The sequence below is a fragment of the Leiobunum rupestre genome, chromosome 2, assembly GCF_980474605.1.
Source record: "Leiobunum rupestre chromosome 2, qqLeiRupe1.1.hap1, whole genome shotgun sequence".
Lineage (NCBI taxonomy): Eukaryota > Metazoa > Arthropoda > Arachnida > Opiliones > Sclerosomatidae > Leiobunum > Leiobunum rupestre.
In genome coordinates, this window is record NC_143385.1 from 87,740,514 (window position 1) to 87,884,692 (window position 144,179).

A 144,179-nucleotide genomic window follows, 5' to 3' on the forward strand; every position below is an offset into this window, starting at 1 on the left:
CAGGGCCGTCTTTACAGCTGTGGGGGGCCCTTGTGCAAAACCAATTTGCTGAGTAGAAATTAAAAAAATGTAGAATAAATTAAAAGTCATTGGCCAATATATTTTTTCAAAACCACGTGTTCATTGAAAATATTTTTTACAATAAAACAAATGTGGTAATTTTTAATATGGTATACTAACATAATTAGATCAATAGCAAGAATTAAATGAAATTAAAAATATTTTATATTTTTTTGGAACTTTTTAATGCTGTTGAGTATCCTAGTGATAATCCAAAAACAATAACGCTCAAACTGATTTGCGAAATTTTTATACAAAATTCACTTATAATTGGATTGAAATCAATGTTCTTAAGAATGTCATTTTCCATGCAATTGAGTGTAAGCCAGTTTAAACGCTGCTGTTCCATTGTGAAATTTGTTACCATCATGCACAAGAAGATTCTTAGTGCAGTTTCCACATTCGGAAATAGAGATTTCTTGTTGTCAGAAACATGTTTTTCGTATAATTTGGGAATAGTTGCGCAATTTTTATCGGAACTTATAGAGTGCTTGAGATGTATGCATTCATATAATAGATCATCATACTCGAGGTAAGTGTGATATAGAGTAGCTAGATTCTCAAACTTTTTGTCGAGCTCATCAGAACCAATTGTTTTAAATTGACAGAAAAAGGAAAAGAGATTTTCAATCTTCGAATAACCCTCTGTCCACTATGTCAGTTCAGAGATCAGACAGTGCAAAACTGGGAGGAATGTTCCCACCTTGAACTTTTCAACTTTGTATAAAACAGTTTCTTTTTCTGGTCCGTCATGAAGTGTAAAACGGGCACTTCGCTTATTTAGCCGTTTATTCCCTTCACTATAATCCGGGTCTGGATATCCCTCCTTGGCCTTCATTACATATTCAAAATTTGTCACTAGTTCCTTGGAAATATGTTTTACGAGATTCAAGGCTACAATTATGCTAACATCTTTAGACTAGGGCTCGCGATTTTTCTGATCGTTTCAACCGGTAAATTCAGTTAACCATGATTAATCGGAAAACTTCCAGATAATTTAACGGTAAAATCTCGAGTTTGTTTATCAACTAATTATATAGTTTGAAAAAAAAACATTATCTTGATCGCAATAAATTCACCGCCGCCTTACTTTCCCCGAATGTATTTTTTTATCATGAAGCCGATATGAACTTTTATTTAAATAAATTTGTACACACTTGTTTTTTTTTAAGAGAAATAAGATCAAATTATAACTCTTCGAAATATTTACGAATTAAATATTTACCGAAAAAAAGCAAATTGTTTTTTTCTGGAAATATAGACCATATTTCTTCGTTAATCAATCATATCTGTTGTTCCAGTTGTGATGTACCCCGACTAAAATGTAATAAAACACTAATGGAAAACTCGTATTAGTCTACCCATGGATAATAGTGAACTACTTTAACTATTTTTTATAATAAAAACCATGGTTTAGCAAATAATATAACTATGTTTTCATCTGGTGCTGCTAGTATCTTACACTTAATTCCGAAAAGGATGGATAGATAAATCACGAAATAAACTGAAGTGTCAATGCTGACTAATGAAACGGTGAAATACATTTTATTTTAACAAAATGGATAAAGTTGGTCATAAAATTCCCTTTCTAATCTGGGCCGCGGAAGTCTACAGACATCTGGCCAGAGCGCAATATAACCTGTGTCGTTTGCGCAGTTTACTAAAATACGGGGCGACGTTTCAGTGAGATGGGCATTTTTGGTCCTCAATGCCCCCACAACGCGATTGAGTGACCAGTCCTTACAAGCACCCGGGTACAAGTATCGCACTTTCAATAATCAGCCTTTTCAGTTTACATAGAGCCACGTAGTGGCAAATGCAAGAAGCTCATAAACTGCTGAATTTTCGTCTGCTAAGCAGACGCTTTATGGAAAAATCGTCTGCTTAGCAGACGAAAATCCAGCATTTCATGAGCTTCTCGCATTTGCCACTATGTGGCTCTATGTAAACTGAAAAGGCTAATGACGTTTCTTTCTCCACTTCTGAAATAATATCCTTTTAGTAAGCTATGGAAATTTTACTTCCTTAATAGACAACATAAGTAAGGACTAGTAAACGTGTAGGGTGAATAAATATAGGAGTTATAGTCTTACAAGTTTACTCATTTTCTCCCAAGTTAATTTTTTCTACGCTTAACTTCCATAGTGTGCGTATAGGTAATGTCAACAGTAGCAGACGTTGTCGTAGACAAATAAGTTACACGTAGAAAGGAGTTCTTCATAGTCCTTCAAAGAAAACAGGTGTCGGTTGCACACAGCAAAGCTATACGATATACACTCAGTGGCGTAAATAGCGCCCCCGCAGACTTCGCGGAGCGGGGGGCCCCGAGAACTAGGGGGCCCCCAAACGTTTATGATTAAAATTGATGCTTTTTAAAAGGGCCCCGAGTCGTTTTTCAAGGGGGGCCCCGGAGTCCCTAGTTAAGCTACTGTATACACTCCTAAAAGTTGCCGCTGGTTATTATTGTTATATTATTTATTGGCTTATATATGGGGCGCCAAACCGGAAAAACTAAATAACATTTCTAGGAATATTTTAACAATTCTAGGAATATTTTCAAACTTCTAGGAATATTTTCAAACTTTTAGGAAAATTTTCAAACTCTAGAAATATTTTCAAACTCTAGAAATATTTTCAAACTCTAGAAATATTTTCAAACTCTAGAAATATTTTCAAACTCTAGAAATATTTTCAAACTCTAGAAATATTTTCAAACTCTAGAAATATTTTCAAACTCTAGAAATATTTTCAAACTCTAGAAATATTTTAAAATTACCTATCAATTTTAAAAATCCTATATATTTTAAAGCGTTTCCTAGTTATTTTAAGAGAGACGTTTCCTACATATTTTACGGACATAATATATTTTTCGGCAAAACGCGGGAGAGAAAGCAGCGCTTGTAGTTTCCAATCGGAGAGTTGAGTGTGAACACTGTAAAGGCTAGCTATGATGGGATGGTACTTGTACCGTTGATGGAGTGGTACTTGTACCGTTGACCATAAATTTTCTTGAGGCGAGAACACGTAGAGCTCAAGCATCCGAGTTCAATTAGGAATTAGGAGACCAGGTTTTCCAGAGGATACCCGTAAATCAGATCGCTTATTGAAGGATGCAGATTCGGACACTAGATCTTTCAGTGGAGGCTTATCATCAACGGTACAAGTACCTCTCCATCAACGGTACAAGAACCATCCCTGCAATGTAACAAGTACCATCCCATCAATGGTACAAGTACCATCCCATTAACGGTACAAGAACCATCCCATCAATGGTACAAGTACCATCCCATCAATGGTACAAGTACCATCCCATCAACGGTACAAGAACCATCCCATCAACGGTACAAGAACCATCCCATCAACGGTACAAGAACCATCCCATCAACGGTACAAGAACCATCCCATCAATGGTACAAGAACCACCCCATCAACGGTACAAGAGCCATCCCATCAGTGGTACAAGAACCATCCCATCAATGGTACAAGAACCACCCCATCAATGGTACAAGAACCATCCCCATTAACGGTACAAGAACCATCCCCATTAACGGTACAAGAACCATCCCATCAATGGTACAAGAACCATCCCATCAATGGTACAAGTACCATCCCATCAATGGTACAAGTACCATCCCATCAATGGTACAAGAACCACCTCATTAACGGTACAAGAACCATCCCATCAACGGTACAAGTACCATCATAGTTCGCCTTTACAGTGTTCACACTCAACTCTCCGATTGGAAACTACAAGCGCTGCTTTCTGTCCCGCGTTTTGCCGAAAAATATTCTATGTCCGTAAAATATGTAGGAAACGTCTCTCTTAAAATAACTAGGAAACGCTTTAAAATATCTATAGAAAGTCTATTAAAATATATAGGATTCTTAAAATTGATAGAGTTTGAAAATATTCCTAGAGTTTGAAAATATTCCTAGAGTTTGAAAATATTCCTATACTAGAAGTGTTAAAATATTCCTAGAAGTGTTAAAATATTTCTAGAAATGTTATTTAGTTTTTTCCGGTTTGGCGCCCCATACGTTTCAGCCATGGTTAATCGCAATAATTAAACGTGAAATATTTATTTCAACTACCTTGCGCATAAGTTTTAAAAATCATTTTTTTTTTAGTACGATAAGAAACCAAAAGTCTAAAGATTTTTTTTCCGGTAATTGATAAATATGAATTTTTTAAATATTACCAACTATAAATAAAGAAAAACTCACGGAAGATTGTTATATTATTTATTGGCTTATATATGGGGCGCCAAACCGGAAAAACTAAATAACATTTCTAGGAATATTTTAACAATTCTAGGAATATTTTCAAACTTCTAGGAATATTTTCAAACTTTTAGGAATATTTTCAAACTCTAGAAATATTTTCAAACTCTAGAAATATTTTCAAACTCTAGAAATATTTTCAAACTCTAGAAATATTTTCAAACTCTAGAAATATTTTCAAACTCTAGAAATATTTTCAAACTCTAGAAATATTTTCAAACTCTAGAAATATTTTAAAATTACCTATCAATTTTAAAAATCCTATATATTTTAAAGCGTTTCCTAGTTATTTTAAGAGAGACGTTTCCTACATATTTTACGGACATAATATATTTTTCGGCAAAACGCGGGAGAGAAAGCAGCGCTTGTAGTTTCCAATCGGAGAGTTGAGTGTGAACACTGTAAAGGCTAGCTATGATGGGATGGTACTTGTACCGTTGATGGAGTGGTACTTGTACCGTTGACCATAAATTTTCTTGAGGCGAGAACACGTAGAGCTCAAGCATCCGAGTTCAATTAGGAATTAGGAGACCAGGTTTTCCAGAGGATACCCGTAAATCAGATCGCTTATTGAAGGATGCAGATTCGGACACTAGATCTTTCAGTGGAGGCTTATCATCAACGGTACAAGTACCTCTCCATCAACGGTACAAGAACCATCCCTGCAATGTAACAAGTACCATCCCATCAATGGTACAAGTACCATCCCATTAACGGTACAAGAACCATCCCATCAATGGTACAAGTACCATCCCATCAACGGTACAAGAACCATCCCATCAACGGTACAAGAACCATCCCATCAACGGTACAAGAACCATCCCATCAATGGTACAAGAACCACCCCATCAACGGTACAAGAGCCATCCCATCAGTGGTACAAGAGCCATCCCATCAGTGGTACAAGAACCATCCCATCAATGGTACAAGAACCATCCCATCAATGGTACAAGAACCACCCCATCAATGGTACAAGAACCATCCCCATTAACGGTACAAGAACCATCCCCATTAACGGTACAAGAACCATCCCATCAATGGTACAAGAACCATCCCATCAATGGTACAAGTACCATCCCATCAATGGTACAAGTACCATCCCATCAATGGTACAAGTACCATCCCATCAATGGTACAAGAACCACCTCATTAACGGTACAAGAACCATCCCATCAACGGTACAAGTACCATCATAGTTCGCCTTTACAGTGTTCACACTCAACTCTCCGATTGGAAACTACAAGCGCTGCTTTCTGTCCCGCGTTTTGCCGAAAAATATTCTATGTCCGTAAAATATGTAGGAAACGTCTCTCTTAAAATAACTAGGAAACGCTTTAAAATATCTATAGAAAGTCTATTAAAATATATAGGATTCTTAAAATTGATAGAGTTTGAAAATATTCCTAGAGTTTGAAAATATTCCTAGAGTTTGAAAATATTCCTATACTAGAAGTGTTAAAATATTCCTAGAAGTGTTAAAATATTTCTAGAAATGTTATTTAGTTTTTTCCGGTTTGGCGCCCCATACGTTTCAGCCATGGTTAATCGCAATAATTAAACGTGAAATATTTGTTTCAACTACCTTGCGCATAAGTTTTAAAAATCATTTTTTTTTTAGTACGATAAGAAACCAAAAGTCTAAAGATTTTTTTTCCGGTAATTGATAAATATGAATTTTTTAAATATTACCAACTATAAATAAAGAAAAACTCACGGAAGATAATCAAATAAAGTTTTGGCCAAAAAGTGATAGAATAATTTAATTTTTTGGTTGAAAAAAAACCTTAGGTGAATTTTAGATTATTGGATAATAGTTGAACTAAGAAAAAAAATATTGAACATATTTGCTAATAATTACATCAAAAGATAACTTTATTTAAAAAAATATACGTATTAATCAAATTATACGAATAAAATTGATCGAAAAATATTAACAACATTTTTATTCAAAGAAATATTTTTTGTGTCTTAGTTACGGTTAAAAGTTTACCGACACCGAGCCCTACTTTAGACTGCAGGATCTTACTGGTTTTGTTCACTCTTTAGAGAATATCCGTCCAAAGAATCGTAAGATAGATCTATTCGAGATATTCCATTTTCTTATCCGTTCCCTCTGCCTCTGTTCACATCCAGGTCAGTGTCAACAGATTAGGATTCGAGTGCCAGTTATATTTTCTCGTAAGCTACGTACAGAGCATGGACAGCATCGAAATGGGCCGACCACCTCGTGTCGGATAAATGATTTACCTCATGATTTTTTCCTAACCGAGATGTCAGAGCTTTCCATCGATGTGTAGAAGCTGCAAAAAGGGTATATAGACATTGAACAAAGTTCAAAAATTCAACAACCTCTAATCAACTTTTTACTGCTTTTATTCCCACCAAAGATAAGCTGTGCCCACCACAGGGGACATAATTGGCGAACACATTCAATTGGCGAATCCGTGCTTGCAATCCAGGATAGCGTCCGGACATATTCGAGGCATTATCGTAAGACTGATGACGGCAGTTTGATAATGAAATGTTTTACTTTTTAAGAAAATTGATCACTGTGTTTGATGTAGGGAGTTGAATCCACACTTATTGAATAATACTTAATTCTTTTAATTCTTATAAAATTTCATTGAAAACATGTTGCCCCGTAATTTCAATAAATTCTTCGCAATTCTTTGCCAATAGATAAGAAGGATTTCTCTTCCCAGCATTTCAATAAAGTTTAAGATCTTCCAAAAATGGGTCGAATTCGCTTAACAGCTCAAGAACACCTAAAAAGTTTCCATTTTTCCCGATCCTATGGCTTGGTTATCTTAGAATGACGGATATCACCCAGGCCATCATACACTTTCGATGTTCTTTTCCATTTTAATTTCTACTTCCGCCATTTTCCTCTTTTCATACCCACTCATGTAAGCTCGCTTCATTTGGAGATTGACGAATCGGTAGTCCACTATCGGTCAATATACTACCACTAGAAAAATGCAGCTGATTTTTGAAAGCTCTGATCTGCTCTGGCACAAATATAGCACGAATTATGACTAATATCCCACGAAACCTACATTTATATTATATTTGGACAAACCAGAATTCACAACGAACTTAGAAAACTTATTTTAAAACCACAAAAACGAAGAGGCGGGCGGCGTTTTTGCTTATAATCTTTTTTCCAGTAGGTGTTATTTTTAAATAAAAATTAGGTAGTAGAGAGTATAGTTCAAGGCACGTGTATATCAATTTTCAGAGTTGTATACCAATTCCGAACAATTTATCACCATGCGCTTTAATTATTTTTTCTGTTGAATAATTGCCGTGGTTTTTTTGTAAAGAGGTTTCAATTTGTCGTTAAGCTCGAAAACTTCCTCAGCCACTTTCGCGACTAAAATTTTTAAAGAATAAAAGAATGCCTGGATTTAGCTATCGCATAAGAACCGCGAGATGCGCATTTATACAAAATAACGGCGGCCAATATGGTTCTACTTATTTTACAGAAGGAAATACTATTGCAGATAGTGCATGCGCAGTCGTTATTTTTATTAATAAGATAATTAACCCTCGGCATGGCCACTTGCGTTGACCAAAAAAAATAAGCTACACTTGCGAAACTTTTTATGAAGAATTTTTTGCTTAAAAACAGGGTGCGTCGTCGAATTTTCTCTTACGTCCAGGGCTTTTCGTAGAAAACGTCATCGATAAGTCACTCGTGACGCAGTAGCAACATCAAAACAAGAAGGTCAACTTTACTTTATGAGTAACATCGAGCGACTTTTAATGACTTTAAACAGGGGGCTATTGTGTAAATTGATTTAAAATAATTTTGTATTTTTGGTATACGCAAAAGATTTCTGTGACGGTCGGGAAAGCAAAAGATATCAGCGACGGTCGGGAGAGCCAAAGATTTCAGCGACGGTCGGGAGAGCCAAAGACTGCGGCGTCGGCCGGAAGAGCCAAAGATTTCGGCGACGGCCGGGAGAGCAAAAGATTTCGGGTTAAAGTGTGCAATAACTAGTGGCTTTACCGGGCAGTCAGGGTCCGGCTCTGGTAACCCATAGGCGCAGTGGCGCAATGGGAGATTATGGCTCTGATCAAATCGTTTTATCTCGACCTCCGACTTCGGTCAGGTTTGGGCTGGAAACTGAGCTTCGGTTCAGGCTAACGGAGAAGGTCCAGGCAAACTGGCCGCCTCGGAGGATTGGGTTGCCTGCTGTGGGGTGGCGGATCTCCGTATGAGGCGCAGTGGTCCCATTTGTCAGCCTTTCGGAGTCCACCGGGATGTCCAGTGCCAGCTCTGCCGGGTTGTGTGGACCGCTGTGTGCCTGTCGTTCCCCTTTAGACACTCTTTCTGAAGGGTTTGACTCTCTACCTATGAAGGTTTGAAAAAGTGGGCAATAATAGTAGCAGTGCTCGACCGTTCCTTTACTGGGGCAGAAAGGACACGAGTTTAAATCGAGGCTTTCGACAATGTGGAAGAGCCGAGCTGGAGCCGGTTGAGCCAAATGTAGGGCTATCCAGTAAATGCAGAGTTCGGAGCGTGAGCTTATCGGGGAGATCCTACGAGCGTCCCAAGAGGTCGTCGAGACCAGCGTGGGATCGGAAAAAGGCAGGGATGGAGGCTTACCAGGGAAACTCGAGCTGACGAGGCACTGGTAAATGTCTCGGGTTGCAGGATTATCGGTCACCATGCAACGGGAGACACGAGAACCGGCGCGCCACTCAACCGAAATGGACAAGATGTTGTCGCCATTAAATTGGGCGGCTGGTCTAACGCCAGAAGCGTTAAACGTTTCTGGGAACGTCCGTATGCAGGCGTTGACGATATTCTGATGTTGCTGGACGAAAAAACGCGACGGAGCGTGAGTGACTAAAAGTTATCTCTGCGTAAGTCAGCGACCCCCCAGATCTAACAAGTGAAAGAGCTGAGTAGGTCCTTGTGTGGTGAGACTACTAGTGTCGTGGGTTTTAAGCATTTTGCCCTCGACGGTCCGTATGAAAGGGGAGGACGTGAAGGAGATGTTAAGAAACTTTTCACGAGACTAGAACGTTGGCTGGGCTCGCAAGGGCATACCGAACCAATACGAAAGGGCGGTTGCATATAAGGGTATTTTGACGTATTCGCTCGTGTGGCCGCCGAATTATGTTTCGGGATTGGAAAAACGATAGAGAAACGCGTCGAAGATAGACTTTGTGCATGTGATGACTGGGCTGTCCGATGATAAATAAAGGGCGAGTGCCTGAACTCGGGAAGCTCGAATTTTTAGGTCAATGTTAACTAGCCCCAGACCTCTCGAGAGACGATGGGGATAAAGATAGTGGTAGGGAACCCAATGGACCCCCGTTCAAAGAAAATTAACGAGGTACGATTGCCACTCTCGGACGAATGATAGTGGGGGGGGGTTAGGACTTTTAGTCGGTGCCAACGGATCGAGGAGACTAGTTGATTGATTAATAATATTCGACCCGCGAGGGAGCAGAGGTGTCGGTAGTGTAACCAGTGCCCTAAGACTAGGGAAACGCGCGTCGAGAACTCCGGCCTATTCAGGAGTTCGTAGGCGTGCGTATTACAAAGATAAACTCCGAGGAATTTCCCGCCGTCCGAGTTTTCTGAGTAGGGTAGTTTTATCTGTGGTTGGTTGTCGCGCCATTCACCGCATCAAAGAACGAAGGATTTATCGTTGTTGAGTACTGCCCCAGAAGCGGTGCAATAGGCATAGAATGATGTATTTGTACCCCGCCGTTCCGCTAGGCAATAGGCAGTAAGACAACGGTGGAAAGCGTCGAATTCGGCGGTATCCCGATGAAAACCATTAAGGTCGTCAGCGAAGGTCGCATTCACGAGGCGGGAATGGGCGGGCCCGAGAGGGCGCCGAATCGCGGAACGAAGTGAACACAGGAGCGGCTCGAGGGCCAGGACGTAGAGAAAACCGGAGAGCGGACAGCCCTGTCGAATTCCGCTCGCGAAAGGGATGGCGAGCTGGATGGTGTTGTTCACGTGGACTCGAAATGTTGAGTCAGTATAGACAACGCGGAGGAAATCGAGGAAGTCACTTGGAATGCCTAAGCGCTCGAGGGCTCAAAAAAGATAGGGGTGATCGGCGCGGTCAAAGGCTTTTCGAAAGTCGATATTGACAATCGCGAAAGTTTCCCTCTTTGCGTTAGGTCTGAGAGGGATGAACGAGAGTACCCACTACCGAGTTTAGGTGATTTGTGAAAACTCGCGAGTAGAGTTTGTAGTCCGAATTAAACAACGAGATAGGGCACCAGATAGTTAGGTCCATAAGGCCCCGGTCTTGGGAAGGAGTGATACTATGGAGGTGCCAGTATACGTCACAAGGCCGTTAAAAACTGCTACTAAGATTGGACCTAAAATGGCCCAAAAGGCAAAAAAATTTCGAGGGGACACCGTCAATGCCGGATGCCTTTCCGCGGTAGAGGCCCTTTAAAGCGGCGGTGGTCGTGGATAGAGTAAAGGCGTCGGAAATACCAGCAGCGTTGTTCGCATCGAGAGTAGGTAAGTCGTTGGGCAAAAAATGTGTGATGTTAGAATCGGTGATGGTATTATCCTTGGAGTAGAGACCGGCGTAGTAGTGAGCCACCACCTCGCGGATAGTATCGGGATCGGTCACGTTGACACCTTGAGAGTCGTAAACCGACGGAATTATAATAGAAGCTAAAGCCCGCTTTTCAAGCTTATAAAAATCTCTGCTTCATGATGGTTAATAGCGGCCGTATCACGGATTTGACGACGGTGTCAAAAAGTCATGGAAAAAGATTTAATTTCGGGTTTCATAACGTCAAACCACCACGAGGTCCAAGATCTCTGAGGTGGCTTGGCGTCAACTAATGACGTTGGAAATTGCCCGGGCTAAAGCGGATATAGAGACAACGATACTGGAAACAGTCAACATAGTTGCCGGAGACGAGGGTGTACCGCTACTGGCACGCCGGCCCTACGCAGTACGAGTGAGGGCGCGTGATACATAACGTACGGCCACTGAGACCATATAAAAGAATTAGAAAAAGAACTATTTACAAATGTTTCTTGTATGCAGACTATGTCCGGTTGAAAACGAATTACAAAATCGCGAGCATGGACGGATGTTATGCCCTGGCTCATACGGCGAACGTTAAGAGATAAAATAAAATCTTTAATATATAATAAAAGCCATAAAAAAGGTTATACATATTTACAATGAAATAGAGAAAAGAGTTTATCATTTGTTGATCTAATTTTCTTGAGAACTATCGACATGCGATAAGTCTATAAAAATAGAACGTATCGTTGTACTTAACCGGTAATAGCGGTTCCTTTCATTTTTACGAATGGAGTCGGAAGCGATAGAGACAATAGCAGAGTCCGTGTACGCAATGAAGAAGATTTGCCTTGACAAAGCGTGGACTGTCGAGGCTTCACTGGCGAACTCGCCGCAGATCGTACGGGCCACTTGGGCGGGGGCACCGAGAGCGCGCTTAATGAAGCGCGTGATGTTATCGTGAGAAAAAGCGGGCTTGAACGGGCCTTTTCGGTCAGCCCACGAATTTGTCTGAGGGTCGAAACGGAACTTAGTCGTAGGGCGCTTCTTCGGCCGTTTCTCCGGCGGACCTATTGGTGGCTTCCTTTACGTCAGTTGGAGATTTAGAAAGACGACCTTTGGCCTTTACGACCTTAACGTTTGGGTCGTTTTCAAAGTTCGCCTCTGAACCAGAAAATATAGATGGTGGCTGGATGTTCGAGGCGACGTTGTCGAGAGATGGGTCGAGAAGCGAATCGGTTGAAATCTCTTCGGTAGTTTGGAAAGGATTCTCAACGAGTTTTGGGAGAGTTTCGGTAATTGCTGAATTGGATGATAAAACCTCGGTGGAAGGAGAAGCGCTAGATGAGACACTAGCGTTATTGGCAGAGCTTGATGTAGGAATCGTAGCGGCAGCAGATGAAACGGCTGGCTGTGTGGTAGTGGTGCAGGTGGTTGTGGTCGAGGTACGAGTTGAAGACGACGGATTACCGTGGGCGCGTTTACAATCGCGATTAATGTGCCGTGTTTCGCCGCACGATATGCAACGCGCAGGGTTATTGACGGGAATGACAAACACTTCGTGATTGACGAAAACGTTAAAGAATTCCGGAAGAGCGCGGAAAGCGTCGTCTGACTCGAAAAGCACTGACACCTCGCGCCGCGCACTCTTAATGTGCTTAAACTCGGGCCTGGTGACAGCGGCGGTGATGCTGCGGGTTGACGTTTGACAACATTACCCTTTTGGGTGCTATGCCAATGGGGATGCATTCCAGTGGGGCGTTTCTAAAATTTAGGCCGTCGGCTTTCAGCTGACGAGCCCAAGACGCGTCCGAAAAATAAACGTAGTCGTAACCGTTTTTTCGATATACATCGGTTATATTTTTGGGTGGAATTACCGACGAGATGGTGACCAAATAGTCCTCCACGGTGGCATTCTTATGGGTAGAACGTATCGCGATGCCCCTCTCGTTGGGATTGCCCCTGCGAGTTTAGCGATTGAACGTGTACGTATGAGTGGGAACATTCGAATCGGTAGAAAAAGTAGTTACCGCCGGTTGAATGACGGTGTTGTTATTATTCGCAGTTATATCGGCCCAAGACGGGGTCGTGGACGATGTAGTTGATAGAAAATATTGTGCTGAAGTAGTGACCTCGGAAACGGTTGTTGAAGGAGGTTTGTTGGAAGTAGAGTTCGTGGTTGTAAAAGCCAAACCTGAATTAAGCTCTGACGTGGTTATCGCAGCTTCTGAGAAAGGAGACGGTAATTCTGTCGTAGAACTGAGGTAGCCATTTGGGAATTGTCGGCGTATTGCGTCTTATTGGCGTGATATGTAGAATTTGATGGTGTGAAGTTAGAAGTGGTGAACGAAAACGTTGATGTCGGTACCGGAAAAGTTTCGTCGGACTCCAAAAAAGTAGCTGGCAACCCGTAGAGAGGAGCTGAGGTAGACGGTAACGCACCCGCGTAAGCGGGAGGAGATAAAAATCCTGGGGCGAGTCCGTACGGCGAGACCGACGACGGCGTTAAGCCTTGGGACGTGAAAACTCCAGGGAGAGGAGGCCCTCCGTAGCAGCGGGGGGGAGGGAGCGGCGGACGCGAAAAAACCAGGCGGCGCCGACGTAGTCCAAGGTTCGTAAAATACTGCGTAGTCATTACCGGCGGAGAGCCGGCGGCTGCGTAAGAGCTGCCACTAGACGTTGCGCGAGACTGGGCGACGCAAAAACACGCCAAGTCTTGATCGCGGCGCAAAAATTCGAATCACAAGAAACGTTAAATTAAATATTTAACTCACGAAAATAGCAAAAACGAACACAGTACTTTAAAATCGGAGTATTAAAACACCGGAAAAAATCAAAACCATTGGGGGGGAAATACTGGAAAACACAACTAAAAAAGCGGAGTAAAAAATAGCGAAAAACCATAACTCTTCTGCTGGGTTGAGTGGCTTGCGTCTAAGGTGAGACCATCAGAAGTAGGGTCCTACTAACCATGCTAGATTTTGTCACCTGTCCGGGCTTGTGGACGCTTGCGTAGGGCATTCTGATGATAAACCTCCGGTGATGTGGTTTAAATCTTACCGGTACACCGGGCTATAAATTCTGACACATGACGATCGGGAGCGCAAAACATATCGGCGAAGGTCGGTAGAGCAAAACATATCGGCGAAGGTCGGTAGAGCAAAACATATCGGCGAAGGTCGGTAGAGCAAAACATATCGGCGAAGGTCGGTAGAGCAAAACATATCGGCGAAGGTCGGTAGAGCAAAACTTATCGGCAACGGTCGGGAGAGCAAAAGATATCGGTGACGGTCGGGAGAGCAAAAGATATCGGTGACGGTCGGGAGAGCAAAAGATATCGGTGACGGTCGGGAGAGCAAAAGATATCGGCGACGGTCGGGAGAGCAAAAGATATCGGCGACGGTCGGGAGAGCAAAAGCTGTCGGTGACGGTCGGGAGAGCAAAAGATATTGATGACGGTCGGGAGAGCTAGGGTGAGAAGAGCTTCTAGGAAGGACACAATATCCTGCGTTTTGTTCGGCGGCGTTCCTAAGCCCCGTACGTCAATGAAAACTGGCTTCGCATTACCGCATATTTTTGTAGACCGACAAGGAGAAAGGCCACCCGGCAGCGTTGCCAAACGTACCATATAATAATAATAATCAGCTAGGCTAATACCCAAGGCACCTACCTAGGCCTTAGTCATCAAGTGAGCTTTAGAAGCCATTAATTCAGGTGGCCGGGTTATGGTACAGTTCAATAATTCTAGCTAGGAATTCGTAACGTACCATAATTTCATTAATGTGCCATATAGTTCGCCTTTTTGTGATAATTTGAACAGACTGTACCATATTTTCAATAATTTTCGAACCCACTAACATTTTGATTTTCTTTAAATTTAATCTAGACGCCGACCAATGCAATTTTTGGTCGTTTGATCGTTAAAATTAACTTTTAATTTTTAAAACTCAGCAAATTCTCGAAACATTAAATGATTTTTGAGTTTCTATACCATAATTTCCTTTTTTTTTTTCATTTGGCAAACCAGGGCCCGGAAAAAAAGACACTTCTCGTTCGGTCGCCAAACTAAACTGAACACGAAACAGTCACCCAAAAATGAAGTAAAATTTCAATGAACAAAATTCGACTTTTGCTTTAAACTAACAGTAAGTTAATCATCTCTCTACAGTTAAGATTTTTCAGTTGGTCTGCGTATGTAATAGACTGTTCAGCTCAAACCCCCATCTGAGCTGCTTCGCAATTTTTTTTTCACGCGGTGGTATGACTCTGAAATGTCTAATGGCAGCTTCTAATGAATGAACCATTTGCAACTTACAGATGGACACGAGGCCACTTTGAAGAGTTGCGTAGAGACATCCAACGGCGAACCGTGTTACCAGAAACATGGCCATAGACGTGGAAAACGGTGCAACGAAAGTAACAATGGTAATCAGGGCTTGGCCGATGAGACTGACCGGTCGTCTTCCAAACCTGAAAAGTCGACATTACAAATAACTTAGTAATAACATGCAGAAGTATGAAAGCTCCAATTATCGACATTAAAAATTTCGAAACACTCTTGAGTACTTATAGAACAAATGTAACTTGAGAAAACTTAAAATTTTAATTTTAAAACGTGATTTAATGCACATAATTATAATTATTATGATTATATATTTATTATTGAAATAAAACTCAAAATAAGTGTCAATATACGAAAATAATAAATTTTCATAGTATAATATTTCCACGGAACGAGAAGGGGGAGGAAATAAGTCGCCGATGTACGCTTCAGTCGTTAAAAATCGTCTCATAGTCATTGTTCCTAGTTGTAAGTATTAATAACGATAACATTAAATGCAAGGCCTTGGTTGATAGGTCACGCCTGGGTTAGAAAACGCGAAGAGATATCTAGTTTAGACAACCTTGATGCGAAAAAGTGTCACGCGAAAGCTACGTCTACACTTCCATCAAGTTAAAATGGGGGAGAGTGTAGCTTTTCGGGATAAGCGCTCGTCGCCTTGTTTGAGGCCTTTGAGGGGTAAACACATTCCCAACAGAAAGCTGCCACTCCCCTTCCCCCCTTCCGCGAAAGCCGCTTCACAATTACTATTAGTTTCTCAGGTTTTGTAACCGCGGGCTCAAAAAAATGGTCCGCTATTATTTTTATTTTAAAATCATGTTAATTATGGTTTTACATTCTATTGTTTAGCTTTATATTATAATTATAAGCAAAATACATATAAGAAACCTTTTTTATATTTTTTATAACGAAAGATATACCATTTGGGTATTTCGTCATTATACTTGGGTGGTGCCGTATTCTTAATCCTAAATATTTTCCAAAAATTTCAAACAGATAGAATCAAAATACGGTCATCTTAAAATCGACCCTAATAGCTGACCCGGACTGGCAAGGTCGGCTGGTCGGCGATGGCTGAGGGGCCCCGGCTCAAGGGGGCCCTAAATTGATTCAAATAAATTTTTCCTAAACATCTTTTGACGTTTGAAATTAATGTGCAAGTAGAATCTAGTACACTCTAAACATTATTTATTGTCCTATAAATAACCATTTAGATTTATGTTAAGGGGGCCCCTCTTCAGTCTCTAGCCGAGGGCCCCTAAGGGAGTCAGTCCGGGCATGCCTAAAAGTAAAAGTAATCAAACCAAGGATGAAACTGGGGTCACCGTCATTCCAGTGCTTGGCGTAGGAAGAGAGTGAAATATCCCAGACTACCTCGGTAAAAACCAAATTGTTGAGAAGAGTGGTGGCGATCCCGTGATTTTTGCACGTCTTTATTGGTTCTTGCACGCGGGGGGAAGTTTGAAAAGATTGAGCCCCTCAAACAAGGTAGCAAGCGAATGGAAAGGTATATCTTTTTGGGAAATACACTCTCCCCTATTTCTCTTGCATCTGCGTTATTTCTAGAATCTGTTTTGTAAAAGACTCTGCGTTTTATCGACGTTGTGAATGTCTAGTATTTGGGATCATGCCAACTGGTCGCTGGGCAAGTGGTCGCCGGCCTTGTCGTCGCCGGCCTAGTGGTCGTCTGGGACAAGTTGTCGCCGGACATCTGGTACCCTATGAAATTTCATAAGATGGACAATTCGTCGCTTATAAATAGTTTTTCATTCAAAAGTCGTTGCTAACAAAAAAACACATATAAGAAAACGTCGCTTAGAAAAAAGGTTATGTAAACAATTAATATATTTTGATATATAAAAAAGTCTAAATTATTATCAACTTTAAACAATCCACGCTGTTTTCCACAACCGTACTGCAGTGCCATTAATTTTTCCGTTGTTGCCAAACAAAAAAGAAGCAATTTATGAACGGTTTTTCAAGTCTTTGCACAATCTGCTTGATCTGAAACCCGGAATAGTTCTAAGGGATTTTGAGGCTGCAGCTATTGCAGCGATGAAAACTGTTTACCCGGAGTGTAAGTTGCAAGGCTGTTTTTTCCATCTCACGCAATGCATTCAAAGAAAAGTGCAAATACAGGGATTGCAGGTGAAATACAACAATAATTAATAATAATAATACAATACGACGGCGAAAACCCTATTCGTTTTCTGGAAAAAATAGCAACTACTTATAGCTTATAAAATTTTATCATTATTTTGACCAATAAAAGTAATATTTTATTATACGCGACGACTAGTCCGACTTACGAATTTTCTTAGGGTACCAGTAGTCCGGCGACCAATAGTCCGGCGACCACATGACCGGCGACCAATAGTCCGGCGACCACATGACCGGCGACCACATGACCGGCGACCACATGACCGGCGACCACATGACCAGCGACGAGTTGACACTGACCCCTAGTATTTGATCTATAATATAACTTACTATTCGTTACCCACCAATTTTTGTTTAATTAACTAATTATTATTAAAATAAATGCTACACATGCGAGGGGATTGGGGTAAACATTTTGTACGATGGATCATTTAATATAATTACCTCTCCAACATTTCGGTTGGGTAAAATTGACGAGTTTATGAAGCCCAAAAATAACCATAGACAAGAAAACTAAATTTAATGATCTCTGGATTTTCCGCACTTATTTAGTTTTGAGTAAATTGTATTTAAAATTTACTTAGTATTTCATCCATTTAAACATTTCTATAGGCAAAATATTGCGAAATATTTAAAAATTTATTAAACATGTTTAATATTATGATTAAAATGGTTTCCAGGACGTGTCAGGGTTCCAGTTTGCTTGTCCGCCAGCAGTTTCAACGTTTCGGGAGTCTTTTGACTCGGCCGTTTTATTTTGTGGGGCCGAAATTCTAAATTGGAATTCTAACAATAACGGTATCGCCATCTGTTATCAGTTTTTGCATGAGACATTTTTGTTACATCGCGCGTTATGTAAAAGTGGGCCATATTTTGGTATGGATCAGCTGGGCACCGGCAGAGGGTGAACTTGAATCTTGAATTTTGTAGTGCTCGAGAGATTCGAGATAAAAAATTGTTTTAAAATATGATATTTATTTAACATTATAGCGACCCTCCAGCCTGTTATGTATAGCAAAGCTTATTTACCGCAACCACAAATTAAATATATAATAGATATTTATTGGTTTACTTACTTGTCAGATAATTGTCCGATTGGTAAATAGGCCACAAACGTGCCCATTGAAAATACAAAGTAGCCAAAAGAAATCATCCACTTTCTAGAGCAAACCAGATCCCACTTAATAGATATATTTACAATTAGTCATTCGTAGTATTTATTTTTTTACGCATATTTACCATGGTAAATTAAATTGTTAACGAATTTTAAACATACCACGATTAGTTCACATAAGTTAATCAGTTCTGTAACATTTTTGCAATGACCGCAGGTGTTTTATGGAATTCAGAAAATAATTAAGCCTGATACGCGCTCCTTTCTTCGTAGTCATAGCATGTACCAAGAATATCACTGTTCCCGATATTTTGACACGGTAGGCGTGGCCTAAATCGGAAGGCTTACTGAAACACCTCACAAATTCTGTACGAGAGGCTTAGTCGACAGTCCGTGCGAGAAAGTTAGGTTAGGCTTAGTTCAATCATTTTTTAGGTTTAGAAATGAAATAGATTCCAGTGAATTTGATAAAAAACTTCAACCATATGCGGCTTAATGGTTAATTAATTACCATTACTTAAACTTTTAAAGAACCAATTTAAAAAATAAAAAGGTCAAAAACTTATTAAGCCTCATCATTTAACCGACAACAACGGCGCCATTTTGTTAAAATTGAACGTGAACGCTACCTTCTCTACGAAACTACGTCGGAAATCAACTTCTGCAACGCCAAATTTGTCCACATTGAACTAAAATTAATTTTATTTTCCAATTCCCAGTATTACGTGTGCTTTTTAAAGCCTGAACATTGAATCCCTTTAGATTCTTGGTCCATGGTCATTTCTTGTAAATGGTATATTTTTATATTTTTTTAATAAGTAAGACGCTAATTCTACGTCACTCCGTAATCCGCTAGATGACTTGGGCCTAACTGATTGTAATTATTATTATAGCTATTAGCTATATTTAACATCTATCAGTTATTATTTCAAATAACTAATACACTTATGGAACATAATTATAGACTTATGAAACCAAACAACTCTTCTAAATGATAAAGGCCTAGTTTAACTCTTATTTCTAGAAAACGTTTCCAATAATATTTTTTGACTTTACCTTCATAACCTCGGCATACCCCGCTATTTATATCGACTTTCAGTACCCCAAGATATAATCCGGCATTGAAATTAAGTGTAAAAAAAAATTGTTAGATAGAGGAGCCATGTTAACTACTTACTTCTTCAACTATACTGGTTCCGGCATCCTCGGTTTCGTAAATAAAACTTTCGCAAGCAACGGATTCCTCAGTGACCAGTTCTTCACCAGAGGATGAATTCTCGGCCCGGTATGCTGACCTAACGCAGCTTTCATTCGCGCTCGAGTTACGATAATAATTTGCTGATGTTCCATTTTCCTCGCACTCGAATGGCACTTTTAGATTCACGAAATAATACGAGTAGAAGAGAGATGCTAAACACAACGACCTCATCGTCGAGATGTACAATATGCGTCTCTGAAATTTCCCAAAACTACCCGTCACATCGGATAAATCACGAACTTCGTTAGTTATTAGATTTGCATCTTTTTCTTGGTCGCACATTTTTAAAGCTAGTCGGATTCAATTCATGAATATTTTCACAACCTATCAAAGTCAATTCGGAAGATTTTAATAACCTATCGGAGACAATTCGTCGTATTTTTACAATCAATCGGAATTGATTCGTGAAATAAGAATAATAATCAGCTAGTCTAATATTTTCACATTCTCTCGGAAGTCAATCAAACACTGCGTGGGTACCCAAACACCTAGGTAAATGAAAGGTGGATATCAAAACAAGTTGCTCTTCGTAGAAGTACCATTCGTAACGATACTCTGCAAGTGTTGGCGGTGATTAAATAGAAAAATAACAAGCGTCTACCTCAAATACCGGCTTTCGAATGTAACTGTGCTGCCATCCCATAGAGTAAACCACTCACAGAGAGTGGAAGGCTATAAGCGAAACTAGTTAACACTTTTCGGACGCAACGTCTTGTTTTCGAGGCGTGAAATAAACAAGTCGGCCTAAAGGTAATGTACAATATCTAGATAAAAAAGTAAGTGTATTCTGTAATAAATGTAAAAACAACAGCATCGCTCTTCGGACTATATTTATTCACGCCTCGAAAACAAGTTCACCCGTTAGGATTAATGTTTCACGCGCTTCCAAAGGGCCCTCCACTCTATGCGAGTGGTTTACTCTATGTGCCATCGTATAATTGTACGATGAGAGTTAAATACATTTGTCGGATACGTGGTTAAAATGTAAAGCTTATTTTTTAAATGTATTTAAAAACGGTTTACAATATATTAAATTCGCGTTACAATTTTATTTTTTAATTATCATTTCATTTTTTATTTAAACCAAGTCTACCCCAATTTTTACCTCTCCGAGGGGACAAAGTCCCCTAGGAGGGGTTTTACAATCATCGTGTCTCTGTGTGTGTGTGTCTGTGTCTGTGTGTCTGTGTGTGTGTGCCTGTGTCTGTGTGTCTGTGTGTGTGTGCGAACGCGTTACCGGGGGCAATGTCCAATACGTGTTACCGGTGAAAAGTCGTGAAATCGTTGTTAAAGGTTGGCAAAACGGGTAAAGTTGCGGTTGCGTAGGGTGCGGTTTAGTCGTTTTTTTCGTTAACGCTCGCCGTCGTTTCGGCTCAGTTGTAATGGGAATTTGTTGCAATGTTTATGTGTATGTAGGAATGTTGAGTTTGTGTAATGGCGGTTGTGAGTGTTGAATTTGCTCTCCAACTTCTTCTTAATGACTTTTTGGGACGGACCGAGTGCTGAGGGTTACGATAAGCGTCTCAACGTCCAAATGGCAGGGTTTCCACCAATTGTTTACGGTTTTCGTCTTAGTATCAATTTGCGATCGCATCAGGCGGGATTTGAACCCGAGATCTCCTGTTTGACAGGCGGACGTTCTACCACAGAACCACCGACACTTTTTAAATTAAATATAATTAATTAATATAATTAAAATTTTATACCGGGCGGGATTGAACCGGGATTACGTTTTTAGTAAAAAACTCGGAATTGCGGAGATATATCTTTAAGGGCTTGCCAACTTGTTCACGTTTACAGTACCAGGTGCAATGTTTAATTTCTCCTCATTTTTGTTACATACAGATTCTATAACAATTATCTTCCCTACATAAACGTTTTGCGTCATTCCAATTTATTTTATGGCCAGGAGGTTTTGAGGAATGATATGGGGTACGTTCAGTAACGCTCATCAAAAAATCGGTGAGTGTCACTGTACGACTTTTCACGTTTGAAATAAATTATTTTTTTGGCGTGACGTCACACGCGTTGCTAATAGATTTCACCGCCATATTTAAAACACCGGTGACTGAAAAAGAAACCCGTTCAACAACCTGTGACGACACGACCCCATCAAACAAACACCGATTTCCAACTGACAAGGAGACGACCCGAGGTGTTACACACCGATTTGGTTCAAACTCGGGCGATTGGTAGACCTTCATGTAACTTGAAAAACCCTAAAGGGATTTTATTCAATGGGCAACGGTTTTGCCATGGCAACGAAAATTGTTTTTGACAACACAATATGGAAATTTTCCCATTGAAATTAACATGGGATTTTGACCGATTCCAAGGGTCACCCTAGGAAATTTTAAAAAAATTTAAAATACTAAAATTATAAAAAATTTATAAAAATTGACGAAAAAAATCAAAATTGATCACATTTTGATCAATTTGAACCAAATGGGTGAAGATGAACCGATATGGCTAAAATTTTAAAAAATGTGAAAAAAATAAATAAAAAAATACAAACATTGAAAAAATATTGATCAAAACAGTAGTTTCGAACAAAATTAATCGGAATTGACGGAAATTTATAAGTTGCGTAAAATTGGATTAATGTATAGATAAATTGCGATTTTTTTAAAAACCAAGTATTTATTTTGGTCAATTTTATAAAAATTGACCAAAATTTAAAAATAATAGATCTAAATTAGCCCAATTTTAAAGTTTTGTAAAATTATATAAAGATAAACTAAATTTGACCAAATATCTCAAAATTGTTTGAAATATTTTTTTCAAAATTGAAAAATGTTAATAACACAAAAAAAACTTATCAAAATCAATAGTTTCGATCCAAAACGATCAAAATTGATAGGAATTGATGGAAATTTATTTATATAGATAAATTGCTTTTTTTTAAATTATTTTCCAAATTTGGAAATTGAATTTTTTTCATAAATATGTTTTTCAGTATTATATTAAAACTATTAAAAATGCCGATAATGTTTAATTTAAACTATTAATATAATATATAATTTTAATTATTTCCTATTCACTCTTTTACGCGCTCTCCAAATCAGCCGTCATTGTCTTACAGACCCCCAAATCCGGTTTAAGGGGAAACATTTTAATGGTGGAGCTCAAGTCCTGTACGAAAATGGCAGCGTCGAGTAAAGACACGATCGATCAAAGAGTTAATTAAATAATATTAACTGTTTCCTTTTATTTATATTATTTTTAACTATTTTAGATTATTAGTTTTTTAATGAAAATATTTACTTTCGTTACAATTATTTATTAATTAAAATTAAATTTAATTTATTAATATATAATAGAGGTCGGGGATGGTTAACTTTTATTCAATAGATAAAGCTCTCAAAATTATTCGTAAAATTTTTTGATCAAGTAATTTATATTTCTGTATTACCCGATTAATTTTTTAATAAATTTGTAAAATTAATCGAAAAAACGTTGTTTTTTTCGATAAAAAGCTCAAGTTTTCCGAATAATACATGTTTTTTAATCATTTTCCGAAATATTAACCGGTAAATTTCTTTGATTACATTTTTTTCCCGAATAATATCAATTTAAACATGGCTAATGATTAACCGTCCCCGACCTCTAATATATAATATGTTATTATTGATTTTAATTTATTAACTTAATTTATTTTATTGTTATATAAAATAAATAATTATTTTACTAATAATTTTAATTTTAATTTAAAATAAGTTACTATTTTATAATAATTTTAATTTTATTTAAAATACATCACTATTTTACTAATAATTTTAATTTTAATTTAATTATTTATATTATTTTCCCTAATTTAAAATCAGTTTATCATAAATTTTAAAAATTAATAATTATTTTAGATGAAATAAATTGTTATACTACGTAATTATTACACTAAAATTATTATACTACCTAATTTATTTAATATTACAATAACAATTAGTTTACTACGTAATTTACTAATTATTACATTAAAAAGATGTAAATCGAAATTATAAAGTAATTTCTACCAAAAACAAAATTAAATATTTTTAGTATTATCTATAGTTTTATTTTATTTTACGTGTTTCTACTACACCTCTTAAATATAAAATCATACCAACTAGTTTTTCCTCTAGAAATGTGTATTCCTTTAAAATGTTACACAGGTTCTTGAATAACTCCTTCGTAAAAGGTTTTTCACAATCATTAAAAGTTGAACTTTTACTGTATAATGGAAATTCTAATTCCACAAATTGCTTTAAACATTGCACAACATTTAACGGATTAATATCCATCGTGTATTATTGGTAGCCAAGATTTTAACATACCCGCCAATTTTCCTGCTGTTTTTTAGGTATTACCGTATTCACGAACAAACCAATATTGACGACAAAATATACTAACTGAACAAAATTTATTTCGCTATAGTTAACATTTATTTTAAAAACCAAACATTATTATACCTTATGTTTAAAAAAAACCGTTTCGTTAAATAAATAAATAAATAAAAATAATTTTTAATGAATTTCATTTATTTTTTTTATTTATTATTTAGGTAAATAATATTTTAGAACTTTTAGAACCAAAACAATTACGGATGTAGATTTGAAATTAATGCGGTTTTTGATCGAAACTACTGATTTGTTTTTAATTTTTATACTTTTTTTACAAAATTTAAATATTTTGCTAATTTTCATCTATTATTTTCCAAATTTAGAAAATAATTAAAAAAAGCAATTTATCTATATAAATAAATTTCCATCAATTCCTATCAATTTTGATCGTTTTGGGTCGAAACTATTGATTTTGATTACTATTTTTAGTGTTATTAACATTTTTCAATTTTAAAAAAATATTTCAAACAATTTTGAGATATTTGGTCAAATTTAGTTTATCTTTATATAATTTTTACAAAACTTTAAAATTTGGCTAATTTAGATCTATTTTTTTCCAATTTTGGTAAAGTTTGATCAAATTGACCAAAATAAATACTTGGTTTTCAAAAAATCGCAATTTATTTATACATTAATCCAATTTTACACAACTTATAAATTTCCGTCAATTCCTATGAATTTTGATCGAAACTACTGTTTTTGATCAATATTTTTTCAATTTTATATTTTTTTTTTCAATTTTGAAAAAAAATTATTTCAATCAATTTTGCAAATTTTTTTTCAATGTTTGTATTTTTATTTTATTTTTTTCACATTTTTTCAAATTCTAGACATATCGATTCATTTTTTACCCATTTGGTTCAAATTAATTGATCAAAATGTGATAAATTTTTATTTTTTTCGTCAACTTTTATAAATTTTTTATAATTTTGGTATTTTAAATTTTTTTCAATTTTTTTAACATTTTCCTAGGAAACGGTCAAAATCCCATGTTATTTTCAATGGGAAAATTTCCATTTTGTGTTGTCAAAAACATTTTTCGTTGCCATGGCAAAACCGTTGCCCATTGAATAAAATACCTTTACGGTTTTTCAAGTTACATGAAGGTTTACCAATCCCCCGAGTTTGAACAAAATCGGTGTGTAACAACTCGGGTCGTCTCCTTGTGATTTTCGTTACTGCACGTACCCAGGGTAAGGCTTTATCTAGATCCTCGTTTTAAAAATATGTTTGGTGTTCATTTAATAGTTTTCTTAAACAAGTCAGCCAAGGCCGTAATATTACCTCTCCTCGGAAGAGTTTGTCGATGGAGAAATAACAGGAGGGTCGACTCAATCTTTGTGCTATGTAAGTTTATTTTGAAAGGAGATGCGAGCGTCACCTGGCTGTCATACTGTACTTACAAGCGCGGCAAATTTAAAATTATCCTGTTATTCTTCCATGTTTTGTCTATGATATTATTTACTTTCAGTTTGAAGACGTTGCTCAGCTGTAAAAGATCCACCTGCTCAGAGTATGACCCGGGTTCGGTTCCTGGCTACGACGGTATTTTAAATTAAAATAATTCATTAATTTTAATTTAATTTATAAATATTAAAAAGTAATAGAATAAATGTACGTCAATAAGTTTTAAAAAGCGTATAGGATAACGGACTTTCTCCAAGGCTGTTTGTCTAAATATCGTTGTAGCGTATTTTCAACCTTCTGAGGTAAAATAAACGCCTGTTGAAAATGTAGCTCGGGTTGGATTCCCGACTACAGCCGTGTTTAAAATTATATCATTTCTTTTTAATTTAATCTTAAAAATCTTACAGAATAAATTGACTTTTATAAACTAATTAACGTTAATTAATTATAGAATGAATTGACGTTAATAAGTTCATAAATACGTAAAGGAAGACGGACTTTCCCAAAATTGTTTCTCTAAATATCGTAGTAATGAAATGTGTTTCGGTGGTTCGGTGGTAGAGCAATCGCTTGACAAGTAGTCGGGTGCGAGTTGAAATCTAAGTCGCCGTATTTGTTTTAATTCAATAGACAAGTAGCAACATTTGAAATCCTCTACGAAATATTTTAAATCGAACATGAAATCGCGTTATATTTAAATAAGAACCGAAACGTAAAACTCTTTTAACTATTAATTTACGCGTCCGCTTAAGCAGAATTCAAATTTTCAATTCCGAATAATTTGTGTAGGTGGGTCTGCGGTAGAACACTCGCCTGCCAAGCAGGAGGACCCGGGTTCAAAACCAACCCAACGTTTTCGCAAATTGATAGTCAAACGTATACCGTGAACATTTGGTGGAAATCCTGCCTTTTGGATGCTAAGATGTTTAAGCATTAGCACTCGGACCGTCCCAAAAGTCAATAACTACATGCTGACGGGTAGTAGAAATACAAAAATCGCAACATACGTGTTTTCGCTTTTTATTTTCGTCGTACAACTGTACAATTCCATCCAAATTAATTGAAAACAGGCAAGGTTGGACCTGGTTTAGATTTATACAAAGCACTGATATGGTACTTTAGCTGTTAGAATAAGAAGTAAACATTCGCAATCATAGCTATAATTTAATTAAATATAAGATTAATATAATTTATAAATATTTAATTAAATATAAGATTAATATAATTTATAAATATTTAATTAAATATAAGATTAATATAATTTATAAATATTTAATTAAATATAAGTTTAATATAATTAATAAGTATTTAATTAAATATAAGATTAATATAATTTTTAAATATTTAATTAAATATAAGATTAATATAATTTATAAATATTTAATTAAATATAAGATTTATATAATTTATAAATATTTAATTAAATATAAGATTAAAGTAATTTATAAATATTTAATTAAATATAAGATTAAAATAATTTATAAATATTTAATTAAATATAAGATTAAAATAATTTATAAATATTTAATTAAATATAAGATAAATATAATTTATAAATATTTAATTAAATATAAGATTAATATGATTTATAAATATGTAATTAAATATAAGATTAATATAATTTATAAATATTTAATTAAATATAAGTTTAATATAATTTATAAATATTTAATTAAATAAAAGATTAATATAATTTATAAATATTTAATTAAATATAAGATTCATATAATTTATAAATATTTAATTAAATATAAGATTAATATAATTTATAAATATTTAATTAAATATAAGATTAATATAATTTATAAATATTTAATTAAATATAAAATTAATATAATTTATAAATATTTAATTAAATATAAAATTAAAATAATATAATATATAAATATTTAAAATTATGTAGAATAAATTACAGTACTTCGTAAAGGACATTCGCCAAAGTAGTTTTCGAAAAACACCGTAGCATAACAGGCGTCTGTGGCTTAGTGGTTAGAATAAATCTCTTCCACGCAGCAGAACCGGGTTCGATTCCCTGCCGGCGCGAAAAAATCGCAAATTGATACTAAGACGAATACCATGAACAATTGGTGGAAACAATGCCATTGGACTTTGAGCGGTTGCATAACACTCAGTACTTGGTCCGTCCCCAAAGGCAATAAGAAGAAGTTGAAAAGAAAATGCCCGTACAGACACAATAGCCTCAACACCCACAACCGTCATAACACAAACACAACATTCACACCCTACACTTAAACATTACAATAACGAAATATCCAATCAAACTGAATTATAACTGTCACGACGGTGGGCGTTAACGAAATAACACCATCCAAACCCAACCCAACTGCAACTTAATCCGTTAATGCTCACCGTCGCTAACCCTTCGACAGTCCTAGCAACTGTGAACGCAGAGATTTCCAGAAACTGCCAACGCAATGATTATCCTTTGCACCGAAAATGCGAACGCGTTCGCAGGACAGACACTCAGACAAATTAGCGGTTGGCAAAGATCAAATCAAGAATGTTAACAGATAATACCAAACTGCACTATGTAAACCGAAAATGCTTAATTTTCCGGATTTGCTCACATATTCTCTGTCCACCTGAATAATTTTTGATCATCTAAATAGCCTAAGAAAATAAATGATTTCGGGTATATTGTTGCAGAGTACTTCGTTTCGTTGAAACAACCGTACCATCGCTGATGGACAATGGTGAACCAACGCCAAAGACAATACCGGCAACCATCCACTTTCTCCTGCCAATTATAAAATGCTGGTTTTGCGGAATAGCTATCTCCGTTTTAAGCATTGCTGTCGAATTCGTCATCCAAGCATAAAACAGATTGTCGAAAAACGTATAAATAATTTATATTAGGTTGTTTAATGATGTAAAGATAGATTTAAAAAATCTACTGGTTAAATCATAAATAACATTGGCCGGAGGTTACAACTGAACATCCAGGTTATTGGGAACTAGTTTCTCTAGCTTTTTCGATGGTCCAAATGGATAAATTAAATATAGTGCCTATCTGAAATGCGTTTCTGCCATGGTCCAGACTTCCAGAAATTCAGCAAATTAGACAATCCCACTTTTTCGTCTTTGGAGCGGGCCTTTAGTCTCTTGTTAGCGTTTCCTTCGACTGCAAGGAACCCATTGGTGGAAAATTCATTTGCCGGAAATGAAATATAGTTAAACCATTTTTAGGTTAGGTTAGGTGACCAAATGGTAAATTTCGGATATTTTGAAAAACATTCCAATTACGCTGGTCACCCTACAGCTTTATTCACGAAATCGACCAAGGTGACTTATAAAATACCCATTTAAAGGGTTATGTTCTTACTGCACCATTTATATTGTCAAATTATAAACAAGAGTGATAATAGTGTTGCCGAACCGGCCCACATTGTGGCGTGAACATTTTTACTAATGTCTTACAAAAGTTTCCTGTTTAGTTAATACTACCAAGGACGATAACGTGCTACTCAGTTCGAGTAGAGAATGTCAGTGTCGAAAAATGTTTCGGGCAGGACATTAGCATTAACAAGTGCATACTTATTGTTATTATTATAATTAATTTATTTTTAAATTAAATTATTACGAAAAATAGATTCAAACCTTTGAGGCTTAATCAGTCCAACCTTTTCCAAAAATTATAGGCTCGAGCAGGATTAATTTGATTATAGTTTTAAATTAACCTGTTGTACGTGTATATATTTATTCCATTCATTTACAGCTTTTTACACGAAATATTAACTTAATTATTTTTAAAATTTAAATGATAATTTAAGTAAATGACGACAAAATCTATTTCGTAAAAACACATTATTTATAATTAATATTAGAATTGTACTTAAAATAAATCCAACGAATTTCAAATATTTGTTTACGCCGAAACTCTTGTAAGTGGAGTTTTTTGAAAGTGAACTTCAGTGTTTTTCTTCTTACTGAGTCTGAAAATTAAAATATTAATTAATATTCCAGAGAAATGTTTACGCTGCTAATCATTTTAATTTAATAATTAATCATAATAATTATAGCCATTAAATAAAGGCTATTAATTTATTATTTTTTGGCTTTTGAATATACTGCTTTAAGTTTCCACTTTTAGAAGAGACATATTTAAATTAAAAATTTTAAAAACTTAAAGGAGCTTCAAAACCGTTTGAAACCTAAACAATTTTAGAACTGCTCCTTCGTGCAATGAGAATTCTAGATACGTTTTTTTAACGGGTCAGAAGCTGCTCAAACTGGAATTCAACCATGATGTCCACGGATCGTCTTAACCAAATCCTTCTCCATACTGTAATGCTTAAAATGCTTAAAACTAGGCTATATGAAGGCCCACTGTTAACGAAAAAGGAGAAAACGGATCTTTCCAGTTGTTAACGCAGTCAAACATCTTGGGCTAAAATATCTATTGTAAGGACCGAGGGTAGAGGGTCCCTAATGCTTACAGTTCAAAGGCGCTGGTCGCCCGCGGGTGAAAGTATTTGAGCAAGCGATGCTTCTTCCGCCGAGATGCTCGCTAGTTCCCCCGTCATTGAAGTTGTCAACTATAGCCACCACTGCGAGGAAATTCCCAGAATAAAGTCCCTCGCCTTTTTCTTGTATTCCATTGCTCCATTTCTAGTATTGTTAGACTCCCCCATTTTTGAGGCCTGTTTTTTTAAGTTTTATTACTTACGAAAGATAAATACTAACTATAGTTTATGGTGTCGCACCAAGGAGCGTGGGTTGAAAGCCGTGATCTTCGGAGAAGTGTCATCACCTGAATGGTGATTAGGCACTCTTATTTGCGCGTTTGGGTCACATGACCCAGAACGTATAAATAGAGCTGTTTTGGGCGCGAAACTGAGTGTGCCGGACGAGCAGCGAACGGAACCACATCTGAGGTCGTTAATAGCGACTCGGTTCAATAAAAAGTTAAAGTGACGGCACCGGTGACTTTCCTAAAACTAGTCGAAATGACAAAGTAGAAGTCTCACGCGTATGCAGCTAGAGAAATAAAAAAAGGAACCAACAGCATCTACGCCATGTTCCCCACGTCAACATTAACCACCAATCTCTAAAAGCAGCTCAGGAACCTGCATTTCCCCGCCGATCAGAAGCACAGCGTGCCCGCTCTTCACCATGAACTCCTAAGTTTTATTTTATATTTATAGTTGTTTATAGTTGAGTACTCAATAGAGACTCAACTTTTAATCCTCATGACGCATGTGTCGCATAAACTATTTTAATGAATTTCCTGTATTTGTCGTTCGGTCGTGCATAGTGGGAAATATTTCCAGGTTAGTTTACCATGTTTTAATATGTTTAATGTTTCTATATGTATTTAATTTTAACTTTCCCTTGTTATTAATTTTCAATAATAACTGTTTATTCTAACGATCCCCTTTTGTTTAATTTTCAATATTAAAATTAAGATTAATGTCAGACCCTCGTTTCAGTGTATTTACTGTAAGCTTACACATCATACTCCTAGACAACTAACTGACCGATGTTTTGTTTAAACCCGCTAACTCCAATACCAGTGGCGGTTAGGCGGATGGGAACCCGGAGTAAAGTTTAGTAATGCGTTAACCCGTTTGTGTAGTGATTCTCCCGAAGCCTTGGTTCTTCGTAGGTATCCCCGTATGTTTGGGTGGGAACCTAAAGCTAGTCTGTTTGTTGGATTGGGAATCAGGGAAAAGAGTGGGAAGTTACGTCACAAATTGGGGGCCCGTCCGGGATAATTAGTGTTATGTGCGTTTGTTGATAAGTATGAGTTAATTAGTAGCTAAGAAACCCCCACAGCTAGCTTGTATGATATTGGTAAGTTTACAATTTGTTTTTTTTTTCTTTTTGTTCGCCAATGCTACCTACAGGACGCATGCTTTGATTTGAAAAGAAAATAATTAAAAATTGAGAGGTATTACGACTCGGCCTGCAGGATATTTCTCTCCGATATTTGTTTTTCTTTCCTTTATTGTTTTGCTTAATTTTGCCCACCTGTATGAGCACCTATATTTTGTTTCTTTATTGTTTTGATAAATTTGCCCACCTGTATGAGTACCTTTAGTCGTTTCGATACTGACTTCAATGAAGCCCAAAAGCACAGTCGTAGAGAGCGTTACGAGAAAAGAAATTATTTCCCTCCTACCAGTATGCCGTTAAGTAGGACCCCTATAGGCACTCCACGAAGGAGTCGCAGTGTGTCCCCACGTTCGTCGGATAACCAAGTTTTACCGTTAGCAGGCTTTGCGCTAAACTCCCCTCTTGGGTCATCTTCCAAAAAAGCGCCGACAAATTCCACGGCCAGTGTATTCACCCCTCATCCTTTCACCACCCCGTTCTTCCCTTTTACCGCTCCTACGAGCGCCCCAACTTTCGCAGGAAACCCCGTAGATGCCGGCCCGAAAGATTTTCTGCGCCGTGCGAGACAAGTCTGTATAACAAATAGTATCACCGAAGATACTTTTGTTCAAAGATACGTCCCCTCGATGCTGACAGGCCCCGCGTTGGACTGGTTTTATTCGGAGCCCTCTTTCACTTCTTGGACGATTTTGATAACAGAATTAGGCGTGCGTTTGAGCGGTCACGTAATGACGAGTTTGTTAAAGATAAGATCGCAGAGCGTATTCAAAAACTTCAAGAGACTGTTTGTGAATTCGCAACGCAAATGCAGAAGTTTTTCGTGCAACTACATGTCCCTTTGTCGGGTAGGGAACAAGCTAGGCTTGTGAACCGAAACTTACGCTGTGATATAAAGAAACTATTGTTAACAAAAAAATATGACTAACTTAGAGACCTCCTAGATGACGCCATGATGGCGGAGAAATTTAATCGAGCTAGTACTGTTAAGCCCCCATTTAATTCCGCAAGCTTATAGTTTTGCCCCCCCCCCCCCGTATGCTCCTCGCTCGAGTGCACCCGTTCTAAAGTGCAATAACTGTGGCCGGATGGGGCATACGTTGGAAGAATGTAGAAGTGGTTAAACACCCGTTAATTATTTTAATAATGACGGGACGTATTACAACCCGAATATGAAGTGCTTTATCTGAGAACAGGTCGGACATCGGGCTAGATTTTGCGATAATGTTAAAAGGATTCGCGGCCAGTGAGAGGTCCGGCACGTCGCCGCCTGCTCGAAAGCAATAGACAGGGATGCGTTGGGCACGGGACCAAGGTCAGACAGGTTTTCAAATTGGTCAGGACTTTTTTGAAATTTATTTGGGTTTGATCCCGTGTCTCGCGTTAGTTGATCCTGATACAATAATTAACAGCGCTTTTAGACCCCTATTAGATTCGTAAGGCAGCCGGATGGCTAGTTATTAGAAACCGACGGAACCTTCCGTCCGGTCTACCAAAAAAACAATTAACCTTTGAAACTTCTTACGCGACTGGAATAGGCTACGAGGGCATTTTGGGACGAGATATGTTGTACGCAGATTTTGGAAGCGAGAAATTTCATTGGCCAGAAAGTGTGGATGTATATAAATTTCAGTCCGATTGTCACAGTCTCTCTAAGGTTTACGCGCTTTCTTCTGCCCGTTAAGGTGTAGCTCGTCCCAGAAACACTGTCGATTACGAAGGGATTAGAGAAGCTCTCGAAACGTCCCCCCTTCAAGGCGAACAACAAGAAATTCTCGAAAAATTGGTATATCAGTACCAAACCAATTTTCTCTACGGTGCCCGGTTGAACATCGCGGGTGGAGCATTATATAGAAGTCGGGGATAGTAGACCCCTCGCATGTGCCCCCTATCGTTTTTCCCCTGCCAAGCGCGCGCAGCTGGATACGCAAATTGACGAAATGCTGGAGCAAGAGGTTATAGAACCTTCGGACGGCCCTTGGGCTGCCCCCACGCTGCTCGTTAGTATGAAAGACGGCACTTGGAGACTGTGCATCGACTATAGGAAGCTAAATAATATCACGCGGAAGGATGCTTATCCGTTGCCGCGCATAGATGACATTTTAGATAGCCTTAACAAACCGAATTTTATAACCACGCTACATATGAGAAGCGGCTATTGGCAAGTTCCCCTGCATGAATCACATCGAGATCTGGCGGCTCTCGTTACCCATAGAGGTCTCTTCCAACCCAAACTTTTAATGTTCGGGTTAACAGGGGCGCCAGCTACCTTAAAGAGGATGGTAAACAACTTATTCGGAGATCTAGCCGGTAGTGGTGTATGCGCGTATTTGGACGATATTATTATTGCGTCCACCGACTTTGAATCCCTTACAGTGAAGGCATCTAAAACACATTTTGCCAGAATGAGTGCAAAATCTTGGGTCATGTAGTTACCAGTTCAGGGACAAGAGTGGACCCCGAGAAAACGTTTACAATGAGCCAATTTCCCCACCCCCGCAACCTTAAGCAATTGCGCAGCTTCCTGGGAATGGCGAGTTATTACCGCTGGTTCATAGAACACTTTGCCGAGATAGCAAACCTGTTAACCGCCCTGCTCCATGAGGACCTGCATGGAATTGGACAGAGGACCAGGAAAGGGCGTTTGAAACCCTAAAAGGCAAATTGTCGTCGGCCCCAATTTTAAGTCCCCCAGATTATTACCATAAGTTTCTTATTTACTCCGACGCGTCCTTAACGGAACTCGGAGCTGTTCTCACGCAGAATATCGACGGTGAAAAGAGCGTGTTGCAATACGCTAGTCGTTCGCTAAGCAATACCGAGCAGAAATAATCTACGACTGAAAGAGAGTGTCTTGGCGTCTTATATGCGGTCGAGAAATTTAGACCTTACTTAGAAGGAGCCCAATTCGAGGTATTTACGGACCACTCCGCAATTAAATGGCTCCACAGTGCACCCGACCCCACAGGCAAGTTTGCGCGCTGGAATTCCCGTTTTCAAGCGTTTGATTTAAGCATCCATCACGTGCCCGGTGATAAAAATGTAGTCGCCGATACTTTATCGTGCATACCCGCTAAAGAGCCTAACGTAGCCGCGCTTAAGAAGGTAGGTCCCCGAGAAACGAAGTCTTTTGTCCGTTTCGACAAAGAAGAGGTCATTTAAGCGCAGCGTAGTGACAAAGAGATCGGCACGTTGTTTGAATATCTTGAAGGCAATATCTTGAAATGTTGGGTAGAGAAGGTAGCGCCTTTATGCACCGTTCGGAACGGCGTTATCTATAAAGATGTGGAAAAGTATGTCAATGGGTGGGACTGTTTTCGAATTTTAATCCCCGACTCATTGAAGACGAGAGTCTTGCATATTAATCACGACATCCCTTTGGCTGGCCATTTAGGCATTAAAAAGACCATCAGTCGTATCCAATCCCAATTTACGTGGCCCAAGCTCACGCTTAACGTGATGGACTATATTCGCTTCTGTCCAATTTGCCAGACCCATAAGGTATCTCCGGAGCTCTCCACTGGTGTTATGAAACCAAGTGAGGTGAAAGAACCGTGGGAAGTTATATCGATAGACTTAAAATGTCCCTTCCCCCGGAGTAAAAGAGGTTTCAAATATATCCTGGTAGTGACGGATTACTTGACGAAATGGGTTGAAATCTTTCCCTTACGAAACGCGTCGACCAAACCCATTGTTAACCACCTGGTTGACGACGTAATCTCCCGCTTTGGTCTCCCGTCGACCGTAGTGTCTGATAACGGAGCCAATTTTGTGTCGAGTTTATTTAAACGCGTTTATGAAGTGCTCCAGCTGAACCATCGCGGCATGTGTCCCAAGAACTATTTTAATGTATTTCCTGTATTTGTATATATTTGCTAGAGCTCTAGTAATTCCTTTTGTCGTGCATAGTGGGAAGTACTTCCAGGTTAGGTTACCATGTTTTAATATGTTTAGTGTTTCTATAGGTAGTTAATTTTAACGTTCCCTTGTTAATAATTTTCAATATTAACTGTTTATTCTTACGAGATCTCCACTTTTGTTTAATTTTCAATATTTAAATTAAGATTAATATCCGACCCTCGTTTCAGTGTATTAACTGTAAGCTCACAAATCATACCCCTAGACAACTAAATGGCCGATGTTTTGTTTAAACCCGCGAACTCCAATACCAGTGGCAGTTAGGTGGATGGGAACCCGGAGTAAAGTTTGGTAATGCGTTAACCCGTTTGTGTAGTGCTTCTCCCAAAGCTTTGGTTCTTCGTAGGTATCCCCGTATCATGTGTGGGTGGGAACCTAAAGCTAGTCTGTTTGTTAGATTGGGAATCAAAGAAAAGATTGGGAAGTTACGTCACAATACATTACTCTACTGTGTCACGGTGCAGTTTGAGCTACTTATGCCTAATAGCTTTCCCGACGGTTCATTTGTTGCCCTGTAATACGATGGTGCCTCGCAATATAAGGAAGTACTCTGCGTATGAGTTTACACCTTCATCGTTTTTGTTGGCTGGCGCTATGGTTTTTAGAGCTAGTAGTAGTCACGTAAAAACCGTCGTTGAATAATTTTAACTTAATCGTGACAAGATAACCAGTCCTGTAATTATCTTTTTCATTTTTTTGTCCTTCAATGGTTCTGCACAATTGTTATCACAATATAAATATCGTAACCGAGGTACTAATTCAAGAATGGATGGATCGATGGGTGTTAGCAGATAAAATGTGGCCGCACTTACAGTCTCTGTCCTCACGATCTCAGGAAGATAATAAAATGGTTAAACCACCACTTCAAAAAGTGTTTTTTTCTTGAGCAAACATTATGTTGCCCACCTAATCTCTGTACACCTCAAATTCCTGAATACATTCCCGACTTAATCCTTACATATTAATATCCACGACGGTGTCCGGCAAATGTTGGTCCTCGGTGTTTGGCAGCAGGAAACTTACTATTATGGTAGACAATATACACGCTGCGTATATAAATAATGGTATTTGTCGCCCGTGAAATCTCGCCTGCAAATATCAGTATTACACTTCAACTAGAAAAGTATGTTTATTTTCAATATTCAGAATGTTACCAAATAATCCATGAATGGAGCCACCAGAGCTCCGATTCGACCAGAAGTCAAAGCTCCGCTCACGCCTACAGCTCTCAGGTTCGTTGGGAATAACTCATTCGCGTAAAGGAACATTAAAGTATAACTTATTGAACTGGCGATTTTTCCAATCATTAACAGCATAATTTTCAACCAGAATAAATCTAAAGAAAAAGCAAAACAATATGCTTGATAATCTTTGTTAAATATCGCCATTGCTTATTGAAGGTGAAATTTGGGTATTTGCGTCTAGAACAATTTAATTCGTAAAACCTTCTTCACACTTATTATCTTAACTGAATTAGAGTGATAACCTAGGATTTGCGCTGGTGGAGGTGCCACAAATAGACATTGATGAGTCACGAAAGAGCTTCCGCAGGTTAATTTGAAGGGCCCAGCGTTGAAAAACAGTGTTATCCTACAACACTGATTTGCACAATTGTTTATCTCTCGGACTACCAGATAACTCGACTTCATTTACTTATGAGGAAATACAACGACTTCAAATGTGAATTATTGTTATACTTACTATCGCCTACAGGAATGACCGCCAGAAAGACGATTGCTTTCACTAGCAAAACCAGCAAAAGTCCTTTTTTTCTTGTCAGATACTTCACGGTTAAGAAATAGAAAAGCAGCGACAAGGCGTGGACACTGCCCATGATGAACATGTTTGCATAAATAGAGCCTCCTTCCAGGGAAATCGTCAGAGTAAGACCATGATTGATGAAAATTATCGTACAGCTGTTAAGGAATGTAATGTATTGCTTAAAAAATCGAAGTTGATTCAAGAAAATATTAACGCTTCATCTTGATTTAAAGGGCCAAACCGGCGTTTGAAAAAATTCGGCGTGGATTTACCACGTGGTAGCAGATACGAAACAAGCGCGTGAAACTGGTGTCCCTTAAAGTTCTAGAGCGCCATCTCTTGAAAGGAATGCAACACATTCATAAATATTATTATATAAGTTAATCATAATGTACAGATTATTTTTAAATACGTAATTTCGTATTATTCAAATTATTTTGTTATTTTAGTACTATGTAATGTAGTTTTGATCAATAAGAATTAGTAGTATAAAAAAGGTACTTATTTCAGATTTCACATTTTTTGTGCAGTATTTTTCATAAGTATATTAATGGTCGTCCAAAATTGCGATAATTTGGTAATTGTGTTGCCCTTGGTCAAAATTAAGTCTAACCAAAATAAATGTAAAAATTGGTAAAACAACATGGAAAATACACCTGAACCGCTTACAAGTTCCCCTGAAGTATATCCGTTCTTGTTTAATTGATTTTTGAAACGAAGCATTTTATTACCTACTCAAAGGGTGAAATATTGTTAACGCTAGTGTTAGAAATCTTGGGGCATCGTTCAACCCACTCGACGCGTTTCTTAATTTGACTTTCAAAACGATCATTTCACCGTTTCGAAAGTTGTATTTAACATGCACAAATTGTATTTGTTATTAATGAACTAAAAAAGGCAAATAAAGCCGTTAACATTCATTTAAAAATGGTCGCGGCTTTGATGTAGTACCTGGATGGTACGATAGATGTCGTTTTCAGCAACTCGACCGAATTAGTTTTATTGGTCTAATTGGTTTAATATACATACGATTGGGGACTAAATAATTGTCGAATATTTGCAACAGGGCATGCGGCGTTGATCTTCAAGTCCTAGTCTCTCAAATTTAACACGTTCACCGTCTTATTCGTTTATTCCCATTCGACCGAAATCCCATTCGACCGAAAGAATTTTAAAATGTAGCCCAATTGGCGGGGTGATTTGGTATTTTATTTATAAGGTATGTACTATCGAAGATCCATGTTTAGGTTAGGTTAGGTTAAGTTAGGTTAGGTTAGGTTAGGTTAAGTTAGAGTTGGTTAAGTTTATTATTTCAGTTTTGGTTCAGTTACTTTTCTTGACTAGGTGAAGATAAAAATATAATTCACGCTCATTCCAAAAGCCAATTTATATAGCAGCGTTCGGTCGAATGGGACACATAAAAGCGTTCGGTCGAATGGGACACATAAAACCGCACGTTTCGGCGGAATTCGGTTGAATAGGACACCTCAAAAACCGCCTTCGGTCGAATGGGATTTCAGTCGAATGGGACTAAAGCGTCTTATTACCCTCGTAAATTATAATAAAAAAAATTTCAATAGCTGTTTTTGTAAAATCCAGCAATGTCATTTTCCCTCCCGACGAAAGTTTCCCCTCCCGACGAAAGTTTCCTCGCAGTCTTTGATGTTAGTTCAGTTCAGTACTGTCCAGTTCTAGAACCGTCGGCTTCGGTGAAGTACCTGCATGGTACGATAAAAGTCGTTTTCGGCAACTCGTCCAATTTAGTGTAATAGGTCTGATAATTGTTTTGATATGCTAACGCTCGGGGACTTAATAATTGTCGAATATTTGCAACAGGGAATGCGGCGTTGCTATTCAAGTCCTAGTCTCTCGAATTTAACACGTCCACCGTCTTATTACCCTCGTAAATTACAACAAGGATCCGATATGTTAGAAGGATAGGTAGCCCTCCGGCCAGCCCGTGTTTTCAAAACGCTGACAGCGCCGTCGATATTAAGAGAGCCTCTAAACGTGGGACGTCTTGTTTCTATTCCCTCAAGGACAAATTTTGGCGGCGCTTCCTCCATGTTTTGTCCTTGACGGAATCTAAAGACGGATTCTCTATCTCGCATGACCCACCGACGCGACGGCGCTGCCATTTTTCGTCCCTCGCCTCATATCCTTCTAACATATAGGATCCTTGATTACAATAAACATCTTTTCAATAGGTGTTTCATGGATAGTAGATTTTAGAGGATCGGTAAAAAGCCTGGTTGTTAGCCCTCGTAAACCAATCACACTAAGGGAGTCGGCCAAGGTTATTTGAAAAAAAAACCAAGTATCGCTAAGAGTGGACGATATTGTTAAAAAGGAAAAAGGATAGGCACAAAGTACATTTTTACTCCAAAAGGTATATTTCACGTTTTTATAGATTAAATATGATATACTAAATATCAGTTGATAGTTTTTATTGAATCAAAAATTACTAAAATATAAAGCGCAAAAAAACGACCTTGCAAAACTCCCTCGGAGTCTATCGAGCTGATTGATACGGGGGGAGAAATAAATTGCACTGTGGAAGGGATCGAAAACCGGTCCTCTTAATTTACTGTCCATGGGTGTTTTCATAAAATCCGGCTATTTTATTTTGCCTCCTTACGAAAATTTCCCCTCAGTCTTCGATGTTAGTTCAGTTCAGTACGTTCCAGATCTAAAACCGTCGGCGCGACTCGCATGAATGTACGTCAACAAGCTGGCAAACATGTTTCCCGAAAAATCAATGAAAAACAAAGACTACAAACAGTGACATGTCCCTTCCTACAGTATACCATCTCCTAGGCAATTTTATGAAAACACTTATTTAACCAAAATCAGTAACAATATTAAACAGTACCTATACAGGGTGTTTTTATGCTCGAAAATGTAAATTATTTTTAAATCTATGTTTTCTAGAAAATTGAAATTATACATGCTGACAAAATTTCATCGATTTCGGAAATTACTTTCACGTTTTTCCAAAAGTTAATTTTTCACCGCTAGGTGCTGGAATGAATTTGTCAATGGGAAACTTGTAGATCATCATCGAAAGCATAAGAATATCGTTGGTTCGAAAAAATTAAACGAATTTTTCACTGAAAAACATGACTTGAAAAAGTTAAATGTGTATTCCTTAAATTTTTATTATTTTTGTTGTAATTGTACTGTGGTAATTTTTTCTCGATAACTTTCCATTTCTCCAACATTTATTAAAATTGTCAATTATCCCATGAGACAGACATTTCGTCAAACGCACCTTTTATTCAGGGTTTAGACATTTGTCACTTTAATGCAATGACTTTCTGCAGTATGGTAATGTAGAACCTAATTTCGAGGTGTTGGTCAGCGTAATTACGACTTGGAGAACCCGGTGTTGGCGTGCTTTGTAGCGTACCCACTTAAACGTTGTTCCGTGGCAAGTGCTGATTTGGGGTGTAGTAAAACACGTGTGTGGAAAATATTACGTGCACATAAGTACCATCCTTACAGAGCTACGCTCCACCAAGGTTTAGTAGATGGAAACTCTCAAAGACGGCTGGACTTCTGCAACTGGCTGCTGAATTCTGTGGATAACGAACCTCAATTTATCCGCAACGTTTTATTATCGTTGCACAATCACCAGCGCAGCTCGACGAACTTCCATTTGCCCAACCAGCCAGGTTGGGGATTTAACACGACGGAGCCCCGCCTCATCACCACAGAGATGTGAGCGCGTTTCTCGACAGCGAATTCCAGCAACGGTGGATAGGGAGAAACGGACCGATACTTTGGCCACCAAGGTCACCAGACCTTACGCCGTTGGATTTCTTTTCTGGGGACTACATTAAAGATAAGGTCTACGCCACTCCCGTTGAAACACAAGAAGAACTTCGTCAACGAATTATAAGCGCCTGGCGAGAAATCACCCCAGAAATGATTCAACATGCTTTTGACAACTTGAATGTTTGCGCTCAAGCTGGTATCGCAGCTGATGGTGGAATATTTGAACCATTCTTATAATTTTCATCGCATTTTGTTAAATAAATTGATTTTTCTGATTCTTTTTGGAAATAATTTATGGTACGGATTTGGAAAAAAGATATCTTCTTTAATCATTGTGTCTTCCCAACCTTTAACTTAAACAATTATCCGACTTTTTCCAACAAACAGTTATTTAATTTATGACAATATGCCATTACGTTTTTAGCTAGCCCAACTTGTCATTTTTAAAGTCGTGTTTTTCAGTGAATCGTTTAATTTTTTCGAACCAATGATATTCTTATGTTTTCGATGACGCTCTACAAGTTTAACATTGACAAATTAATTCCAGCACCTAGCGGTGAAAAATTAAGATATTTTAGTCGGGCTACCTTGCGAGGATTGGGGGAACTATCGCTTAAGAAAGAACCTGTTCTGACTGGGTTGTACAGACACCTCGGGAAGAGGACCAATCTTGACTCGCTTCCAGAGGGCGCAATGTCGATAGTATCATAATATCGACAAGTTTCCCATTGACAAATTAATTCCAGCACCTAGCGGTGAAAATTAATTTTTGGAATAACGTGAAAATAATTTCCGAAATCGATGAAATTTTGGCAGCTTGTGTCCCCCGGCATGTATAACGTACAAAAGAAATTGAATTTTTTCTTGAAATCATAGTTTTCAAAAACATAAATTTTTCGAGCAAAAACAATTTCGTTTATCAACAGAGATTGTAGAGTATTTAAGTATTTTTCACAGAGTTAAGAGTAATTTTCTTCACGGAGTTAAACTAATAAATCGGTGGAGCTCCTCCTCGGGTTATAACATTTTTGGTTAGTGTTATACGGAAAAGCAGCTGCAAGTTGCTTTAAAGATTCTCTAACAACAATTATAACAAAATAAATGTTATGCGTTTTCAATAATTACACTGTTCATTGTGGAAAATAAACAATTGGTGTTCCTTGGTTTGAACTATATCAAAATGTGTACGACATTTTCTTATGCACTAATTAGTCTTTAGTTGCCACTGAAAATGAAAACCAACTAACTTGTTTCCCTTCAATATCGACAGCCAGTGCCCCCGTCAGCAGTTGGCACAAGTAGGCACATTCTTATATTGAAAAATTTTAGGCGTATTTTAAAAATACCCTCTGGGACCTCCAAATGTGACCGAAAATGATTTTCAAATTGATATGTATAATAAATAAACTATCGTATTTAAATTTATGTCAATAGAGGGCGATAGGGTCTCTACAGACACAAGATATGATAATGTAAAGGCACGCTCGCCCCCTCTCACGACAGACTAGCAAGTGGCAGAATGTCGGTATCTCCAGTTTATATTTAGGGTAATTAATTTGTATATATGTTAATAACATTAAAATCTATTTTCATCCTGGCATAATCTTAATATATCAAGTTGAAAACCCAACACAAATTTAATTTATTTTTAAAAATTGGTCATCTAGTCCTCTAAAAAAGAAATACCATTCAATTCCAATTTCCAAGAGTCCTAAATGGGCCTTTCAAAACATTTTCTTTTGAAGCACCTATACTCGAAATAAATATTACCTGAGTACACTACCAAAGGCAGCGAACTCTGTGGTTTCTGCCTTTGGTAGTGTACTCCAGTAACATGATATAGACAGGACACATGACTAAGAGTTGACAGCGGTTGCCGCGTTGAATAAGCCCTGGCATCGGCAACACAAAAACCCGTTTTATTATATTATATTATTATATTATTATATTATTTTTTAATTCCCTGTCGGAATATTTACAAAGTTCCAAAGTTATTTTTACGGAAGCCGTTGCCATTTGCCAAGCTACTGTCAAGACCTTAGAAGAGTGTAGAAACTCTGAACGCTTTGATTCTATTAGCTTTACGGCACGTAAAATTATCCCTAACAGGAGATAAAAACATAGTGTGGTAACAAGTACAACGGGGACCAGGGTCACTGAAGCTAAAACCCTGATAGACCAGCTGAGGACCACCTATTTCGAATTAATAGACCAATTTATTTCTGAAATGAAAACTCTGGTCTATATAAAGGTATCATGGCGTCTGAACCTAACTCTGATATCCTAACACATTGTAACACATACGATAGGTTTAATTTCGATCTCCATTCCATAAAAAACCAAATTTAAAATTGCGAGAAATCTAATTATCCCCAAAAAATTTTACAGCGTAAGCGACTGTTTCCACTATTTAATGACCATGGAAAATGGCTTCCCTGACCTTGTAAAGTACTACAAGGTTGTTTCATGCCTTCCTGTGGCAAACACTATCTCAGAAAGAGGTTTTAGTTCCCTGGAAAGAATAGAAACACGTCTACGAACAACTATGGGATAATTTAGACTTTCAAATCTGGCTACGATGTCCTTTAATCGGGATTTGTCGAATTGTTTAAAAGAAAACCCTAATTTAGTAGTTGCGAATTTGGTAAAAGCTCTAATCGAAGAATGTCATTCTTTAATTAATTTGCTAGGGAAGAAAATGTCATCTTTCCGAAGATAACTTTTATATTAACATATTAGTGTCAAAATTTTTAAATTTTAACCATAGTTAAATGAGACCGGGCGTGTGTGTTAAAAATTCCTGGCGGGGGTACTTTCGACAACCTAATCATATTTAAATAATTTTACATACTATGTGAAGTATATTATAGCCGCAGTTCTTCGAAGGTGTGGGTTTCTTAAAATATCGAAAAATGTGGCCTTTTCGGAATTAACGTCCTAAATATTCAAATAGATGATTGTATATTAGTCTTCTGAACCATGAAATTCGATGTGAACTGTAACTCTTACTAATTCTATTTTTTCAATTAGCTTCGCCATGACGTGGTCGATATCACTGATCTGTTTGCCATTCAATTCGGCTTGTTGTACGATTTGTTCTCGAGCCCTGTCGTACCGCTTTGTTGAGAGCAGCCATCTTGTGGATTCGGGAACGAACCTAGAAATATTGAACCGAGATATTTTGATGCACTATTGGAATTAAATTGATATCAATAGTTAATATTGTTTACCAATAAAGTAGAAATAAATAAGGTAAATGAATTGGAATCAATGACACGAACATGAATGTTCGCCATTTTGAAATTAGCCAGCCTGCCAAGGACATCAGCATTATACCAACACCCGACATGACAGTGAAAGGAAACACAACGTATTCTCTGTACTTTGGTCCAACACATTCGATATCTAAAAGAAAACATATTCACAACTAAATTTGCCAATTCCCACATGTCATTAATTCATTATTGAATTATTTATACTTCAATACTATTAAAAATCAAATAATAATCAGATAAGCTAATACCCAAGGAACGACACAATCCTAAGTCAAATAGTCAGGGCCGTCTTTACAGCTGTGGAGGCGCATGTGCAAAACCAATTTGCCGAGTAGAAAATAAAAATATATTTTAAAATAAATTAAAACCCATTGGGCAATATATTTTTTTTACAAAACAGCATGTTCATTAAAAAAATTACAATAAAACAAATGTCGTTATTTTTAATATGGTATACTAACATAATTAGGTCAATACCGTATATTAAATGAAATATAAAACATTTTATAATTTATTGAAACTTCTTTTTAGATTAATTATTGTTGAGTATCCTAGTGATAATTCAAAAACGATGACGCTCACAATCGCTTGCGAATTTTCTTTGTACAAAATTCACTAATAATTGGATTGAAATCGATGTTCTTAAGAATGTCATTTTGAATGCAAATGAATGTAAGCCAGTTAAAACGCTGCTGTCCCATTGCGCTTAGAAGATCATTCTTTGTGAGATTTAAGGTAGAAAATGAACGTTACCCTATGCAATTTGTTACCATCATGCACAAAAAGATTCTTATTTCAATTTCCACATTCTGAAATAGAGATTTCTTGTTGTCAGAAACATGTTTTTCGTATAATTCGGGAAGAGTTGCGCAATTTTCATCGGAACTTATAGAGTGCTTGAGATGTAGGCATTCATATAATAGATCTTCGTCGTTGAGATAAACAGTAGCTAGATGCTCACACTTTTTGTCGAGATTTCATTCATTGAGTTTGTCAGTTCTGAGATCAGACAGTCCACAGCTGGGAGGAATGTTACCACCTTGAATTTTCACCTTTGTGTAAAACAGTTTCTTTTTCTGGTCCATCATGTACTGTAAGACGGGCACTAAGGCACTTCGCTTTTTTACCCTTTTATTCACTTCACTATAATCCGAGTCTGGTTATCTCATTGGCCTTCATTACATATTGTTAAGTTAATACAGAGTCGGTTAAATCTTTAATAGACCATTCATACCCTAGGTGGCGTTCAGCGGGGGAGCTCTCGATTTCTGGGCTAGGTCAGAGAGGCCCCGTCTGGTTGGCCGCAGATAATTTCGAATGGAAATCCGTCAATGACAAGTGCTTGGAAGAGATACGTTTGAGTGTCAACCTTATTTTGCAATGTAGCAGTTCCCGTAGACTGTGCCAAATCGCCATTAATAACCCGTATAGGAAGTGGTGGTGTAGGAGTTCTATGTGCTTTATACTATCAGCAAATTGCCTCTGAAATCACATTTGATTGGGAACCAGTGTCAATTGTCAAAGAAATACATTTGTCATTTATAATGGCAGGTACATTTCAAAGTTCGGTTTATAACGAAAAAGTCGTATAACATCTGGTTTCGTTGGTGTCATCAGGCAGAACCGTTATGCCCTCCAAAAGGGGTTTCCCTAATATGATATTTGGGAAGGGGGGCGTCGTTGATTTTCAGATGTTCAGTCTGCTAGGGAGTCATATGTTAATGGTAAGTGGCGAGTCTTGTCCAAGGAATTAACGTTATTAAGGGGTTCCGGTTGAGGTGCGGTGTATCTTTGGTTCCGAGATTGAGACCGGCAATTCCTTTGGATATGACCCGAACGTCCACATGAATAACAGATGGGTGACCCCGTATCGGTGTGACTTGTCATTTAAGGAATATGGAGTCGTGATGGTTGGAGATTATTCTCTATACGAACCAATGTTGCTGTCATTTTGTTTAGGGCATTGGTGAGCTGACCATTGCTTAAACATGGAGCTGGAGATGTTTGTAAAAATCTGGAAGGTACTCAAAGTTGGTACGGATTGACGGCATTAAAGTTGGTGTATGGTTGAGTAGGTGGAAAAGAATGGGTCCAAATACAGGGGTCATAGCCTGTTGAGGATTATTTATCACAGATAGGGGGTTCGGTTATACTATTGGTAAGTGACCCTGAGTGAAGAGATTAAAAGGATAGTCAGGGCGTAATGTCATTAAGGAAGCACGACTTAGCCTTTGAAGTTTTTCAAGAAAATCAGAGGGAGAAGTCGGATTCATGACGATCATATTCTCAATTAAGTGGGGTTGAAGGCCTCGCAATGGGTGTCGTAGTTTGTCGTTGTCAGTCATCCCAGCAAAGTTGTAAAACATCATAAAATATTTCGTTGTAACCGTCGGATATGAGCAAGTTACGAAATGTATTCTTCAACACGGTTCTCCAATAGTCCCAAGGTCTCTGAGTTCCGTTTAAACCCATCAATTAAGGGCAAAGACATTTCTTGGCGTCACCTTCCAAGGCAACGCACAGTATTTCCCTTTTCTTTACGTTACCCCAACCATTTATTTTGCAGACATGTTCAAACCAGGTCAACCATTCGCTGAGTCGGCAGTTCCTCGAAAAATAGGTGTTGTAAGTGTTGATTGTAGTCTGTAGTTGTGTTATTGCGCCTTGAAGTGATTCAGCCGCTATGGCGGAAGTAGCCTCAGTTTGCAATTACCAGTTTGTTTTTTTTGAGAGTACGATCGTCAATTAATGGGGGGTGTAGGGTGCTGGTTTGGTGAAAACGAGTAACTTAAAGAGTCAATTTCGGATGGTCTGCAGCCAGAATAGAATATCAAGTGAAGAGGACGAAGATTCTATTGAAGCCGTCCTCGATAGCCTGCGATTCAAGATATAATACTTGTTGGATCGGAGGTTGGATAGATATAGACGAATCAGGTTCGGATTTAGATCAACTGGATACAGATGAAATGGTGTCGTCGTGAAGGACACTGTTTTGAGTGCGAGGTTTACAAAGTGGTAGCCGGCGAGGTGGATTCCAGGATTTGGGTTTAAAAAAAACACCCCTATCAACTTGACCAAACTAAAAGACTCCCCTTTCTTCGCCTACGATGCCTTGTTCCAAGCGATATCTGTTGAATTACCGGATAATTGCGCTGCGTTAGCGTCGCAAAGAACGGCGACTTGCTTCTTGTATTTGTTAAGCAACTTCCTATGTTTACCCTGATATTTGTTGGATTGTCGTGCAGAATGAGGATTGCGATTTCCAGCGGCGTCTGCCAAAACGGGTGCGTAAAGTATTTTTGGTTTGGTGACGTGTACGACACTTAAGTTTTCGTAAGCCGTCCTTGGCAGGGAGAGGATGCTTGTCATCAGAAGGACCGATGTTATGTGATTCGATCTCTATTTTGAGTGTCCAAGGAAAGCCGGCGCCTCCACCACGTGTTAAGTTGGTAAAGAGATGGTTAAGACTTTAAGAGACCATTCATACCCTAAGTTGCGTCCAGCGAGGGGAAGCTCTCAATTTGTGGGCTAGGGCAGATAGGCCACGTCTCCAGAACTATATTCAGATTTCTCTAAATCGCCACTGACCGCTAATTTTCTTTCAGGCAGAATTTATTTAAAAAACATTAAAAAGTTATTTACATTTTTTATCATAACAATATTCAAAATTTGTCTCTAGTTTCTTGGAAATATGTTTTAAGAGATCAAATTAGCTTCAACGCTACAATTAGGTCCACCAGGCGCGTAGGAACGTTTAGGATTAAGGGGGGTACAGCTTGGATGCTAAATTTGGCACCCCCCCCCCCATTGACAGGCTTTTTGCGCCCCTTCTAAAACAATTTGGCGCCCCTTTCCAATTTCAGGGGAGGTCCATTGTACCCCCATACCCCCTGGTTCCTACGCCACTGATGTCAACATGTTTTGACTGCAGGATCTTACTGGTTTTGTTCACTCTTTCTAGAATATCGTTCCAAAGAATCGCAAGAAAGATCGTTTCGATTTATTCCATTTTCTTTTCCTTTCCCTCTGCCTTATGCTCACATCCTGGCTCGCGTGGCATGCAGGGCTTGCCACCACCCTCCTACGCATTGTAACCCGGCCACCTGAATAAATGGCTTCAAAAGTCGCTTGATGACTTAGGCCTAAGGTGGTGCCTTGGGTATTAGCCTAGCTGATTATTATTATTAATGTCAGCGGAGGTGGATTCAAGTGCTTTTTTATTTTCTCGAAATGGGATGACCACCTCGTGTCGGATAAGCGTTTAGCCCATGATTTTTTCCTAAATGAGATGTCAGAGTATTCCATCGATGTACAGAAGCTGCGAAAAGTGTATATAGACATTGAACAAAGTCCAAGAATTTTATAACCTCTAAACAATTTTCCACTGCTTTTACTCCCACCAAGTTCAAGCTGTGCCCACCACAGGGGACATAATTGGCGAACTCATTCAATTTGCGAATCCAGTATAGCGTCCAGACATATTCGAGGCTGACCACGGTAGTTAGATAGTGGATTTGTTGCTCTTTAAGAAAATTGACAATAGTTTGCCAAATTTTCTGCTTTGTGAGAAAAGATTGAAATAAACTTGATGGAACGATAGGATTGCATCCCCGAATGTATCGGACTGTAAATAAGATTTGATATATGTGTTTGATGTCTAAAGTTGAATCCACACTTATTGAATAATACTTTGATTCTTTTAATTCTTCTAAAATTTCATTTAGAAAATGTTGCCCCATAATTTCAACGAATTCTTCGCAATTCTTTGCCGATAGATAAGAAGTATTTCCCTTCCCAGCATTTCAATAAAGTTTAAGATCTTCTTCCAAAAAGGGGTCGAATTCGCTTAACAGCTCAAGGACACATAAAAAGTTTCCATTTTATCCGATCCTATAGCTAAGGTATCTTAGAATGACGGATATCACCCAGGCCATCATACTTTCAATGTTCTTTTCCATTTTCATCACAGGAAATTCGATTGTTATGTTTCAAGTCGTTGAATCCCGTTGTTGTGAAAGGATATCCTTTATTAGACAACAATCGACATGGAAATAAATTAAAATGGCTTTTGATGGTCAGTAGACCAGCCATTCGCGATTTATACTTTCGTCATTCCGCATTTCGCGTCTGAAAACATTCTTAGATAAAAACCTTGTATAAGACCCCTTTCCACTAGATCCATCGTACAATCTTCCGGTGTTTGAAAAGTCTCACTCATATTTCTGACAGGTTTCCTGCCCACTACTATCCCGTGAAGTTAATTTCTTCAGATTCTTCTGTATTTGCTGGAAGTATGTAAATTTATGTCTTAAACTGGATCATTGTCATGGAAATTGCATAAAATATTTGATTTCGGTAGGGATTATTCATTTTGAGGAAGCTAAGGAGCAGTATACAACGAACAGTTGAAGCTGTTCTTATCCCAGCTTATCAAATGCGATACGTGCGAACGGTTGGTGGTAGGAGGTATTGGCTAAAGGAGGCCTGCGGGTTTGAACGGATATGTCTTCTGCTTCTGGCAAGGAATGTAAGACTGAACGTAGTGAGTCACGTGGCTGAGCAACTTTGGCCAGAAGAAACGGGCTCGCACGCGTTCCCAAGTACGTAAGAGTCCCAGGTGACCAGAGGTCACGTCATCATGGAGAGTGAACAAAACGGCATGACGAATTTCTTTGGGGCCAACCAGAACTAATTAAATTTCGTCATTGGTGCGTATCCTACGATGGAGTAACCCGTTGACGATTTCAAAACATTTGGCCACTCGGATGAGTGATCTGGGTTGCCTTAACGGGATGAGATGGAAGAAAGTTGATAATTTCCCCGGTGTATTTGTAAAAACGTGTAGAGGTTAACCGTATAGTTAGTGTAGGGAGCTGTTGGCTCGCGTGGCATGAAGGCCTTGCTTCCACCCCTACGCATTGTAACTCGGCCACCTGTTTAAAAGCATTTAAAGTCGCTCGATGACTTGGGCCTAAGGTGGTGCCGTCGGTGTAAGCCTAGCCAATTATAATTATTAATATTATTACGGTGTTCCGGGGAGATGCTGGTTCGGTCGATCACGTAACCCAGATACACAGTGGTTTGACAGTTTGGAAAGGCGCATTTCAATTGAGAAAACCCACTTGAAAACCGGTCAAATGTAATGACCAAAAAAACACAAAGATTGAAAAAAAAACATGACGTAATGTAAGAGGAAATGATGTTCATTTAGATTTGGAAAGGGAATTCGAGTGATCCAAATGACGATTGTGATTTGGGATAGAGAATACGGCTTTTTGCGCCCAATCTAAATGAAACCGATCCAAATCATTTAGATTTGAAATTTTCTTAACGATTTGGATTGTTTACAGAATAGCCACCCTGAGCTGTTTCACCACAGGTTTTTCACATGATGGTATGTATCTGAAATGTCTAATGGCAGCCTCTTATGAATGATCCATTTGCAACTTACAGATGGACACGAGGCCGCTTTGAAGAGATGCGTAGAGACATCCGACGAATACTCGTGTTACCAGAAACATGGCCATAGACGTGGAAAACGGGGCAACAAAAGTAACAATGGTAATCAGCGCTTGGCCGATGAGATTGACTGGTCGTCTTCCAAACCTTAAAAAGTAAACATTATAAATACCTTAGTAATAACAGAAGTATAAAAGCTCCAAAAAACGACATTAAAAATTTCGAACCACTCTGAGTATTCATAGAACAATTTACATTTTAAATTTTCTCACGTTACAACTCTAAAACGTGATTTAATGCACATAATTATAATTATGATCGTATATTTATCACAAAAATAAAAATAAAAGAAGTTTTAAAATACGCAACTGATAAATTTTCATGGTAGAATCCCCCCCCCCCCCCGCCACAACAAGAGGGGGGAGGAAGAACGTCACCGGCTTCAGTCGTTAAAAATCGTTTCAACATAGTTATTATTCCTACATGTAAGTTTAAATAATGGCATTCTTGTTAGTTCATTAGTAAAGATACCCGTAAATGTAATGCTTTGGTCGATTGGTTGGCTATATGAAGGTGAAGCCTAGGCTAGAAAACGCGAAGAGGTAACGTGTATAATCAAGCTTGATATGAAACAAGACGTACGACGGTCAGAATACACACAATCCTTCTAATGTGTTAAGTTTGTTTGAGCTATTCACAGCAACCTGCAACGCCGGTATCACAACCAATATACATCCACGGCCACAAATATTTGTATTTACACTTATTTGTTACTTCTAGTCATACTTTTGAAAGCATCGAAGATTCTTTCGAACAGTGTCACCTAATTTTTTACTTCTGATCACACTTATTTGTTACTTCTGGTCGGACGTTGAGTGTCACACTTATTTCTTCTGGTTATATGACAAAGAGTTCGATCAGTGTCATACTTAATTGTTACTTCTGATCACACCTAATTGTTACATCTGATCACACCTAATTGTTGCTTCTGATCACACCTAATTGTTACTTCTGATCACACCTAATTGTTACTTCTGATCACACCTAATTGTTTCACGTGAAACTAATACACACAAATCCTTAGGATTGTGTGTAAAAAGTGTCACGCAAAAGCTACGTCTAGGCTTATAGAATCTGTTTTAAAAACGCTTCTGCGTTTTATCGACGTTCTAAAAGTCTAGTTCTATGGTACTTGATAATATCCAGCTTATGATTCGTTACCAAGCAATTTTTAATTAATTGACTACTGATTGTTAAAATAAATCCTAAGCATGCGGGGGATTGGGGTAAACATTTTGGTCGGCGGGTCAACTAATATAATTACAAACTCCAACATTTCGGTTGGGTAAAATTGACGAGTGAATGAAGCCAAAAATAACCATAGACGAGAAAACTGAATTTAATTAATAAATATTAATTTGAAATAAAATAAAATTATATTTACGATTAACTTTGTTAATCATGGCCATAAATCCATCTAAACATCCATCTGTTATCAGTTTTTGCATGTGACCATGTTGTTACATCGCGCGTTATGTAAAAGTGCGCCATATCATGGAATGGATCAGTTGGTCACCGCCAGACGGTGAGTTTGAATCTTGAGCCCTTAATTTTGTACCGCTGGAGAGGGTCGACATAAATTTGAATTTATGTTCTAAAATATGATATTTATGTAAGATCTCGGTGACCCTTCTGACTATTATATGTAGTAAAGCTTATTCACCGCATCCACACCACAAATTAAATCTATAATATCGATTTATTGGTTCACTTACTTGTCAGATAATTGTCCGATTGGTAAATAGGCCACAAACGTGCCCAGTGAAAATACCAAGTAGCCAAATGAAATCATCCACTTTCTAGAGCATACCAGATCCCACTTAATAGATAAATTTACAATTATTCACTAGTATTTATTTTTTAAACATATTTACCAATAAATTAAAACCAATGTTAACGAATTGTCAGTTTTTTTTTTACTTTTAATGAACGTACTCATAGTAATTTCTTTGAAAATTATATATTTTGATATTTTTTATTAAATATGACTTCAATTTTAAATCACTCCGTAAGTCGCTAGAATACATTGGATATTTACATAATAACAAGTTGGCAAGCCAAAATATACCTCTCCTCGGAAGAATTGTCCCTAGTGGTATTAATTTCTCGAGATAACCCTTAAAGATATATCTCCGCAATTTAGAGTTATTTGTTAAAAATATTAACCCATTTCTATCCCGCCCGGTATAAAATTTTAATTATAATTAAAATAATTGAGACGAAACGACCAATTTTAATTTATTCAGAATATCATAAGTTAAGTAGTTACAACAGTAAGTTAGACGTACTATAACAATGCACAATTGAATTAAACCCTTTTACAGAACAAGTTTATCAGTTAAATATAATACGAAGCAAATTTTAATGAAAGAAATATCTACAGAGGCTTTTTGGAATTACTCGCTTACGAAATACTTGCCGCATCTTTAACGCTCATTTTATTTCAACACTCGCCCTTGATGAAGATAACGTAGATATCTGGTAGTGGACGACTCGTTCACTTCCTGTTGACGTTGTGACGCATACCACATGAAAAAGACCAATGCCGTCCAATTTCCAATATCATATAATGACTCGCACACCCAAGAAATCATTGACTGCGTTAGAAATCGTAGATATCCAAATATCCACACCAAATGTATTTACAAGAAGCAAAAACCTTACCATCAACAAAGCACAGAGAGCCACTTGACAAACCGCCAGCTCTTAAAGCAATTAACGTTAAATTATCTCCTTTGAATTAACAGAACTATATATAGGTCGTTAAGAAAGTGGACCACCCACAGGGTCTACCCTTTAACCCTCTAATCTCGGCTGACTGCGCTAAAACAAGATTTAACCTTTAAAAAATACCAGATTAGGCCTTCATAAATTCATTAATAAAAAAAGACTTTATTACCTATTATGCTTACGATGCCTGTCTTAATTTCAGTGAATCTAAGCAGCTATCGGTGGTTCTGTGGTAGAGCGCTCGACTGCCAAGCCGAATGGTCTGGGTTCGAAACCTGGGTGGCGCATTTGTTTTTAATCAATAGAGAAACGCTAAATTAGAATTTCTTCGATGCAATAATTTCAATTTCAATTCTATTTCAATTAAACCAAAATTTCCTACTCTATTAAATACGCTTCCGATAAAGCTGAAGGTCTAATTTTCAATAAGGCGTAACAAGTGTCGGTGGTTCTGTGGTAGAACGTCCGCCTGTCAATCAGGAGGTCTCGGGTTCAAATCCCGCCCGATGCGATCGCAAATTGATACTAAGACGAATACCGTGTACAACTGGTGGAAACCCTGCCATTGGACGTTGAGAGGTAGCATTACACTCAGCACTCGGTCCGTCCCAAAGTCATTAAAAAGAAGTTGGAGAGAAAACGCCCATATAAACACAACAGACTCAACATGCACAACCATCAGAACACAAACACAACAAATTCAACACTCACAACCTAGGCATAAACATTACAAAAACGTAATACACCAAACCGTCACGACGGTGAGCGAAAAAACACCATCCAAACCAAACCGCAAATGCATCCGTTAACGCTCACCGTCACCCGGTGGTTTTGCCAACCCTTTGAGAAACTGCGTACGCAGTGATTACACTTTGCACCGAAAATGCGAACGCGTTCGCAGTCCTGACAGACAGACAGACCCACAGACCCACCCACAGACCCACAGACAGACACGGTCGTTGTATAACCCCTCCTAGGGGACTTTGTCCCCTCGGAGAGGTAAAAAGCTTTTGGTTGGGTAGTACGTTCGTCAACCGATTTTGGCGACTTATTTCTCAATTTTCTGACGCTTTTCGCGCGCGCGTTACGGGCGCGAGCGTCGCGTGGCCTTTTTTTACGTGCGCTACGATTTGCGTTTTCGCATCGAGTCGGCTTCGATTTCCGATTTGGTTTTTAGTTTTTTATTACAAATTTTCTAAAGTGACGCAAATGTCAGTTTCTAAAAATGCTCAAAATTTGTCGCCCCTGAGAGTTGGACCGTGTTTGTCCCAACACGCAATACACCCGAAAATTTTCTCTCTTGCAGCCGCGAATTTCGGAGGGGGAGATCGTGCGGGGGTAGTATCAGAAGGCCTGTGTGTTTCGGAAACGGAAGGGGGGTGGGGGGTTTCGGGTTCGTTCCGATTTGAAAGTCCCGTGGTCTCGCGGCGTATGTTAGTCCCGTCACTCCCGTGGTCTTTATGCATCAGCCATTGGATACAGGGGGTTTAAAAGAGTACAGGGAGGTTTGGAACGACTGCGAGTTTGAGTTATTTTTTGCGGTAATTATCAAACTTAGATCACATGGGCAAAAGGGGGAGGAAGGGCCTTACTGGGGTGGTTCTACTATGGGGAAAAGGATACCACGGTAATTATAACAAGGGAAAAAGGGGAGGTGTGTACCACGGACCACGGTAATTATCACATGGGAAAAAGGGGGAGTTGGGTACCACGGTAATTATTACATGAGAAAAAAGGGGAGGAACGGTCATTATCACATGGGAAAAACGGGGAGTACCCCGGTAACTATCACAAGGGGAAAAGGGGGAGGAAGGTCCTTACTGGGGGTACCCCGGTAATTATCCCATGCGGAAAAAGGGAAGGTAGGGCCTTACTGGGGTGGTTCTACTTTGGGGAAAATGGTGCCACGAAAATTCTCGCATGGGAAAAAGGGGTTGGGGGCGTAATGGGGTGGAGTGCATCGAAACACACAACTAGCTGAGGGCCCGCCTGTAAGTCGGGCTTCTCGGCTAGTATATATTATAAGGAGCGCTTGGTACGTCGGTCTTCGTCGTCGTCGTCGTCGTCGTACGTCCGAGCTTTCTCGAATGTTTGCTTAGTCTGTCACGAAGCCAAAGGCGGGGCGGCGAGGAAAAAGCGACCCGCGGCACAGAGGGAAACTGACACTGCCTTTCGCTTCGTTACTGAGGTGGTTCGACTATCTATTTTCTCAAAATCTGTCGCCCCTGAGATTTGGGCCGTGTTTGTCCCAACACGCAATACACCCGAAATTTTCTCTCTGTTTCCGCCGCGAATTTCGGAGGGGAAGGGGATCGTATGGGGTAGTTTCGGAAACGGGGAGGTGGGAGGGGGGGGGGTTTCGGGGTCGTTCCGATTTGAAATACCCGTGGCGCTCTCGGCGTCCGTTAGTCCCGTGGCCTTTATGCTTCAGCCATTGGATACAGGGGGTTTAAAGGGGTACAGGGTTAAGTTATTTTTGCTGGGAAAAGGGTACCACGGAAATTCTCGCATTGGAAAGGAAGGGGAGTACTATGGAAATTCTCGCATGGAGAAAAGTGGGAGAGGGTACCACGGTAGTTATCACACGGGAAAAAGGGGGAGGTGGGTACCACGATAATTATCAAAAGGGAAAAAGGGGGAGGGGGGTACCACGGTAATTATCACATGGGAAAAAGGGAAATGTGGGTACCACGGTAATTATCACATGGCGAAAAGAGGGAGGAAGGGCCTTACTGGGGGTACCCCGGTAACTATCACATGGAAAAAAAATTGAAGGGGCCTTACTGCGGTGATTCGACTATGGGGAAAAGGGTACCACGGTAATTCTCGGATGGGTAAAAGGGGGAGGGTGCCTTACTGCGGTGGTTCGACTATGAGAAAAAGGGTGGCACGGAAATTATCCTATGGGCTAGTAGTATTATATAATAATTGATTGTTTTTATTATTACAAAAGCTATTAGCTTTAATTTATAAGTATCAGAAATTAATTCGACTAATTAACTATATTTATGGAATATAATTATAGACTTAGTGAGAGTGATAAGATCTAGTTTCACCCTTGTTTCTAGAAAAAGTTTTCAATAATTTTATTTGCTTTACCCTCCTAACCCCGCTATTGTCCGGCATTGCAAAACAATACAGTTCGACACAGGAGTCGTGTTAAATGCTTACTTCTTCAACTATACTGGTTCCGGCATCGTCGGTTTCGTAAATAAAACTTTCGCAAGCAACGGATTCCTCAGTGACCAGTTCTTGACCAGAGGATGAATTCTCGACCCGGTACGCTGACCTGACGCAGCTTTCATTCGCGCTCGAGTTACGATAATAATCTGTCAATGTTTCATTTTCCTCACACCTGAATGGCACCCTCAGATTCACGAAAAAATACGAGTAGAAGAGAGATGTCAAACACAACGACCTCATCGTCGAAATGTACAATATGCGTCTCTGAAATTTGCCAAATCCACCCGTCACTTCGGTTAAATCACGAACATCGTCAGTTACTAGATTTGTATCTGTTTCTTGGTCGCACATTTTTACAACCAGTCGGACTCAATTCAGGGATATTTTCACAACCTATCGGAATTGGTTCGAGAAATAATTATAATAATCAGCTAGGCTAATATTTTCACAATATCTCGGAAAAAATACGGAATTTTGAGAGCTTTTCGCGATGCATAAGCTCAAACACTGCGTTGATGCTGAAGTGCGTAGATTTATTAAAGGCAGATTTCAAAACAAGTGGCTTTGCGTACAAGTACCATTCGTAACCGTATTCTGCAAGTGTTGGCGGTGATTAAATAGAACAAGAACAAGCGTCTACCTTAAATACCGGCTTTCAAATGTAACTGAGGTGTCATGCTATTCTGCGATGAGAGTTAAATACATTTGTCGGATTCTACGAGGTTGAAATGTAAAGTTTTAAATGTATTTAAAAAGATTTAAATTAACATTTCTTTTTATTTAAAAAAACAAGTTCAATAATTAATTTTGAATCTTGGCGATATATTTTCAAGTCTAACAAGTTGGCAAGCCAAAATATACCTCTTCTCTGAAGATTTTGCCCTTGGGCGTATTAACTATTCGACACGGCACTTAATGATATATCGCCATATTCAGAGCTTCCTCCTAAAAATGTAATCCCGGTCCTATCCCGACCGGTAGAAGATTTTTTTATTATATTTAAAATAAATATTACCAATGTTATTGCCTTAAGCAAATTTCAAATATCAATAGAACAGAAAACCCAATTTTAGACTAAAAACTGTATCAATTTAACAAAAATTAGATATATAAAATACGAAATTAACAATTATTAGAACGCTCACGAAAGTAAAATATATACGTGCGATAAACTATTTTAAGGACAACATGTTGGCAAGCCAAAATATACCTCTCCTCGGAGGAGTTTTTAATTTTCAATGAAGCGTAACTGTATCCGTGGTTCTGCGGTAGAACGCACACCTGTCGTACAGGAGGGCTCGGGTTCGAATCTCAGCCTAATAAAATATTATACTACACCCAATGGCAAAAAGAGGGCGGTTTTTGGAAAAACCTTTTCCCTGATTCTAAGAAACTGCGTACGCAGCGATTACACTTTGCTCCGAAAATGCGAACGCGTTCGCAGCTCAGACAGACAGACACGGTGGTTGTATAACCCCTCCTAGGGTACGAAGTCCCCTCGGAGAGGTAAAAACCAACCCATTGTGTTATAGGTCTTAAACAATTTAATATATACGGAAAACAAAAGTTAAAGCCGGTAGAAATCAATGCAAATAAAAATCGTAGACATGAATTCTCCCTCACATTATCAACACTTTCAATGAACGAAATTAAACAAGAAAAATAACCAATAGAAAAATATATAATAATAACCCAACCAAGCAACAAGTCAATTCAAATACCCACAGTAACAAAAAATTGTTATAGAAGAAATAAGCAATAGACAATTTATAATAATAACCCAATCAAACAACAAGGTAATTAAAATATTTATAAATCCAGAAAAGGTCAATCCATATACCCACGGTAATGAAAATTGTAATAGGAAAAAAAGATTTGATAATTTTCCGGAAAAATGAAATGCGGAAAATTTTCGGCAAATCGGAAAAATAAAAAAAATGAAAAATAAACTACTTTTTAGGGGTTTTTAATGTTTTTAACTTTTTATGGATATAAAATGTCAAATATCAGTAAAGGCTCGGGTTCGAATCCCGCTCGATACTAGCGCAAAGTGACAATAAACCGTAAACATTTGGTGGAAACCCTGCCTTTTGAGACGTTAACCGTAACCCTCATACGTAACCTTCTACCTTAGAAGTTGGAAGCAATTGAAGAGTAGATACCCAGTACATACAAAACACAAATCATATACGAACTTGATACGAGAAAACACACTACACTATCTTGGAGTGTGATGTCACCGTAATTTTTAGGGGGAAATAATTAAAGTATTAAATCATGAAATATGCAAAAATATAGAAACGTGGTAGACCCATGATGAACATATTTGAGTCAGATTTAAATGATGTAAAAGAAAGGAAAGGAAAAGACGAAAAGAGGAAGAGGTCGGCTCAAAATAGTTCAAGGTCCAAAATCTAAAAGCGAGAAAAAGATTGACGTCACACAAGAACCAAAAATGAGGCCACAACAATTGATGAGCCGAAAACTAAAGTGACAAGTTGACAAGCATAAAAATACATCTCCTTGGTAGAGTTTATAATTTTCAGAGAAGCATAACATGTGTCCGTGGTTCTGTGTTAGAACGCTCACCTGTCGTGCAAAAGGTCTCGGAGTCGAATTCCACCCGGCACTAACGCAAATTGAAACATATTATACTTTACTCAATGACAAAAAAGGGCTATTTTGGAAAAGCTTTTTCCTTAATTCCAAGAAACTGCGTACGCCGTGATTACACTTTGCCCCGAAAAAACGTACTCGTTCGGAACCCATACAGACAGACAGACAGGGTGATTGTTTAGAAAAATCAAAATATACGACCAATTAAATATTTTTAACTAAAATAAAAGCTTGTTCCAAATAAAAACTCATATTACAAAAAAGTTAAATTTATATACGCTTTCGATTCAACTGAGTTCCTAATTTTCAATGATTTTTTAAAATCATTTGAGGAATTAGCTCTCTTCATAAATACAGAAGAAAACAAGTTGGCAAGCCCAAAATATACCTCTCTTCGGAAGAATTGGTATTAATTTCTCGAGACGTCCCTTAAAGATATATCTCCGCAATTTAGAGTTATTTACTAAAAACGTAATCCCGGTTCAATCCCGCCCGGTATAAAATTTTAATTTTAATTAAAATAATTGAGACGGAACAACCGAGATTAATTTATTCAGAATACTATAACTTACGTAGTCACATCAGCGAGTTAGACGTACTAAAACAATGCACAATTGAATTTAACCCTATTTACAGAACAAGTTTATCAGTTAAATATAATACGAAGCAAATTTTAATGAAAGAAATATCTACAGAGGGTATTTGTATTTTTCTCGCTAACGACATACTTGTCGCATCTTTAACGCTCATTTTATTTCAACACTCGCCCTTGGTGAAGATACCGTAGAATAGCTATATTTGACATTGGTAGTGGACGACTCGTAGACTTCATGTTGACGTTGTGACACATGCCGCATATAATGACTCGCACACCCAGGATATCAATGACTGCATTAGGAATCGTAATGTCCAAATATCCACACTAATAAAAAATAAATTAACAAGAAGCGAAAAACTTACCATTCACAAAACACCGTAGACGGAATAGTTAGGGCTCTTTATAAATAAAACAAACGAACCCAATCGATGAACTGCATTAAACATCTTAATCAGTCGAGAAAACGTTTAAAATAAATTACGAAGTAATGACGACCCAGTTAAAAACCCAGACCAACATAAGTGTAAGAGCACGATGTAAACAACTCAATATTTTCTTCATAAATTAACTATTACCCTTGAAAACTAATACGATAAACACACAATAGATAAAAGAAGACTGAAAAAACGAAATAAATTACAAAAAACTAACGAGTTCTACCCTTTAACCATCTTATCTGCTGACTGCGCTAAAATAAGATTTGACCTTTAAATTTTCATACGTAAAAGATTTAGACAAAAATTAAAAAACAAAGTTCAATAAACAATATCCACAGATATTGTATTCATTCATTTAGTAAAAAAACCCGCTTTATCATAATGGTTGCAATGCGACCCGAGTTCAATTCCTGATCACGGTCAAATTTTACATTAAAATACTTAAATATTTAATTAAATATAAGATTAATATAATTTATAAATTTTTAATTAAATATAAAATTAATATAATTTATAAATATTTAATTAAATATAAGATTAATATAATTTATAAATATTTAATTAAATATAAGACTAATATAATTTATAAATATTTAAATGATGTAGAATAAATTATAGTGCCCAACGTTATAACTTCGTAAAGGTCAAGCGTCGGTTGCTCAGTGGTTAGAGTAAATTTCTTGCAAGCAGCAGACCCGGGTTCGATTCCTGGCCTGCGCCAATATATCGCAAATTGATACTTAGACGAATAGCTTGAACAATTGGTGGAAACCCTGCCATTGGGCGTTGAGAGGTCAATAAGAAGCAGTTGGAGAGAAAACGCCCATACAAACACAACAAACACAACAGACTCAACACCCACAACCGTCAGAACACATACTCAACATTCACACCCTACAATAACAAAATATCCAATCAAACTGAGTTAAAACTCTCGCGACGGCGAGCGTTAACGAAAAAAGCAACCAAACCCAACCGCAAATTAATCCGTTAACGCTCACCGTCACACGGTGGTTTGGCCAACCCTTTGACTTCGTTCCCTAATTCCTAGCAACATTTCTGACAGCAAGGAAGGTTGAGATTATCTGTTGAAGTTATCTTATTATATTTTAGCTATATACACCTTAAAAAAACTCTCTCACAGTTAATTGATACATATTTTGAAAATGGATACTTCAGACAGTTTAAATAGGTTAAATGGCTTTGTGATTCTAAAACTCTTCTTTCTTTATACCACAACTAATTTGAAAGTTTCCATCATCTACTTCTCTCACTTTTCCAAGAATTTACAAAAGATCTTCAGATATAGATGCCACAGATTGTCATTGTTATTGAACCAGAACCAATTTGCTTTGCAAATTGCAATACTTTTTAATTCCCTCTGATGAAGCTGAAGTGATGCTTTGAATGCCTCGATTGAAATTCTAAGTGGTTTCAAAGTAGCATTCAATTCACCAAATTCCTTAGCAATTATTAAGCCTGGTCAGTTTTTAGAAATTCGCTTGCAAATTCATGATTTTTTTAAAATAATGACTGAACTTTTATCGTGTATTGATTTAAAATCTAAATCCTAAACATTACTACCGAAATTCTGATTTTATTTCCCGGCCTCTCAAAGCGGATACACGTATTTTACGTCAATCGCGTCAAGAGTACGTAAATTTTACGGAACTAATGATGCGCCGCCCAGAATTGATTGGGGTTGAAGGGGAGGAGCTTGGTTACCGTCCTATATTGGAAATAGGAGCGAAGGTAAAAATTGACGGAATATAAATATTGACTCTGTTTATAAATAGATCCATTCTTGGTGTCGCGATAACAGAAAATAGTACATTCCAAACTCGAAAAAGTAATCAGGGATATTAAGTCAGCGCGGGCACTTTTAACTGCAATTTTCAAGGGGCTGCTGGTGAAGGGAAATGTGATGGGCTCTAATCATACCGGGCCTTTTAAAAAACATTATTATGTGCCCTTCTTAGCCTGACCATGTGGGGTTTGCCCTCACTGATTTACCGCCTCCTCGAGGGAGATTTCTGTTTCCCGTTTAAACTCACTGGCTCATATACCCCTCCTTGCAAAAAGCTACTCCATGACGCCTCTGATATTTACCGTGGGGGATGGAAACTACGAAGCGTAGTTTCCATTCGACGAAAAAACCGCTTGCTCTGGTTTACGGCCAACTTAAATTCAGTGCTACTCGCACTAGAAGGCCCCCCAATTTTATGTTCCTCCCATGTTAACGAGCGTATGAGGAAAAGCCGATTTACGCGGGGAAATTCCGCTTGGCACGCTGAAAGCCGGGACAAACCTTCTCATGTTATCATACGGAGAAATTCTTTCGAAAGAGTCCCACTTTTCGGAACCTTTTCGTTATCTTTGCGATTTTGGTCAACGCTGAGATTTTAATATGATTTGAAGTAAGGTGTAAACCGTGTAAGCTTTATTTTAAGCCTATGTTTGTAATTTTCCTATCGTTGGTTCGCTTACAATCTTCGTTTAAAATCGACCAAATTTTAAGGCGAGGAATTTTCCCCGTATCGAAAATAAGCCTCGGTGTCATCTTGAACAACGCGAGAATTAAAAATTAAAAACTAAGAACACAAAATAAAATATATATTCAATTTTTTACTTAAGTTATTATCTTATTACATTTTATTATTATTAAACTGTTCAAAACATTTAAAATTGTTCAAGTTTGCTGTGTAACAATTTCGAAGTTAACGAATAGGAAAAACGTTGCTGGGTTCCAATTTTGTGCAATGAATGGCTTTAAGCCATTGCCAGAAAAGATTTTGAACCGAACGTTCAGCCAGACAGCCTCACACCAAATCTTAGGATTACCTGAAATAGAGAACGTATTCACAGACGAAGATATCTTCCCCGAAGAAGAGTATGAATCTTCACAAATCATACCTGACAACATCCTGTCGTTGCTGGATCAACTCACTAAGTTACCTGAAAACCGCCCTGTTTCTATGAAACAAGCAACAGTGGCATATCTTGGAGGTGTGATTCTCCGTTACTGTGAAAAAGATGCCTACGCTAAGGTATTGGTGATTTTGACATCTTTTGAGATACGAAACGTATTCTACTAACCCACTAATCTCTTATCATTTCTTCCTTAGGAAACTGATGAAGACAATAGGCGAAAGGTGTAAATTGAATTTCGAAGATGATGTCAGAGTGTACCCTAAAATGTTCAATCGAATAATTCGTAAAAGAACAATTTCGGGGATCATTTTTAAAACCAAAATGGCGGAACTTCACACGCTAATGGAATTTTAATGTTCATCTTTATCATCTGAGGAAGAAAATGAAATAATTGATAACATTTTTCTAATTTCCCGCAAATTTAGAATGATGATTTTAAATTACGAAGCAAATGTAGTTAAAAATTAAACCTCTTAATAGTTTAAAACCTTTTTTCGTGATAAGCCTTCCGTACTCGAAAGCTTAGCAGCCCGTTCCGGTGAATCAGTTTCATGGAGGCATTTTGGCTATTGAAAGCACGCCAAAATAAAAGATTTATATTATATTTTAGCTAATAGCGGAGATAAGCTACTCACCATACTTAAACCACGGGTTTGTTTATACAAAATTTTGTTAAAGGAAAAACAATAAAATTCTAAACATATTTTGCTTAGATCTATCAATGTATCTACGTCAAATTTGTTCAAGTCTAGTCTTTAAAGTATGCGAAATGTCTGTGACTGGAACACTAGGAAACAAGCTCACCACATCAAAACTACTAATTGAATCGAGTTTTTTATCTTTCTAATAGAGGTTTCAATTAACGGATTTAAAATCTTGACAAGATTTCTGATTACAGGAGCCATTTCTATCTGAGACAATTGGCCTCATCAAGTGATCTTTTTTAAAGCAGTTTCGGAAAGGCATATTAATATGGAGTAAAAACTTTGTGAAATTATACAATGATAATTAAACCACGTTATTGCTTTGTTTTTTAGTTCCTTGTTTACAATTTTTCTGATTTAATTATTGGCTTTGTCACTCGTATATAATTTTAATTCTGTATAGCTTACCGTTTTTAACACAGTCTCAATTTTTCCATTATAATCTTTTAAATTCATTATTACAATTTTGTTGCCTTTATCATCATTTAAAATAATGATATCTTTACTATTTTTTAAACTCTTAAGGGCGTATTATTTATTATCCGTTAAATTTGATTTATCTTCGATATGTTTTCTATTAAGGGGTTATTTTAGCAAATGTTTAATATCCTGTTTTTCGATATCCGAAAATTTATGTTTCCTTAAGAATTGTTCAGTACTCGCAGCAATGTCAATCATGGGGGGTAATTTTGGAGATAACGCCAAATTTGGACCTTTTTCTAATAAAGATTTTTCCACTTCGGTCAAGGGATGAGCCGATAAATTTCCGACCAGCTCTTGGTCTGAAACGGGGGTTGCATTTGGTTTTATGTGGTCCATACTGAGCCGGTTAAACTTTATGCGTAGTCTAATTTTGTTTTCTTCAAACTTATTTTATAATCCACCTCCGAAATTCCCCATATTGTGCACATTAAAAAAAATAGTAGTCAAGACATCCATACTTCTTCCAATGTCCACATTTAACTGCTTATTTCTTTGCTTCAAGTCCCCCAGTTTTTCTACTCTATATTTATAGACCTATATCAAAAGGTGGGCCAAAATTCACCCCCCCGGATAAATATGAATTTATATGTATATCTATTTCGGTCCATACGCGTACGCGTTTCCGATCGACGTCGAGCTTGTTGAGTTCGTCTGCTACTTGAGTGTATGGAATATTGGCGTAGTTAAGAGTTAAGAGTTTTTTAGTTTAAATTAAAGGTATTTATAACTAAAATGTAGCGAGCTTGCTGTGTAGCACGCTGTAAACAGAAGAAAAACTCCAGTAAAGTTGAAGAGGGAAATTTTGTAAGTACACTTATAATATTATGCTGCTTATGTTTAAAGTAGGCTATCACAATTTTCCTAAAGAAAACAACTTAAACCTACGAAGCAATGCTTAAATGCTATCCACCGAGTCACCAACACATACACACTCAAATCTTACTGTTGAAAAAACAGAAAATACGGTTTATAATTTACAGCAAGGTGCAGTTGAAGTGGGTTAACAGCAGTTTGTCGTAAAATTTACAGCTTTTTGCTGTATTTTGAAGAAAACAGTAGCGACTGTAAAAATTAATATTCGTACTGTTTTTAAAATGGCAGTTATAATAAAATTAACAATATGAAACCGTGGTTGAAGTTTTACTTCAAAAATGCGTAAAATTTACCACACGTTGCGGTTTTTTCTGTTATAAACGGCAAGCGCTAGTACATAAAACAACTAATTATTAGTTAGTTGTCAAAACATTTTATTAAATCACACAAATTTCATTTTAGTTTTAAATATAATAATATCCGATAAAAATATTTTTATATTATCTTTTGTATAAGTAGCACCCCACGAAAAATGCTTTATTAATTACAACCCTTGTTCAACGTGTGCTTAATAATTTGAAACCAAGTTAATAGTTTACTTTCCTTCGGTTTTCCCCATAACTCTAAAGTACAAAGGCTCGAGCGAAACATGATTAAATTTTTCTGTTGAATTATGAAAATATTTCGTCAAAGTTTTTGTTATAATAAATTTTATAATTGATGTAAATTTTTATTTATTTCTATCAAGAATTGATTAATAAAATATTTTAAAATTTTTAATTAAACCAATAGGATAATGGTTTGATCCGTAAAAATGTTGATGAAATCTTAAGGTTGTGAATAGGTTCTGTACTAAATACGTTTGACAACTAAAACTACGGCCAACACTGGAATATTACAAATATTGGATTTTACTGTAAAAACTGCATGCATTTACCGTATTAAATACGTCTGGAATGAAGGTTAAATAAACAGCAATACTCTTTATATAACTTTATCTTGCTGTATTTTTAAACAGCAGACTGTCCAGTAAATTTAACAGGAAGCATGAAAATAAAAAAAACAGTCAGAGTTGGTTGTGAAATTTACAGCATTCTGCTGGCATCTATGCTGACCGCAGCTTACTGTAAAATTTACATTAATATTTTTCTGTGTGTACGTTATTACACATTACAGTAGAGTGTGTTCAAGACCTTTTAAATTTAGCGACTTTGTGCAAAAGGAATCCACCGAGTTCTGAAAAAGAGAGTTGTGCCCTCGTTGTTTGATTGGGACATGGGCCAATAAAAGCAGGACATGACTCCCTAATCGCTATGCGGCCACTAAGAGAAACAGCCGAGCTACTAGAGGACCCTGTCGGCAAAAATTACAAACGTGAACCAGTAACAACCCACGTCACACCTTTTTTGGGGACGGGGAAGGGTTAAGGAGGCAGTTTTTAAAAGTGCAATGGCGACAAAGAGTGAAGGAAAATAATTTTAAGGATTTGAAAGTGAGTATAATAAAGTATTATTATATTTTTATAGTTTGGTTGAACTATTAAATTTATTCTAATATTATCCCTATGTGTATAGAATGTTTAAACTAGATGACTGTATGGGGATTAACGCTGGCTGTGATATTTTGAATGATATGACCTCATCTGATGAGCAGCACCTAGCAGCAGTCTGTGATAATATTTTCAATGATGATTCTTACTGTATTGATTTACCTGAACCTAAAGCATTGAGTTTAAGATTGAAATGGTAAAATTTAGTTTTCAGTGTGGTTATTTTTAATACCATTGTATTCAAATTATTAGTGAAAATACTCCACCAAAATCAAAAAGACAAAAACCAGAGACTGGATCAAAATTGAAAAACCCCAAACCGAAGATGGCGCAGCCGTAGCTTAAAAAAAATGTTACGGGTTCCGTTTCAGTCCCCTTTTCAACCCCCTACCACATAGGTCCTCGTTTCTCGAGAGAAACGGTAGCGTCGTACGCGAGGTAATACGAGAGTCATGTCCTGGATGAATATCTTTTATTGGCCCATGATTGGGATAACCACCTTATCCAGAGACAGAAAATGACAACGCGGGATTTGAGGCAAAAACTAATTCCAGTTACTTATCTGAAGGAAATTTAAGTTGTATTGAAAACACTGAAACTATTGAATTACCCTCAACTTTAAGAGAGAGAATAAATAGCTTTGAATAAAATATTGAAGAATTAGAAATTGATAATAAATTCTTGAATGACCAAGTAAAATAATTGCGTGAGAAATTAGAGCTGAAGATACGTAAAAACCTATTTAATGAAGCAGGTCTTAGCAAAGTTATTAATTCAGTTGACAAAGATGAAGATATGTTATTTTATACTGGGCTTCCAAATTATTCTGCTTTCTTGGCTCTCTTAAATTATTTGAATCCTGGTTTTGAAGAAGAAAATATGTCTGTACTACAGTAATAAATATGAGCAAAGTTTGCCATTTTCATCTAGTTGCGGCAGGCCGAGAAAAGCAGAGGATCAATTATTTATGGTGCTTATGCGTCTCAGATTGGGTCTTTTTTGCAAAGGATATTACTAATAGCACTGTACCTTTATTCCATTCAAAAATCTTCACTAACGGTTTGTTTCACCACGAACCAGTAAAAAGGTGGACTACGTTGGATTTTAACCTTTTTATTCATCCTAGTAATTTAGGGAGTCACACTATTGGCTAGTAACATATTTATTTAAGCATATGGAAAACCACATTAAATTGAGAAGGAATTTTTTGCGTCGGAATTTTAGTCAGCCCAATGTAGCTTTATTGAAATTTATAAACTCGCTCGGTTTGTGCGGATGAAGTTAAATAATGAGTAATTTATAAAAATAAAAGATTGGGGAAAATGACCAATAGGTGATCGCTTTCCGAAAATGGAACAAGTCGTCGAAGTGGGATATTCCACCAGCGTTATTATAACCCATATCAAGCCTAGAAGAGTTGGCCTAGGCTCGAAATAATCTGCAAAGACTCCAACCTTGTAGATGCGCCAGAAAAGCTTAACCAGAATTTCAACTATTTTTTCCAAGAAACCCGCTTCTTTTATTTGACAATGCAAATTTATTTTAGAACGTGTCTTGTTATTTTATTGTGCTAACTTACTACTTTGAATGAAATTGAATAGTTTATTATAACGTTCTTTTATTTCTTAAGGAATTTCTGGAAAGCAAGTTTCACCTTTGCAAACCGTGATCGACGTAAAATGGCTCGGATCGCTTTTGGGGCGAAAGACTCATCACCAGTCACACTAGGACTGGTATTTCACTTACTTTTTGTTTTAACAACGCGTTTCTTCGATCGTAGCGTAGATCTTTCTTTGGTCATATCATAAATGTATTAATTTCAAGACTGTTAACGAACTGCATTATCGTGGCGTTCAAAAATTGTTTTGATATGAATTTTTTTAAATTTGGCTAATTTTCATGGCCAAAGCTTCGCGCGATATTGATTTCGTAAACTTTTAATATAATTTCAATAAAAATATTAATTTTCAATAGCTTTATTTATGATTATCAAGTATTTGGTAGTATTACGTATTTTTCTTAGAATTAATAGAAAATTTCTTAGCAAAATTTCGAAAACGTTTTGTGGATCGAGTCAGCAACAAACCCCTGTATCCTGATTGGCTGAAGTGATTACATTCATGGTTGGAATAAAGTTATTCCTAAATTTTTTTGAAAACATCCGCAGTAAAATGTGTGTAACTATGTTCCGTTTTGAACGGGACAGTCCCCTTTTTCGGTACTCCTTCCCGGTGTCCCCGAGGAAAGATTCGAGACACAAAATTGCTTCGTTTTCAGTGAAGAGTCTCCGATAGCATTGAACTATCACGCGCTTAAGTGAAGTAATGAGTGGTGGTTGCTTGACGGAGCGCGTGGGTGGCGGGGCGGGCAACGTCACGGTCTACTTCACTGTCTACTTCACCGTCTGCTTCACTGTCTGCTTCACTGTCGCTTCACGGTCTGATTCACCGTCTGCTTCACTGTCGCTTCACTGTCGCTTCCCCGTCTGCTTCACCGTCTGCTTCACGGTCTGCTTCACTATCGCTTCACCATCTGCTTCACCGTCTGCACCGTCTGCTTCACGGTCTGCTTCACTATCGCTTCACCATCTGCTTCACCGTCTGCTTCACTATCGCTTCACTCGCGCGCCTTCTTAGGAGATTTGCTATTGTTTTTATTGCAATTCATTCCTGATATTTGCAAATTGTGGTCTGTTTAGGTTAGCAAGTGGTAACCTGGACATGTGCCAGATTTATAGCCCGGTGTACCCGGTAAGATTGAAACCACACCACTGGAGGTCTGTCATCATTATGCCCTACGCCAGCGTCCAAGGACCCGGACAGGCGGTAAAACCAGCATGGGTAGCAGAACCCCACTACTGATGGTCGCGCCCTTGACGCAAGCCACTCAACCCAGCAGAAGGTGCAGCAATGGGTCGACCAGCCCCCACTTCGCACACAGCATTGGGAATAAGAGCGGATGCTCTGGCAACGCCAGCCGACACCCTACCAAGAAAGGTAGAGAGCCAAGCCCTTTGGAAGGAGCTCCTAAAGGGGAACGGCGGGCACACGGCAGCCCGCATAACCCGGCACAGCTGGCACCGGATATCCCAGTGGAACCCCAAAAGGCCGGGAGATGGGTCCGCCGTGCCCTCATACGGAGGCCCGCAGCCCCACAGCAGGCTACTCAATCCGCCGAGATGGCCAGTTCGCCCGGCCCCTCTCCGTTAGCCTGGACCGCAGCCCAGTTACCAGCCCACACCGGACCGAAGTCGGAGGTGGAGATAGGATCATTTGGACGGAGCTAACCTCTCCCAGTGCGCCACCGCCCGTGCTGGGTTACAAGAGCTGGACCCCGACTCCCCGGTAAAGCCACCAGTTATTGCACACTCCGACCCCTCGTGCGTCAGCAAGTGGTACCCTGTAGTGTTTTGAATAGTGTTTAACCAATGTCCCATTTTGAGTAGTGTTTTAGTAAAAATAAAAATGGTCACGTTAGCCATATAGCGCCAGAGAGTCCAAATTTGCAACACTTAAAAGTGTGGAGCGACCTTTAAGAAGATCCAGATCCAATGTCCAAATTTCTATGCACCTGGAATCAAGACACACTCAGTTGGAATCCAATTCTCTTTGGATCGAATAATTTTAATCATAATAACGTTGAGTGTCATACCAAAAATACATTTATTTCAACTTAGGGAGCATCATGGTCTAGCTTTCCCCCGCCACCAAAGGGGGAAGGATAAACGCCACCAGAGTCCACTTCAATGGCATCCGAAGACGTCAGTTTAGGGATCCATTGCGATTTCTTTTTCTATGGAAATAAGTCACCCTCGAATATGGCCACGCCACTGTTTAACCTCTTTCGTAAAGTAATTATGGTAAGCTACTTAAGAGAAGGTGTCGCCAATTAGGGAAAAAATAACACTTCACTTGGTTAGGAAATATGACGTAATTGTAGTTATAATCTAATTAATAATTCGGATTTGTATACATGTATATACCTAATATAAAATTTTTATAACGCGTATATTTTATTTATTTTTTTTTAATTATTAACAGCGATAGATCCGCGTCGTTAAATTTACTGTTTTAAAATCGTGCGCTTGTTCGAGAGTTATTAAAAACAAAACGATTTAATTTAGTTGGAAATTGCGTTCGAAAATGTAAGCTTCTCTTTGTAATAATATAAATTCCCTACTAAAGGGTTGTTAGATATTAATAGAAGAGTTTCACATAGTTAAACTAGGTAGATTATAAATTGAATTTAGTATGGAGATTTAGGCTTCTTTAGCTATGAAACGTTATTGAAAATATCTCTTCCAATGACGACACTTCTACAATGATATAACCTATGAGAGAAGCTAAAAGAGTTTTGGTTTTTTTGTAGCGTCTATTTGGGAATACAATAAATTTTTATGTTTCTACCCCCAGAAACTATGCGAAAATATTATAAGTCAGCGTCACAACCATTATCTGAACATATGCAATCCGTAGTGTGACAAAAAAAATCGGAAATCACGCGATAAAATAAAATAACAAGTTGGCAAGCCAAAATATACCTCTCCTCGGAAGAATTATCCCTAGTGGTATTAATTTTTCGAGATGACCCCTAGAGATATCTCTAAACACGTAATCCCGGATCAATCCCACCCGGTATAAAATTTTAATTTTAATTAAAATAATTGAGACGAAAAAACCGAGTTTAATTTATTCAGAATAATATAAATTAAGTAGTTACAACAGCGATTTAGACATACTAAAACAATGCACAATTGAATTTAACCCTATTTACAGAACAAGTTTATCATTTAAATATAATACGATGCAAATTTTAATGAAAGAAATATCTACAGAGGGTATTTGTATTTTTCTCTCTTACGACATACTTGCCGCATCTTTAACGCTCATTTTATTTCAACACTCGCCCTTGATGAAGATACCGTAGACTAGCTATATTCGACATCTGGTAGTGGACGACTCGTAGACTTCCTGTTGACGTTGTGACACATACCGCACGAAAAAGTTCAATACCGTCCAATTTCCAATATCATATAATGTCTCGCACACCCAAGAAATCAACGACTGCATTAGGAATGGTAGATGTCCAAATATCCGCACCAATAAAAAACTTACCATTCACAAAGCACAGAAAGCCCCTTGACTAAATAATAAATGACCGTAGACGGAATAGTTAGGGCTCTTTATAAATAAAACAAACGAACCCAATTGATGAACTGCATTAAACATCTTAATCAGTCGAGAAAACGTTTAAAATTAATTACGAAGTAATGACGACCAAGTTAAAAACCAGACCAACATAAGTGTAAGAGCACAATATAAACAATTCGATACTTTCTTCATAAATGAACTATTACCCTTGAAAACTAATACACTAAATACACAATAGATTAAAAAAAAAGACTGAAAAACGAAATAAATTACAAAAAACTAACGGGTTCTACCATTTAACCATTTTATATGCTGACTGCGCTAAAACAAGATTTGACCTTTAAATTTTCATACGTAAACTATTTAGACTTTAACAAGTTCACAAACAATAAAAGTTCAATAAACAATATATACAGATATATATTGTAAAAAAACCTGCCTTTTCATAATGGTTCCTTTACTTAGATTTTCCCTAAGGAAGTCAATGGCTCGGCGGTGAACTATCCGCATTGTAACAATGCAACCCGAGTTCAATTAATGATCACTAATAAATTTTACATTAAAATACTAAAATATTTAATTTAATATAAGATTAATATAATTTATAAATATTTAATTAAATATAAGATTAATATAATTTATAAATATTTAGTTAAATATAAGATTAATATAATTTATAAATATTTAATTAAATATAAGATTAATAAAATTTATAAATATTTAATTAAATATAAAATTAATATAATTTTTAAATATTTAATTAAATATAAGATTAATATAATTTATAAATATTTAATTAAATATAAGAATAAAATAATTTATAAATATTTAATTGAATATAAGATTAATATAATTTATAAATATTTAATTAAATATAAGATAAATATAATTTATAAATATTTAATTAAATATAAGATTAATATGATTTATAAATATTTAATTAAATATAAGATTAATATAATTTATAAATATTTAATTAAATATAAGATTAATATGATTTATAAATATTTAATTAAATATAAGATTAATATAATTTATAAATATTTAATTAAATATAAGTTTAATATAATTTATAAATATTTAATTAAATAAAAGATTAATATAATTTATAAATATTTAATTAAATATAAGATTAATATAATTTATAAATATTTAATTAAATATAAGATTAATATAATTTATAAATATTTAATTAAATATAAGATTAATAAAATTTATAAATATTTAATTAAATATAAAATTAAAATAATATATAAATATTTAAAATGATGTAGAATAAATTACAGTACCTAACGTTATAACTTCGTAAAGGACATTCGCCAAAGTGGTTTTCGAAAAACACCGTAGCATAACAGGCGTCTGTGGCTTAGTGGTTAGAATAAATCTCTTCCACGCAGCAGAACCGGGTTCGATTCCCTGCCGGCGCGAAAAAATCGCAAATTGATACTAAGACGAATACCGTGAACAATTTTTGGAAACAATGCCATTGGACTTTGAGAGGTTGCATAACACTCAGTACTCGGTCCGTCCCCAAGGCAATAAGAAGAAGTTGAAAAGAAAATGCCCGTACAGACACAATAGCCTCAACACCCACAACCGTCATAACACAAACACAACATTCACACCCTACACTTAAACATTACAATAACGAAATATTCAATCAAACTTAATTAAAACTGTCACGACGGTGAGCGTTAACGAAAAAACACCATCCAAACCCAACGCAACCGCAAGTTAATCCGTTAATGCTCACCGTCGCCAACCCTTCGACCGTCCTAGCAACTGTGAACGCAGAGATTTCCAGAAACTGCGTACGCAATGATTATCCTTTGCACCGAATATGCGAACGCGTTCGCAGGACAGATACACAGACACACAGACACACAGACAGATTAGCGGTTGGCAAAAATCAAATCAAGAATGTTAACAGATAATACCAAGCCACACTATGTAAACCGAAAATGTTTCCAGGGTTAAGTCGAGGGGCGTGCTTAATTTTCCGGATATCACGAGGTTAAATATTTGCTCACATATTCTCTGTCCACCTGAATAATTTTTGATCATCTAAATAGCTTAAGAAAATAAATGATTTCGGGTATATTGTTGCAGAGTACTTCGCTTCGTTGAAAGAACCGTACCAATAGTGTGTCCGAAACTAGTCGGGTTGTAAATTTTTTTATTTCTTTTAAATAAAATTCCTTGTGCACCTGAAATATCGTTGTATATAAATTTTTAAAATAGAACCGTACAATCGCTGAAGGACAATGGTGAACCAACGCCAAAGACATTACCGACAACCATCAACTTTCTCCTGCCAATTATCAAATGCTGGTTTTGCGGAATAGCTATCTCCGTTTTAAGCATTGCTGTCGAATTCGTCATCCAAGCATAAAACAGATTGTCGAAAAACGTATAAATCATTTATATTAGGTTGTTTAATGATGTAAAGATAGATTTAAAGAATCTACTGGTTAGATCATAAATAACATTGGCCGGAGGTTACAACTGAACATCCAGGTTATTGGGAACTAGTTTCTCTAGCTTTTTCGATGGTCCAAATGGATAAATTAAATTTAGTGCCTATCTGAAATGCGTTTCTGCCATGGTCCAGACGTCCAGAAATTCAGCAAATTAGACAATCCCACTTTTTCGTCTTTGGAACGGGCCTTTAGTCTCTTGTTAGCGTTTCCTTCGACTGCAAGGAACCCATTGGTGGAAAATTCATTTGCCGGAAATGAAACCATTTTTAGGTTAGGTTAGGTGACCAAATGGTAAATTTCGGATATTTTGAAAAACATTCCAGTTACGTAGGTCACCCTACAGCTTTATTCACGAAATCGACCAAGGTGACTTATAAAATACCCATTTAAAGGGTTATGTTCTTACTGCACCATTTATATTGTCAAATTATAAACAAGAGTGATAATAGTGTTGCCGAACCGGCCCACATTGTGGCGTGAACATTTTTACTAATGTCTTACAAAAGTTTCCTGTTTAGTTAATACTACCAAGGACGATAACGTGCTACTCAGTTCGAGTAGAGAATGTCAGTGTCGAAAAATGTTTCGGGCAGGACATTAGCATTAACAAGTGCATACTTACTGTTATTATTATAATTAATTTATTTTTAAATTAAATTATTACGAAAAATGGATTCAAACCTTTGAGGCTTAATCAGTCCAACCTTTTCCAAAAATTATAGGCTCGAGCAGGATTAATTTGATTATAGTTTTAAATTAACCTGTTGTACGTGTATATATTTATTCCATTCATTTACAGCTTTTTACACGAAATATTAACTTAATTATTTTTAAAATTTAAATGCTAATCTAAGTAAATGACGACAAAATCTATTCCGTAAAAACACATTATTTATAATTAATATTAGAATTGTACTTAAAATAAATCCAACGAATTTCAAATATTTGTTTACGCCGAAACTCTCGTAAGTGGAGTTTTTTGAAAGTGAACTTCAGTGTTTTTCTTCTTACTGAGTCTGAAAATTAAAATATTAATTAATATTCCAGAGAAATGTTTACGCTGCTAATCATTTTAATTTAATAATTAATCATAATAATTATAGCCATTAAATAAAGGCTATTAATTTATAATTTTTTGGCTTTTGAATAAACTGCTTTAAGTTTCCACTTTTAGAAGAGACCTATTTAAATTAAAAATTTTCAAAACCTAAAGGAGCTTGAAAACCGTTTGAAACCTAAACAATTTTAGAACTGCTCCTTCGTGCAATGAGAATTCTAGATAAGTTTTTTTAACGGGTCAGAATCGGCTCAAACTGGAATTCAACCATGATGTCCACGGATCATCTTAACCAAATCCTTCTCCATACTGTAATGCTTAAAATGCTTAAAACTAGGCTATATGAAGGCCCACTGTTAACGAAAAAGGAGAAAACGGATCTTTCCAGTTGTTAACGCAGTCAAACATCTTGGGCTAAAATATCTATTGTAAGGACCGAGGGTAGAGGGTCCCAAATGCTTACAGTTCAAAGGCGCTGGTCGCCCGCGGGTGAAAGTATTTGAGCAAGCGATGCTTCTTCGGCCGAGATGCTCGCTAGTTCCCCCGTCATTGAAGTTGTCAACTATAGCCGCCACTGCGAGGAAATTCCCAGAATAAAGTCCCTCTCTTTTTCTTGTATTCCATTGCTCCATTGATTTATTGTTGCGTACCCTTGTCGGTCTTTTGGTATTTAAACCGTGACATGTATGTGTGTGCGCGCCCATATCTTGCGCTTCGCTAGGACGAAAGATAAATACTAACTATAGTTTATGGTGTCGGACCAAGGAGCGTGGGTTGAAAGCCATGATCTTCGGAGAAGTGTCATCACCTGAATGGTGATTGGGCACTCTTAATTGCGCGTTTGGGTCACATGACCCAGAACGTATAAATAGAGCTGTTTTGGGCGCGAAACTGTGTGTGCCGGACGAGCAGCGAACGGAACCACATCTGAGGTCGTTAATAGCGACTCGGTTCAATAAAAAGTTAAAGTGACGGCACCGGTGACTTTCCTAAAACTAGTCGAAATGACAAAGTAGAAGTCTCACGCGTATGCAGCTAGAGAAATAAAAAAAGGAACCAACAGCATCTACGCCATGTTCCCCACGTCAACATTAACCACCAATCTCTAAAAGCGGCTCAGGAACCTGCATTTCCCCGCCGATCAGAAGCACAGCGTGCCCGCTCTTCACCATGAACTCCTAAGTTTTATTTTATATTTATAGTTGTTTATAGTTGAGTACTCAATAGAGACTCAACTTTTAATCCTCATGAGGCATGTGTCGCATAAACTATTTGAATAAATTTCCTGTATTTGTCGTTCGGTCGTGCATAGTGGGAAGTATTTCCGGATTAGTTTACCATGTTTTAATATGTTTAATGTTTCTATATGTATTTAATTTTAACGTTCCCTTGTTATTAATTTTCAATAATAACTGTTCATTCTAACGATCCCCTTTTGTTTAATTTTCAATATTAAAATTAAGATTAATGTCAGACCCTCGTTTCAGTGTATTTACTGTAAGCTTACACATCATACTCCTAGACAACTAACTGACCGATGTTTTGTTTAAACCCGCTAACTCCAATACCAGTGGCGGTTAGGCGGATGGGAACCCGGAGTAAAGTTTGGTAATGCGTTAACCCGTTTGTGAAGTGATTCTCCCGAAGTCTTGGTTCTTCGTAGGTATCCCCGTATGTTTGGGTGGGAACCTAAAGCTAGTCTGTTTGTTGGATTGGGAATCAGGGAAAAGAGTGGGAAGTTACGTCACAAATTGGGGGCCCATCTGGGATCATTAGTGTTATGTGCGTTTGTTGATAAGTATGAGTTTATTAGTAGCTAACAAAACCCCACAGCTAGCTTGTATGATATTGGTAAGTTTAGTATTTTTTTTCTTTTTGTTCGCCAATGCTACCTACAGGACGCATGCTTTGATTTGAAAATAAACTATTTAAAAATTGAGAGGTATTACGACTCGGCCTCCGATATTTGTTTTTCTTTCCTTTATTGTTTTGCTTAATTTTGCCCACCTGTATGAGCACCTATATTTTGTTTCTTTATTGTTATGATTAATTTGCCCACCTGTATGAGTACCTTTAGTCGTTTCGATACTGACTTCAATGAAGCCCAAAAGCACAGTCGTAGAGAGCGTTACGAGAAAAGAATTTATCTCCCTCCTACCAGTATGCCGTTAAGTAGGACCCCTATAGGCACTCCACGAAGGAGTCGCAGTGTGTCCCCACGTTAGTCGGATAACCAAGTTTTACCGTTAGCAGGCTTTGCGCTTAACACCCCTCTTGGGTCATCTTCCAAAAAAGCGCCGACAAATTCCACGGCCAGTGTATTCACCCCTCATTCTTTCACCACCCCGTTCTTCCCTTTTACCGCTCCTACGAGCGCCCCAACTTTCGCAGGAAACCCCGTAGATGCCGGCCCGAAAGATTTTCTGCGCCGTGCGAGACAAGTCTGTATAACAAATAGTATCACCGAAGATACTTTTGTTCAAAGATACGTCCCCTCGATGCTGACAGGCCCCGCGTTGGACTGGTTTTATTCGGAGCCCTCTTTCACTTCTTGGACGATTTTGATAATAGAATTAGGCGTGCGATTGAGCGGTCACGTAATGACGAGTTTGTTAAAGATAAGATCGCAGAGCGTATTCAAAAACCTCAAGAGACTGTTTGTGAATTCGCAACGCAAATGTTTTTCGTGCAACTACATGTCCCTTTGTCGGGTAGGGAACAAGCTAGGCTTGTGAACCGAAACTTACGCTGTGATATAAACAAACTATTGCTAACAAAAAAATACGACTAACTTAGAGACCTCCTAGATGACGCCATGATAGCGGAGAAATTTAATCGCGATGAACCCAATCGCAGACTGTTGGACAGAAGACAGCTAGTACTGTTAAGCCCCCATTTAATTCCGCAAGCTTATATTTTTGCCCCCCCCCCCGTATGCTCCTCGCTCGAGTGTGCCCGCTCTAAAGTGCAATAACTGTGGCCGGATGGTGCATATGTCGGAAGAATGTAGAAGTGGTAAGACACCCGTTAATTATTATAATATAGACGGGACGTATTACAACCCGAATATGAAGTGCTTTATCTGAGAACAGGTCGGGCTAGATTTTGCGATAATGTTAAAAGGATTCGCGGGCAGTGAGAGATCCGGCACGTCGCCGCCTGCGCGAAAGCAATAGACAGGGATGCGTTGGGCACGGGACCAAGGTCAGACAGGTTTTCAAATTGGTCAGGACTTTTTTGAAATTTATTTGGGTTCGTTCCCGTGTCTCGCGTTAGTTGATCCTGACTCACCTGATACAATAATTAACAGCGCTTTTAGACCCCTATTAGATTCGTAAGGCAGCCGGATGGCTCGTTATTAGAAACCGACGGAACCGTTTGCCTTCCGTCCGGTCTACCAAAAAAACAATTAACCTTTGAAACTTCACAGTCTCTCTAAGGTTTACGCGCTTTCTTCTGCCCGTTAAGGTGTAGCTCGTCCCAGAAACACTGTTGATTACGAAGGGATTAGAGAAGCTCTCGAAACGTCCCCCCTTCAAGGCGAACAACAAGAAATTCTCGAAAAATTGGTATATCAGTACCAAACCAATTTTCTTTACGGTGCCCGGTTGAACATCGCGGGTGGAGATTTATATAGAAGTCGGGGATAGTAGACCCCTCGCATGTGCCCCCTATCGCTTTTCCCCCGCCAAGCGCGCGCAGCTGGATACGCAAATTGACGAAATGCTGGAGCAAGAGGTTATAGAACCTTCGGACGGCCCTTGGGCTGCCCCCACGCTGCTCGTTAGTAAGAAAGACGGCACTTGGAGACTGTGCATCGACTATAGGAAGCTAAATAATATCACGCGGAAGGATGCTTATCCGTTGCCGCGCATAGATGACATTTTAGATAGCCTTAACAAACCGAATTTTATAACCACGCTACATATGAGAAGCGGCTATTGGCAAGTTCCCCTGCATGAATCACATCGAGATCTGGCGGCTCTCGTTACCCATAGAGGTCTCTTCCAACCCAAAGTTTTAATGTTCGGGTTAACAGGGGCGCCAGCTACCTTAAAGAGGATGGTAAACAACTTATTCGGAGATCTAGCCGGTAGTGGTGTATGCGCGTATTTGGACGATATTATTATTGCGTCCACCGACTTTGAATCCCTTACAGTGAAGGCATCTTAAACACAGTTTTGCCAGAATGAGTGCAAAATCCTGGGTCATGTAGTTACCAGTTCAGGGATAATAGTGGACCCCGAGAAAACGTTTACAATGAGCCAATTTCCCCACCCCCGCAACCTTAAGCAATTGCGCAGCTTCCTGGGAATGGCGAGTTATTACCTCTGGTTCATAGAACACTTTGCCGAGATAGCAAACCCGTTAACCGCCCTGCTCCATGAGGACCTGCATGGAATTGGACAGAGGACCAGGAAAGGGCGTTTGAAACCCTAAAAGGCAAATTGTTGTCGGCCCCAATTTTAAGTCCCCCAGATTATGACCATAAGTTTGTTATTTACTCCGACGTGTCCTTAACGGAACTCGGAGCTGTTCTCACGCAGAATATCGACGGTAAAAAGAGCGTGTTGCAATACGCTAGTCGTTCGCTAAGCAATACCGAGCAGAAATACTCTACGACAGAAAGAGAGTGTCTTGGCGTCTTATATGCGGTCGAGAAATTTAGACCTTACATAGAAGGAGCCCAATTCGAGGTATTTACGGACCACTCCGCAATTAAATGGCTCCACAGTGCACCCGACCCCACAGGCAAGTTTGCGCGCTGGAATTCCCGTTTTCAAGCGTTTGATTTAAGCATCCATCACGTGCCCGGTGATAAAAATGTAGTCGCCGATACTTTATCGTGCATACCCGCTAAAGAGCCTAACGTAGCCGCGCTTAAGAAGGTAGGTCCCCGAGAAACGAAGTCTGTTGTCCGTTTCGACAAAGAAGAGGGCATTTAAGCGCAGCGTAGTGACAAAGAGATCGGCACGTTGTTTGAATATCTTGAAGGCAATATCTTGCCCACTAAGCTTGGTTTGAAATGTTGGGTAGAGAAGGTAGCGCCTTTATGCACCGTTCGGAACGGCGTTATCTATAAAGATGTGGAAAAGTATGTCAATGGGTGGGACAGTTTTCGAATTTTAATCCCCGACTCATTGAAGACGAGAGTCTTGCATCTTAATCACGACATCCCTTTGGCTGGCCATTTAGGCATTAAAAAGACCATCAGTCGTATCCAATCCCAATTTACGTGGCTCAAGCTCACGCTTAACGTGATGGACTATATTCGCTTCTGTCCAATTTGCCAGACCCATAAGGTATCTCCGGAGCTCTCCACTGGTGTTATGAAACCAAGTGAGGTGAAAGAACCGTGGGAAGTTATATCGATAGACTTAAAATGTCCCTTCCCCCGGAGTAAAAGAGGTTTCAAATATATCCTGGTAGTGACGGATTACTTGACGAAATGGGTTGAAATCTTTCCCTTACGAAACGCGTCGACCAAACCCATTGTTAACCACCTGGTTGACGACGTAATCTCCCGCTTTGGTCTCCCGTCGACCGTAGTGTCTGATAACGGAGCCAATTTTGTGTCGAGTTTATTTAAACGCGTTTATGAAGTTCTCCAGCTGAACCATCGCGGCATGTGTCCCATGAACTATTTTAATGTATTTCCTGTATTTGTATATATTTGCTAGAGCTCTAGTTATTCCTTTTGTCGTGCATAGTGGGAAGTACTTCCAGGTTAGGTTACCATGTTTTAATATGTTTAGTGTTTCTATAGGTAGTTAATTTTAACGTTCCCTTGTTAATAATTTTCAATATTAACTGTTTATTCTTACGAGATCTCCACTTTTGTTTAATTTTCAATATTTAAATTAAGATTAATGTCCGACCCTCGTTTCAGTGTATTAACTGTAAGCTCACAAATCATATCCCTAGACAACTAAATGGCCGATGTTTTGTTTAAACCCGCGAACTCCAATACCAGTGGCAGTTAGGTGGATGGGAACCCGGAGTAAAGTTTGGTAATGCGTTAACCCGTTTGTGTAGTGCTTCTCCCAAAGCTTTGGTTCTTCGTAGGTATCCCCGTATCATGTGTGGGTGGGAACCTTAAGCTAGTCTGTTTGTTAGATTGGGAATCAAAGAAAATATTGGGAAGTTACGTCACAATACATTATCTCTACTGTGTCACGGTGCAGTTTGAGCTACTTATGCCTAATAGCTTTCCCGACGGTTCATTTGTTGCCTTGTAATAGGATGGTTCCTCGCAATATAAGGAAGTTCCCTGCGTATGAGTTTACACCTTCATCGTTTTTGTTGGCTGGCCCTATGGTTTCTAGAGCTAGTAGTAGTCACGTAAAAACCGTCGTTGAATAATTTTAATTTAATCGTGACAAGATAACCAGTCCTGTAATTATCTTTTTCATTTTTTTTGTCCTTCAATGGTTCTGCACAATTGTTATCACAATATAAATATCGTAACCGAGGTACTAATTCAAGAATGGATGGATCGATGGGTGTTAGCAGATAAAATGTGGCCGCACTTACAGTCTCTGTCCTCACGATCTCAGGAAGATAATTAACAGGTTAAGCCACCACTTCAGCAAACATTATGTTGCCCACCTAATCTCTGTACACCTCAAATTCCTGAATACATTCCCGACTTAATCCTTACATATTAATATCCACGACGGTGTCCGGCAAATGTTGGTCCTCGGTGTTTGGCAGCAGGAAACTTACTATTATGGTAGACAATATACACGCTGCGTATATAAATAATGGTATTTGTCGCCCGTGAAATCTCGCCTGCAAATATCAGTATTACACTTCAACTAGAAAAGTATGTTTATTTTCAATATTCCTAATGTTACCAAATAATCCATGAATGGAGCCACCAGAGCTCCGATTCGACCAGAAGTCAAAGCTCCGCTCACGCCTACAGCTCTCAGGTTCGTTGGGAATAACTCATTCGCGTAAAGGAACATTAAAGTATAACTTATTGAACTGGCGATTTTTCCAATCATTAACAGCATAATTTTCAACCAGAATAAATCTAGAGAAAAAACAAAACAATATGCTTGATAATCTTTGTTAAATATCGCCATTGCTTATTGAAGGTGAAATTTGGGTATTTGCGTCTAGAACAATTTAATTCGTAAAACCTTCTTCACACTTATTATCTTAACTGAATTAGAGTGATAACCTAGGATTTGCGCTAGTAGAGGTGCCAGTGGCAAGCTACGCAAGCTGTACCTTACTTTTAATTTTATTAAAGGGCCCACAAATAGACATTGATGAGTCACGAAAGAGCTTCCGCAGGTTAATTTGAAGGGCCCAGCGTTGAAAAACAGTGTTATCCTACAACACTGATTTGCACACCTGGTTATCTCTCGGACTACCAGATAACTCGACTTCATTTACTTGTGACGAAATACAACGACTTCAAATGTGAATGATTGTTATACTTACTATCGCCTACAGGAATGACCGCCAGAAAGACGATTGCTTTCACTAGCAAAACCAGCAAAAGTCCTTTTTTTCTTGTCAGATTCTTCACGGTTAAGAAATAGAAAAGCAGCGACAAGGCGTGGACACTGCCCATGATGGACATGTTTGCATAAATAGAGCCTCCTTCCATTGAAATCGTCATAGTAAGACCATGATTGATGAAAATTATCGTACAGCTGTTAAAGAATGTAATGTATTGCTTAAAAAATCGAAGTTGATTCAAGAAAATATTAACGCTTCATCTTGATTTAAAGGGCCAAACCGGCGTTTGAAAAAATTCGGCGTGGATTTACCACGTGGTAGCAGATACGAAACAAGCGCGTGAAACTGGTGTCCCTTAAAGTTCTAGAGCGCCATCTCTTGAAAGGAATGCAACACATTCATAAATATTATTATATAAGTTAATCATAATGTACAGATTATTTTTAAATACGTAATTTCGTATTATTCAAATTATTTTGTTATTTTAGTACTATGTAATGTAGTTTTGATCAATAAGAATTAGTAGTATAAAAAAGGTACTTATTTCAGATTTCACATTTTTTGTGCAGTATTTTTCATAAGTATATTAATGGTCGTCCAAAATTGCGATAATTTGGTAATTGTGTTGCCCTTGGTCAAAATTAAGTCTAACCAAAATAAATGTAAAAATTGGTAAAACAACATGGAAAATACACTTGAACCGCTTACAAGTTCCCCTGAAGTATATCCGTTCTTGTTTAATTGATTTTTGAAACGAAGCATTTTATTACCTACTCAAAGGGTGAAATATTGTTAACGCTAGTGTTAGAAATCTTGGGGCATCGTTCAACCCAACTCGACGCGTTTCTTAATTTGACTTTCAAAACGATCATTTCACCGTTTCGAAAGTTGTATTTAACATGCACAAATTGTATTTGTTATTAATGAACTAAAAAAGGCCAATAAAGCCGTTAACATTCATTTAAAAATGGTCGCGGCTTTGATGTAGTACCTGGATGGTACGATAGATGTCGTTTTCTGCAACTCGACCGAATTAGTTTTATTGGTCTAATTGGTTTAATATACATACGATTGGGGACTAAATAATTGTCGAATATTTGCAACAGGGCATGCGGCGTTGATCTTCAAGTCCTAGTCTCTCAAATTTAACACGTTCACCGTCTTATTCGTTTATTCCCATTCGACCGAAATCCCATTCGACCGAAAGAATTTTAAAATGTAGCCCAATTGGCGGGGTGATTTGGTATTTTATTTATAAGGTTTGTACTATCGAAGATCCATGTTTAGGTTAGGTTAGGTTAGGTTAGGTTAGGTTAGGTTAGGTTAGGTTAAGTTAGAGTTGGTTAAGTTTACTATTTCAGTTTTGGTTCAGTTACTTTTCTTGACTAGGTGAAGATAAAAATATAATTCATGCTCATTCCAAAAGCCAATTTATATAGCAGCGTTCGGTCGAATGGGACACATAAAAGCGTTCGGTCGAATGGGACACATAAAAGCTTTCGGTCGAATGGGACACATAAAACCGCACGTTTCGGCGGAATTCGGTTGAATGGGACACCTCAAAAACCGCCTTCGGTCGAATGGGATTTCGGTCGAATGGGACTAAAGCGTCTTATTACCCTCGTAAATTATAATAAAAAAATTTCAATAGCTGTTTTTCTAAAATCCAGCAATGTTATTTTCCCTCCCGACGAAAGTTTCCCCTCCCGACGAAAGTTTCCCCGCAGTCTTTGATGTTAGTTCAGTTCAGTACTGTCCAGTTCTAGAACCGTCGGCTTCGGTGAAGTACCTGCATGGTACGATAAAAGTCGTTTTCTTCAACTCGTCCAATTTAGTGTAATAGGTCTGATAATTGTTTTGATATGCTAACGCTCGGGGACTTAATAATTGTCGAATATTTGCAACAGGGAATGCGGCGTTGCTATTCAAGTCCTAGTCTCTCGAATTTAACACGTCCACCGTCTTATTACCCTCGTAAATTACAACAAGGATCCGATATGTTAGAAGGATAGGTAGCCCTCCGGCCAGCCCGTGTTTTCAAAACGCTGACAGCGCCGTCGATATTAAGAGAGCCTCTAAACGTGGGACGTCTTGTTTCTATTCCCTCAAGGACAAATTTTGGCGGCGCTTCCTCCATGTTTTGTCCTTGACGGAATCTAAAGACGGATTCTCTATCTCGCATGACCCACCGACGCGACGGCGCTGCCATTTTTCGTCCCTCGCCTCATATCCTTCTAACATATAGGATCCTTGATTACAATAAACATCTTTTCAATAGGTGTTTCATGGATAGTAGATTTTAGAGGATCGGTAAAAAGCCTGGTTGTTAGCCCTCGTAAACCAATCACACTAAGGGAGTCGGCCAAGGTTATTTGAAAAAAAAACCAAGTATCGCTAAGAGTGGACGATATTGTTAAAAAGGAAAAAGGATAGGCACAAAGTACATTTTTACTCCAAAAGGTATATTTCACGTTTTTATAGATTAAATATGATATACTAAATATCAGTTGATAGTTTTTATTGAATCAAAAATTACTAAAATATAAAGCGCAAAAAAACGACCTTGCAAAACTCCCTCGGAGTCTATCGAGCTGATTGATACGGGGGGAGAAATAAATTGCACTGTGGAAGGGATCGAAAACCGGTCCTCTTAATTTACTGTCCATGGGTGTTTTCATAAAATCCGGCTATTTTATTTTGCCTCCTTACGAAAATTTCCCCTCAGTCTTCGATGTTAGTTCAGTTCAGTACGTTCCAGATCTAAAACCGTCGGCGCGACTCGCATGAATGTACGTCAACAAGCTGGCAAACATGTTTCCCGAAAAATCAATGAAAAACAAAGACTACAAACAGTGACATGTCCCTTCCTACAGTATACCATCTCCTAGGCAATTTTATGAAAACACTTATTTAACCAAAATCAGTAACAATATTAAACAGTACCTATACAGGGTGTTTTTATGCTCGAAAATGTAAATTATTTTTAAATCTATGTTTTCTAGAAAATTGAAATTATACATGCTGACAAAATTTCATCGATTTCGGAAATTACTTTCACGTTTTTCCAAAAGTTAATTTTTCACCGCTAGGTGCTGGAATGAATTTGTCAATGGGAAACTTGTAGATCATCATCGAAAGCATAAGAATATCGTTGGTTCGAAAAAATTAAACGAATTTTTCACTGAAAAACATGACTTGAAAAAGTTAAATGTGTATTCCTTAAATTTTTATTATTTTTGTTGTAATTGTACTGTGGTAATTTTTTCTCGATAACTTTCCATTTCTCCAACATTTATTAAAATTGTCAATTATCCCATGAGACAGACATTTCGTCAAACGCACCTTTTATTCAGGGTTTATACATTTGTCACTTTAATGCAATGACTTTCTGCAGTATGGTAATGTAGAACCTAATTTCGAGGTGTTGGTCAGCGTAATTACGACTTGGAGAACCCGGTGTTGGCGTGCTTTGTAGCGTACCCACTTAAACGTTGTTCCGTGGCAAGTGCTGATTTGGGGTGTAGTAAAACACGTGTGTGGAAAATATTACGTGCACATAAGTACCATCCTTACAGAGCTACGCTCCACCAAGGTTTAGTAGATGGAGACTCTCAAAGACGGCTGGACTTCTGCAACTGGCTGCTGAATTCTGTGGATAACGAACCTCAATTTATCCGCAACGTTTTATTATCGTTGCACAATCACCAGCGCAGCTCGACGAACTTCCATTTGCCCAACCAGCCAGGTTGGGGATTTAACAAGACGGAGCCCCGCCTCATCACCACAGAGATGTGAGCGCGTTTCTCGACAGCGAATTTCAGCAACGGTGGATAGGGAGAAACGGACCGATACTTTGGCCACCAAGGTCACCAGACCTTACGCCGTTGGATTTCTTTTCTGGGGACTACATTAAAGATAAGGTCTACGCCACTCCCGTTGAAACACAAGAAGAACTTCGTCAACGAATTATAAGCGCCTGGCGAGAAATCACCCCAGAAATGATTCAACATGCTTTTGACAACTTGAATGTTTGCGCTCAAGCTGGTATCGCAGCTGATGGTGGAATATTTGAACCATTCTTATAATTTTCATCGCATTTTGTTAAATAAATTGATTTTTCTGATTCTTTTTGGAAATAATTTATGGTACGGATTTGGAAAAAAGATATCTTCTTTAATCATTGTGTCTTCCCAACCTTTAACTTAAACAATTATCCGACTTTTTCCAACAAACAGTTATTTAATTTATGACAATATGCCATTACGTTTTTAGCTAGCCCAACTTGTCATTTTTAAAGTCGTGTTTTTCAGTGAATCGTTTAATTTTTTCGAACCAATGATATTCTTATGTTTTCGATGACGCTCTACAAGTTTAACATTGACAAATTAATTCCAGCACCTAGCGGTGAAAAATTAAGATATTTTAGTCGGGCTACCTTGCGAGGATTGGGGGAACTATCGCTTAAGAAAGAACCTGTTCTGACTGGGTTGTACAGACACCTCGGGAAGAGGACCAATCTTGACTCGCTTCCAGAGGGCGCAATGTCGATAGTATCATAATATCGACAAGTTTCCCATTGACAAATTAATTCCAGCACCTAGCGGTGAAAATTAATTTTTGGAATAACGTGAAAATAATTTCCGAAATCGATGAAATTTTGGCAGCTTGTGTCCCCCGGCATGTATAACGTACAAAAGAAATTGAATTTTTTCTTGAAATCATAGTTTTCAAAAACATAAATTTTTCGAGCAAAAACAATTTCGTTTATCAACAGAGATTGTAGAGTATTTAAGTATTTTTCACAGAGTTAAGAGTAATTTTCTTCACGGAGTTAAACTAATAAATCGGTGGAGCTCCTCCTCGGGTTATAACATTTTTGGTTAGTGTTATACGGAAAAGCAGCTGCAAGTTGCTTTAAAGATTCTCTAACAACAATTAGAACAAAATAAATGTTATGCGTTTTCAATAATTACACTGTTCATTGTGGAAAATAAACAATTGGTGTTCCTTGGTTTGAACTACATCAAAATGTGTACGACATTTTCTTATGCACTAATTAGTCTTTAGTTGCCACTGAAAATGAAAACCAACTAACTTGTTTCCCTTCAATATCGACAGCCAGTGCCCCCGTCAGCAGTTGGCACAAGTAGGCACATTCTTATATTGAAAAATTTTAGGCGTATTTTAAAAATACCCTCTGGGACCTCCAAATGTGACCGAAAATGATTTTCAAATTGATATGTATAATAAATAAACTATCGTATTTAAATTTATGTCAATAGAGGGCGATAGGGTCTCTACAGACACAAGATATGATAATGTAAAGGCACGCTCGCCCCCTCTCACGACAGACTAGCAAGTGGCAGAATGTCGGTATCTCCAGTTTATATTTAGGGTAATTAATTTGTATATATGTTAATAACATTAAAATCTATTTTCATCCTGGCATAATCTTAATATATCAAGTTGAAAACCCAACATTTGGCGACGGAGATGGGATGCCAGAGAATATAAAAGTATATAAGAAAGAAAATATCAAGAAACAAGCTAAGCCTAAAATGTCAAACATAACATGTGCCACTGGAGACAAACGTAAGCCTTTCGAAATACAAATATTTAAATCCCTGAAGACTGTTGAGATTCATAAAAAAAATTAAACTAAGAAAACAAGCACCGACATTTCATTGAAATAGTAATATAGATCAAGAAAAGTATTTATAGCATAGCCATGGCACAACAAACCCATTTTGACGAATTTGATCCTAAAACTGAGCAGTGGACATTATATCATGAGCGCCTAGAACAACATTTCATCGCATGTAAAATCAAAGATAATTTGGATCCGGATATCAATGCTGAAGTACAAATCACGAAGAGAGCTATATTAGTTTCAGTTATTGGAAAGGAAATGTATGCTTTGCTGCGTAATTTAGTCGCACCCGATAAACCCAATGCAAAATCTTACGCAGAATTAATCCAAGCACTAGCAAGTCATTTTAGTCCATCACCAAGGAAAATTGTGGAGAGATCAAATTTTTATAAGCGCGATAGAAAATCAAGTGAGACCGTATCACAATATTTAGCAGAACTGAGAAAAATGACTGAACATTGCGATTTTGGAGCTTCATTAGAAGAAATGATTAAAGACAGATTTATTTGTGGTATCAATGACGAAAATATGCAAAAACGATTATTTGAAGAAGACTTGAATTTAACAAGAACAGTTGCCTTAGCACAATCTTTGGAGTCCGCAGCTCGCGACACCAATAACTTGAAGAGCCCTCAGGAATCTCTTCCAATAAACAAAATGTCAGTAACTCATAAGTCTCGAAGATCTAATACTGGAAATAGAGGTTCACAAAATTTTCAAAATCAATTTAACAATCAGATTAGAAATCAACCGAGTAAGTAGTCAGTATCAAAACCATAGGCAATTTAAACCTTGTATTAGATGCACTGAAACGACTCACGAGGAGTGGAATTGTCCTTTCAAATCTTCCGTTTGCTATAACTGTTCAAAAATTGGTCACATTAACAAGGCGTGCCGTGGTATCAGACACCAACACCAATCACAGTTTCCACGCAATCAATATGCAAATAGAGGTGGACAAAATTATTACCCAAATAGAGGTAGACAAAATCAATATCCAAATAGAGGTGGACAATTTCAACGTGGAAATTTTCAACGATCCAATTCTAATAAAGGAAATTCTCACCATATCAATGCGTATCAACATGATTGCCAATCACACCATTCAAATAGTTCCTACACCGAGAGTACTCAAGGTGCTGCAGTGTTCCCAGATCCTTCCAATTCAGAACCAAGTGATAATTTAAATAGTGCAGACACTTTTTATGACAACGAATATGGCCTCTATCACATTGATGAATCCAAGACGGTAGCTAAATGTTCCAAAGTTAACCAGCCACCGCCCCCTATATATATTAAATGCTTTATTAATGGAACTCCTATTACAATGGAACTGGATACTGGATCAGGACATTCCATGATTTCTTCAAATTATACAAAGATAATTTCTAACGTTTCTGATCTTCAACCACTCGATGATAATTTCACTTCATTCACTGGACACTCAGTACGCACTTTGGGCCAAACATTGGTCACTGTTACATATGGCTCTAAAACCTGTATTCTCCCTCTCGTAATTTTTGAAGGCCCCGGTCCTAACCTCTGTGGCCGGTCTTGGCTTTTTTCATCATTGGGAATATTGCCCAAAATTAAAACAGTTTCTCACGAAATTCAACACACCGCAAATATTGGCTTTCAAGTAAAGGCTCAACTTGATAAGATATTGGAAAGCCATGCTCATCTATTTTCTTCCGGTACGGGCTGTTTAAAAGGAGTCAAAGTGAAACTGTATGTCAAGCCTGATGCGCACCCTAGATTTTTTAAGGCTCGTCCAATTCCATATGCTTTAAAGTCAAAAGTAGAAGATGAACTTTCTCGACTAGAAAGAGAAAATATTATTACACCTGTACCGTATTCTGAGTATGCTGCTCCAATTGTTCCCGTGCAGAAGAACAATGGTGAAATTAGGATATGCGGGGACTATAAAGTAACAGCCAATAAAGTTATCAATGCAGAAAAGTATCCCCTTCCTAAAACAGAAGACATTTTCGCAAAGCTTGCTGGTAGTGTAATATTTTCCAGACTAGATCTCAGAGAAGCTTATAGTCAGTTACTTTTAGACGACGACTCTAAATCACTAGTAGTAGTCAACACAACGAAAGGACTCTACACATATAATAGACTACCCTACGGTATATCCTCCTCGTCCGCAATTTTTCAGCGTCAAATGGAAATTTTATTTCAAGGCTGTCCAAATGTATCACCTTTTCAAGATGATATTTTGCTCGGTGGACCGTCAATTGAAGCGCACTTAACGACATTGGATGAAGTTTTATCCAAACTTGAAGAAGCCGGTTTAAAATTAAATAAAATTAAATGTCAATTCCTACAGTCATCAATAAATTTTCTTGGACACCACCTTGATGCAAATGGACTACGACCTCAGGACGGAAAACTAAAAGCTATTCTCGATGCTCCTTCACCAACATCAGTAACTGAGCTAAAATCATTTTTAGGATTGTTAAACTATTACGCCAAATTTTTACCAAACAACGCGACTCATCTAGAACCTCTATATTGCTTATTGACCAAATCTCAACCTTGGATTTGGAATGACCACCATGAAGAAACATTTAACCGTGCCAAACAATCTCTGAAGAATTCTAACTTGTTAGTTCATTTTGATGGTACTAAACCAGTTCAGCTCGCTTGCGATGCTTCACCTGTAGGTATTGGAGCCGTTATTTCCCACGTGATTAATGGTCAGGAAGCGCCTATTGCATTTTCATCCCGCACCCTAAGTGCAGCCGAACGAAACTATTCACAAATTGAACGTGAAGCCTTGGCCTTAGTTTTCGGAGTAACCCGCTTCAAGGAGTATCTATTGGGTAGAAAATTTACCTTACTTACGGATCACCAGCCGTTGACAACTATCTTTTCCGAAGACAAACCCACTCCAACGCTTGCTGCAGCGCGATTACAGAGATGGTCACTGATGTTATCTGCATACGATTATTCAATCAAATACAAAAAAGGAACTTGTCACGCTAACGCGGATGCCTTAAGCAGACTTCCCTTGCCAACCGAGATCCACGAACCTCCACTTCCTCAAGAACAGGTCCTTTTGTTAAACAACATCGACACCGGTCCAATTAGCTTAGACCGTATTCAACAAGCTACAGCTGATGATGGTACTTTGATGTTAGTGATACACTATGTCCATAATGGTTTTCCTGACACGTCGAAACATAATCCAGTAATACGCCCCTTTTATAACAGACGTTACGAGTTATCACTTCTACGCGATATATTATTAATTGGAAACAAAGTGATCATCCCAACCAGCCTTCGAAATGACATTCTACGTGAATTACACAGTACCCACCAGGGTATCGTTGCCATGAAATCTACAGCGCGAAATACGGTCTGGTGGCCAGGTATAGATCGAAACATTGAAGATTTCTCTCGTCGCTGTGAAATATGTTCTCAGAATGCTATCATGCCCTCCCAGACGTTTTCTCCATGGCCCAAACCACAAATTCCTTGGCAGCGTGTACATGCCGACTTCGCCGGTCCAGTGGAAGGTAAATTCCTACTAGTAATCGTCGATGCCTATTCAAAATGGATCGAGATAGCCATTACCTCCACAACATCAACTGAAGTTGTCATAGATGCTTTAAGAGACAACATTGCAAGATATGGAATTATGGAAACTCTTGTTACGGACAACGGTACCTGTTTCGCTAGTGAAAAGTTTAAAACTTTTATCAATAACAACGGCATTATACACCTTACCTCAGCACCTTATCATCCCCAATCAAATGGGCAGGCTGAGCGATCGGTTCGAATAGTAAAGTCATCTCTCAAGAAAATCAGCGGTGAGTCATCTGAAGAATTAAATATAATTGGTCGCGGATTAGAGAAATTTCATAAGGATCCCCTTCCGTTGCGTATAGCACGAATCCTTATCAATTATCGTAGAACTCCAAATTCAACAGGACTCTCTCCGTCAGAACTCATGCTAGGCCGCAGACTTCGCTCAAAACTTGACTTATTCAACCCAATTACCAACCGCAATCTTTGTCGTGAATCGACTGATCAAATTAATCAATCTCAGGTCAAGACCTCACCATCACGTAGTCAATCTATTTTTAACTCTGGTGACTATGTTTTTGCTAGAAACTTTGGTAAAGGTCCTCGTTGGCTTAAAGGCCAAATAATCAAATGTTTGGGCAACATGATGTTCCTAATACAAACTCCAGAAGGTGTTATACGAAGGCACCAGAACCAAGTTCGACAAAGGACTGTTGAATCTCACGACGCTAAACCTGCTCCTCAACAGATTTCTGAATCGACGCCAATAACCACAACTAAGAAACGTTCACATGTGTATTTTCCTGGAGACACTGAAGTCATCGAAGAACGCAACGACCATCCTCCGATGTGCGTTATGCCCTCTCATCCGTCACGAGTAGTACCGTTTCCAATTCGACTTCCTCCACGAAATGTCCAGAATCCACCAAACCCTGACCCTGGATCTTCAGTACAGTTAAGAAGATCTGACCGTCAACGAAGACCACCAAAGCGTTATGATCCGGACACTTAATATCATTAGAACATTTTATGAACATTTAACGCGAAACAAATATTTTGAGGGAAGGTAATGATATGTATAATAAATAAACTATCGTATTTAAATTTATGTCAATAGAGGGCGATAGGGTCTCTACAGACACAAGATATGATAATGTAAAGGCACGCTCGCCCCCTCTCACGACAGACTAGCAAGTGGCAGAATGTCGGTATCTCCAGTTTATATTTAGGGTAATTAATTTGTATATATGTTAATAACATTAAAATCTATTTTCATCCTGGCATAATCTTAATATATCAAGTTGAAAACCCAACACAAATTTAATTTATTTTTAAAAATTGGTCATCTAGTCCTCTAAAAAAGAAATACCATTCAATTCCAATTTCCAAGAGTCCTAAATGGGCCTTTCAAAACATTTTCTTTTGAAGCACCTATACTCGAAATCAATATTACCTGAGTACACTACCAAAGGCAGCGAACTCTGTGGTTTCTGCCTTTGGTAGTGTACTCCAGTAACATGATATAGACAGGACACATGACTAAGAGTTGACAGAGGTTGCCGCGTTGAATAAGCCCTGGCATCGGCAACACAAAAACCCGTTTTATTATATTATATTATTATATTATTATATTATTTTTTAATTCCCTGTCGGAATATTTACAAAGTTCCAAAGTTATTTTTACGGAAGCCGTTGCCATTTGCCAAGCTACTGTCAAGACCTTAGAAGAGTGTAGAAACTCTGAACGCTTTGATTCTATTAGCTTTACGGCACGTAAAATTATCCCTAACAGGAGATAAAAACATAGTGTGGTAACAAGTACAACGGGGACCAGGGTCACTGAAGCTAAAACCCTGATAGACCAGCTGAGGACCACCTATTTCGAATTAATAGACCAATTTATTTCTGAAATGAAAACTCTGGTCTATATAAAGGTATCATGGCGTCTGAACCTAACTCTGATATCCTAACACATTGTAACACATACGATAGGTTTAATTTCGATCTTGATTCCATAAAAAACCAAATTTAAAATTGCGAGAAATCTAATTATCCCCAAAAAATTTTACAGCGTAAGCGACTGTTTCCACTATTTAATGACCAAGGAAAATGGCTTCCCTGACCTTGTAAAGTACTACAAGGTTGTTTCATGCCTTCCTGTGGCAAACACTATCTCAGAAAGAGGTTTTAGTTCCCTGGAAAGAATAGAAACACGTCTACGAACAACTATGGGATAATTTAGACTTTCAAATCTGGCTACGATGTCCTTTAATCGGGATTTGTCGAATTGTTTAAAAGAAAACCCTAATTTAGTAGTTGCGAATTTGGTAAAAGCTCTAATCGAAGAATGTCATTCTTTAATTAATTTGCTAGGGAAGAAAATGTCATCTTTCCGAAGATAACTTTTATATTAACATATTAGTGTCAAAATTTTAAAATTTTAACCATAGTCAATAAAATTCATTAAAATAGGGCATTTCTAAATTAAAATATATAGATGGGAGGCCTCTAAATGAGACCGGGCGTGTGTGTTAAAAATTCCTGGCGGGGGTACTTTCGACAACCTAATCATATTTAAATAATTTTACATACTATGTGAAGTATATTATAGCCGCAGTTCTTCGAAGGTGTGGGTTTCTTAAAATATCGAAAAATGTGGCCTTTTCGGAATTAACGTCCTAAATATTCAAATAGATGATTGTATATTAGTCTTCTGAACCATGAAATTCGATGTGAACTGTAACTCTTACTAATTCTATTTTTTCAATTAGCTTCGCCATGACGTGGTCGATATCACTGATCTGTTTGCCATTCAATTCGGCTTGTTGTACGATTTGTTCTCGAGCCCTGTCGTACCGCTTTGTTGAGAGCAGCCATCTTGTGGATTCGGGAACGAACCTAGAAATATTGAACCGAGATATTTTGATGCACTATTGGAATTAAATTGATATCAATAGTTAATATTGTTTACCAATAAAGTAGAAATAAATAAGGTAAATGAATTGGAATCGATGACACGAACATGAATGTTCGCCATTTTGAAATTAGCCAGCCTGCCAAGGACATCAGCATTATACCAACACCCGACATGACAGTGAAAGGAAACACAACGTATTCTCTGTACTTTGGTCCAACACATTCGATATCTAAAAGAAAACATATTCACAACTAAATTTGCCAATTCCCACATGTCATTAATTCATTATTGAATTATTTATACTTCAATACTATTAAAAATCAAATAATAATCAGATAAGCTAATACCCAAGGAACGACACAATCCTAAGTCAAATAGTCAGGGCCGTCTTTACAGCTGTGGAGGCGCATGTGCAAAACCAATTTGCCGAGTAGAAAATAAAAATATATTTTAAAATAAATTAAAACCCATTGGGCAATATATTTTTTTTACAAAACAGCATGTTCATTAAAAAAATTACAATAAAACAAATGTCGTTATTTTTAATATGGTATACTAACATAATTAGGTCAATACCGTATATTAAATGAAATATAAAACATTTTATAATTTATTGAAACTTCTTTTTAGATTAATTATTGTTGAGTATCCTAGTGATAATTCAAAAACGATGACGCTCACAATCGCTTGCGAATTTTCTTTGTACAAAATTCACTAATAATTGGATTGAAATCGATGTTCTTAAGAATGTCATTTTGAATGCAAATGAATGTAAGCCAGTTAAAACGCTGCTGTCCCATTGCGCTTAGAAGATCATTCTTTGTGAGATTTAAGGTAGAAAATGAACGTTACCCTATGCAATTTGTTACCATCATGCACAAAAAGATTCTTATTTCAATTTCCACATTCTGAAATAGAGATTTCTTGTTGTCAGAAACATGTTTTTCGTATAATTCGGGAAGAGTTGCGCAATTTTCATCGGAACTTATAGAGTGCTTGAGATGTAGGCATTCATATAATAGATCTTCGTCGTTGAGATAAACAGTAGCTAGATGCTCACACTTTTTGTCGAGATTTCATTCATTGAGTTTGTCAGTTCTGAGATCAGACAGTCCACAGCTGGGAGGAATGTTACCACCTTGAATTTTCACCTTTGTGTAAAACAGTTTCTTTTTCTGGTCCATCATGTACTGTAAGACGGGCACTAAGGCACTTCGCTTTTTTACCCTTTTATTCACTTCACTATAATCCGAGTCTGGTTATCTCATTGGCCTTCATTACATATTGTTAAGTTAATACAGAGACGGTTAAATCTTTAATAGACCATTCATACCCTAGGTGGCGTTCAGCGGGGGAGCTCTCGATTTCTGGGCTAGGTCAGAGAGGCCCCGTCTGGTTGGCCGCAGATAATTTCGAATGAAAATCCGTCAATGACAAGTGCTTGGAAGAGATACGTTTGAGTGTCAACCTTATTTTGCAATGTAGCAGTTCCCGTAGACTGTGCCAAATCGCCATTAATAACCCGTATAGGAAGTGGTGGTGTAGGAGTTCTATGTGCTTTATACTATCAGCAAATTGCCTCTGAAATCACATTTGATTGGGAACCAGTGTCAATTGTCAAAGAAATACATTTGTCATTTATAATGGCAGGTACATTTAAAAGTTCGGTTTATAACGAAAAAGTCGTATAACATCTGGTTTCGTTGGTGTCATCAGGCAGAACCGTTATGCCCTCCAAAAGGGGTTTCCCTAATATGATATTTGGGAAGGGGGGCGTCGTTGATTTTCAGATGTTCAGTCTGCTAGGGAGTCATATGTTAATGGTAAGTGGCGAGTCTTGTCCAAGGAATTAACGTTATTAAGGGGTTCCGGTTGAGGTGCGGTGTATCTTTGGTTCCGAGATTGAGACCGGCAATTCCTTTGGATATGACCCGAACGTCCACATGAATAACAGATGGGTGACCCCGTATCGGTGTGACTTGTCATTTAAGGAATATGGAGTCGTGATGGTTGGAGATTATTCTCTATACGAACCAATGTTGCTGTCATTTTGTTTAGGGCATTGGTGAGCTGACCATTGCTTAAACATGGAGCTGGAGATGTTTGTAAAAATCTGGAAGGTACTCAAAGTTGGTACGGATTGACGGCATTAAAGTTGGTGTATGGTTGAGTAGGTGGAAAAGAATGGGTCCAAATACAGGGGTCATAGCCTGTTGAGGATTATTTATCACAGATAGGGGGTTCGGTTATACTATTGGTAAGTGACCCTGAGTGAAGAGATTAAAAGGATAGTCAGGGCGTAATGTCATTAAGGAAGCACGACTTAGCCTTTGAAGTTTTTCAAGAAAATCAGAGGGAGAAGTCGGATTCATGACGATCATATTCTCAATTAAGTGGGGTTGAAGGCCTCGCAATGGGTGTCGTAGTTTGTCGTTGTCAGTCATCCCAGCAAAGTTGTAAAACATCATAAAATATTTCGTTGTAACCGTCGGATATGAGCAAGTTACGAAATGTATTCTTCAACACGGTTCTCCAATAGTCCCAAGGTCTCTGAGTTCCGTTTAAACCCATCAATTAAGGGCAAAGACATTTCTTGGCGTCACCTTCCAAGGCAACGCACAGTATTTCCCTTTTCTTTACGTTACCCCAACCATTTATTTTGCAGACATGTTCAAACCAGGTCAACCATTCGCTGAGTCGGCAGTTCCTCGAAAAATAGGTGTTGTAAGTGTTGATTGTAGTCTGTAGTTGTGTTATTGCGCCTTGAAGTGATTCAGCCGCTATGGCGGAAGTAGCCTCAGTTTGCAATTACCAGTTTGTTTTTTTTGAGAGTACGATCGTCAATTAATGGGGGGTGTAGGGTGCTGGTTTGGTGAAAACGAGTAACTTAAAGAGTCAATTTCGGATGGTCTGCAGCCAGAATAGAATATCAAGTGAAGAGGACGAAGATTCTATTGAAGCCGTCCTCGATAGCCTGCGATTCAAGATATAATACTTGTTGGATCGGAGGTTGGATAGATATAGACGAATCAGGTTCGGATTTAGATCAACTGGATACAGATGAAATGGTGTCGTCGTGAAGGACACTGTTTTGAGTGCGAGGTTTACAAAGTGGTAGCCGGCGAGGTGGATTCCAGGATTTGGGTTTAAAAAAAACACCCCTATCAACTTGACCAAACTAAAAGACTCCCCTTTCTTCGCCTACGATGCCTTGTTCCAAGCGATATCTGTTGAATTACCGGATAATTGCGCTGCGTTAGCGTCGCAAAGAACGGCGACTTGCTTCTTGTATTTGTTAAGCAACTTCCTATGTTTACCCTGATATTTGTTGGATTGTCGTGCAGAATGAGGATTGCGATTTCCAGCGGCGTCTGCCAAAACGGGTGCGTAAAGTATTTTTGGTTTGGTGACGTGTACGACACTTAAGTTTTCGTAAGCCGTCCTTGGCAGGGAGAGGATGCTTGTCATCAGAAGGACCGATGTTATGTGATTCGATCTCTATTTTGAGTGTCCAAGGAAAGCCGGCGCCTCCACCACGTGTTAAGTTGGTAAAGAGATGGTTAAGACTTTAAGAGACCATTCATACCCTAAGTTGCGTCCAGCGAGGGGAAGCTCTCAATTTGTGGGCTAGGGCAGATAGGCCACGTCTCCAGAACTATATTCAGATTTCTCTAAATCGCCACTGACCGCTAATTTTCTTTCAGGCAGAATTTATTTAAAAAACATTAAAAAGTTATTTACATTTTTTATCATAACAATATTCAAAATTTGTCTCTAGTTTCTTGGAAATATGTTTTAAGAGATCAAATTAGCTTCAACGCTACAATTAGGTCCACCAGGCGCGTAGGAACGTTTAGGATTAAGGGGGGTACAGCTTGGATGCTAAATTTGGCACCCCCCCCCCCATTGACAGGCTTTTTGCGCCCCTTCTAAAACAATTTGGCGCCCCTTTCCAATTTCAGGGGAGGTCCATTGTACCCCCATACCCCCTGGTTCCTACGCCACTGATGTCAACATGTTTTGACTGCAGGATCTTACTGGTTTTGTTCACTCTTTCTAGAATATCGTTCCAAAGAATCGCAAGAAAGATCGTTTCGATTTATTCCATTTTCTTTTCCTTTCCCTCTGCCTTATGCTCACATCCTGGCTCGCGTGGCATGCAGGGCTTGCCACCACCCTCCTACGCATTGTAACCCGGCCACCTGAATAAATGGCTTCAAAAGTCGCTTGATGACTTAGGCCTAAGGTGGTGCCTTGGGTATTAGCCTAGCTGATTATTATTATTAATGTCAGCGGAGGTGGATTCAAGTGCTTTTTTATTTTCTCGAAATGGGATGACCACCTCGTGTCGGATAAGCGTTTAGCCCATGATTTTTTCCTAAATGAGATGTCAGAGTATTCCATCGATGTACAGAAGCTGCGAAAAGTGTATATAGACATTGAACAAAGTCCAAGAATTTTATAACCTCTAAACAATTTTCCACTGCTTTTACTCCCACCAAGTTCAAGCTGTGCCCACCACAGGGGACATAATTGGCGAACTCATTCAATTTGCGAATCCAGTATAGCGTCCAGACATATTCGAGGCTGACCACGGTAGTTAGATAGTGGATTTGTTGCTCTTTAAGAAAATTGACAATAGTTTGCCAAATTTTCTGCTTTGTGAGAAAAGATTGAAATAAACTTGATGGAACGATAGGATTGCATCCCCGAATGTATCGGACTGTAAATAAGATTTGATATATGTGTTTGATGTCTAAAGTTGAATCCACACTTATTGAATAATACTTTGATTCTTTTAATTCTTCTAAAATTTCATTTAGAAAATGTTGCCCCATAATTTCAACGAATTCTTCGCAATTCTTTGCCGATAGATAAGAAGTATTTCCCTTCCCAGCATTTCAATAAAGTTTAAGATCTTCTTCCAAAAAGGGGTCGAATTCGCTTAACAGCTCAAGGACACATAAAAAGTTTCCATTTTATCCGATCCTATAGCTAAGGTATCTTAGAATGACGGATATCACCCAGGCCATCATACTTTCAATGTTCTTTTCCATTTTCATCACAGGAAATTCGATTGTTATGTTTCAAGTCGTTGAATCCCGTTGTTGTGAAAGGATATCCTTTATTAGACAACAATCGACATGGAAATAAATTAAAATGGCTTTTGATGGTCAGTAGACCAGCCATTCGCGATTTATACTTTCGTCATTCCGCATTTCGCGTCTGAAAACATTCTTAGATAAAAACCTTGTATAAGACCCCTTTCCACTAGATCCATCGTACAATCTTCCGGTGTTTGAAAAGTCTCACTCATATTTCTGACAGGTTTCCTGCCCACTACTATCCCGTGAAGTTAATTTCTTCAGATTCTTCTGTATTTGCTGGAAGTATGTAAATTTATGTCTTAAACTGGATCATTGTCATGGAAATTGCATAAAATATTTGATTTCGGTAGGGATTATTCATTTTGAGGAAGCTAAGGAGCAGTATACAACGAACAGTTGAAGCTGTTCTTATCCCAGCTTATCAAATGCGATACGTGCGAACGGTTGGTGGTAGGAGGTATTGGCTAAAGGAGGCCTGCGGGTTTGAACGGATATGTCTTCTGCTTCTGGCAAGGAATGTAAGACTGAACGTAGTGAGTCACGTGGCTGAGCAACTTTGGCCAGAAGAAACGGGCTCGCACGCGTTCCCAAGTACGTAAGAGTCCCAGGTGACCAGAGGTCACGTCATCATGGAGAGTGAACAAAACGGCATGACGAATTTCTTTGGGGCCAACCAGAACTAATTAAATTTCGTCATTGGTGCGTATCCTACGATGGAGTAACCCGTTGACGATTTCAAAACATTTGGCCACTCGGATGAGTGATCTGGGTTGCCTTAACGGGATGAGATGGAAGAAAGTTGATAATTTCCCCGGTGTATTTGTAAAAACGTGTAGAGGTTAACCGTATAGTTAGTGTAGGGAGCTGTTGGCTCGCGTGGCATGAAGGCCTTGCTTCCACCCCTACGCATTGTAACTCGGCCACCTGTTTAAAAGCATTTAAAGTCGCTCGATGACTTGGGCCTAAGGTGGTGCCGTCGGTGTAAGCCTAGCCAATTATAATTATTAATATTATTACGGTGTTCCGGGGAGATGCTGGTTCGGTCGATCACGTAACCCAGATACACAGTGGTTTGACAGTTTGGAAAGGCGCATTTCAATTGAGAAAACCCACTTGAAAACCGGTCAAATGTAATGACCAAAAAAACACAAAGATTGAAAAAAAAACATGACGTAATGTAAGAGGAAATGATGTTCATTTAGATTTGGAAAGGGAATTCGAGTGATCCAAATGACGATTGTGATTTGGGATAGAGAATACGGCTTTTTGCGCCCAATCTAAATGAAACCGATCCAAATCATTTAGATTTGAAATTTTCTTAACGATTTGGATTGTTTACAGAATAGCCACCCTGAGCTGTTTCACCACAGGTTTTTCACATGATGGTATGTATCTGAAATGTCTAATGGCAGCCTCTTATGAATGATCCATTTGCAACTTACAGATGGACACGAGGCCGCTTTGAAGAGATGCGTAGAGACATCCGACGAATACTCGTGTTACCAGAAACATGGCCATAGACGTGGAAAACGGGGCAACAAAAGTAACAATGGTAATCAGCGCTTGGCCGATGAGATTGACTGGTCGTCTTCCAAACCTTAAAAAGTAAACATTATAAATACCTTAGTAATAACAGAAGTATAAAAGCTCCAAAAAACGACATTAAAAATTTCGAACCACTCTGAGTATTCATAGAACAATTTACATTTTAAATTTTCTCACGTTACAACTCTAAAACGTGATTTAATGCACATAATTATAATTATGATCGTATATTTATCACAAAAATAAAAATAAAAGAAGTTTTAAAATACGCAACTGATAAATTTTCATGGTAGAATCCCCCCCCCCCCCGCCACAACAAGAGGGGGGAGGAAGAACGTCACCGGCTTCAGTCGTTAAAAATCGTTTCAACATAGTTATTATTCCTACATGTAAGTTTAAATAATGGCATTCTTGTTAGTTCATTAGTAAAGATACCCGTAAATGTAATGCTTTGGTCGATTGGTTGGCTATATGAAGGTGAAGCCTAGGCTAGAAAACGCGAAGAGGTAACGTGTATAATCAAGCTTGATATGAAACAAGACGTACGACGGTCAGAATACACACAATCCTTCTAATGTGTTAAGTTTGTTTCAGCTATTTACAGCAACCTGCAACGCCGGTATCACAACCAATATACATCCACGGCCACAAATAATTGTATTTACACTTATTTGTTACTTCTAGTCATACTTTTGAAAGCATCGAAGATTCTTTCGAACAGTGTCACCTAATTTTTTACTTCTGATCACACTTATTTGTTACTTCTGGTCGGACGTTGAGTGTCACACTTATTTCTTCTGGTTATATGACAAAGAGTTCGATCAGTGTCATACTTAATTGTTACTTCTGATCACACCTATTTGTTACATCTGATCACACCTAATTGTTGCTTCTGATCACACCTAATTGTTACTTCTGATCACACCTAATTGTTACTTCTGATCACACCTAATTGTTACTTCTTATCACACCTAATTGTTACTTCTGATCACACCTAATTGTTTCACGTGAAACTAATACACACAAATCCTTAGGATTGTGTGTAAAAAGTGTCACGCAAAAGCTACGTCTAGGCTTATAGAATCTGTTTTAAAAACGCCTCTGCGTTTTATCGACGTTCTGAAAGTCTAGTTCTATGGTACTTGATAATATCCAGCTTATGATTCGTTACCAAGCAATTTTTAATTAATTGACTACTGATTGTTAAAATAAATCCTAAGCATGCGGGGGATTGGGGTAAACATTTTGGTCGGCGGGTCAACTAATATAATTACAAACTCCAACATTTCGGTTGGGTAAAATTGACGAGTGAATGAAGCCAAAAATAACCATAGACGAGAAAACTGAATTTAATTAATAAATATTAATTTGAAATAAAATAAAATTATATTTACGATTAACTTTGTTAATCATGGCCATAAATCCATCTAAACATCCATCTGTTATCAGTTTTTGCATGTGACCATGTTGTTATGTAAAAGTGGGCCATATCATGGAATGGATCAGCTGGTCACCGGCAGACGGTGAGTTTGAATCTTGAGCCCTTAATTTTGTACCGCTGGAGAGGGTCGACATAAATTTGAATTTATGTTCTAAAATATGATATTTATGTAAGATCTCGGTGACCCTTCTGCCTATTATATGTAGTAAAGCTTATTCACCGCATCCACACCACAAATTAAACCTATAATATCGATTTATTGGTTCACTTACTTGTCAGATAATTGTCCGATTGGTAAATAGGCCACAAACGTGCCCAGTGAAAATACCAAGTAGCCAAATGAAATCATCCACTTTCTAGAGCATACCAGATCCCACTTAATAGATAAATTTACAATTATTCATTAGTATTTATTTTTTAAACATATTTACCAATAAATTAAAACCAATGTTAACGAATTGTCAGTTTTTTTTTACTTTTAATGAACGTACTCATAGTAATTTCTTTGAAAATTATATATTTTGATATTTTTTATTAAATATGACTTCAATTTTAAATCACTCCGTAAGTCGCTAGAATACATTGGATATTTACATAATAAAAAGCTTTTGGTTGGGTGGTACGTTCGTCAACCGATTTTGCGACTTATTTCTCAATTTTCTGACGCTTTTCGCGCGCGCGTTACGGGCGCGAGCGTCGCGTGGCCTTTTTTTACGTGCGCTACGATTTGCGTTTTCGCATCGAGTCGGCTTCGATTTCCGATTTGGTTTTTAGTTTTTTATTACAAATTTTCTAAAGTGACGCAAATGTTAGTTTCTAAAAATGCTCAAAATTTGTCGCCCCTGAGAGTTGGGCCGTGTTTGTCCCAACACGCAATACACCCGAAAATTTTCTCTCTTGCAGCCGCGAATTTCGGAGGGGGAGATCGTGCGGGGGTAGTATCAGAAGGCCTGTTTGTTTCGGAAACGGAAGGGGGGTGGGGGGTTTCGGGTTCGTTCCGATTTGAAAGTCCCGTGGTCTCGCGGCGTACGTTAGTCCCGTCACTCCCGTGGTCTTTATGCATCAGCCATTGGATACAGGGGGTTTAAAAGAGTACAGGGAGGTTTGGAACGACTGCGAGTTTGAGTTATTTTTTGCGGTAATTATCAAACTTAGATCACATGGGCAAAAGGGGGAGGAAGGGCCTTACTGGGGTGGTTCTACTATGGGGAAAAGGATACCACGGTAATTATAACAAGGGAAAAAGGGGAGGTGTGTACCACGGACCACGGTAATTATCACATGGGAAAAAGGGGGAGTTGGGTACCACGGTAATTATTACATGAGAAAAAAGGGGAGGAACGGTCATTATCACATGGGAAAAACGGGGAGTACCCCGGTAACTATCACAAGGGGAAAAGGGGGAGGAAGGTCCTTACTGGGGGTACCCCGGTAATTATCCCATGCGGAAAAAGGGAAGGTAGGGCCTTACTGGGGTGGTTCTACTTTGGGGAAAAGGGTGCCACGAAAATTCTCGCATGGGAAAAAGGGGTTGGGGGCGTAATGGGGTGGAGTGCATCGAAACACACAACTAGCTGAGGGCCCGCCTGTAAGTCGGGCTTCTCGGCTAGTATATATTAAAAGGAGCGCTTGGTACGTCGGTCTTCGTCGTCGTCGTCGTCGTCGTACGTCCGAGCTTTCTCGAATGTTTGCTTAGTCTGTCACGAAGCCAAAGGCGGGGCGGCGAGGAAAAAGCGACCCGCGGCACAGAGGGAAACTGACACTGCCTTTCGCTTCGTTACTGAGGTGGTTCGACTATCTATTTTCTCAAAATCTGTCGCCCCTGAGATTTGGGCCGTGTTTGTCCCAACACGCAATACACCCGAAATTTTCTCTCTGTTTCCGCCGCGAATTTCGGAGGGGAAGGGGATCGTATGGGGTAGTTTCGGAAACGGGGAGTTGGGAGGGGGGGGGGGGTTTCGGGGTCGTTCCGATTTGAAAGACCCGTGGCGCTCTCGGCGTCCGTTAGTCCCGTGGCCTTTATGCATCAGCCATTGAATACAGGGGGTTTAAAGGGGTACAGGGTTAAGTTATTTTTGCTGGGAAAAGGGTACCACGGAAATTCTCGCATTGGAAAGGAAGGGGAGTACTATGGAAATTCTCGCATGGAGAAAAGGGGGAGAGGGTACCACGATAATTATCAAAAGGGAAAAAGGGGGAGGGGGGTACCACGGTAATTATCACATGGGAAAAAGGGAAATGTGGGTACCACGGTAATTATCACATGGCGAAAAGAGGGAGGAAGGGCCTTACTGGGGGTACCCCGGTAACTATCACATGGAAAAAAAATTGAAGGGGCCTTACTGCGGTGATTCGACTATGGGGAAAAGGGTGCCACGGTAATTCTCGGATGGGTAAAAGGGGGAGGGTGCCTTACTGCGGTGGTTCGACTATGAGAAAAAGGGTGGCACGGAAATTATCCTATGGGCTAGTAGTATTATATAATAATTGATTGTTTTTATTATTACAAAAGCTATTAGCTTTAATTTATAACTATCAGAAATTAATTCGACTAATTAACTATATTTATGGAATATAATTATAGACTTAGTGAGAGTGATAAGATCTAGTTTCACCCTTGTTTCTAGAAAAAGTTTTCAATAATTTTATTTGCTTTACCCTCCTAACCCCGCTATTGCCCGGCATTGCAAAACAATACAGTTCGACACAGGAGTCGTGTTAAATGCTTACTTCTTCAACTATACTGGTTCCGGCATCGTCGGTTTCGTAAATAAAACTTTCGCAAGCAACGGATTCCTCAGTGACCAGTTCTTGACCAGAGGATGAATTCTCGACCCGGTACGCTGACCTAACGCAGCTTTCATTCGCGCTCGAGTTACGATAATAATCTGTCAATGTTTCATTTTCCTCACACCTGAATGGCACCCTCAGATTCACGAAAAAATACGAGTAGAAGAGAGATGTCAAACACAACGACCTCATCGTCGAAATGTACAATATGCGTCTCTGAAATTTGCCAAATCCACCCGTCACTTCGGTTAAATCACGAACATCGTCAGTTACTAGATTTGTATCTGTTTCTTGGTCGCACATTTTTACAACCAGTCGGACTCAATTCAGGGATATTTTCACAACCTATCGGAATTGGTTCGAGAAATAATTATAATAATCAGCTAGGCTAATATTTTCACAATATCTCGGAAAAAATACGGAATTTTGAGAGCTTTTCGCGATGCATAAGCTCAAACACTGCGTTGATGCTGAAGTGCGTAGATTTATTAAAGGCAGATTTCAAGACAAGTGGCTTTGCGTACAAGTACCATTCGTAACCGTATTCTGCAAATGTTGGCGGTGATTAAATAGAACAAGAACAAGCGTCTACCTTAAATACCGGCTTTCTAATGTAACTGAGGTGTCATGCTATTGTGCGATGAGAGTTAAATACATTTGTCGGATTCTACGAGGTTGAAATGTAAAGTTTTGAATGTATTTAAAAAGATTTAAATTAACATTTCTTTTTATTTAAAAAAACAAGTTCAATAATTAATTTTGAATCTTGGCGATATATTTTCAAGTCTAACAAGTTGGCAAGCCAAAATATACCTCTTCTCTGAAGATTTTGCCCTTGGGCGTATTAACTATTTGACACGGCACTTAATGATATATCGCCATATTCAGAGCTTCCTCCTAAAAATGTAATCCCGGTCCTATCCCGACCGGTAGAAGATTTTTTTATTATATTTAAAATAAATATTACCAATGTTATTGCCTTAAGCAAATTTCAAATATCAATAGAACAGAAAACCCAATTTTAGACTAAAAACGGTATCAATTTAACAAAAATGAGATATATAAAATACGAAATTAACAATTATTAGAACGCTCACGAAAGTAAAATATATATAAAAGCCAAAATATACCTCTCCTCGGAGGAGTTTTTAATTTTCAATGAAGCGTAACTGTATCCGTGGTTCTGCGGTAGAACGCTCACCTGTCATTCAGGAGGGCTCGGGTTCGAATCTCAGCTTAATAAAATATTATACTACACCCAATGGCAAAAAGAGGGCGGTTTTTGGAAAAACCTTTTCCCTGATTCTAAGAAACTGCGTACGCAGCGATTACACTTTGCTCCGTAAATGCGAACGCGTTCGCAGCTCAGACAGACAGACAGACACGGTGGTTGTATAACCCCTCCTAGGTACGAAGTCCCCTCGGAGAGGTAAAAACCAACCCATTGTGTTATAGGTCTTAAACAATTTAATATATACGGAAAACAAAAGTTAAAGCCGGTAAAAATCAATGCAAATAAAAATCGTAGACATGAATTCTCCCTCACATTATCAACACTTTCGATGAACGAAATTAAACAAGAAAAATAACCAATAGAAAAATATATAATAATAACCCAACCAAGCAACAAGTCAATTCAAATACCCACAGTAACAAAAAATTGTTATAGAAGAAATAAGCAATAGACAATTTATAATAATAACCCAATCAAACAACAAGGTAATTAAAATATTTATAAATCCAGAAAAGGTCAATCCATATACCCACGGTAATGAAAATTGTAATAGGAAAAAAAGGTTTGATAATTTTCCGGAAAAATGAAATGCGGAAAATTTTCCGCAAATCGGAAAAATAAAAAAAATGAAAAATAAACTAGGGATTTTTAATGTTTTTAACTTTTTATGGATATAAAATGTCAAATATCAGTAAAGGCTCGGGTTCGAATCCCGCTCGATACTAGCGCAAAGTGACAATAAACCGTAAACATTTGGTGGTAACCCTGCCTTTTGAGACGTTAACCGTAACCCTCATACGTAACCTTCTACCTTAGAAGTTGGAAGCAATTGAAGAGTAGATACCCAGTACATACAAAACACAAATCATATACGAACTTGATACGAGAAAACACACTACACTATCTTGGAGTGTGATGTCACCGTAATTTTTAGGGGGAAATAATTAAAGTATTAAATCTAAAATATAGAAACGTGGTAGACCCATGATGAACAAATTAGAGTCAGATTTAAATGATGTAAAAGAAGGGAAAGGAAAAGACGAAAAGAGGAAGAGGTCGGCTCAAAATAGTTCAAGGTCCAAAATCTAAAAGTGAGAAAAAGATTGACGTCACACAAGAACCAAAAATGAGGCCACAACAATTGATGAGCCGAAAACTAAAGTGACAAGTTGACAAGCATAAAAATACATCTCCTCGGTAGAGTTTATAATTTTCAGTGAAGCATAACATGTGTCCGTGGTTCTGTGTTAGAACGCTCACCTGTCGTGCAAAAGGTCTCGGAGTCGAATTCCACCCGGCACTAACGCAAATTGAAACATATTATACTTTACTCAATGACAAAAAAGGGCTATTTTGGAAAAGCTTTTTCCTTAATTCCAACGCCGTGATTACACTTTGCCCCGAAAAAACGTACTCGTTCGGAACCCATACAGACAGACAGACAGACACGGTGATTGTTTAGAAAAATCAAAATATACGACCAATTAAATATTTTTAACTAAAATAAAAGCTTGTTCCAAATAAAAACTGATATTACAAAAAAGTTAAATTTATATACGCTTTCGATTCAACTGAGTTCCCAATTTTCAATGATTTTTTAAAATCATTTGAGGAATTAGCTCTCTTCATAAATACAGAAGAAAACAAGTTGGCAAGCCCAAAATATACCTCTCTTCGGAAGAATTGGTATTAATTTCTCGAGACGTCCCTTAAAGATATATCTCCGCAATATAGAGTTATTTACTAAAAACGTAATCCCGGTTCAATCCCGCCCGGTATAAAATTTTAATTTTAATTAAAATAATTGAGACGGAACAACCGAGATTAATTTATTCAGAATACTATAACTTAAGTAGTCACAGCAGCGAGTTAGACGTACTAAAACAATGCACAATTGAATTTAACCCTATTTACAAAACAAGTTTATCAGTTAAATATAATACGAAGCAAATTTTAATGAAAGAAATATCTACAGAGGGTATTTGTATTTTTCTCGCTAACGACATACTTGCCGCATCTTTAACGCTCATTTTATTTCAACACTCGCCCTTGGTGAAGATACCGTAGAATAGCTATATTCGACATTGGTAGTGGACGACTCGTAGACTTCATGTTGACGTTGTGACACATGCCGCATATAATGACTCGCACACCCAGGAAATCAATGACTGCATTAGGAATCGTAATGTCCAAATATCCACACTAAAAAAAATAAATTAACAAGAAGCGAAAAACTTACCATTCACAAAACACCGTAGACGGAATAGTTAGGGCTCCTTATAAATAAAACAAACGAACCCAATCGATGAACTGCATTAAACATCTTAATCAGTCGAGAAAACGTTTAAAATCAATTACGAAGTAATGACGACCCAGTTAAAAACCCAGACCAACATAAGTGTAAGAGCACGATGTAAACAACTCAATATTTTCTTCATAAATTAACTATTACCCTTGAAAACTAATACGATAAACACACAATAGATAAAAAAGACTGAAAAAACGAAATAAATTACAAAAAACTAACGAGTTCTACCCTTTAACCATCTTATCTGCTGACTGCGCTAAAACAAGATTTGACCTTTAAATTTTCATACGTAAAAGATTTAGACAAAAATTAAAAAACAAAGTTCAATAAACAATATCCACAGATATTGTATTCATGCATTTAGTAAAAAAACCCGCTTTATCATAATGGTTGCAATGCGACCCGAGTTCAATTCCTGATCACAGTCAAATTTTACATTAAAATACTTAAATATTTAATTAAATATAAGATTAATATAATTTATAAATTTTTAATTAAATATATAATTAATATAATTTATAAATATTTAATTAAATATAAGATTAATATAATTTATAAATATTTAATTAAATATAAGATTAATATAATTTATAAATATTTAAATGATGTAGAATAAATTATAGTACCCAACGTTATAACTTCGTAAAGGTCAAGCGTCGGTGGCTCAGTGGTTAGAGTAAATTTCTTGCAAGCAGCAGACCCGGGTTCGATTCCCGGCCTGCGCCAATAGATCGCAAATTGATACTTAGACGAATAGCTTGAACAATTGGTGGAAACCCTGCCATTGGACGTTGAGAGGTTGCCATAACACTCAGCTGAAGTCAATAAGAAGCAGTTGGAGAGAAAACGCCCATACAAACACAACAAACACAACAGACTCAACACCCACAACCGTCAGAACACATACCCAACATTCACACCCTACAATAACGAAATATCCAATCAAACTGAGTTAAAACTCTCGCGACGGCGAGCGTTAACGAAAAAAGCAACCAAACCCAACCGCAAATTAATCCGTTAACGCTCACCGTCACACGGTGGTTTGGCCAACCCTTTGACTTCGTTCCCTAATTCCTAGCAACATTTCTGACAGCAAGGAAGGTTGAGATTATCTGTTGAAGTTATCTTATTATATTTTAGCTATATACACCTTAAGAAAACTCTCTCACAGTTAATTGACACATATTTTGAAAATGGATACTTCAGACAGTTTAAATAGGTTAAATGGCTTTGTGATTCTAAAACTCTTCTTTCTTTATACCACAACTAATTTGAAAGTTTCCATCATCTACTTCTCTCACTTTTCCAAGAATTTACAAAAGATCTTCAGATATAGATGCCACAGATTGTCATTGTTATTGAACCAGAACCAATTTGCTTTGCAAATTGCAATACTTTTTAATTCCCTCTGATGAAGCTGAAGTGATGCTTTGAATGCCTCGATTGAAATTATAATTCTAAGTGGTTTCAAAGTAGCATTCAATTCACCAAATTCCTTAGCAATTATTAAGCCTGGTCAGTTTTTAGAAATTCGCTTGCAAATTCATGATTTTTTTAAAATAATGACTGAACTTTTATCGTGTATTGATTTAAAATCTAAATCCTAAACATTACTACCGAAATTCTGATTTCCCGGCCTCTCAAAGCGGATACACGTATTTTACGTCAATCGCGTCAAGAGTACGTAAATTTTACGGAACTAATGATGCGCCGCCCGGAATTGATTGGGGTTGAAGGGGAGGAGCTTGGTTACCGTCCTATATTGGAAATAGGAGCGAAGGTAAAAATTGACGGAATATAAATATTGACTCTGTTTATAAATAGATCCATTCTTGGTGTCGCGATAACAGAAAATAGTACATTCCAAACTCAAAAAAGTAATCAGGGATATTAAGTCAGCGCTGGTGAAGGGAAATGTGATGGGCTCTAATCATACCGGGCCTTTTAAAAAACATTATTATGTGCCCTTCTTAGCCTGACCATGTGGGGTTTGCCCTCACTGATTTACCGCCTCCTCGAGGGAGATTTCTGTTTCCCGTTTAAACTCACTGGCTCATATACCCCTCCTTGCAAAAAGCTACTCCATGACGCCTCTGATATTTACCGTGGGGGATGGAAACCACGAAGCGTAGTTTTCAATCGACGAAAAAACCGCTTGCTCTGGTTTACGGCCAACTTAAATTCACTGCTACTCGCACTAGAAGGCCCTCCAATTTTATGTTCCTCCCATGTTAACGAGCGTATGAGGAAAAGCCGATTTACGCGGGAAAATTCCGCTTGGCACGCTGAAAGCCGCGACAAACCTTCTCATGTTATCATACGGAGAAATTCTTTCGAAAGAGTCCCACTTTTCGGAACCTTTTCCGTTATCTTTGCGATTTCGGTCAACGCTGAGATTTTAATATGATTTGAAGTAAGGTGTAAACCGCGTAAGCTTTATTTTAAGCCTATGTTTGTAATTTTCCTATCGTTGGTTCGCTTACAATCTTCTTTTAAAATCGACCAAATTTTAAGGCGAGGAATTTTCCCCGTATCGAAAATAAGCCTCGGTGTCATCTTGAACAACGCGAGATTTAAAAATGAAAAACTAAGAACACAAAATAAAATATATATTCTATTTTTTACTTAAGTTATTAATTATTACGTTTTATTATTATTAAACTGTTCGAAACATTTAAAATTGTTCAAGTTTGCTGTGTAACAATTTCGAAGTTAACGAATAGGAAAAACGTTGCTGGATTCCAATTTTGTGCAATGAATGGATTTAAGCCATTGCCAGAAAAGATTTTGAACCGAACGTTCAGCCAGACAGCCTCACACCAAATCTTAGGATTACCTGAAATAGAGAACGTATTCACAGACGAAGATATCTTCCCCGAAGAAGAGTATGAATCTTCACAAATCATACATCCTGTCGTTGCTGGATCAACTCACTAAGTTACCTGAAAACCGCCCTGTTTCTATGAAACAAGCAACAGTGGCATATCTTGGAGGTGTGATTCTCCGTTACTGTGAAAAAGATGCCTACGCTAAGGTATTGGTGATTTTGACATCTTTTGAGATACGAAACGTATTCTACTAACCCACTCATCTCTTATCATCTCTTCCTTAGGAAACTGATGAAGACAATAGGCGAAAGGTGTAAATTGAATTTCAAAGATGATGTCAGAGTGTACCCTAAAATGTTCAATCGAATAATTCGTAAAAGAACAATTTCGGGGATCATTTTTAAAACCAAAATGGCGGAACTTCACACGCTAATGGAATTTTAATGTTCATCTTTATCATCTGAGGAAGAAAATGAAATAATTGATACCATTTTTCTAATTTCCCGCAACTTTAGAATGATGATTTTAAATTACGAAGCAAATGTAGTTAAAAATTAAACCTCTTAATAGTTTAAAACCTTTTTTCGTGATAAGCCTTGCGTACTCGAAAGCTTAGCAGCCCGTTCCGGTGAATCAGTTTCATGGAGGCATTTTGGCTATTGAAAGCACGCCAAAATAAAAGATTTATATTATATTTTAGCTAATAGCGGAGATAAGCTACTCACCATACTTAAACCACGGGTTTGTTTATACAAAATTTTGTTAAAGGAAAAACAATAAAATTCTAAACATATTTTGCTTAGATCTATCAATATTTCTACGTCTAATTTGGTCCTCTCTCGCAATTTGCTATCTTGTTCAAGTCTAGTCTTTAAAGTATGCGAAATGTCTGTGACTGGAACACTAGGAAACAAGCTCACCACATCAAAACTACTAATTGAATCGAGTTTTTTATCTTTCTAATAGAGGTTTCAATTAACGGATTTAAAATCTTGACAAGATTTCTGATTACAGGAGCCATTTCTATCTGAGACAATTGGCCTCATCAAGTGATCTTTTTTAAAGCAGTTTCGGAAAGGCATATTAATATGGAGTAAAAACTTTGTGAAATTATACAATGATAATTAAACCACGGTATTGCTTTGTTTTTTAGTTCCTTGTTTACAATTTTTCTGATTTAATTATTGGCTTTGTCACTCGTATATAATTTTAATTCTGTATAGCTTACCGTTTTTAACACAGTCTCAATTTTTCCATTATAATCTTTTAAATTCATTATTACAATTTTGTTGCCTTTATCATCATTTAAAATAATGATATCTTTACTATTTTTTAAACTCTTAAGGGCGTATTATTTATTATCCGTTAAATTTGATTTATCTTCGATATGTTTTCTATTAAGGGGTTATTTTAGCAAATGTTTAATATCCTGTTTTTCGATATCCGAAAATTTCTGTTTCCTTAAGAATTGTTCAGTACTCGCAGCAATGTCAATCATGGGGGGTAATTTTGGAGATAACGCCAAATTTGGACCTTTTTCTAATAAAGATTTTTCCACTTCGGTCAAGGGATGAGCCGATAAATTTCCGACCAGCTCTTGGTCTGAAACGGGGGTTGCATTTGGTTTTATGTGGTCCATACTGAGCCGGTTAAACTTTATGCGTAGTCTAACTTTGTTTTCTTCAAACTTATTTTATAATCCACCTCCGAAATTCCCCATATTGTGCACATTCAAAAAAAAATAGTAGTCAAGACATCCATACTTCTTCCAATGTCCACATTTAACTGCTTATTTCTTTGCTTCAAGTCCCCCAGTTTTTCTACTCTATATTTATAGACCTATATCAAAAGGTGGGCCAAAATTCACCCCCCCGGATAAATATGAATTTATATGTATATCTATTTCGGTCCATACGCGTACGCGTTTCCGATCGACGTCGAGCTTGTTGAGTTCGTCTGCTACTTGAGTGTATGGAATATTGGCGTAGTTAAGAGTTAAGAGTTTTTGAGTTTAAATTAAAGGTATTTATAACTAAAATGTAGCGAGCTTGCTGTGTAGCACGCTGTAAACAGAAGAAAAACTCCAGTAAAGTTGAAGAGGGAAATTTTGTAAGTACACTTATAATATTATGCTGCTTATGTTTAAAGTAGGCTATCACAATTTTCCTAAAGAAAACAACTTAAACCTACGAAGCAATGCTTAAATGCTATCCACCGAGTCACCAACACATACACACTCAAATCTTACTGTTGAAAAAACAGAAAATACGGTTTATAATTTACAGCAAGGTGCAGTTGAAGTGGGTTAACAGCAGTTTGTCGTAAAATTTACAGCTTTTTGCTGTATTTTGAAGAAAACAGTAGCGACTGTAAAAATTAATATTCGTACTGTTTTTAAAATGGCAGTTATAATAAAATTAACAATATGAAACCGTGGTTGAAGTTTTACTTCAAAAATGCGTAAAATTTACCACACGTTGCGGTTTTTTCTGTTATAAACGGCAAGCGCTAGTACATAAAACAACTAATTATTAGTTAGTTGTCAAAACATTTTATTAAATCACACAAATTTCATTTTAGTTTTAAATATAATAATATCCGATAAAAATATTTTTATATTATCTTTTGTATAAGTAGCACCCCACGCAAAATGCTTTATTAATTACAACCCTTGTTCAACGTGTGCTTAATAATTTGAAACCAAGTTAATAGTTTACTTTCCTTCGGTTTTCCCCATAACTCTAAAGTACAAAGGCTCGAGCGAAACATGATTAAATTTTTCTGTTGAATTATGAAAATATTTCGTCAAAGTTTTTGTTATAATAAATTTTATAATTGATGTAAATTTTTATTTATTTCTATCAAGAATTGATTAATAAAATATTTTAAAATTTTTAATTAAACCAATAGGATAATGGTTTGATCCGTAAAAATGTTGATGAAATCTTAAGGTTGTGAATAGGTTCTGTACTAAATACGTTTGACAACTAAAACTACGGTCAACACTGGAATATTACAAATATTGGATTTTACTGTAAAAACTGCATGCATTTACCGTATTAAATACGTCTGGAATGAAGGTTAAATAAACAGCAATACTCTTTATATAACTTTATCTTGCTGTATTTTTAAACAGCAGACTGTCCAGTAAATTTAACAGGAAGCATGAAAATAAAAAAAACAGTCAGAGTTGGTTGTGAAATTTACAGCATTCTGCTGGCATCTATGCTGACCGCAGCTTACTGTAAAATTTACATTAATATTTTTCTGTGTGTACGTTATTACACATTACAGTAGAGTGTGTTCAAGACCTTTTAAATTTAGCGACTTTGTGCAAAAGGAATCCACCGAGTTCTGAAAAAGAGAGTTGTGCCCTCGTTGTTTGATTGGGACATGGGCCAATAAAAGCAGGACATGACTCCCTAATCGCTATGCGGCCACTAAGAGAAACAGCCGAGCTACTAGAGGACCCTGTCGGCAAAAATTACAAACGTGAACCAGTAACAACCCACGTCACACCTTTTTTGGGGACGGGGAAGGGTTAAGGAGGCAGTTTTTAAAAGTGCAATGGCGACAAAGAGTGAAGGAAAATAATTTTAAGGATTTGAAAGTGAGTATAATAAAGTATTATTATATTTTTATAGTTTGGTTGAACTATTAAATTTATTCTAATATTATCCCTACGTGTATAGAATGTTTAAACTAGATGACTGTATGGGGATTAACGCTGGCTGTGATATTTTGAATGATATGACCTCATCTGATGAGCAGCACCTAGCAGCAGTCTGTGATAATATTTTCAATGATGATTCTTACTCTATTGATTTACCTGAACCTAAAGCATTGAGTTTAAGATTGAAATGGTAAAATTTAGTTTTCAGTGTGGTTATTTTTAATACCATTGTATTCAAATTATTAGTGAAAATACTCCACCAAAATCAAAAAGACAAAAACCAGAGACTGGATCAAAATTGAAAAACCCCAAACCGAAGATGGCGCAGCCGTAGCTTAAAAAAAATGTTACGGGTTCCGTTTCAGTCCCCTTTTCAACCCCCTACCACATAGGTCCTCGTTTCTCGAGAGAAACGGTAGCGTCGTACGCGAGGTAATACGAGAGTCATGTCCTGGATGAATATCTTTTATTGGCCCATGATTGGGATAACCACCTTATCCAGAGACAGAAAATGACAACGCGGGATTTGAGGCAAAAACTAATTCCAGTTACTTATCTGAAGGAAATTTAAGTTGTATTGAAAACACTGAAACTATTGAATTACCCTCAACTTTAAGAGAGAGAATAAATAGCTTTGAATAAAATATTGAAGAATTAGAAATTGATAATAAATTCTTGAATGAGCAAGTAAAATAATTGCGTGAGAAATTAGAGCTGAAGATACGTAAAAACCTATTTAATGAAGCAGGTCTTAGCAAAGTTATTAATTCAGTTGACAAAGATGAAGATATGTTATTTTATACTGGGCTTCCAAATTATTCTGCTTTCTTGGCTCTCTTAAATTATTTGAATCCTGGTTTTGAAGAAGAAAATATGTCTGTACTACAGTAATAAATATGAGCAAAGTTTGCCATTTTCATCTAGTTGCGGCAGGCCGAGAAAAGCAGAGGATCAATTATTTATGGTGCTTATGCGTCTCAGATTGGGTCTATTTTGCAAAGGATATTACTAATAGCACTGTACCTTTATTCCATTCAAAAATCTTCACTAACGGTTTGTTTCACCACGAACCAGTAAAAAGGTGGACTACGTTGGATTTTAACCTTTTTATTCATCCTAGTAATTTAGGGAGTCACACTATTGGCTAGTAACATATTTATTTAAGCATATGGAAAACCACTAAATTGAGAAGGAATTTTTTGCGTCGGAATTTTAGTCAGCCCAATGTAGCTTTATTGAAATTTATAAACTCGCTCGGTTTGTGCGGATGAAGTTAAATAATGAGTAATTTATAAAAATAAAAGATTAGGGAAAATGACCAATAGGTGATCGCTTTCCGAAAATGGAACAAGTCGTCGAAGTGGGATATTCCACCAGCGTTATTATAACCCATATCAAGCCTAGAAGAGTTGGCCTAGGCTCGAAATAATCTGCAAAGACTCCAACCTTGTAGATGCGCCAGAAAAGCTTAACCAGAATTTCAACTATTTTTTCCAAGAAACCCGCTTCTTTTATTTGACAATGCAAATTTATTTTAGAACGTGTCTTGTTATTTTATTGTGCTAACTTACTACTTTGAATGAAATTGAATAGTTTATTATAACGTTCTTTTATTTCTTAAGGAATTTCTGGAAAGCAAGTTTCACCTTTGCAAACCGTGATCGACGTAAAATGGCTCGGATCGCTTTTGGGGCGAAAGACTCATCACCAGTCACACTAGGACTGGTATTTCACTTACTTTTTGTTTTAACAACGCGTTTCTTCGATCGTAGCGTAGATCTTTCTTTGGTCATATCATAAATGTATTAATTTCAAGACTGTTAACGAACTGCATTATCGTGGCGTTCAAAAATTGTTTTGATATGAATTTTTTTAAATTTGGCTAATTTTCATGGCCAAAGCTTCGCGCGATATTGATTTCGTAAACTTTTAATATAATTTCAATAAAAATATTAATTTTCAATAGCTTTATTTATGATTATCAAGTATTTGGTAGTATTACGTATTTTTCTTAGAATTAATAGAAAATTTCTTAGCAAAATTTCGAAAACGTTTTGTGGATCGAGTCAGCAACAAACCCCTGTATCCTGATTGGCTGAAGTGATTACATTCATGGTTGAAATAAAGTTATTCCTAAATTTTTTTGAAAACATCCGCAGTAAAATGTGTGTAACTATGTTCCGTTTTGAACGGGACAGTCCCCTTTTTCGGTACTCCTTCCCGGTGTCCCCGAGGAAAGCTTCGAGACACAAAATTGCTTCGTTTTCAGTGAAGAGTCTCCGATAGCATTGAACTATCACGCGCTTAAGTGAAGTAATGAGTGGTGGTTGCTTGACGGAGCGCGTGGGTGGCGGGGCGGGCAACGTCACGGTCTACTTCACTGTCTACTTCACCGTCTGCTTCACTGTCTGCTTCACTGTCGCTTCACGGTCTGATTCACCGTCTGCTTCACTGTCGCTTCACTGTCGCTTCCCCGTCTGCTTCACCGTCTGCTTCACGGTCTGCTTCACTATCGCTTCACCATCTGCTTCACCGTCTGCACCGTCTGCTTCACGGTCTGCTTCACTATCGCTTCACCATCTGCTTCACCGTCTGCTTCACTATCGCTTCACTCGCGCGCCTTCTTAGGAGATTTGCTATTGTTTTTATTGCAATTCATTCCTGATATTTGCAAATTGTGGTCTGTTTAGGTTAGCAAGTGGTAACCTGGACATGTGCCAGATTTATAGCCCGGTGTACCCGGTAAGATTGAAACCACACCACTGGAGGTCTGTCATCATTATGCCCTACGCCAGCGTCCAAAGACCCGGACAGGCGGTAAAACCAGCATGGGTAGCAGAACCCCACTACTGATGGTCGCGCCCTTGACGCAAGCCACTCAACCCAGCAGAAGGTGCAGCAATGGGTCGACCAGCCCCCACTTCGCACACAGCATTGGGAATAAGAGCGGATGCTCTGGCAACGCCAGCCGACACCCTACCAAGAAAGGTAGAGAGCCAAGCCCTTTGGAAGGAGCTCCTAAAGGGGAACGGCGGGCACACGGCAGCCCGCATAACCCGGCACAGCTGGCACCGGATATCCCAGTGGAACCCCAAAAGGCCGGGAGATGGGTCCGCCGTGCCCTCATACGGAGGCCCGCAGCCCCACAGCAGGCTACTCAATCCGCCGAGATGGCCAGTTTGCCCGGCCCCTCTCCGTTAGCCTGGACCGCAGCCCAGTTACCAGCCCACACCGGACCGAAGTCGGAGGTGGAGATAGGATCATTTGGACGGAGCTAACCTCTCCCAGTGCGCCACCGCCCGTGCTGGGTTACAAGAGCTGGACCCCGACTCCCCGGTAAAGCCACCAGTTATTGCACACTCCGACCCCTCGTGCGTCAGCAAGTGGTACCCTGTAGTGTTTTGAATAGTGTTTAACCAATGTCCCATTTTGAGTAGTGTTTTAGTAAAAATAAAAATGGTCACGTTAGCCATATAGCGCCAGAGAGTCCAAATTTGCAACACTTAAAAGTGTGGAGCGACCTTTAAGAAGATCCAGATCCAATGTCCAAATTTCTATGCACCTGGAATCAAGACACACTCAGTTGGAATCCAATTCTCTTTGGATCGAATAATTTTAATCATAATAACGTTGAGTGTCATACCAAAAATACATTTATTTCAACTTAGGGAGCATCATGGTCTAGCTTTCCCCCGCCACCAAAGGGGGAAGGATAAACGCCACCAGAGTCCACTTCAATGGCATCCGAAGACGTCAGTTTAGGGATCCATTGCGATTTCTTTTTCTATGGAAATAAGTCACCCTCGAATATGGCCACGCCACTGTTTAACCTCTTTCGTAAAGTAATTATGGTAAGCTACTTAAGAGAAGGTGTCGCCAATTAGGGAAAAAATAACACTTCACTTGGTTAGGAAATATGACGTAATTGTAGTTATAATCTAATTAATAATTCGGATTTGTATACATGTATATACCTAATATAAAATTTTTATAACGCGTATATTTTATTTATTTTTTTTTAATTATTAACAGCGATAGATCCGCGTCGTTAAATTTACTGTTTTAAAATCGTGCGCTTGTTCGAGAGTTATTAAAAACAAAACGATTTAATTTAGTTGGAAATTGCGTTCGAAAATGTAAGCTTCTCTTTGTAATAATATAAATTCCCTACTAAAGGGTTGTTAGATATTAATAGAAGAGTTTCACATAGTTAAACTAGGTAGATTATAAATTGAATTTAGTATGGAGATTTAGGCTTCTTTAGCTATGAAACGTTATTGAAAATATCTCTTCCAATGACGACACTTCTACAATGATATAACCTATGAGAGAAGCTAAAAGAGTTTTGGTTTTTTTGTAGCGTCTATTTGGGAATACAATAAATTTTTATGTTTCTACCCCCAGAAACTATGCGAAAATATTATAAGTCAGCGTCACAACCATTATCTGAACATATGCAATCCGTAGTGTGACAAAAAAAATCGGAAATCACGCGATAAAATAAAATAACAAGTTGGCAAGCCAAAATATACCTCTCCTCGGAAGAATTATCCCTAGTGGTATTAATTTTTCGAGATGACCCTTAGAGATATCTCTAAACACGTAATCCCGGATCAATCCCACCCGGTATAAAATTTTAATTTTAATTAAAATAATTGAGACAAAAAAACCGAGTTTAATTTATTCAGAATAATATAAATTAAGTAGTTACAACAGCGATTTAGACATACTAAAACAATGCACAATTGAATTTAACCCTATTTACAGAACAAGTTTATCATTTAAATATAATACGATGCAAATTTTAATGAAAGAAATATCTACAGAGGGTATTTGTATTTTTCTCTCTTACGACATACTTGCCGCATCTTTAACGCTCATTTTATTTCAACACTCGCCCTTGATGAAGATACCGTAGACTAGCTATATTCGACATCTGGTAGTGGACGACTCGTAGACTTCCTGTTGACGTTGTGACACATACCGCACGAAAAAGTTCAATACCGTCCAATTTCCAATATCATATAATGTCTCGCACACCCAAGAAATCAACGACTGCATTAGGAATGGTAGATGTCCAAATATCCGCACCAATAAAAAACTTACCATTCACAAAGCACAGAAAGCCCCTTGACTAAATAATAAATGACCGTAGACGGAATAGTTAGGGCTCTTTATAAATAAAACAAACGAACCCAATTGATGAACTGCATTAAACATCTTAATCAGTCGAGAAAACGTTTAAAATTAATTACGAAGTAATGACGACCAAGTTAAAAACCAGACCAACAAAAGTGTAAGAGCACAATATAAACAATTCGATACTTTCTTCATAAATGAACTATTACCCTTGAAAACTAATACGCTAAATACACAATAGATTAAAAAAAAAGACTGAAAAACGAAATAAATTACAAAAAACTAACGGGTTCTACCATTTAACCATTTTATATGCTGACTGCGCTAAAACAAGATTTGACCTTTAAATTTTCATACGTAAACTATTTAGACTTTAACAAGTTCACAAACAATAAAAGTTCAATAAACAATATATACAGATATATATTGTAAAAAAACCTGCCTTTTCATAATGGTTCCTTTACTTAGATTTTCCCTAAGGAAGTCAATGGCTCGGCGGTGAACTATCCGCATTGTAACAATGCAACCCGAGTTCAATTAATGATCACTAATAAATTTTACATTAAAATACTAAAATATTTAATTTAATATAAGATTAATATAATTTATAAATATTTAATTAAATATAAGATTAATATAATTTATAAATATTTAGTTAAATATAAGATTAATATAATTTATAAATATTTAATTAAATATAAGATTAATAAAATTTATAAATATTTAATTAAATATAAAATTAATATAATTTTTAAATATTTAATTAAATATAAGATTAATATAATTTATAAATATTTAATTAAATATAAGAATAAAATAATTTATAAATATTTAATTGAATATAAGATTAATATAATTTATAAATATTTAATTAAATATAAGATAAATATAATTTATAAATATTTAATTAAATATAAGATTAATATCATTTATAAATATTTAATTAAATATAAGATTAATATAATTTATAAATATTTAATAAAATATAAGTTTAATATAATTTATAAATATTTAATTAAATAAAAGATTAATATAATTTATAAATATTTAATTAAATATAAGATTAATATAATTTATAAATATTTAATTAAATATAAGATTAATATAATTTATAAATATTTAATTAAATATAAGATTAATAAAATTTATAAATATTTAATTAAATATAAAATTAAAATAATATATAAATATTTAAAATGATGTAGAATAAATTACAGTACCTAACGTTATAACTTCGTAAAGGACATTCGCCAAAGTGGTTTTCGAAAAACACCGTAGCATAACAGGCGTCTGTGGCTTAGTGGTTAGAATAAATCTCTTCCACGCAGCAGAACCGGGTTCGATTCCCTGCCGGCGCGAAAAAATCGCAAATTGATACTAAGACGAATACCGTGAACAATTTTTGGAAACAATGCCATTGGACTTTGAGAGGTTGCATAACACTCAGTACTCGGTCCGTCCCCAAGGCAATAAGAAGAAGTTGAAAAGAAAATGCCCGTACAGACACAATAGCCTCAACACCCACAACCGTCATAACACAAACACAACATTCACACCCTACACTTAAACATTACAATAACGAAATATTCAATCAAACTTAATTAAAACTGTCACGACGGTGAGCGTTAACGAAAAAACACCATCCAAACCCAACGCAACCGCAAGTTAATCCGTTAATGCTCACCGTCGCCAACCCTTCGACCGTCCTAGCAACTGTGAACGCAGAGATTTCCAGAAACTGCGTACGCAATGATTATCCTTTGCACCGAATATGCGAACGCGTTCGCAGGACAGATACACAGACACACAGACACACAGACAGATTAGCGGTTGGCAAAAATCAAATCAAGAATGTTAACAGATAATACCAAGCCACACTATGTAAACCGAAAATGTTTCCAGGGTTAAGTCGAGGGGCGTGCTTAATTTTCCGGATATCACGAGGTTAAATATTTGCTCACATATTCTCTGTCCACCTGAATAATTTTTGATCATCTAAATAGCTTAAGAAAATAAATGATTTCGGGTATATTGTTGCAGAGTACTTCGCTTCGTTGAAAGAACCGTACCAATAGTGTGTCCGAAACTAGTCGGGTTGTAAATTTTTTATTTCTTTTAAATAAAATTCCTTGTGCACCTGAAATATCGTTGTATATAAATTTTTAAAATAGAACCGTACAATCGCTGAAGGACAATGGTGAACCAACGCCAAAGACATTACCGACAACCATCAACTTTCTCCTGCCAATTATCAAATGCTGGTTTTGCGGAATAGCTATCTCCGTTTTAAGCATTGCTGTCGAATTCGTCATCCAAGCATAAAACAGATTGTCGAAAAACGTATAAATCATTTATATTAGGTTGTTTAATGATGTAAAGATAGATTTAAAGAATCTACTGGTTAGATCATAAATAACATTGGCCGGAGGTTACAACTGAACATCCAGGTTATTGGGAACTAGTTTCTCTAGCTTTTTCGATGGTCCAAATGGATAAATTAAATTTAGTGCCTATCTGAAATGCGTTTCTGCCATGGTCCAGACGTCCAGAAATTCAGCAAATTAGACAATCCCACTTTTTCGTCTTTGGAACGGGCCTTTAGTCTCTTGTTAGCGTTTCCTTCGACTGCAAGGAACCCATTGGTGGAAAATTCATTTGCCGGAAATGAAACCATTTTTAGGTTAGGTTAGGTGACCAAATGGTAAATTTCGGATATTTTGAAAAACATTCCAGTTACGTAGGTCACCCTACAGCTTTATTCACGAAATCGACCAAGGTGACTTATAAAATACCCATTTAAAGGGTTATGTTCTTACTGCACCATTTATATTGTCAAATTATAAACAAGAGTGATAATAGTGTTGCCGAACCGGCCCACATTGTGGCGTGAACATTTTTACTAATGTCTTACAAAAGTTTCCTGTTTAGTTAATACTACCAAGGACGATAACGTGCTACTCAGTTCGAGTAGAGAATGTCAGTGTCGAAAAATGTTTCGGGCAGGACATTAGCATTAACAAGTGCATACTTACTGTTATTATTATAATTAATTTATTTTTAAATTAAATTATTACGAAAAATGGATTCAAACCTTTGAGGCTTAATCAGTCCAACCTTTTCCAAAAATTATAGGCTCGAGCAGGATTAATTTGATTATAGTTTTAAATTAACCTGTTGTACGTGTATATATTTATTCCATTCATTTACAGCTTTTTACACGAAATATTAACTTAATTATTTTTAAAATTTAAATGCTAATCTAAGTAAATGACGACAAAATCTATTCCGTAAAAACACATTATTTATAATTAATATTAGAATTGTACTTAAAATAAATCCAACGAATTTCAAATATTTGTTTACGCCGAAACTCTCGTAAGTGGAGTTTTTTTAAAGTGAACTTCAGTGTTTTTCTTCTTACTGAGTCTGAAAATTAAAATATTAATTAATATTCCAGAGAAATGTTTACGCTGCTAATCATTTTAATTTAATAATTAATCATAATAATTAAAGCCATTAAATAAAGGCTATTAATTTATAATTTTTTGGCTTTTGAATAAACTGCTTTAAGTTTCCACTTTTAGAAGAGACCTATTTAAATTAAAAAATTTCAAAACCTAAAGGAGCTTGAAAACCGTTTGAAACCTAAACAATTTTAGAACTGCTCCTTCGTGCAATGAGAATTCTAGATAAGTTTTTTTAACGGGTCAGAATCGGCTCAAACTGGAATTCAACCATGATGTCCACGGATCATCTTAACCAAATCCTTCTCCATACTGTAATGCTTAAAATGCTTAAAACTAGGCTATATGAAGGCCCACTGTTAACGAAAAAGGAGAAAACGGATCTTTCCAGTTGTTAACGCAGTCAAACATCTTGGGCTAAAATATCTATTGTAAGGACCGAGGGTAGAGGGTCCCAAATGCTTACAGTTCAAAGGCGCTGGTCGCCCGCGGGTGAAAGTATTTGAGCAAGCGATGCTTCTTCGGCCGAGATGCTCGCTAGATCCCCCGTCATTGAAGTTGTCAACTATAGCCGCCACTGCGAGGAAATTCCCAGAATAAAGTCCCTCTCTTTTTCTTGTATTCCATTGCTCCATTGATTTATTGTTGCGTACCCTTGTCGGTCTTTTGGTATTTAAACCGTGACATGTATGTGTGTGCGCGCCCATATCTTGCGCTTCGCTAGGACGAAAGATAAATACTAACTATAGTTTATGGTGTCGGACCAAGGAGCGTGGGTTGAAAGCCATGATCTTCGGAGAAGTGTCATCACCTGAATGGTGATTGGGCACTCTTAATTGCGCGTTTGGGTCACATGACCCAGAACGTATAAATAGAGCTGTTTTGGGCGCGAAACTGTGTGTGCCGGACGAGCAGCGAACGGAACCACATCTGAGGTCGTTAATAGCGACTCGGTTCAATAAAAAGTTAAAGTGACGGCACCGGTGACTTTCCTAAAACTAGTCGAAATGACAAAGTAGAAGTCTCACGCGTATGCAGCTAGAGAAATAAAAAAAGGAACCAACAGCATCTACGCCATGTTCCCCACGTCAACATTAACCACCAATCTCTAAAAGCGGCTCAGGAACCTGCATTTCCCCGCCGATCAGAAGCACAGCGTGCCCGCTCTTCACCATGAACTCCTAAGTTTTATTTTATATTTATAGTTGTTTATAGTTGAGTACTCAATAGAGACTCAACTTTTAATCCTCATGAGGCATGTGTCGCATAAACTATTTGAATAAATTTCCTGTATTTGTCGTTCGGTCGTGCATAGTGGGAAGTATTTCCAGGTTAGTTTACCATGTTTTAATATGTTTAATGTTTCTATATGTATTTAATTTTAACGTTCCCTTGTTATTAATTTTCAATAATAACTGTTCATTCTAACGATCCCCTTTTGTTTAATTTTCAATATTAAAATTAAGATTAATGTCAGACCCTCGTTTCAGTGTATTTACTGTAAGCTTACACATCATACTCCTAGACAACTAACTGACCGATGTTTTGTTTAAACCCGCTAACTCCAATACCAGTGGCGGTTAGGCGGATGGGAACCCGGAGTAAAGTTTGGTAATGCGTTAACCCGTTTGTGAAGTGATTCTCCCGAAGTCTTGGTTCTTCGTAGGTATCCCCGTATGTTTGGGTGGGAACCTAAAGCTAGTCTGTTTGTTGGATTGGGAATCAGGGAAAAGAGTGGGAAGTTACGTCACAAATTGGGGGCCCATCTGGGATAATTAGTGTTATGTGCGTTTGTTGATAAGTATGAGTTTATTAGTAGCTAAGAAAACCCCACAGCTAGCTTGTATGATATTGGTAAGTTTAGTATTTTTTTTCTTTTTGTTCGCCAATGCTACCTACAGGACGCATGCTTTGATTTGAAAATAAACTATTTAAAAATTGAGAGGTATTACGACTCGGCCTCCGATATTTGTTTTTCTTTCCTTTATTGTTTTGCTTAATTTTGCCCACCTGTATGAGCACCTATATTTTGTTTCTTTATTGTTATGATTAATTTGCCCACCTGTATGAGTACCTTTAGTCGTTTCGATACTGACTTCAATGAAGCCCAAAAGCACAGTCGTAGAGAGCGTTACGAGAAAAGAATTTATCTCCCTCCTACCAGTATGCCGTTAAGTAGGACCCCTATAGGCACTCCACGAAGGAGTCGCAGTGTGTCCCCACGTTAGTCGGATAACCAAGTTTTACCGTTAGCAGGCTTTGCGCTTAACACCCCTCTTGGGTCATCTTCCAAAAAAGCGCCGACAAATTCCACGGCCAGTGTATTCACCCCTCATTCTTTCACCACCCCGTTCTTCCCTTTTACCGCTCCTACGAGCGCCCCAACTTTCGCAGGAAACCCCGTAGATGCCGGCCCGAAAGATTTTCTGCGCCGTGCGAGACAAGTCTGAATAACAAATAGTATCACCGAAGATACATCTAATCAAAGATACGTCCCCTCGATGCTGACAGGCCCCGCGTTGGACTGGTTTTATTCGGAGCCCTCTTTCACTTCTTGGACGATTTTGATAATAGAATTAGGCGTGCGATTGAGCGGTCACGTAATGACGAGTTTGTTAAAGATAAGATCGCAGAGCGTATTCAAAAACCTCAAGAGACTGTTTGTGAATTCGCAACGCAAATGTTTTTCGTGCAACTACATGTCCCTTTGTCGGGTAGGGAACAAGCTAGGCTTGTGAACCGAAACTTACGCTGTGATATAAACAAACTATTGCTAACAAAAAAATACGACTAACTTAGAGACCTCCTAGATGACGCCATGATAGCGGAGAAATTTAATCGCGATGAACCCAATCGCAGACTGTTGGACAGAAGACAGCTAGTACTGTTAAGCCCCCATTTAATTCCGCAAGCTTATATTTTTGCCCCCCCCCCCGTATGCTCCTCGCTCGAGTGCGCCCGCTCTAAAGTGCAATAACTGTGGCCGGATGGTGCATATGTCGGAAGAATGTAGAAGTGGTAAGACACCCGTTAATTATTATAATATAGACGGGACGTATTACAACCCGAATATGAAGTGCTTTATCTGAGAACAGGTCGGGCTAGATTTTGCGATAATGTTAAAAGGATTCGCGGGCAGTGAGAGATCCGGCACGTCGCCGCCTGCGCGAAAGCAATAGACAGGGATGCGTTGGGCACGGGACCAAGGTCAGACAGGTTTTCAAATTGGTCAGGACTTTTTTGAAATTTATTTGGGTTCGTTCCCGTGTCTCGCGTTAGTTGATCCTGGCTCACCTGATACAATAATTAACAGCGCTTTTAGACCCCTATTAGATTCGTAAGGCAGCCGGATGGCTCGTTATTAGAAACCGACGGAACCGTTTGCCTTCCGTCCGGTCTACCAAAAAAACAATTAACCTTTGAAACTTCACAGTCTCTCTAAGGTTTACGCGCTTTCTTCTGCCCGTTAAGGTGTAGCTCGTCCCAGAAACACTGTTGATTACGAAGGGATTAGAGAAGCTCTCGAAACGTCCCCCCTTCAAGGCGAACAACAAGAAATTCTCGAAAAATTGGTATATCAGTACCAAACCAATTTTCTTTACGGTGCCCGGTTGAACATCGCGGGTGGAGCATTATATAGAAGTCGGGGATAGTAGACCCCTCGCATGTGCCCCCTATCGCTTTTCCCCCGCCAAGCGCGCGCAGCTGGATACGCAAATTGACGAAATGCTGGAGCAAGAGGTTATAGAACCTTCGGACGGCCCTTGGGCTGCCCCCACGCTGCTCGTTAGTAAGAAAGACGGCACTTGGAGACTGTGCATCGACTATAGGAAGCTAAATAATATCACGCGGAAGGATGCTTATCCGTTGCCGCGCATAGATGACATTTTAGATAGCCTTAACAAACCGAATTTTATAACCACGCTACATATGAGAAGCGGCTATTGGCAAGTTCCCCTGCATGAATCACATCGAGATCTGGCGGCTCTCGTTACCCATAGAGGTCTCTTCCAACCCAAAGTTTTAATGTTCGGGTTAACAGGGGCGCCAGCTACCTTAAAGAGGATGGTAAACAACTTATTCGGAGATCTAGCCGGTAGTGGTGTATGCGCGTATTTGGACGATATTATTATTGCGTCCACCGACTTTGAATCCCTTACAGTGAAGGCATCTTAAACACAGTTTTGCCAGAATGAGTGCAAAATCCTGGGTCATGTAGTTACCAGTTCAGGGATAATAGTGGACCCCGAGAAAACGTTTACAATGAGCCAATTTCCCCACCCCCGCAACCTTAAGCAATTGCGCAGCTTCCTGGGAATGGCGAGTTATTACCTCTGGTTCATAGAACACTTTGCCGAGATAGCAAACCCGTTAACCGCCCTGCTCCATGAGGACCTGCATGGAATTGGACAGAGGACCAGGAAAGGGCGTTTGAAACCCTAAAAGGCAAATTGTTGTCGGCCCCAATTTTAAGTCCCCCAGATTATGACCATAAGTTTGTTATTTACTCCGACGTGTCCTTAACGGAACTCGGAGCTGTTCTCACGCAGAATATCGACGGTAAAAAGAGCGTGTTGCAATACGCTAGTCGTTCGCTAAGCAATACCGAGCAGAAATACTCTACGACAGAAAGAGAGTGTCTTGGCGTCTTATATGCGGTCGAGAAATTTAGACCTTACATAGAAGGAGCCCAATTCGAGGTATTTACGGACCACTCCGCAATTAAATGGCTCCACAGTGCACCCGACCCCACAGGCAAGTTTGCGCGCTGGAATTCCCGTTTTCAAGCGTTTGATTTAAGCATCCATCACGTGCCCGGTGATAAAAATGTAGTCGCCGATACTTTATCGTGCATACCCGCTAAAGAGCCTAACGTAGCCGCGCTTAAGAAGGTAGGTCCCCGAGAAACGAAGTCTGTTGTCCGTTTCGACAAAGAAGAGGTCATTTAAGCGCAGCGTAGTGACAAAGAGATCGGCACGTTGTTTGAATATCTTGAAGGCAATATCTTGAAATGTTGGGTAGAGAAGGTAGCGCCTTTATGCACCGTTCGGAACGGCGTTATCTATAAAGATGTGGAAAAGTATGTCAATGGGTGGGACAGTTTTCGAATTTTAATCCCCGACTCATTGAAGACGAGAGTCTTGCATCTTAATCACGACATCCCTTTGGCTGGCCATTTAGGCATTAAAAAGACCATCAGTCGTATCCAATCCCAATTTACGTGGCCCAAGCTCACGCTTAACGTGATTGACTATATTCGCTTCTGTCCAATTTGCCAGACCCATAAAGTATCTCCGGAGCTCTCCACTGGTGTTATGAAACCAAGTGAGGTGAAAGAACCGTGGGAAGTTCTATCGATAGACTTAAAAGGTCCCTTCCCCCGGAGTAAAAGAGGTTTCAAATATATCCTGGTAGTGACGGATTACTTGACGAAATGGGTTGAAATCTTTCCCTTACGAAACGCGTCGACCAAACCCATTGTTAACCACCTGGTTGACGACGTAATCTCCCGCTTTGGTCTCCCGTCGACCGTAGTGTCTGATAACGGAGCCAATTTTGTGTCGAGTTTATTTAAACGCGTTTATGAAGTGCTCCAGCTGAACCATCGCGGCATGTGTCCCATGAACTATTTTAATGTATTTCCTGTATTTGTATATATTTGCTAGAGCTCTAGTTATTTCTTTTGTCGTGCATAGTGGGAAGTACTTCCAGGTTAGGTTACCATGTTTTAATATGTTTAGTGTTTATATAGGTAGTTAATTTTAACGTTCCCTTGTTAATAATTTTCAATATTAACTGTTTGTTCTTACGAGATCTCCCCTTTTGTTTAATTTTCAATATTAAAATTAAGATTAATGTCCGACCCTCGTTTCAGTGTATTAACTGTAAGCTCACAAATCATACCCCTAGACAACTAAATGACCGATGTTTTGTTTAAACCCGCGAACTCCAATACCAGTGGCGGTTAGGTGGATGGGAACCCGGAGTAAAGTTTGGTAATGCGTTAACCCGTTTGTGTAGTGCTTCTCCCAAAGCTTTGGTTCTTCGTAGGTATCCCCGTATGTTTGGGTGGGAACCTAAAGATAGTCTGTTTGTTGGATTGGGAATCAGGGAAAAGAGTGGGAAGTTACGTCACAATACATTATCTCTACTGTGTCACGGTGCAGTTTGAGCTAATTCTGCCTAATAGCTTTCCCGACGGTTCATTTGTTGCCCTATAATAGGATGGTGCCTCGCAATATAAGGAAGTTCCCTGCGTATGAGTTTACACCTTCATCGTTTTTGTTGGCTGGCGCTATGGTTTCTAGAGCTAGTAGTAGTCACGTAAAAACCGTCGTTGAATAATTTTAACTTAATCGTGACAAGATAACCAGTCCTGTAATTATCTTTTTCATTTTTGTTGTCCTTCAATGGTTCTGCACAATTGTTATCACAATATATATATCGTAACCGAGGTACTAATTCAAGAATGGATGGATCGATGGGTGTTAGCAGATAAAATGTGGCCGCACTTACAGTCTCTGTCCTCACGATCTCAGGAAGATAATAAAATGGTTAAACCACCACTTCAAAATGTGTCGAGTGTTTTTTTCTTCAGCAAACATTATGTTGCCCACCTAATCTCTGTACACCTCAAATTCCTGAATTCATTCCCGACTTAATCCTTACATATTAATATCCACGACGGTGTCCGGCAAATGTTGGTCCTCGGTGTTTGGCAGCAGGAAACTTACTATTATGGTAGACAATATACACGCTGCGTATATAAATAATGGTATTTGTCGCCCGTGAAATCTCGCCTGCAAATATCAGCATTTCACTTCAACTGGATAAGTATGTTTATTTTCAATGTTAATAATTTTACCAAATAATCCATGAATGGAGCCACCAGAGCTCCGATTCGACCAGAAGTCAAAGCTCCGCTCACGCCTACAGCTCTCAGGTTCGTTGGGAATAACTCATTCGCGTAAAGGAACATTAAAGTATAACTTATTGAACTGGCGATTTTTCCAATCATTAACAGCATAATTGTCAACCAGAATAAATCTAAAGAAAAAACAAAACAAAATGCTTGATAATCTTTGTTAAAAATCACCATTGCTTATTGAAGGTGAAATTTGGGTATTTGCGTCTAGAACAATTTAATTCGTAAAACCTTCTTCACACTTATTATCTTAACTGAATTAGAGTGATAACCTAGGATTTGCGTTAGTGAAGGAGCCAGCGGTAGGCTACGCAAGCTGTACCTTACTTTTAATTTGACTAAAGGGCCCACAAATAAACATTGATGAGTCATGAAAGAGCTTCCGCAAGTTAGTTTGAAGGGCTGTATTATTTGTAAAAGTCTAAAATAGGGCCAACTGTTGAGAAATAGTATTATCCTACAATACTGATTTGCACACCTGGTTATTTTTACCAGATAACTCGACTTCATTTACTTGGAGGAAATATAACGACTTCAAATGTGAATGATTGTTATACTTACTATCGCCTACAGGAATGACCGCCAGAAAGACGATTGCTTTCACTAACAAAACCAGCAAAAGTCCTTTTTTTCTTGTCAGATACTTCACGGTTAAGAAATAGAAAAGCAGCGACAAGGCGTGGACACTGCCCATGATGGACATGTTTGCATAAATAGAGCCTCCTTCCAGGGAAATCGACAGAGTAAGACCATGATTGATGAAAACTATCGTACAGCTGTTAACGAATGTAATGTATTGCTTAAAAAATCGAAGTTGATTCAAGAAAATATTAACGCTTCATCTTGATTTAAAGGGCCAAACCGGCGTTTTTATAGATTAAATATGATATACTAAATATCAGTTGATAGTTTTTATTGAATTAAAAAAAACAAAATTAAAAATTACTAAAATATAAAGCGCAAAAAATTACGTAACAATATCAACCGCATTAGATTGCCATTTTGAAATTTTAAGATCACGTGGTACAAATGACATTGCAAGTCTCCCTCGGAGTCTCTCGAGCTGATTGATCCGCGGGGAGAAATAAAATGCACTGTGGAAGGCTATCGAAAACCTGTCCTCTTAATTTACTGTCCATGGGTGTTTTCATAAAATTCGGCTATTTTGTTTTGCCTCCCGACGAAAATTGCCCCTTAGTCTTTGTTGTTAGTTCAGTTCAGTACGTTCCAGATCTAATACCGTCGGCGCGACTCGCATGAATGTACGTCAACACGCTGGCAAACATGTTTCCCGAAAAATCAATAAAAACCAAAGACTACAAACAGTGACATGTCCCTTCCTGTCGAGACGCCAGGCATGTATCACACTTCACTTAAAACTATTTTTAAAAATATAACACAAAAAAGGAGAAATACTCCGAATAAGATAATTGGCAACCCTCAATTCGGACTTGTTGTAAAGTAAACTGTGGGAAAAAGAGAAAGGGTTTTAGGGGGTTCGCGGTGAATTGTTCGTATAGTAGTGGGACTCGCTAATCCCGAAGATGGATGTACGGAGAGAGATAAAATAACGAAGGGGGAATTTAGGCTACATTTGGCCACAAGGTCACCTTTTCAACCCCCCTCACATAGTGACCGTCCGAAGCGTGGCGCGGTCACTTCAATGAGAACAGTCAAGGCTAAGAATAACTTCTCACGGGTCCCCCTGGTGGTGACGACCAGCATCCCCATCAGGTGGCCCAAAATTACTCAGCGCGTAAACTTTCTTGGAAACGACAAGGTCAAATTCTGACTAACGTGGGAAAGAAAACATTATAACAGAATAAAAATTAAATTGGGCTTCTGAATTAACTAACATTAATATATTACTAATATTGGTCGCTACAAGTGTTATACGGAAACAACAATTAGAGCAAAATAAATGTTATGCGTTCTGAATAATTACACTGATCATTGTGGAAAATAAACAATTTGTGTTCCTTGGTTTGAACTACATCAAAATGTGTACGACATTTTCTTATGCACTAATTAGTCTTTAGTTGCCACTGAAAATGAAAACCAACTAACTTGTTTCCCTTCAATATCGACAGCCAGTGCCCCCGCCAGCAGTTGGCACAAGTAGGCACATTCCTATGTTGAAAATGTTTAGGCCTATTTTAAAAATACCCTCTGGGGCCTCCAAATGTGACCGAAAATGATTTTCAAATTTTATTTATTTTTAAAAATTGGTCATCTAGTCCTCTAAAAAAGAAATCCTATTCAATTCCAATTTCCAAGAGTCCTAAATGGCCCTTACAAAACGTTTTCTTTTGAACCACCTATACTCGAAATCAACATTACCTGAGTACACTACCAAAGGCAGCAAACTCTGTGGTTTCTGCCTTTGGTAGTGTACTCCAGTAACATTGATATAGACAGGACACATGACTAAGAGTTGACAGCGGTTGCCGCGTTGAATGAGCCCTGGCATCGGCAACACAAAAACCCGTTTTATTATATTATTATATTATTATATTATTATATTATTTTTTAATTCCCTGTCGGAATATTTACAAAGTTCCAAAGTTATTTTTACGGAAGCCGTTGCCATTTGCCAAGCTACTGTCAAGACCTTAGAAGAGTGTAGAAACTCTGAACGCTTTGATTCTATTAGCTTTACGGCACGTAAAATTATCCCTAACAGGAGATAAAAACATAGTGTGGTAACAAGTACAACGGGGACCAGGGTCACTGAAGCTAAAACCCTGATAGACCAGCTGAGGACCACCTATTTCGAATTAATAGACCAATTTATTTCTGAAATGAAAACTCTGGTCTATATAAAGGTATCATGGCGTCTGACCCTAACTCTGATATCCTAACACATTGTAACACATACGATAGGTTTAATTTCGATCTTGATTCCATAAAAAAACCAAATTTAAAATTGCGAGAAATCTAATTACCCCCCAAAAATTTAACAGCGTAAGCGACTGTTTCCACTATTTGACCATGGAAGATGGCTTCCCTGACCTTGTAAAGTACTACAAGGTTGTTTCATGCCTTCCTACGGCAAACACTATCTCAGAAAGAAGTTTTAGTTCCCTGGAAAGAATAGAATCACGTTTACGAACAACTATGGGATAATTTAGACTTTCAAATCTCGCTTTAATCGGGATTTGTCGAATTGTTTAAAAGAAAACCCTAATTTAGTAGTTGACGAATTTGGTAAAAGCTCTAATCGAAGAATGTCATTCTTTGATTAAATTGCCAGGGAAGAAAATTTCATCTTTCCGAAGATAACTTTTATATTAACATATTAGTGTCATAATTTTTAAATTTTAACCATAGTCAATAAAATTCTTTAAAATAGCTAGGGCATTTCTAAATTAAAATATATAGATGGGAGGCCTCTAAATGAGACTGGGCTTGTGTGTTAAGAATTCCTGGCGGGGGTACTTTCGACAACCTAATCATATTTAAATAATTTTACATACAATGTGAAGTATATTATAGCCGCAGTTCTTCGAAGGTGCGGGTTTCTTAAAATATCGAAAAATGTGGCCTTTTCGGAATTAACGTCCTAAATATTCAAATAGATGATTGTATATTAGTCTTCTGAACCATGAAATTCGATGTGAACTGTAACTCTTACTAATTCTATTTTTTCAATTAGCTTCGCCATGACGTGGTCGATATCACTGATCTGTTTGCCATTCGATTCGGCTTGTTGTACGATTTGTTCTCGAGCCCTGTCGTACCGCTTTGTTGAGAGCAGCCATCTTGTGGATTCGGGAACGAACCTATAAATATTGAACCGAGATATTTTGATGCACTAAATAAATATTGTAATTAAATTATAATCAATATTAAATATTGCTCACCAATAAAACAGAAATAAATAAGGTAAATGAACTGGAATCGATGACACGAACATGAATGTACGCCATTTTGAAATAAGCCAAGCTAACAAGGACACCAGCATTATACCAACACCCGACATGACAGTGAAAGGAAACACAACGTATTCTCTGTACTTTGGTCCGACACATTCAATATCTAAAAGAAAACATACTCACAACTAAATTTGCCAATTCCCACATGTCATTAATTCATTATTGAATTATTTATACTTCAATACTAATAAAAATCAAATAATAATCAGGTAAGCTAATACCCAAGGTACCACACAGGTCTAAAGCCCAGTTCGCACTGTACAAATAATTAACCCACTTTATTGTATCAAACTAATTGTAAGGAAGAAAATTGTATACTATGAACAGGAAAATTGTAACAATTGTTCCCACTTTTTCTGTTCACACTATACAATTATCAGGCTTACAAATAGTTGGATTCAATTAAGTGGCCCAATTAATTGTACAGTGTGAACTAGGCTTAAATAAAATAGTCAGGGCCGTCTTTACAGCTGTCACGGTTTATAGAATCTACACAGGTTGGGGCGCTTGGGATATATGGGGTCCACTTTCTCGCTACTCCCGCGTTAAGAAGTTTGAAATAAGGCTAAGGCGCCGAAAGCGTCATCTGGCAGAAACTAGTGTTTTAATTTGTCTGGATGCTTCGGCACTCCAACTCATGGAAGGTTTTCTGAATTTCATATTTAACTAAGGTCAACATATTTTTATACTAATTTTTTATTTTTCATATTACTTAATCCTAAAACACCTTATAATATTCAAAATTGTATTTTGTAATGTGTTTTAAGCTTCCTGTTAAAAATATGATATTATTAGTAGGCCTTGGTCGTAGATAGACACGTGGATTTTTTCTCTATAATCTTGGTTTTAAATTAAAATTTTAAAATATAGAAATGAAATAAAAAAACAGGTGAAGCTTTTGTGGTATTTATATTTCAAAATAATTATTAACAAATTGTATATAAAGAACATTAGTGCTCTTTATAACATACAGGTGGCGCATAGATAGCTAAGTCTGGAACAGGTTTGGCAGGCAGTAGAAAATAAGGGGACCTAATCGCTAGCATGTACGAAGGTACAGGGAGCTCCAACCTGTGTAGATTCTATAAACCGTGCAGCTGTGGAAGCCCTTGTGCAAAGCCAATTTGCTGAGTAGAAATTAAAAAATAATTGAATAAATTAAAAGTCATTGGGCAATATATTTTTTTTCCAAACCGCATATTCATTGAAAAGATTTTTTACAATAAAACAAAAGTGGTAAATTTTTTTAATGTGGTATACTAACATAATGAGGTCAATAACGTCAATTAAATGAAATAAAAAGTATTTGATATATTTTTGTAACTTTTAAGTGTAACAAAACTTTTGTTATGAAAATCGGTTATGTTGTTGAGTGATAATTAAAAAAATAGAGCTCACACTCGTTTGCGAATTTTTTATACAAAATTAAATTATAATTGGATTGAAATCAATGTTCTTACAAATGTAATTTTCCATGCAAATGAGTGTAAGCCAGTTTAAACGCTGCTGTCCCATTGTGCAATTTGTTACCATCATGCACAAAAAGATTCTTAGTGCAATTTCCACATTCGGAAATAGAGATTTCTGGATGTCAGAAACATGTTTTTCGTATAATTCGGGAATAATTGCGCAATTTTTATTGGAACTTACATAGTGCTTGAGATGTATGCATTCATATAGATCATCATACTCAAGGTCATTGTGATATACAGTAGCTAGATTCTCACACTTTTTATCGAGCTCATCAGAAATAATTGTTTTAAATTGGCAGTCAAATTAAAAGATATTTCAATCTTTGAATAAGCCTCTGCTCGCTTTGTCAGTTCTAACATCAGACAAAACTGGGGGGAATGATACCACCTAGAATTTTCAGCTTTGTGTAAATCAGTTTTTGTTTCTGGTCCGTCATGAACTGTAAGACGGGCACTTTGCTTCTTAACCCGTCAGTAGCGGCGCTAAGGTTTTTTCACGGGTGGGCTAAATATTTTTTGGCCCCTAAGAATTTTGTGGCCCTTACCATTTTAGTTACCCCTTATAATTTGGTGGCAGCTGTGGCTTGCCCTCCAATATGTCTCTTATAGCTTCTACATATTTAAAAATTTGAAAATTTAACTCAAAGTATAAATTGCACTCTTCTCTTTTTTTACTAAACTCGTCAACAACCAACAAAGGATTGTCTCTTAACCTATTAGATAAATCTCTATTTATAGAGAGCAAGGCTAAATTTGTTAATCGATTTTCAGACATTGTTGTTCTTAAAAATGATTCGAGTCTATTAAGTGTACTAAAACTACGCTCTGAAATAGTATTAGCAACAGGTATGCATAATACAATTTGGAAATATTTTACGAGATCTGGGAATGCCTGCTCGTATGTCAATAAATATTTATAGCAATCGGAAACATTTTGCAAATTTTGAGGTTTAAGATATTCATTGGTTTCAAGCTGCGTTGGCAAACTTTCTGTGTTTATGTTTTCACCGCTTTTGGTACTAAATAACATTTTAGCAACGTTGACCTGATTTTTCAGAGACTCCATTTCAAAATTAAATCTTTTGTAGTTTTGACAAAACGCAGTAATTTTTTCAACGTTCAAAAACTCGCTCGAATTTGGGTCTGATGCGCAAAGTTCTTCATAAATAGAACAATTTTCTAACAATCTTTTTTTCATTTCTAATACGAATCTATCTAAAATTTCAAAATAAGTTGCTTTAAGTTGGTCGCCAATAGTTTTGAACTCCGTTTCCCGACTTCCTATAGTACCCGTTATTATGGTACAGTCGCCCACAAAAGTAACGTTCTTTTTCTCTTTCAAATTAACGGCGGCGCGCCGCAACCATTCTAAAGCATTTTTATTTTTATTTCTCTGATAATTTTTTATCAAGATTCTAACCTATTTTGTATAAAATGATGCGATTTCGAAAATAAAAATGTTATTTTCTCACCATCTATAAAGGCAGCGTTGCTAAAGACTAGTCCGGTCAAGTCTACAATCTCGATGTAAAATATACAGTCGTTTTTTTCACGCTTTTAATAGTCGATAATTTGCACTTTCTTAGACCTAAATTAACAAAAACCAACGCGCTTTGCTGTCATCTAACGGTTTATTTAGCAGATTAAATTTTATAACATATTTCGATGGCATTATCTGCCTTTCTATGAGGGATTTGTCGGAAAAGTGTAACAAATAGGCTGGGCATTTACTAAGGGCATCGCAATTAACTAGTCTCATTTAAATGTTAACCACACGCTCTGGTGAAAAACGCAGATATTCTACCCATGGAATGTGCGCATCCGCGGAGCAGATGTTACTCAAGAAACATGTAGTTAAATATTTTCTTAATTAATGACTCTGAAGAACCACATTAAATATCTTAAAACTTTAAAAAAAACTTCAGTTTCATAATGCGCAATGCGATATTTAATTTAAACCAATTTCTTTAATAGCTTTGAACGTTATGATACTTTTGCGCGATATCAAGTTATTTTCTATTTCGGCTTTAATTATATCACAAAATATGAAACTTTCTATTGAATGTTTGTGAAGCTTCTGAAGAAACCTTTTTACACAAAATCCCAAAAGGATTTTCGTGTCCTGCTTTCAGGGCGAGTGAAGTCCGATGCCACAGTGGGAAATCACATGGCCTCGACTTCCTGTAAATTTATTTGGCTACCAGGGTCTCCTGGGAAGGGCGGAGCCCACTCTTTAACCCTTTCACTCAGAACGGTAAATTATACATAGAACGATAGGAAATCACATTCTGGGACCGATCAAATTTAGTTTCGTAATGGGCGGTTCATAAATTTCGACTTTCTCGCGAGGGGCGGTTCACAAATGTTTTTTTTTTTAAAGAAATTTGGTTTTAAGAAAGATAACATGTTTGATGTCATCAGTTTACAGCTTTTTCGTAAGGGGCGGTTCAAAAGAAATTTGTGCGCTGAAAAGTGTTTTTGTTTAGAAGTGGCTGGCTTCAAATGAAGGGGTCATGCCCATGGGGTTATATTCTCTTTAAGTTTTCTCGGTTGTTTGGTGTGGCACGTAGATACTTCCAAATTTTGTCATTTTCACCTATAGCTGTTAAGATTTTTGGCACTGCTTAGTTGTTTGATTTTGAGAACTGTAGGGTTTAGCTACAAATAGACCCAGTAGCGGACTGGCTATAGAGTGAACCTGCCAGATGGCAGGTGGGCCCCACGGACCGTTCGTGAAGTGGGCCCCTCAAACATGATAGCGTTATAGTTGTTAAAGCTGGGGCCCTTTGCCTTCTGGTAGCCCAAAAAATGAGACTTAGTCCGCCACTGAATAGACCCTTGAAGGTGATATTACCTTTAAAGGAATATTCTAATCCATTTAACTCGCGTTGAACGTTAACTTCATTACCAAAAAAAATAATCGATAGCATTTTTAAACTATTTGATGGTGGAAATTCGAAATATTACCTGTCTGAACGAAATTTGTTGATACCTTGATTAATCAGAAAACAAATCGAAACTCTAAAACACAAGTAAAACTATACTAGCCAGTCAATCGAAAAAAAAATGGTTTGATAACTTTGAATTTAAATCTGTTTTTTTTAATTTTATCTATCACCTAAACGATATTTTAAATTAAAAATACGTTATCAAAAAATTATTATATTAAAAGGATGTATTTAAAGAGGCCGCTTACTAAAATCAAATATATTTGTTATTTCCCTTTCAAATTGGGTAACGTAGCTAGCATTTCAATGCCAAAATTAAGCGTGGCTGAAAGAGCGCAAGTTGTTGCGTTGCACGACGAGGGGTACAGTGTCGCTAATCTAGCTGAACGGTTCAATTGTAGTTTGCCAACAATCCGAAGATGGATAGCCAACCATGCTACAAATGGAAGACTCGTAGATTTACATCGATCCGGAGCACCACGCGCTACCAATCAAGAAATGGACGAAATGTTATTAACCATGAACGAGCCAACAACCACAGCAGCGCAGTTGAAAGCGGTGACAAGAGCAGAATGTTTGTTACAAACAGTAAGGCGTCGATGGAGGGAGAATGAACTGCGCAGTTGCATAGCCGCGAAAAACGAATTCTTGACCGCCGAAGACCGTCAACTTCGTCTAGATTTCGCTCGGCAACATTTGGACTGGTCCGTTGACGATTGGAAACGGGTTCCTTTCACGGACGAATCTACATTCCAGTCTGAACCAAATTACCAGCACCGGGTAATTCGACTTATGGGAGCAAGATTTGATCCGCAGTATATCAATGCCGTGAAGAGAAGTGGGAGATTTTCAGTTTCAGATTGGGGATATATGTCATTCAGAGGACTTGGAGAACTGGTGAGAATGAACGGCTTTTAAATTCCGAAAAATATATTGGGGTCCACCGTGATCATTATTTCCCGTCCTTGGAAAGAGACTTTCCAAACGGAAATTACTTTTTCCAACATGATAAATGCACCGTTCACTATGCGCAAGCTGTACGCAACTGGCTGCGAGAAAATCACATCGACGTTCGTGATATCGTTTGGGTAGTCAACGGTGGGGACTTAAGTCTTATAGAGAATTTATGGGCGCGAGTGAAGAAACAAGTGGAAAAACGTCGTCCTTACGAAGATTGCGATACACTTTGGGAAACGGTTGAGGCTGAGTGGAACGAATTGAAGCAAGATGGTGATTTCGTAAATTCGCTGTATGACTCTTTACCAAGGAGAATTCAACAAGTGTTTCGTAGCAATGGTAGTTGGTGTAAATATTAAATTTTCTGGTTCAATAAAATGAGTGTATATGAAGATTGTGAATTGCTAATTTTTGCTAATATTTTTAAATTATTTCAATAAAAACTGACCTTTTAAAATGAATTCTAATGGTTAAACATTCCATGATAATTTCAGTGGCGTAAGCATGGAGATGGTTTTCGTTCTGAAACCATACGCTGGCCCATGATTTAAATTCCAATTTTCTTTCCATCTCGCCGGAGTTAAAGCGTAATCTGTAAAATTCCCCTGGACGAATTTCTGGCCAGGCCACCGCTATTTTTCAAAACCTTTTCATTGTTGCCACATATACATATTTATATTTATATATATCTCCAAATAGGGCGAAAGTCCCGACGACGGACTATTCTACCATGAACCGACAGGCATAGGAACTCTAAATATAAGATTTAACCAAGAATGTATTTATTTATATTTAGGAAGAATGATTATGTTGCGACAATCGCCAGGCACGTTGAACGCCTTTCCCCCGTCTCGCGTGGGGGGAAAGACAAAACGTCACCGGCGTTTGATTTCCATCGCGTTAGGTGACGTAAATTTTAAGCAGCCAATGAAATACCGGGACTATTCGTTTTATTTTAAGCGGAGGAGCGTACTGGGGGGACCAACGGGTGGATTGAGAGAAGGGCTAAAAACCGTTTCGACATAGACATTCTCCCTAGGAATAAATAAATACATTATTGATTTAACATAATAAACAAACGGATGACCGTAACGAATAAAAACCAAACGAAACGATCTTTTACTTATTGTTTAAAGAAGTCTTCAATTAGGGTCTATATTGCTTATGGCTTTTAACTCTCAATTCCTATTCTGAGCATGGTGTGAGTGTTAAACGGTATCCGTTCACACAGAATCCCCGAGAAAACTAAAAGGGAATATAACCTCCAGGCCATTTTCTATGGAAGATCCCACCATTTAAAGCCAACCGCTACAAAAAACAACCACTTTTCAGCGCAACAATTTCAAGATATTAAAGGTTTTGTACCGCTCCTTGCGAAAAAGCTGTAAATTCATGATATAAAATATATTATCTTTCTTAAAACCAAATTTTGATCTTACACTTTTCCGACAAATCCCTAATACAAAGGTAGATAATGCGTTTGTAATATGTTATAAAATTTTATCTGCTAAATAAATCGTTAGATGACAGCAAAGCTCGTTTGTTTTTTTAATTTAGGCCTAAGAAAGTGCCTTAACCAAAACAAATTATCGACTATTAAAAGCGTGAAAAAAACGACTGTATATTTTACATCGAGATTGTAGACTCTACCGGACTAGTCTTTAGCAACGCTGCCTTTATAGATGGTGAGAAAATAACATTTTTATTTTCGAAATCACATCAGTTTTATACAAAATAACTTAAATTACTAAAATTAGATACGAAAATACGATAGAATCTTGAAAAAAAATTATCAGAGAAATAAAAATAAAAATGCTTTAGAATGGTTGCGGCGCGCCGCAGATAATTTGAAAGAAAAAAGAACGTTACTTTTGTGGGCGACTGTACCATAATAACGGGTACTATTGGAAGTCGGGAAACGGAGCTCAAAACTATTGGCGACCAACTTAAAGCAACTTATGGGTACTTTGACGGAACTATTCTTTTCTGGTACTGGAATTGAGGCTGAGAGAGCTAATTGTTTCGCAACATCCCAAATTTGATCGAATCTTTCAGAATTTCGGTCTGTTTCTAACTTTTTTATTGTGGCACCGCAAATTGCTACGGCTTGAGTTATAACTACTTTTGGATTTTGCAAATATTCAGACAACACATTTGTTACGCCTAAAATCTCATCTAATGCTACGACCATTAATAAAATGCTGAAATTTTGAAGCTGGGAATGGTACCCTCTACATTCGGCTGCTTCCTCAGATTTGCCACTTTCAAGTTTTCTAAAGCTAAAACTACAGCATTATATCTAGTTCTAAAAAAATGTATACATTTCTTTTTACTGGACCATCTAGTGTCACAACTCTGGGGTAATTTTAATATTACATCGTATTCAAGCTCTTTTTGGGCCTCTTGAAAATACTCACTTCGAAGTGACGAATTACTTTGAAATGTATAAATTGCCTGTAACATACCAAGTGTTTCACGAATTATTGGTACATTCTTACAGGTATCCACCAAAACTAAATTTAGGCGATGGGCGTAACAGTGCACATATGGACACATCCCACCCACAGCATCCTTAATCCTAATGTTCACTCCCGACTTACTTCCACTCATTACACTCGCTCCGTCATATGTTTGCGCTACACAGTTTGATATTTTTAACCCATTTGATAAAAGAATATTAATAATCGCGGAAGATACAGATTCAGCGTCAAATTTATGTAAATCAACAAAAGACAAAAACCTTTCAAGAACCTCTCCCTTAGTGGTGGTAAATCGAACACAAACACTTAGTTGTTCTACACCGCCTTTGTCCCTAGTTTCGTCAGCAATTATTGCGTAAAAACCACCCGAATCATTAATATCCTGAATAATCATTTTTTGAACAAGTGCACCACTAGTGTTAATAAGCTCGTTTTGTATTGATCCGTGGGTATATTTTGCTACATTGGGCATGCTATCTACTTTTTTCTTTAAGTCAAGTGAAATGCGCTTTAACAATTCTAGAATTTCAATGAAATTTCCACGATTTTGCTGATCGTCGTTCTCTCGATGCCCTCTTAACGCGATATCCTGTTGAGCGCATGTTAAAACAATTTGCACATGGGCGGATAAAACTTCTCTGTTTCGAATAGTATCTAAACGGTGTTGCTTATTTATCTGTGAAGTTATAGCTCCTCGTTTCTTAGACTGTAAAAAATGTATGTACTTCGTTTCCGCTAATTGGTGGGTTGAATTCTCGGAAGTAAAATGATCGTGATATTTCTCATTCATATTTTTCCAATTTTTAAAACCAGTTGTGAAATATGTTTTTTTACCACTGCTTGGAAAATGACGGCAGCAAAAACAGTATACCATGTCATTTTCTACAGAATATTCCAAAAAGGGATTTAAATCAGATAGAGCAGGAGTTAAATGGTGCACGATACTGCTATTCTCATGCAGTTCTCGGGAATTCCTGGAAGCGATAAATGAAAGTGCAA

The 144,179-nt window shown here is 37.7% G+C and overlaps 5 protein-coding genes across 5 annotated transcripts in view; all 5 read right to left on the minus strand.

Annotated features, from left to right (window-relative positions):
• LOC149960245 (solute carrier family 22 member 3-like) overlaps nt 1-427 on the minus strand; it is a 6,042-nt gene extending 5,615 nt beyond the window's left edge. Inside the window, exon 1 of the mRNA XM_090167421.1 lies at nt 325-427. Within this exon, the coding sequence (XP_090023547.1) occupies nt 325-427 (103 nt within the window). The remainder of the gene's footprint in view (nt 1-324) is intronic.
• Nucleotides 428-29,389: 28,962 nt separating this feature from the next.
• LOC149960246 (organic cation transporter protein-like) lies at nt 29,390-57,254 on the minus strand. Its single transcript, XM_090167422.1, has 10 exons — nt 56,527-57,254; nt 52,341-52,444; nt 50,558-50,712; nt 44,109-44,236; nt 43,841-44,020; nt 43,683-43,768; nt 36,995-37,209; nt 36,448-36,629; nt 36,252-36,382; nt 29,390-29,475 (listed from the first exon to the last, which is right to left on the minus strand). The coding sequence occupies exons 1-10, from the start codon at nt 56,887-56,889 to the stop codon at nt 29,409-29,411; spliced, it is 1,611 nt and encodes a 536-aa protein (XP_090023548.1). The 5' UTR covers nt 56,890-57,254; the 3' UTR covers nt 29,390-29,408.
• A 17,922-nt stretch (nt 57,255-75,176) lies between these two features.
• Nucleotides 75,177-82,953, minus strand: LOC149960247 (solute carrier family 22 member 6-like). Its single transcript, XM_090167423.1, has 4 exons — nt 82,812-82,953; nt 82,214-82,395; nt 82,018-82,148; nt 75,177-75,315 (listed from the first exon to the last, which is right to left on the minus strand). Exons 1-4 carry the CDS (start codon nt 82,951-82,953, stop codon nt 75,249-75,251), a joined length of 522 nt encoding a protein of 173 aa, XP_090023549.1. The 3' UTR covers nt 75,177-75,248.
• Nucleotides 82,954-94,607: 11,654 nt separating this feature from the next.
• On the minus strand, nt 94,608-106,140 carry LOC149960248 (organic cation transporter protein-like). The gene is made up of 6 exons (XM_090167424.1): nt 105,758-106,140; nt 103,300-103,403; nt 101,484-101,638; nt 94,988-95,162; nt 94,767-94,914; nt 94,608-94,694 (listed from the first exon to the last, which is right to left on the minus strand). Exons 1-6 carry the CDS (start codon nt 106,118-106,120, stop codon nt 94,608-94,610), a joined length of 1,032 nt encoding a protein of 343 aa, XP_090023550.1. The 5' UTR covers nt 106,121-106,140.
• Nucleotides 106,141-124,287: 18,147 nt separating this feature from the next.
• The window catches only part of LOC149960249 (organic cation transporter protein-like), a 29,384-nt gene continuing 9,492 nt past the window's right edge, over nt 124,288-144,179 (minus strand). Inside the window, exons 4-10 of the mRNA XM_090165207.1 lie at nt 135,252-135,426; nt 135,023-135,170; nt 134,865-134,950; nt 131,950-132,164; nt 131,329-131,510; nt 131,133-131,263; nt 124,288-124,425 (exon numbers count right to left, since the gene is read on the minus strand). Of these exons, the coding sequence (XP_090021333.1) occupies nt 124,359-124,425; nt 131,133-131,263; nt 131,329-131,510; nt 131,950-132,164; nt 134,865-134,950; nt 135,023-135,170; nt 135,252-135,426 (1,004 nt within the window). The 3' untranslated portion in view covers nt 124,288-124,358. The remainder of the gene's footprint in view (nt 124,426-131,132; nt 131,264-131,328; nt 131,511-131,949; nt 132,165-134,864; nt 134,951-135,022; nt 135,171-135,251; nt 135,427-144,179) is intronic.

What these genes read in the sequence shown, in the direction of transcription:
- LOC149960246 (XM_090167422.1), bottom strand. Translation starts at nt 56,889, where the DNA reads ATGTGCGACCAAGAAACAGATACAAATCTAGTAACTGACGATGTTCGT. An exon ending in TAATTGAAAAAATAGAATTA is followed by an intron (nt 43,769 to 43,840) that starts GTAAGAGTTACA and finishes TTGAATATTTAG; the next exon opens with GACGTTAATTCCGAAAAGGC. An exon ending in CTCCATTCATGGATTATTTG is followed by an intron (nt 36,383 to 36,447) that starts GTAACATTCTGA and finishes TGATATTTGCAG; the next exon opens with GCGAGATTTCACGGGCGACA.
- LOC149960247 (XM_090167423.1), bottom strand. Translation starts at nt 82,953, where the DNA reads ATGTCCATCATGGGCAGTGTCCACGCCTTGTCGCTGCTTTTCTATTTC. An exon ending in CTCCATTCATGGATTATTTG is followed by an intron (nt 82,149 to 82,213) that starts GTAACATTAGGA and finishes TGATATTTGCAG; the next exon opens with GCGAGATTTCACGGGCGACA. An exon ending in ACCGTCGTGGATATTAATAT is followed by an intron (nt 75,316 to 82,017) that starts GTAAGGATTAAG and finishes TTTAATTTTCAG; the next exon opens with ACTCAGTAAGAAGAAAAACA.
- LOC149960248 (XM_090167424.1), bottom strand. Translation starts at nt 106,120, where the DNA reads ATGTGCGACCAAGAAACAGATACAAATCTAGTAACTGACGATGTTCGT. An exon ending in AAGCGGCCTCGTGTCCATCT is followed by an intron (nt 95,163 to 101,483) that starts GTAAGTTGCAAA and finishes GTTTTCTTTTAG; the next exon opens with ATATCGAATGTGTTGGACCA. An exon ending in TATTTATTTCTACTTTATTG is followed by an intron (nt 94,915 to 94,987) that starts GTAAACAATATT and finishes CAATATTTCTAG; the next exon opens with GTTCGTTCCCGAATCCACAA.